Below are 108,719 nucleotides of genomic sequence, written 5' to 3'. Positions count from 1 at the left end.
TGAATACAGGAATATATGTATTTTCCAGCTTCAGTACATGAGATGAGAAGCCCAGGTTTGTTCAAGGTATGCTTTTGTGCATATTGCACCTTGAAACGCCACGAACAGTGCTCACATATATCAGAAAATTGTGGGAAGTGAGCTCTCCCAGTGTGCAAGGCAGGAGCACCAAAAATGTAACACTGAAAAAGGGTAGTTAATCTCCACAAAGCTATTTGGTGGTGAATATCACCACAGAATAGGTATTCTCACATGCAAGCCCCCACAGAAAGCCCCTGGCCTCCCCAATCAAGGATTCAGGTCCCAGTGAGGGAACAATGCCCCAAGGGACAGCTTTTGGCATGGCAAAGCAAGGGGATCAGGAACACTGGCACATGAGCACACACAACAGCATGTTCACAGAGGACATAATTTCCCCATTACTCACTGGAGAAAAGATCTCATGGAGGAAGCAAGAGCAAGGAAGTCTGAATCCCACCAAGAAGGAAGTTGACTATAAGGCAAGGTCCCTTTCTGGTCCTGGCTGCTCATCATTGCATGCAACTATGCGGTTCAAACAATGGTCTGTCAAGTAGTTTGCAGTGGTGCAAGATTCCTGCAACAGGAACCAGGTTAGAGAATGAGAACTGGCAGTCCCCTAGCAGAGCACCTAGATGCACACTGGTCACTGCAGATGTTGTAATCTCAACGTACTGTCTGTGGGAGCTGTCCTTACCTACCCATGATTGACAGCTGTCTGCAAACAACGCCCCCCCCCCCGCCCCGCCAAAAGCTGGAAGACAACAACAGTGAGTAGCATTCAGCAGTAGCAACAGCATTGCTGAACAGCACTGGAAGAGTCTGACTTGTGAGGTGGTAGATTCTTCATCATTGGAGGTTTTCAAATATTGATTGGATACCTATTTGTCAGGAATATTATAGCTGTAGTTCCTGCATTGACCCTCATGGTCCCTTCCAGCTCTGTGATGAAATGAAATAAATGGGCTCATCCACTTTACACAGCAAGTTCTTCCAGTTCCTATTTACCCTAGGTGGTGGTGGTGGAAAGTGCTGTCAAGTAGCAGCTGACTTACGATAACCTTGTAGGGTTTTCAAGTAAGAGACATTCAGAGGCCATTGTCTGCCTCAGTGTTGAGACCATAGATTTCCTTGGTAGTCTCCCATCCAAGTACTAAACAGGGCCGACCCTGTTTAACTTCTGAGATCTGTCAAGATTGGGCTAGCCTGGGCCACCCAGGTCTTATCCTAGTTACACTTCTTTTAGTAAAAGCTTTTTGTTCTAAAGGATGAGACTAATGTGGAAATCTATATGTGTTGTGTACTGGGCTGAGTTGGCCGAGCAAGGCCTCTAAGGTATTCACTGAATTGATTGTAATGCACTATACTGTGTTGAGCTTAAGGTTCAGTCAAAGCTCCCAATGCCTGCAATTCTCATTGGTCCATAATCCCTGCAATATCACTGGTTACTTTCTCAAGGCAGCAGCCAATCAGTCCTCTATAATAAAGACCAATCTACTGTCTACTTCATACATTCATACTTCATACATTCATACTGTCTACTTCATACATTCATACTGTCTACTTCATACAAGGCCTGTCTACTTCATACATTGTGTATAGTTTATGCAAATGATGGTATTGTAAAGTATGTGTTCTCATTGGCTATCAGTTATTCTTGAGGTGGAGCTGCTGTATATATATTGAGGGCTTCTGTTCAGTCTGTCTGTGTCTGTGTTCCTGCTGAATAAAGAGCTGTTAAACTATATGGTGTCTGAACCCACTATTTAACAATATGTATTTCTAATTTACCATAGAATCTGTCCACACTAACATGTTCAGCCTAATATCAAATAGGATCCAGCCAACCTTAAATACTTTAAAATAGGCAAGATTCGAAGAGCTTAATTTGTACTAGACCGGGGCCAGCTTTGAGGTATACATTTCCTTCCATCTTAACAAATTCAATAGATGGTATAAACGTGCATCTTCTCCTGCGTTCAGTTCCCACTCATATTTTAAATCTTTCAAAATTCACTGCAGTAGTGAAGATGTGAGATTGAATTCCCTCAGCAGTCCAGGCAGGAGGATTGCGCCAGGCAAAGAAGGAATCACTGGCAGAGAGATAAGACTCATTACATAGAAATGTGATGTACATCCATTCCTTAGCCTTTTCACACATGATAAAAAAATTATATGGTATGTCGAACGGATAGGTACTATCACAGGATTTTATTTACATTAGGACTGAAAGCATGAATCAGCCACTTGGCATTGCAACTTGCAGGGAAAAAATTCAAATTTCAGTTGAGATGGTAACTGAAGCTTTCCTTTGTAGGAAGAAGGGAGATAGGCTGTTAATACGGGAGATATATAAGTTCTTAGGTTGTAAGGGTTTCCAGTAACAAACCTTTCTCCTGCTGGGGAGTCAATAGCAGCCAAACTAGAGCTAGATTAAATTGGCTCAATAATCTATCATATCTTTATTCTGCCCTTCCTCCCAGGAGTTCACAGTGATATAAATGGGTCTCCCCTCTTCTGTCTCATTCTCACAACAAACCCTAGGTAGACTGGGCTGAGACACAGCAAGGGGTCTGACGTCAGCCGGCCAGCCTCATTCTCACCAATATACATTTTGCAATCACATTAGAGATGGTCAGATAAATTTAAGCCTCATATCTATAAACAAACATGCAAACATACGGCACCATACAGCCAGAGTCAGGCATTTCCTAAGTCCCATTGATCTCGACAGAAAAGTCAAATGTGTGCTTAGCTACTATCTTCAATTTACTTAGCATCTACCTTTCAGCTCAAGGCAACTAACAGCATGAAAATCAATCAGTGAAATAAATAGAAATGCTTGATTTCAAGCTAGGATTGTGACCTATGTTCATATGTTTCTTCTGAGGAAATCAGGATACTGTCCAAGTCTTATCCCATTTATCCCCCAAACAACCCTGTGAGGTAGGCAGGATCAAGGGAGAGCAGCTCGCCTAAGGCCACCCAGGGAGTTTTATAGATAAATAGGTGGATTTGAACCATGCCAGATCCAACATTCCAGCTTCTGTATTGCATCCAAATAATGGCAGGATGTTCTAAGATGCTAAGCGCTTTACACTTCCAAGGTACGTTGCCTGCGCAGCATTCCAGGGCACGGTAGATCAACATTTAAAAATCTGGTTCTAAAGGCACTCCCATGCCTTTCTGATTGTATAAATACTTTATATAATATCCCCATTATCTGTAATTGCACCACACCTTTATGGTTTGCTGAATAATCACTCCTATTCACTTTTATACCAACACAACTGCATCTTCAATATATCGCTCTATAATAACATCAATGGATGTTATCAAAAGATATAAATAAGGGTGGAGAAGCCTGGGCTGGTTTTTGTGATTAAAAAAAACACCCACCAGCAACTGTATAATGAGTACAACGGCCTTTATTCTCAGTGGCTGGGCTCCAAAGAAACTTATAACTAATTCTGCATGCCCAAAAGCACTTTTGGCTGGAGTTTCTTGAATAGCAGCCCATTGTGCCGTATGGCAAACCACTTTCCAAACAGGGGAGACTTTCAAAAGCAGTTTGCGATATGGCATGGGGGAGAGGATCTGCTATTCAGCGGGAAATTGTTTTTAAAATCCCAGCCAAGCTTTTGAGTGGTACTTAGTTTTTTGGATCCCATGCAAAGTTTTGAGGGCTTTAAAAAAAAAGAAAGAAAATTCCAATGTCTTGCTATATTACAACAATCATTGCTAGTTAGTTGGGTGGTCAGCTCGGATTATTTTAACTTTATTTGGCTTAGGGTAGCCAACCTCCAGGTTGGGGATGGAGATTGCCCAGAATTACAGCTGATCTCCAGCCAACAGAGATCGGTTCCCTGGGAGAAAATGGCGGCTTTAGAGGGTGGACTCTATGGCATGATATCCCACTGAAGTCCCTTCCTTCTTCAAACCATATCCTCATCAAGATCTACCCTCAACTTTCCAGGTATTTCCCAAGTGTGAGTTGGCAACCCTAGTTAAACTATTTAAATATTGTATTGTCGAAGGCAACAACCATATTTAAATATTCTTTCATATACTGTATGGTCAGCTTCAGGTGTAGATCAATAGTTATTAAATGCTGTCCTAGAACATCATTGCTTTCTGCCTGGTGTGCTATCATGTCCTCCTTAAACTACAATGAAAATATATAGGAAAATGCTGACAAGCCATAGGTTTATTTGAAACTTTCATCCCATGTTGAGTAAGCAGCTGGGTTCTTCAGCAGTGCTACTGCAATGGGAATTTCAAAGAACTTCTCCACCAGTGTCTGAGTGCATGTTTCTCCTCCATGCATGTGCCCAGTTCATTCAGCAGTGACCTCAGAGGACCAATACAGCAGTGGATTTCAGACGCCTTTCAAGCAGGGGTTCCGCTCTTGGGCCTGTGAGCACTTCTGTAATTATGAGGAAGGGTAATGGACACTACAACAAAATAGATGCCATGAGAAGCGGAAACAATCAAAAAATGGCTGCCATGAGAGGATAATCACAAAACGTTTGGGAGTTACAAACTAAGTATCCTGTTATCATCAGGGCAGCTATTTCTTCTGAATGGGTACTCATTGAGCACATAAAGTTGATGTGTCCTGGGGTCTGCTGAAACTTCTTGCTCCAATGAAATGGAGAAAAGCCAAGATCAGCTCTTTCCTTTGAGAAAGAGGCATTGTGGGGAAGAAGCAAGTGAGCACCATCTATGACACCCACGGGCTCCATGGCAGGGATCCTTGTGCCACAGAGTTGCCAACTGGGCTGGGAAATTCCTTGAGATTTGAGGTGGAGCTTGGGGGTGGTGGGGTTTGGAAGGGATGGGACCTCAGCAGGGTAGAATACCATACAGTCCACCTTCCAAAGCAGCCATTTTCTTCAGAGGAACTGGGATGTCTCCATGTCCTGCCTGGAGGCTGGCAACCCTACCTGAGTAGCATCCTTACATATGGCTGCTAAGATCCTCACAGAGCAAGGAAACCATACCACAAAGTTTAAGAATCATTGGTCTAGATCTCTAGAATCAGTGGTCTAGATCTCTAGAATCAGTGGTCTAGATCTCTAGAATCCAAAAGAAAAAAACATAAGATAAAAGCAAAGGCTCAATACTAGTTACAAAGAAGATCAGTCAAATCAAGCACACAAACCAAGTCTAATCCTTTCTCTTTAACAGCGCGGCTTTTTTCCCAATGAACCACGAGTGGAGCAAAGCTCATGGAATGGGACTTTCCCACCTCCCAATCTATCACCTCCTTGAGAATTCTGTTCTTGAGAGTCGGGGATCCTCAAGAAACAGAATGGGATGAGGGGAGTGGTGGTCTGAAGAGGAAAGGAGAAAGTTAAAAAAAATTCCCATGCTCTCCTCCACTGAAGGAGAGGCGCTTCTGTCTGCAAAGAATAGGGAGAACCTCCCAATTTCCTCCTCTGTTGCCTGATGGCTTTCAATGAGCCAACAGCAGAGAAAAAGTTTAACAAATGACTGAGCTCCAGTGACAAGGGCCGTCGTCACACGGGCATCTCTTCCGTAAAATTTACAGCATATAGCGTCCTACCTGTTATCGGCACAGTAACGTTTCTTTGGGTCACCTAACGGCTCTTCGCGCCACCAGCTGTCCACACCGAAGCACTCTGTTCTGGTCTCTCTAACCGCGCAGAAGCAGCTCCCCCCCTTTTTAAAAATTATTCTGGCGTTTAATTCCACTATAACAGAATAACAGCATATAAACATTCCGTTAGAGCAAAACATTACGACCCTTTTGTTTTTCCAACTTTGAAATTATATAAATAGCCCTTTGCCCGCAGAAAACTCCCTGTCTGGCGTGATCCCCATCGCTGAAGACTCTGCCATGGCGATTGAGTCATTTTTACTTCAGCAGAAAGTTTGCATTGTGTTATGTCGTTATGGCGTTATAAGGACATAATAAAATAAAAAAAAGGGGGAGTCGCAGGAAGAAATGGATTCTGGGATTGAAGGGAGGGCATAGGACGTTGCGAGGCGAAATACATCGATGTGAGGCATTCACACTGAAGCACAAAATAGCGCGACTATCAAGCACAAAGCAGAAGGGAGAAAATCGCTACAGTGTTGGAATAAGGTGGGTGTTTGCCGGGAAATAGCGCCATTTTAGCGCTAAATAAAAGCCGGTGTGACAACGGCCAAGATGTGAATTCCAGAGAATAGCTGGAAGTGACATCACATCGCTGGTATGATGTCACTTCCAGGTATACACCAAAAGTGACATTGCACTGCCAGCACAGCATCATCTCCCCTCCCCCCAGTCTCTATTCCCCATTCTGCTGGCTGCCAGTGGAAAATAACAGAAGGATGCAAGCCTGTATCAAAATATAGTTAAGAATCGAATTATACGTCACATTTTTGTGAATTCTGCATGGGGAATTGCAGCCATAGTGCAGGTACAAGTCCCTGTGGCAAGTCATATGTAAAAAATACAGAAGGACCTAGTTTTGATCAAGACAGCGGTGTGGCAGGTGGAGGGGGTCCTGCCCTTCCTGCAGTATTTTTGGCAGCCGAACTGACCAGGGGCCTGCAGGAGGAGCTGCATATGGACCGAATGCTTGCATACGGAACCCTCAAACGTGCAAATAATGCCCACCCCCACAACCCCTGGGTCATTTTGGCTACCAAAAAATGTACGGGGGGGGGCTACAGTGATGGAATAGGATCTTGGAAACCCAGGTTCAATTCCCTGCTCCGCCATGGGAGCTTGCTGGGTGACCTTGAGCCAGTCACATTCTCTCAGGCTAACCTACCTTGCTGGATTGTCATGAGGAAAAATGGAGGACGGGAGAATGCTGTAAGCCCCTTTGGGCAGAGCAGCAAGGGGGGCAGAGGAAACAGGGGAGGGCTTGATGGTAAAGCATCTGCTCAGCATGCCACAGGTCTCCTGTTCAACCCCCAGCATCCCCACCTAAAAGGTTAAAGGCGTAGGTGATATGAAGGACCTCTACCTGAGACCCCAGGGAGCTGCTGCCTGTCAACATTATTTGTCATCTACTCCTTTTGAATTTGTCCTTTACCCATCTGAGCACAGCCTGACATTGGGAGCATTAGAACAGCAGTGGGCAAGTTGCCAACAAACTTTTACGATTTAAGTATCAAGCCAGGATCTAAAAATAAAAATGTGAATAGCTTGTCCCACTTGCTAAAAGATGATGTGCTAGAACATCTGGATATGTAGCAGGAAAACAGAGCTACCTTTTCTTAAACATTCCCAGCACAGCAGCACAGATTGGCTGGCAAACTCCTGTAAATCTAAAGGGGGAGGGGATTAACACATCTGCAAACCTTGGTGACAATGCCGCCAATGTCAAGACCAAGAACAAAACATGCCTGCTTGCCCCTTCCCATCGCTGCCCATCAGGGCTTTTTTTCTGGGAAAAGAGGTGGTGGAACTCAGTGGGTTGCCCTCAGAGAAAATGGTCACATGGCCCTCTGGGCAATCTAAACTCCTCTCTGTCTGGAGATCAGGGGGCGGGGCCACCAGCCATGTGACCATTTTCAAGAGGTTCCGGAACTCCATTCCCCCGCATTCCCCCTGAAAAAAAGCCCTGCTGCCCATTATCTCCCAGTAATGCTGCTCTTGGAGAAGAAGGACCCCTGAGGAATGGCAGGAGGGGCAAGTCAGGAGCCTGCAGTAGGAAGGAGGAACTGGTGGAAATTACACCATCACCACCATCCCATTAGCAGAAAATTTACTCTGGCTCCAACCCCGATCTTTCTCCCTTCTTTCCTTGTAAGGGCCATGAAAAGCAGGATGAGATGGAATTATGTGAAAATGTAGTCCAGATACGTACAGAGAGCATGCACAGCAGCAGTAATTTGCCATCTCCCACGTTTTGCGAAGGAGTGCCTGCATTGGCTAAGGAATCACATGCGTCTTCAGTCCTTGGATGATGGTCTCCCACTGCTTGCTGAATTCCAGTTCATCAGTTTCACGCTGGAGTCTCCCTTTGAATTTCAGCTGCTGCAGCATGATGTAACTGCAGAACCTGTTACCATTGAGATCAGCTCTCACAAGGGGGATGATTTGAATCAAGGCCACAGTGAGCTTAAAGCAGCTTATGGATGGGAGGCAAATTTCTTATCAGGAAAACAGCATGGGGAGACTTCCTTCCTTAGCACTGCAGTTGCTAAATTGCACACTTAGTGTTCCAGTTGAACTCTCCTTTCACATGAAATTTGGCCTAAGCATCCTACTATATAAAAGGCAAGCCGTATTGGCAACGACTCGCTTTTTATCCTCACACAGGCGCATTGCCAACAAGTCTGGCCTCGAGGCCACTGCGATGCACCCGCTTGCCGCCAGGAGAGGGATCTCTGAATCAATGGCCTAAGCACTCCTTCCCATGCCTACCCTCAGCGCAGATGACCAACAACAGTGTTCTAGAGTCCGTTGTATTTTTTCACACAACAGGCCGTGTTGCTAGTCATATATAAATGCTCTCAATGGCTACAAAGTCACAGCTCCATCTTTGTCGCATTTCCCCATGTATTTCTAAAGCTACTTGGATACATTACTTGGGGCCTAATTTATTTATTGTAGTAGATTTTTGTCTCACCCTTCTTCCAAGAAGCCCAGGGCAGTGTATATCATTCTCCCCTCCTCCATTTTATCCTCCAAATAAACACCCTGTGTGAGGTAAGTTAGGCTCTGAAAGTCAGTGGTTCAAGGCAGTCAGCTTCCTGGCACAGATGTGGATTTAAACCTCAGTCTCCGGAATTCTAGTTTGACACTAACCACTGCACCAAAATGGTTCTAATTTAGCTATTGATAACTTGCAGTTCAGAAATTTGCACTGCAATTCATTTTTATGGAATAAACTCCCCTTAATTTTGCATTTCAGGTTGGGTAACGTTTGAAATCCCTGTGCTAAGTGTGCATATTCCCTTGGCTATATAATGCAAGGTCCCATAGAAGGTGTAGGATGGACTTGGTGCTAACCTTATAACAGTTAGTTAATTCCCTGTAGACTATCTTCACACTTTCCTCTCTCTCTTGCTTCACTGAACCCTCTCCCCGCATCTGAATTGTCATAGCTTCTTATCTGTCTGCCTCTATGTTATCTCTTTCTGCCTTCATTAATTTCCTTTTTGTCTAGCTCTCCCGGTGACCGCTTTCTTTGTCCCCTTTCTTGCTCCTCGATCTAGAATGAAACAGGAGGTTTGGCTCAGCCCCAAAGGGAAATGGAAAGGCAAAATGCGGATGAGAGAAAAGAGTTTTCCTCTTAAACTTGGATCTGCTGGAAAAGGAACCTTGATCTGGATGAAGCAGAGGCATTGTGACTTTCAAAGGATGACTGTTACTGAACCAGCATCAAGTTTGTGATTCATATGGCTGCATTTTGGCTTTTTGAAGTATGCAAAAAGCTGTTGCAGATATAACAGGAAATGAAGACAATCAACAGAAAGCATTTTGGGAGTGATGGAGCACAACTGCTTGAACGAGAGGAATTAGTATTTTGGTTTGCTTACATTTCTACAAAAGCCCTCCAGCCCCTATATATTCATCACTCAGGGAAGGGAGGCAAACACACATGAACCAACTTATTTTCTTCACTCGTATGGGATTGTGGAGTGAGCAAGAGTAGAGAGGAGGAACCACTGTGGGCCAGGCTGGAGAGAAATACAGCCGGCAGGGTCCAGTAGCTAGAGAGAGCACCTTTTTATTTTCTAAACCAATAACTGCATCCTGAGTGATCCAGAAGGTGGGATGGAAGCGGGAGAAGCCAGATGAGATGCTGACCTGGCAGTGTATGAGGATCATCTGGAGAAACATCTGGAAGCCAAGGGCTCACACAGCCATTTAGAACAAAGCATGACAGAAACTGAGTGTCCTGGCTTTTTGCCTATCCATAGCAATTGCCTGACAGAAAATGGTTTTTCTAGTCAGACCAGTAAAATATTGGTTTGTTGACAATCTTACCACTTGCCACTGCTGTGATTATGGTGGTTGTGAAAAGAATAGCTACAGGAAAGAGGTGAAATCTGTGCCAGGTGTGTGGAAGGGGGGGGCCTCCATGGCAACGTCTAAACAACTTAGCATACGTGCTGTCATGATTTTGACTCTGTGAATCCATTCAAAGATTAGGAGCATTCTAGGGACAGGAATTCAATATTTTTACAGAAGCTGCTGTAATTTTCCTCAGCTGAGCTACAGAAGCAATTGAAATCTTGTGAAGTCCCTAAGAAATTCAGTGTGAAATGTCCTGGTTTGTTCCTTTCTTTGAGGATTACTGTTACAGATTAACAAGTTCAGGAACTGAAAAATGGGAGGGAGGTGTCCTTAATGAATAGTGGTTAGTTGAAGATAGATCTGCACTGCGTATACCATTATCTATCTATCTATCTATCTATCTATCTATCTATCTATCTATCTATCTATCTATCTATCTATCTATCTATCTATCTATCTATCTATCTATCTATCTATCACTTTTGTATCCCACTTTTCTGTCCAAGTGGGGCTTTCAAGGCAGCAGATACTTAAAAAGGCATTAAAATCAACTTTAAAACAACACACTATGGCTGTTTCCACACGTTCTTATTAGAGATGTGCACAAACAGCAATACGAACTAAAAAAACCCATGAACAGCCCACTCTGCTGTTCGGGAACAAGCTGTTCGTGAGGCCCCATTCTAAACGAACAGGTGGTCGTTACAAGCCTTATTTGCTGCTGTTTGTCAGGCCGGACAGTCTGGCACCTGCAATCAATTTCCATGTTAACTCAGGCAGGGATTGTCTGAACTCTGTCTGAACTCCTGCTGTTGCCCTGGAAACCCGAATCTAAGCCCAATTTAGCTTGATAGGCAGGTCTTCCCTCCAAGTGTGGACTGGAGCTCCAAATTTGTTACAAGAGGAAAAGACCAGGGGGGAGGGGGGCTCCCAGCTCTGGCTTTCAGGGAGAGACAGCTGCTGTTAGAGAGACAGGGAGAGTGCATTGGAGCTTGAATTTTCTTTGTGTGTGGTGGGATAGAGATCTACCCCTTCAGGTTCCAGGGCTGCTGCCAGTCTCTGGGGCCAAGCTATTATTTAATATTGGTACCTTTCCTGCTGCCTGCTCAGGTAGGGTTTCTGGGAGTGGTGCAGTAGGGATCTACCCCTTCAGGTTCCAGGGCTGCTGCCAGTCTCTGGGGCCAAGCTATTATTTAATATTGGTACCTTTCCTGCTGCCTGCTCAGGTAGGGTTCTGGGAGTGGTGCAGTAGGGATCTACCCCTTCAAGTTCCAGGGCTGCTGCCAGGCTCTGGGGCCAAGCTATTATTTATTATTGGTACATTTCCTGCTGCCTGCTCAGGTAGGGTTTCTGGGAGTGGTGCAGTAGGGATCTTGATGGCTGGAGGAGAGCCTGCACATGTTCGTTGCACAAACAATGAACATGTTTGTAAACAGGATCATGTTCGTCAATGTTCGTTGTTCATTGTTCATGGATGGCAACAAACAATGAACACCATGTTCGTTTTTTTTCTGTTCATGCCCATGTCTAGTCCTTATAGGCACAGTCCACCCATAAAACTCTAGTGGCTTTTCCTCAGGCTTCCTCATGTCTAAATTTGCAAAACATATGCATATTATTTCATTACTGCCTTTTCTACATGTTTACTGGGAATGCAGTTTCTCTAGTGTTTTCTTCTGCTGCGGGTTGACAAACTGGCTTTCCCCCCATTTTTTGGCATATTAACGCTTAAAGTGCTCTGAAGAATCCTCCAATCTCTGCCCAGTCCCTCCCCTGAAGCTCTTTCCCTTTCAATTCAGCCATGGAAGCTGAATGCAATCGCACATGTGCCAAGTAAAAAAGAAATTGAAAGGGAGGCGGGTAATTTCAGACTATAATGACGAAAGTGCCTGACCTCCCCTCCAAAACCGCTTTTGTTAGGAACTGCTTGGAGGCTGTCCTGCGACCTCACAGCACAAGGTAACCACTTGTGGGGAGTGTGTGTAGAGGATGAGTTGTCAGAGCAACTCAGCAAAACACACACCTAAAATGGAAAAGGGGCAGGAATGACAGGCTGTGTGGAAATGGCCTGTATGTATATGAAGGAGAGTCAATAATGGGATCATCCATCTTGTCAAGACCCACAGCATCCCATCTATATGACCAGCTATTCTTTAATGGGGGTCAGTTGAGGAATGGATTTGCCCACCCATATGTTTCTAGATGATATAGAAGAATTCAAGCTGCGATCATTCCAGAGCCGGAAAGCAGCTGCTTATCTTGACAGCTCAGTTTCACTTCTTCGATAACCATTGAGTAGACGCCTGTTGATGCATATGTACAAACCATAGCTAAGTTAGAAAGAAATCTTGAAGCATGCTGCCTGCAGTGTAAAGTGGCAGTAATGGTAAGGTGTTGATGATACAAAACAAATGACATCACTGTGGACCTGATGTGTACTCAAGGCCCAGAGGTCTTGTGCACTCTTGCAGACAGAGCCAGCACGCCCATTGAGGCCAGGTAGGCAGTGGTCTCAGGGCGCGAGGGCACCAGAGAGGCGCCGGAGGGGGTGTTGGGGGCGGAGGCGTGCACTGCGGAGCTTGTGTGGCTGGCCTGCAGCTTTTGCCTCCATCATGGGATGTGGCAGCCCTAGCAAGAACATCAAGGTGCCAGCCTTGCACAGCCTCCCATTTCACATACTACGATAACTACTGAGTTATATTGCAGTAATAAATTATTGGACAATTATGCCTAGGGTTGCCAACTCCAAGTTGAGAAATTCGTGGAGATTTGGAGGCAGAGCCTGGGAAAGCAGGGATCTCACTGGGGTATAATGCCCTAGAGTAAACTCTCCAGATTGGGTCGCCAACCCTGGATTGGGAAATTCCTAAAGATTTTGGGGGTTGCTCCTAGAAGAGGGTTGGTTTTACATAGGGAAGGATCTTAGCAGGGTATAATGCCATAGAATTCACCATCCAAAGCTGCCACAGAGGGGAATTGACCTCTGTGTTGTAATTCCGGAAGCTCTCTACTATCTGGAGATTAGCAACTCCACCTCCAAAGCAGCCATTTTGCACACACACACCTCGGACACTGATCTCTGTAATCTAGAGATAAGTTGTAATTTCAGTAGATCTTCAGGACCCATCTGGATGTTGGCAACCTTAATTATGCCCCACTAAAGCAGCTCTTCTTGGAGATCAGAGGGCTGCAGTGGGAAAGAAAATCCAAGAAAGTCCCAGTCTGCCAATGGAAAATTTTTGTTTGGATCAAACCTAGGGTTCCCAGGTGCCTGCCGGTAATGGGCAAACTCCCGGGGATTTGACCCCTTGTCCACTGATCACTCAGTGATTGGCAGGAGGGGGCAAGCTGTGTGCATGCTCCCAACCTGTGCAGCGACATCACTTCCAGAAGTGGCATCATTGCGCCACCTGCAGGAGCATTCCTATGCTTCATTTGGGGCCGATTTGCACCCTAAACGGGCCCATCAGCACCATGCAGAGCACAGGAGCACTCATGCGGGCAGCGTGGTGATGTCACTTCTGGAAATAACAGACCTCGTACCCAGCAGAAGGTAAGTGCCAGGGACTCCACCCTCCTGATGGGAGGTGAGGGGTATCTGGCAACCCTAATCAAACCCAAAGCCTGCCACAGGAAGCAGAAATCCAATGAGAGGAAGGACACTGAATAACTGCAAGAGGAGTGGAGCAATTAGGGTGCAAGAAGACCTTAGGCTATGGTTGCCAGGTCCCCTGGAGCCCAACCTGGGGGGGGGGTGTTGTGGGAGGACAAAATTATTTCTCATGTGCATGCGTGCTTCATAGCTCCTAGGCCCTTTCTGTGCTTTCCCTGTCACTTGCCAAGTGAGTGGTGGCAGAGAGCCAAAAATAATGCCGAGAGGCTAGGAGCGGGGGATTGCCAGCTAGTGGTTGGGAAATTCCTGGAGATTGGGGGAGGGGGGTCTGGTGAGGGCAGGGTATGGGAAGCGAGGGACCTCAGTGGGGTACAGTGCCATATAGTCCACCCTCCAAAGCATCCATGTTCTCCAGGGGAACTGATCTCTGTAGCCTGGAGGTCAGTTGTAATTCTGGGAGATCTTGAGGCCACCTGGAGGTAAGCAACCCTAAGTCTGCTGCTAATGGGCCTCATTACATCCTCAGGCTCAGACACAGGCAGGCTTGAGCCTCAGGCTTCTTTAGGCGCTGGATTCCAAAGGGCAGGCCTGAGGAGCTGCAGCCAATTCCAGCTCTATTTGTAGAATACATCCATTTTTCCATTCACACTTTACATTTTTTTTTCAGTGTACCCATAGGAACCAAATGTCTCTAATCAGAACCCCGTCCCAGCCTGTGCTGCGCAAGGTTCTTCCATGCCCCACACAACTAATCCCAACACAACTGACAAGCAGTGGTCTGGTCTGTTTCTCCACGCTGTGTGAGTTCCTGTACTTTCTTTTTAAATGCTAGCCCAGACAAAGGGAACAGGCTGCACCGAGACAGTTTTCTTCTTCCAGCATACCCTCTCTATCCTCTATTCAGTTCTTGCCAGCTGGCAAAGCTACTCTGCCTCCCATTCTGCCCAGCCCTTTCTTCTCCAAACAGGTGCAGGTTTTTAATAGGTTTGCATGTTACACTATTATACTGTCTTTCAAATGATCAGAGATGATCTAGGGAACTCCCTTCCTGCCACAAGAAGGCTGTGTTCATGTTTGGGGCAGAGACAGGGTTGCCAACTTTCAGGTGGGGCCAGGAGATCTCCCAGAATCATACCTGAGAATATTTATTGTTATGTATTGACTTAGCTTCTGTCTGAGCTAAGGCTCCTGAAGTCTTCGTTACTATTGTAGTAGATTTTTGTCTCACTATTACTATTGGTTGTTTCCTGCTGGCAGCAGCCAATCAGTGCTGTATAATAAAGACCAATCACTGTACTGTAAATAAGTTACTTTGTATATAGTTAATGCAAACTAACAATTCTAGTTAGGTGTGCCTATTGGTTGTTGCATGTATGCACTCTCGGAGCAGTGCAATGATATCACTTCTAGGAAGTGACATCATCGTGTAGGCCCAGGAGCATGCACATGCTTCACAGTGGGCCAATTTGGCCCGTTTGGGGCCCAAATTGGTCCACTGCGAAACACGCACACTATCAAGGCAGTGCAATGGCGGAGTGACTTCGTTGTGCCACCCCAGTAGCATGCCCAGGAGGCCTGTTTCCCTGCCTGCCCTTTCCCCCACCAGGGGACCTGGGATCCCTAGTATAGACTGAGGAAGAGAGAGCCAGTTTGAGTTCCTTACAGGAAGTGCAGGATGAAAAAGGTACTAAAAAGATTGTAAGCACAGTTTTTGCAGTTCATGTATTATGATAGAAATCTTAAGTGTATAACTAAAATAGCAACATATGAAGCAGCACTGGCTCCTGCCCTGCTTGAGCGGTTCCATCCCCACCCCCCGCGCATTGTACAAAGGTGTCCTGCAAAGCAAAGATCCAAAACCACATCTGGTCCTTACTTTTGTGATTTAGAAAGGCACATTTGGCCTCTAACATACTTTGAAGCCAAATACGCCTTTTAAAATCACAAGGATAAGAGAGGGCAGAGATGGTTTTGGATCTAGCCTAGGCTTACGTGTATTTCTCTTTCCATTTTATATTTAAAATAGGAATCAGGTTGAAAGGGGGGGGCTTGCTAAAACATTTGCTTGTCAGACGACTTTATGCCTGCTGAATGAATATCAAGGAAGGGATTTGGTGCTTGACGAAAAGCTCGAAGAATAATCAAGCGGATGCTGATTGCTTTGAGCCTCCTGCGCTATTGCCTGGAGTGCCTGAAATCTGGCTGGAGGTAATATAAATAATCTGAGGCCACAACCGCTCAGAGGTTTTTCAAGGTGCAGAAGAGCACTTGATGCTCTTTTAAAACTGTGCATTTCAAACACACACCTGCCCCGTTTTCTGCTGTCAATGGTGCTGATAACGCTCATCATCTTTCCAGCCCTGGCACAATTCGTAACCTGGAAAGTGATCACCCAGGTTCTCAGCACAAACTATGTCATTTGCATGACCCAAACAGTGGAAGCTGTGGGGAGATGGTTCATTGAGGGACTCTTTCAATATACTCTTAGCAGGTATAGCTTCATATATGGTAGGGTGGGCTTTGCTGGTCTAGGACCGTTTTACTAAAGATTGAGATTGATTGGTAGGGTGGGCTATCCTCCTTGATTGTGGTCTGAATGTGATATTGCACTCTCTATTCAGTTCATTATCCATCTAATAATAGCAAGTGAAAAACCTTTTTTGGACTTAGGATTCTAACAGTGCAATCCTAAGAAGAGTTACTCCAGTCTAAGCTCATTGATTTCAATGGGCTTAGACTGAAGTAACTCTTCTTAGGATTGCACTGTAAATCAACTACAGAATGTCCACTAAACCACAGAAAATATATAGTTCTTAAAACCTAGAAAGGGATTTTTTTTTAGCATTTCTGAAATGCCAAACTATGAACTAGGCTCCCAAGATGAGCAGTTTTTACTGTAATGTACATCAAGAACCATGGGAGAACTCCTCCTCCTGCCAAAAATACAAGAAAAATGGAACATACGAAAACCTTGAGCTGATGTTATTCTTGGAATGGTGTGAACAGGGGTCCAAAATCTTCTTAGGCAGGAGACTAGAACACTAGCACTGTGTGAACAGTGGGAAGATCTCCACAGAAATGACATAATGGAAATTCCTTTAAGATATGCAAGATGTTGCCTAGTCTCACACACACGTACCTACACCACATACTCGAGAACACATAATATGGACCTTTTGCCAGATTTAATAATAACATTAACATTTGATTTATATACCGACCTTCAGGACAACTTAATGCCCACTCAGAGCAGTTTATAAAATGTGTTATTATCATCCTCGTGACAATCATCCTGTGAGGTAGATGGGGCTGAGAGAGCTTTGAGAGAGCTGTCACCGGCTCAAGGTCACCCAGCCGGCTTCAAGTGGAGGAGTGGGGAATCAAGCCCGGTTCTCCAGATTAAAGTCCTGCCGCTCTTAACCACTACACCAAACTGGCTTCTGCTTAAGCCACTCTTACCCCCTATGAAGTATCGCAAAACCTTTGCTCGATTGGAGTTATGCATTGTATAGCATTTGACATTCCCTATAGACTTCAGTACGCGAGTCCTGTTGCTGCCGCAGATGATGCATAACCAATGAATTCTTCCATCCCTCTCTCCCAACACTAAAAGTTCATCTAAATCACTTCTCAGTATTCCAACTGCTCTTCAGCTATAGCACTAGAAAGACGTAAAGTACTGAGGACATCTTGTGGCTGATAGAATTAAGTTTATATTTTCTTTACTATCTTTATTGTGGGTGTTCAGAGGTCACTGTGATGCTTGCAACTGCACCTTCCACTGCATTATACCCCAGGCCATCAAAGGATCTTTCTGGATTTGTGGGGAGGAAAGGTGACTGGTTACCCTGAAATGCTGGATTCTACAAATTGCAGGGCAATTTTTGTTCTGATGGTCTGGAGACATTTTTTTTCCTGCTGTGCGATAGGTGAATATGCCCACGCAGTACCTGCCGGGACTGTTGCAATAGTAGGAGATTAAGGTCCATTGTGTGAAATGTTTTTGGCAGACGTTTGCTGATACATACCCAGTCCATCAGCTCCAGTGTATTATAAAAGAGACGGCTGAAGTCAAAGGCAGTGGAACCTCCGTGAACCAGCACAGCACACACTGGGATAGGCTACAGTATAAAGGAAGTAGACGTGGTCCTGTGGACAAGGGGATCCACATCGTTCACTGAACCAGCTTTAATTCGGGAAAGGCTCATAATAAAGAAACCGTGAAGTCATCATGACGTAAAGGCAAACTACATTACAGCAAAGATGAGAGAGCCGTCCCAAAAGGCCTCCAAATAACCTAATTCACCTCTTTTCTCCTGCAATGCCTAGTTTGACTTACTTGTACTGTGGCTTTTTTTACCCCTTCCCTTCACACACAATCAGAAACATCTGTAATGCCTCTTTGTCATATTATGGCATAGTGCTATAGAACCAAAGAAGCAGCAGTGCTACCTGGCCACTGCCACATTCCTGTCAGCAGGACCAACTTCAAAGGCACACCCTACAGCCTTCACAGAAGAAATCCTGCAAACTCAAGGCAACCAAGACAAAAACAGGACTCTAAGCAATAAGAAGGACACCATTCCAGTTCCTGAGAACACTTCTGCAAACAAGGGGAAATTATGAAGATCATCAGGCAGAAAAACAGACCGTGGACTTCATGCAGCAAGGCATAGTACAGAGCCCCACTCACTCAATTATATTGGAGGGCTAAGCCAGCAGCTCCACCATCTGAGAGTCTGTAGAGGCCTTGGATTTCCTTGAAAGCTTGCTCAATATGGGTTTGCCAACCTCCAAGTGGTACAGCAAGATCTCCTGGAATTATAACTGACTCCAGAAAGGTAAGTTCCTCTGAAGAAAATAGCCACTTTAGAAGGTGGACGCTATGGCATTATACCCCACTAAGGTCCATTCCCTCCCCAAACCCTGCCCTCCCAGGCTCTACCGCTCAGGGGTCATTTCGTAGAAAAAGAGCTGAAGGAACTAATTAGCATAACTCATCAGCATATGGCACGCCCCTTGCCATCACTGGAATTGTGTCATTAGCATAACTGCTTTGCATATGCCACACCCCCTGACATTACCTATCCTGGCTGTTTTGGACCCAATCCTGGCCATTCAGGGCCGAAATTGGGCCCAAAATGGCAAAAGGGGCTGAAAATGGCTGAAAAGGGGCCCAAAATGGTCAGGATCGGGCCGCTGCTGAGTGGGAGAGTGATCCACCACCCGTCAGAGGCCCAATCCGGGCCGTTTCGGCCCCAATCCAGGCTGAAACAGGCCCAAAATGGCCAAGAGTCAGGTGGGCGGGGCCACCTGACTTGTGACCTCTTTGGGGAACTGCCAGAACTGCATTCCTGCGCGTTCCCCCTCGAAATGAGCCCTGCCATCTCTAAATCTTCAGGAATTTTCCAACCCAGAGTTGGCAACCCCAGTTCAGTACTTTCAGCAGCCGTTCAGTTTACAACCAGTCACGAGTCACGACTCACAACAAGCAGTAGGCAGGAACTGAAAATGCCCAATGCTGTTAAAACCTTTCAGTTCTGATACCTGGTTTTCAACAGCTATGTAAAAGTAGCCAGCTGAAATTTATGAAGCCGTGTGTTTTTTTTCTTCAAACAAAACACGCATCTGAGGTTTCTGCAAAGTTCTGTGAATGTGGCGGCTCAGAAACTCAGATCGTTTTTAGTATTCCTCGCTCCGACTCCTTGGGACCTCTGCTGCCTTCATCATGTGACACGGTTTCATCAGTCACCCTTTGCCAAACTACAAAAAAAAGGAGCTGCTGAATAATGGACAAATAATAAAGTCAATGAATAATGAACTACTGAATAACAAATGTCTGCATGTCTAGACTACAAAAAAATGAAATTTTTAACATCGTGGCAACAAATCCTTTTGGAATTAAAAAAAAAAGCTGGCTGTTATTTTCAACACCAACAAAGCACACTGAATATTTATTTCAGCAGCAGAATCCATTTCATTAACCTTTCTGTGAGCCATCAAGATAGCCACAACCCGGCTGAGCAGCAAGTAATAAAGTTTGTATGAAAAGACTGCCGTTACGGAGGGGAAGGAGGTGTGTGTGTGTGTTGTGCCCTTAGTGGTAAGCTCCATGAGGCAGTGGGCATAGAGAGATGCCTGGGGCAGCACAGTAGAGGCATGCAGCTGTTGGAAGGGGAGTTCTGCGACTTGGAGATGCAGAATTGCTTTGCAGGCAGGTCCCAGATTCAACATCTGGCATCTCCAGATGAAAAGGAAAGACCTCTTTCTGCCTGCGACCCCAGAGAGCTGTTGTCAGTCACAGAAGAGAATACTGAGTTTGGATAGACCACACTCATTGAGCCTGTCAGCACTTTTTGAATGTTAAGAATACAGCCGTCAAATGGCTGGCATGGGAGGCTGGGAGGCTGCAACTACCTTTCTGTGATGGAGGCAGGTGTTTTGGGATGGGTGCTCCCTGCAGACACAAAGGTGACAACTCCTGTGTTCTTCTGAAGCACCTCCTACTCCTATAAGGTCCCGGGATGCCAGGACTGGCTCGTTGCTTTAGAGAACAGATGCTTTGTTTAAGAAGCAAATGTATTCCAGGAAACCCATCAGTAGGCAACGGGGATTGCTGGGATAAACCTGTGATGGTCCAAGGCGTAAACCAATGATGGTCCATTAGCCAAGGATGCCTTCACACTGCAGACCCAGCATGGCTACCTCTGTTGTCGCCTATAGTGCTCTTTCTGAACCCTGCATTTTTCAAGAGCTGCAGCTATTATTGAAGGCTGAGTGGTTGCCGAGCCTCACACTGCAAAGCAGATGGCTCCTCATTCATGTCCTGCCCTCACCTAGAATGATCCAGATATAGTTACATGCAACAATATGAGCACGTCATGAGACAAATGGTTGGGATTGCATATTCCTGTAGCAATGTGGATGGAAACGCATGCCATGGTCCATAGAGTATCATCAAGAGGAGTAGCCGTGTTACTCTGTCTGTAGTAAGTGTCCAGTACCACCTATAAGACTAACAAGATCTGTGGTAGGGCATTTTTTATTTATTTATTTTATTCAACTTATACCCCACCCTTCCCGCAAGAGGGCTCAGGGCAGCTTCCAACAAATACACTGTTAAAATACAGTAAAAATCTTATTAACACATTAAAATTCAGGCACCATCAGACAGATCGGCTACTGTAAAATCATCATCAGCCCCGGCACCACCATGACGTACTGAAGGTATGAGCCTTCCATATCTGAAGAAGTGAGCCTGTGACTCACAAAAGCTCATACCCCACAACAAATTTTGTTAGTCTTATAGGTGCTACTGGATTCTTGCATAGAGTATGATGTTCTGGATAATAGCTTGTGAAGCACGGCGACTCAGCTATGAATCAGGAAATCCCCAATTCAGATTTTGCCTTGGCCAGAAATTCACTAGATGATCTTAGACAAGCCTCTGTGGAGGCACTAGCATACCTAATAAGGTTATTTTAAGGATTGCTGAGATAATGTGAAATAACCAGAAGTACTACGTAATTGCTAAGGATTAGCAAAACTACATTATGAAGCCGACGTGGGATTTCCAGCTGTATATTTTCCCTCATAAGATGAATGCAGGGACTGAAGGAGGAAGCTGTAGGGGGAAATTAATCCTTCCCATCCCCTACCCATTTAAAAATATTTTTCCTTCTTGCACTCCCAAACAGTTAGGATTAGCAGAGTAGTGTATAAAGCATCAGATAGGAACATATGCCGGGGTGGACTGATGATGAGTACAAGAGGGGTGAAGCTGCATGTGTTTCTGCCCACTAGTTCTCCCCTACAAATGCCCCTTCCAGCCCCACATGTGTATTCCTTTGACAAATATGTCAGGATGACATATTTCTTATTACTTCTCATGTTATGAGTATGCACTGCAATGAAGGCGTACATCCACATCCAGCCATTGATGACCTGCTCCTTTTGCAGCACGGTGGGAGGAAGTGAAGATAGCATTGTTGAGGTGGGCAGCAGCTACAGGCCCATAAATAAGAGTCTTCAAAATTGGCCAGACTGACAGTGGGCTGAGTGGACACCATTCTGGAGAATCTGGATGTTTTGATGAGCTTTTAAGGGAATCCTGTTTTCAGCACATATGTGAATTTAGACAAGTATTGCCATTGTCCAACATATTGTGTGTGTTTTGTTTTTTCCTAAATTAGCTAATGTTTCTTCTCCTTCTTGCATGTAACAGATTCACACTTTATTCATTGTCACTGAACACAATATTTAGCATGTTTAAAAGGCTCTCCTGTTTCACATTGGTACAATACATTTTTGAGGGTCTACCATCACAGCTGTTTTGTCTGGTTGCCCAAGGCAACAGGCAGCACCCCTACTAATATACCAGCTGCTATACTAAGAGGCATTTGTGTCCCATCCTCACTCACATGGATTGATGGTACTGCGGACCCATTTCTGTGATGTGTTGATTATAAGTAAAAGGCTCAGAGAGGAAGACCAGGTCTCCTGTTTCAGTAGGAGATCTCCCGGATTATCTCTCCTTTGCCTGCCACAACTCAGCAGGGTGGATACCTAAAAAACTGGTGTCTCACCAACACTGCAATGTGACTTCCAGCAAATTCCTGGAAGCGACATCACCTCACCAACATGATGCTCTAGGATTCACCCAAAACTCTGTGGTTTTACCATAGAACACCATGCCAAAACAGCAACATCATTTCTGTTTATTCACTGGAATTAGAGATGCCATTTCCCTCAGCTGGGGTGAGGGATACCTCGTCCCAAGCTCCTGTTGCCCACTGCTGCTCCAAGCATAGTAAGGGTAAAAAATGGCAGCATGATGATGTGACGTCTGGTGAAAACTCCATAGAGTTTTCACCTATTCCTAGAGCTACCTGCCATCACTTCCAGATTTTCCCAGAAACTGACATCACACCCACACTGCCCCCCCAACCATGTCCCTGCCCCAACCCTTCCACCAGTTGCCAGGCTCGGACTGGCAACCATAATCAGAAGTGACATTATGCTGTTGGCATGGCATCATTTCCCCCTGCCCCCTCCCTCTCCCACTGTTTGCTAGCCATTGGCTGGCAAACCTAGGCTTAAACTTTTTTTTTTAAAAATGGGCAGGTTCCTCTTGACAAAGGATTGGATCCTATAAACAGCAAGCTTGCATTGGTAGAAATAGATCTTCTCCTGCCCCTTACCATACAAAAAGGCATGGCTGGTGGAAAATGAAGGGAAATCGTTGATTTTGCCCAATGTTGCCTTCTCAATGTAACCATTTTTGCCATATGGATTTTTGTTTATAAGTGTGCCACCCCCCATCCACCTCAAAAAACCCTCCTAGCAATTTTTTTTGCAATTCACAGGGATCTGTTATAAGAAGGGGAAGGTGGGGGGAAATCTGCCAATAGGATCCAGTGTTCAGATCTCTTGTTCTAAAGAAAAGCCAATGCCACCAGTTGTAGATTTCTTCCTGGCTTAGAAAGTCCATGGAGGGCTGGGAAGACATGTTTACTAAGGAAGGAGGAACATAAGCGGGGACCTCCTGACTTCAGCCGTAAAAACACTCCGTCAGGTTCATCAGAAAAGGTAACCCCGCCTTGAAGTTTACCATCTCAGCAAGAATACAATTGGTTGTTCCACAATACTCATGAAGAGATGAAAATGAACCAGCAGGAATACGAAATGGAAAGGAAAATTCAAGGAAGGGAAAAGGGAGCAATTGGATGTTCTGAGGTACTCAAAGGAACCTAAGAAGTTCTGAAGAGACCAGATGAGACACTCAAGGCCAAACTAGGTGTTCACTTTTAAGAGATGAGTCCAGTTTCCCTGGGCCCAACTTAGGTTATACATAACTCTAATAATAACTTCACCAAATCAGGCAGAATCTTAGAAGGATGCCTTTTTAAATAAGCACATTGTTTAAGATCCTTGTGCTGTTGTGGCAGCTGCTTCCGAAACAATGTTCTTTAAAATCTGAACAGCCAATCATATCTCCAATGGCAATTGCAAAAATCCCTATCTGGCTCTACCCTCTTTCTAAAAACACTTACGGGGTGCAAGGAAAGGTGTCTGTGGACACCGTGGTACCCACAGGTGCCCCCATTGGGGAGCCCTGTTTTAAACCAACTCAGGAGATTTTGGGGATGGAGGTTTTTATTGACATCAGTGGGTGACTAGTCAATTGGAACCTTTAGAACTGTTCCCTCCCTCCCTCCCTTCCCCGGAAAGGAATTTCCCTGTGTATGGACTGTTCATTGTTAGACTACTTTCAGACCAGCTCCATTGCTCTAGAAACATTTGATCTATCTTTGCCTGAACAGGGAGGGAATTTCTTGACAAATCTTTCCCATGCTTTCCTGTAGAAAAAACGTAAAGGGAAAGGACTAGAATGACCTGCTTTATAGGACTAGAATAACCTGCTTTATCAATGAGGTCAAAAGCCAACACAAGCAACGGTTGTGGCACCTTAAGTAGTACACAGCTGCAAGACAAACCAGGAACCCACACACACACACACACACACACACACACAGATCACCACCATCCTTTCAGAAAAAATAAATAAGAGCCACTTGAAAGTGGAAGGAAAACTTATTTTATAGATGGAATGGAGACCTCCCTAAAGTCCATGCACTATATATAAATGCTTCTGTGGTCGTGTAACTATTTCCATCTCAGGGCTCGATGTTTCCTGTCCACTTTCAGAAGAGCTAGCCATTCACAAGAGGAACGTGTCGGCTTGCATCAGCTCCTGTGAATGTGCCCCAAGCAGAAGACGAATCAGCTCCTTCTCCTGGCTCTACCTCTTGGGAGAGCTTTCTTCCCTTAGCAGCCATGACTTCTCCTTTTTGGAGGTGGCAGGGAAATCAGCTCACGGGTCCCTCTCCGTTTGGCCACTGGCAAAGTCCGGGGTTGCAAAATGCAGAAGGGTAAGACCCCACGCTCCTCTAACAGCGGGAATCCAATTCTGTCAACATCACGAGCTCAGTTCGAGTGGCGGGAAAAGGAAGTCCTGGACACAGCCTCTGAGGCAAGTCCTCATTTGGACAGATAAGTTGGCGGAATCTCTGAAAGACAAAAAGGCAGGAAGTCAAGAGAACCAGAAAGGGGTGCTTCCACTACTCAGACAAACCGGGTCACTGCACCAAGAGAAACGAGGAATTTGCATTCAGCCTGGCAGCCTCTCTAAACGAATTACATGAGGACGCTCAAGTGAAGCAAGGTGCAATGTTAGCCAGGAAGTTGATTTCTTAAAAGGACAGATCAGAAGGCTTTGTCAATCTCCCTCTATACAGAGCTTGCACATATAGTTCCTCAGGAGGTTTGTTTATTTCCTCTTCGGCTCCTCAAAGACTTTGTCAGTTTCACCTCCCCTTCTGGGAGCCAAAGAGGAAATAATTCCAGGATCTCTCCAGGGCCCACCTGCACATTGGCAATCCTGGTTTACTCCCATATATCTATTAAGAAGAAACCACCACAGATCTTAAGATAAATGTCCTAAAACTGTGTGTCTTGAATAAAAGAAAACATTTGAACCTTGCTATAAATCTCCTTCCCTTTTTCTCTCTTGGTTGCCAGATGGGGTCCACACTAATAGCAGACCCCAGGGAGAGGCAGGGGTGGACTTACTTTTTAAATCCAACCATACATGCATGCTGCGCTCCCAGGGCGGTGTGATGACATCATTGCAGGAAGTGACATCATCATGCTACACCCCCACTTCTGGGAGCCACGCCTGGGTAGTGCTGTGCAGCCATAGGAGGATACCTGGATGCCCGGGCTGGCTGGCCACTTCTCCAGGCTGGTGGCTGCCCTGTGCAGCCTGGAGGGGGGGGGGGGAAGAGGAGGGTCCAGGTGTCCAGTTCTGGAGGAACGTTTTCCTCGGAGAATCTCCCCAAATACCAGACTGTCTGGGTGAAAACTGGACACCTGGCAACCCTATTCCTCTCACCAATGAAATCTGAAATGGTTCCTTTCAGTGTCCTCTGAAGCTTAAAAGTTGCCAGGTATGTATGGGCGCAGTTCAAACTAGAAATGTTAGAAAACCAATCCAGTGGGCACAGTCGCTCCTCCAATAGCTCTGAACTTTACTGCTCATTTTCTGTGATTGTAAGTTTTAAAATGCCACGTAGAAAATCCATGAAGTGTTTCATCTCGAAGTCAATATCCAAAAAGAGGAGGTGGTAGTGAGAGAAAATGCAGGGGAACCAAAAAAAGCAAAGCTCTTTACTGATGACATTTTTAAAGGACTGTGCAGTCAATAAAAGCACACAGGTAGGAAGTTTGGTCTGTGTAGCCCTCAAGCCTACTCAAATCCAATCAAGCCACTAGCTCTTTCCAGTTCACCACCTTGGTCCATTAATTAGCCAGTAACACAAGCAAAGTGACCTCAAAAGGCCTTCTAGTCAATTTACTAGTGGCAAGCAGCCGCTCTGTATCCCAAGCCCCATTAAAAAAAGCAACCGCCTCACCTCTCTCAGGGAGCCCTTGATGGTGGAAAGTTTATATACAATCCAGAGAGGGATGCACACCATAGACGAGAGACCCAACAGCCAGCCGACAGTATCTCCCCACCACGGGTACACGTATTTCTTGTTGTATGTTAGTGGGGTGTATTTAATCAGAGAAAAGAGAAATGTCGCCTGGAGAAGCAGAGGGAGAGAAGGAGGGTTAGACACACCAACGGCCACAGGCTTCCTTCCCAAAGCTGAACTCCTCCATTCCAGTATGACTGATCTTCAAGACCAGGGATAATATAACATAGATAAAAATCAAAGCCCCAGAGTTTCTACAGAGGAATTTTCATTTGGTTGTCAATTTGTTATCCAAAACACCAATCTCTCTTCAGTTGTCTTTATATAAATTGATGTTATTACCTCAGAACATCTGAGCCTCCACCTGCATTCAGAAGAGGCACATCTTAGACACCAGTTAATGTCCTCAGTGAGGTCCAAACTACATGCAATGTTCTTGCTATTTTAAAAAATACTAATTAGCAGCTCTACAAGAGCATTTAACTCTTTATTCTCATGACTCTTCCAGGTAATTCTTTTTTTTCTTCTTGCAAAGCTAACTGATGCTTAGTGGAGTATAGTTGTCAGAAGGCTAGAATGGGAAGACTTGGGTTCAAGTGACAGTCTCCCTCCCTCTGTCATGAAGTTGCATGATTTGGGGTGAGGCTGCAAATTCTGGGTTGGGAAATTCCTGAATATTTGGGGGATAGAGGCTGGAAAGGGTGGAGATTAGGGAGGGGAGGGACCTTAGCATGCTTTAATTCCATAGAGTTTACCCTTGAAAGCTGCCATTTTTTCCAGGGGAATTGATCTCTGTAGTCTGGAGACTAGTTGTATTTCTGGGAGATCTCCAGACTACAGAGATCAGTTGGCAACCCTAATTTGGAGAGAGTCACTATCCTTCAGCCTACGCACAGGGAAAATGGCAGAGGGAAGACTCCATGAACTTCACCTTGAGGTCCTTGGATGACTGGCTGGATTAAAAAGTAATAAATAATTCTCCTCATTTTCAAGACAGCCATGTGAGGCTGTTGATTAGCTTTTTAAAAAAAATGCAAGAGATTCTTATCATATAACTATTTATAGTGTGGCCTGGAGGCTTATGATGACAAGAGCTCCTCAGGCTGCGACTCCTAACCCTCTGGTCAGAGGATTCTCCGCCTCAAGCTCCCATTGCCCACCACAATAAGTTGCAGCTGGGAAAAAATTTAAAATCTCATCAACTTCGCAAGCATGATGACATCACTTCCAAGGAAAACCTAGAAGCAATGGCGATAGCTCCAGGAATCACCAGAAACTATAGGAATCACCAGACCTCTATGGTAACCATAGAGTGTCTGGCAATTCCTAGATCTTCTTGGTTTTCCCCAGAAGTGACATCATCATATGTACTATGGCAGCACCTCCCACCATGTCTCTGCCACAAATTTTCCAGCCAACTGCCAGGCAGGTTGCCATGTCCCCTCTTACCTTTAGTCCTGGGGATGGTGAAATACCATCCGGGTGAGGGGTGCCGGTCCTCTGTTCTTGCATGCACACACACTGGAGGCCTTCCACTGATGTCACTCCCAGTTTTAAACAGAAGTGATGGGGGCTCAGCAGGGCCATATCAGCCCCAAATATAGCAAAATTTTAATATTTGGGGCCAATTTGGCCCCACAAAGCCCCCATTGCTTCCATTTTAAAACAGAAGTGATATCAGCAGAAGGCCCCTGGAGTGCACAGGCCATTTTGGGGCATGATGCAGCAGCTCCAGCCAACCTCCCAACACTCCCTGACCGCCCCCACCATGCCCCACCTACGAGGTAAGTGGGGCAGGGGCTGGCAGGGATGGCCAGCAACCCTAGTTGCCAGTCTCAGCCTGGCAATCCTACCTCAGCGCTTGTAAGGTTTACTACTCCCTCTTTTTTTGTAGCGGTACTCACCACAGTACTGAGTATAAGTACCTTTTGTGGGGGGGCGCTCTCCCAAGTCCTGAGCAGGAAAATTGGTGGAAATTAGTGCAGCCTTATGCATGAGTACCAGCTAGGGTTGCCAGGCAGAGACTGGCAACCAGTGGGAGGATTAGGGTTGGGGCACAGCAGCACATGCAATGTTAGCAATGTCTTCCAGGGTTCCCCCCAGAAGTGACATAGCAAAGTTGACGATGCCACCTTGCTCTTTCGCTCGCTCTCGCTCTCTCCCCCCCCCCTTCACTGTCACTTGGGAAAAGTGGGCTGCCAGCGGGAGATCTCCCACCATAACAGAATGTCCAGGAGCCCTATTACTGGCAGCTTTTCTGTAAACAAAAAAAAGGGACTGCTTCTGAGAACATGAAACATTTCTGCACTGGGTCTCATTGTGAATGCTTTGCATAAATCTAATCATATATGTTAAGCTACGTAAGGCAGGAAGCATGTAACACTCCTTCAAGCACAGGCAACTTAAGTTGGGTCTATTTATAGCAACAGAGAGCTCTCAAACAGCATGTCTACATTATGGATGTATTTTTACCTATCATAGTTTCATCCAAGAAATTGTAGGGGAAATGATCTTCCAGGGATCATTAGCTCCTCTCTCAAAACAAGGTAAAAATATCCCCTTAGAATATCTAATCCAGAATAACAAGGGAGTCAGTGGTTGATTCTAGGTCTTAATTACAGTATATCGTCTATCAAAACTATCGATGACAGAAGACTGCGTCCACCCTTCTTTTGAAAACTTCCAAGACAAATTATATCCTCTATAAGTATTTGTTGCTGAATTGATCTCTGAATTGCTGAAGTGATCTTTGCAGTGGTGGTGATCATAGATGGGGCTCTTATAGTGGTGGTATCTCACCTCACCTGTAGAATGTGTTCCCCCTTGCAGCTCACCTGGTACCTACTCTACTTTTAGGCACATTCCTTTTTACTCAGGCCTTTAATTAAAGGGTGGGTGACTTTTTAAAACAGTTTTTACAGTCTGCTTCTAGCTTGGAAACTGTTTAACGGGAATCATTTTAGGCTGTTAAACATTTTATGCTCTAACTGGGTTTTTAACAGCTAGGTTCATTTTTAATAATTTTTCACTATTTCATGATTTTATCAGCCTTTCTAAGCTACCTTATGCAGGTCCTCTGGAGAGGCAGTATATACATTTTCTAAACAATTAATTATACCTAAGGGACATATTCAACGCCACTGCCACTTCTACCCTACTGCCAAGTCTGAGAAAAATCAACCATGCGCTGTTGATTTCAAACCAAACTTCATGAAGGCATGAAGGAGACAGGGCTCATCTCATGCCTTCAGGGTGCAAAATTAGGAGTATTAGGAGAGCCAGTTAGGTGTAGTGGTTAAGAGTGGCAGGACTCTAATCTGGAGAGTGGGGTTTGATTCCCCACTCCTCCACTTGAAGCCTGCTGGGTGACCTTGGGTCAGTCACAGCTCTTTCAGAGCTCTCTCAGCCCCACCCACCTCACAGGGTGATTGTTTTAAGAATACGCTTTGTAAACGGCTCTGACTGGGCGTTAAGTTGTCCTGAAAGGCAGTATATAAATCGACTGATGTTGTTGTTGTTATTGTTATCCTGCCCTTCCTGCAAGTAAGCTCAGGGTGGCATACAATTTTCACCCTTTATTCACAACAACACTGTGAGGTAGGTTATCCAATGAGCATCAAGTCTGAGTGGGAATTTGAACTCAAGTCTCTTAGAGGCCCTCTACACTAGACAACTTATACAGGGGACACTCAAGTGGCTTACTTTTTGTGTGGTCTTATATTCAAATGTATTCTCTCCCCCTAGCAGTGCATGTGAATCCACAATGGGAGAACAAGTGTAAAATCTTTCACTTGAGTGTCCCTGTGTAAGATGTCTTGTGTGTTATTCCAGCTCTCTATCCACTGTACCACACTAGCTCTCAAGGCCAACCTGCTCCATTCTCAAACCATTTCCAGCTTCAAAAAACCTCCAGTGCTGTACCGTGGCTACCTGCTGCTGCTGCCTTAACTCTAGTACCAGGGCCACTTCCAAGTAACACGCAATATCTGGTTGAAAGCTGCCTGCTGGTGCCACTGATCAATAGGCACCCGTCTTATGCTTACAAGATATCCCACAATACGATCTTCCACTATCATGTCTAAGGTTGCCAGCGCAAGGCTGGCAACTGGCAGGAAACTAACCTGTAGGGGTGGGGGTTAAACCATAGAGTTTTAAACAAATGCTAGAATTTATGGCTGACATGGTGACATCACTTTCAATTGTACTGGAAGTGACTTCATTAAGTGAGGGTTCTGTCAACCCCACCCCTCATATTTCTCCCATCACTTAGCTAAGCAACAGTGGGAAGGGCCAGCTGGGGGTGGGCAGAAGGTCTCACCCAATAGAGAAGGTAGCAGAAGATCTGGCGAACTTCATTATGCCCCACCACTGCCTTGCAGGAACACACTAGTACAAAGCAGGATTGATGAGGCACAGTCAGCCATATTCACATTTGCAGAACAGCTCAACCCTATTCCTCTTATCTTTAGGAGCACTCTTTTCCTCGGCCTCAACACAAAGGGACTGCACGATGTCTCACTCACCAGGCAAACAGCTGGCGTGATGAATAGCCAGCAGTATTTGATGACAGACCATGGCCGATAGCCAATCATGTCTTCAATATTATCATAGAAACGGTCAGCACCTGTGAAAAGGGAAAATGAGAGAGAGAGAAATCAAAATGCTAACACCACATTGAGTGGAGACGGCAAGGAGAAAGAGACCTCTTAGGGAGGGGGAAGAACCTACTAAGGTACGTAAAAAGGAGCGAGCAGGGAAAATGGCCTCACAGTGGACAGCAATGATTAGCAACTCTGCTGGCCAGGGGAAAGATTACCTGCTTCCTCCAGACATGGAAGCCTCAAAATCACCACATACAGTTTCCTCTGTATCATGAAACAAAATAAGAAGAATAAGCCTTCGAGAGCATTCTAGGTTATTTTCATCACTGCTAAGCTTGTGTGCGCATTGGTAACAAAGCTTCCACAGGTGGGAGTTTTCTGCACATTTGGCTCTCAATGTTGTCATCAAGCAACTGTGGTGATAGTCTATCCCCTTTTTATTACACAATACTTTAAACCAACATATTATATCCCTCCAGTCTCCTTATAGCTTCCCCTCCCCATTCCTTCCCAGGCGATCAGGAAAAAAGTGCCCACACATTTCCCCTTATATTTCTGCAATAGAACAACTTGATTACACAACAATGAATACTGGGAATTCAGAAGAACCTGAAGTGGAAATAAATAAGTGGCAATAAATTGTTACAGTACCATGACACAATAGCATAATTAATAGCAATTACCGCCAGGGGTTTTTTTCTGGGAAAAGAGGTGGCGGAACTCTCAAGAGGGAAATGAAGAAGAAACACATGGGATTCTTTGAAATCATATTATTTTCAAGCACTATTGCCGAGTATTTTCAAGAGGTGGTGGAACTCCATTCCCCCGTGTCCCCCCTGAAAAAACGCCCTGATTGCCGCTTTTTTAAAAGCTCACACTGCAGCAGCATGTCAGGGGAAAAAATATTAGGAAAATAATGGGCACCCTCAAGGGTCTGATAGGAAAATCGCACCAGTGCAGAAAATGCACAGTATCCCTTCCACGTAATGTTCTAACACATTTGGACAGTGGAGGAAAAACCTTTTTGTGGGAGCAGTCTTAGCCACCTGAAGTTATCATTGAGCCAGATTCGGTCTACCGGCTGCCACTTGCCTATCGCTGCTGCAAAAAAGGTATGATTGCAACCCACCATTGCAGAGAATGTCTTGGTGCCATGTATAGCTGCAGACTAGTGCTTTAATGACCTGTTCAGACAGCAAATCCAAAGACAGTGGCACGTGTTTCTTGCCACATTTATACTCACCATAAACCCAACCAATGCACAGCGTCTCAAAAATAGCGACAAAGAGAAGGCACATCCCGCTAGCAGCATAGTAGTCAAACAACTGGAAGACATACATTCCACCCTAAACATGGAGTCAGGGGAGGTGGTGAGAAAGAAAGAGAAAATAGAAATCTAAGCTGGAGCAAATATTAATAAATACGAGACTCTCCAAAAATGCTTGGCGGCTTTGAGTCATCCCTTGATCATTTCATTTTAAATACAACACAGCCTCTTATCCAGAAATCTAAATTCAGATAGTAATTCGTAAAGCCTCTTATTATTCTGCCTTGTTATACTGTTTACTTCAATACAATACCTTCCTATACCCGGACAGACAAAACAGACCTGCCTTATGGCTGAAATCACTCAAGTTTTGCAAATATTTTGCAAATACTTTTCAATACATCTTGCAAAGGTGTTCGTTTTCATCATCTCCATATCCTGAATACATCCAGCACATAGCGAACTCTGATTGGCTACATAGCATTGTGATGTCATCGTTTTCACTATGTGAGCCATCATTGAGCAGGATTATCCTTGAGACTAATCCAGAAAGAAGAAAGCAGAAGCAATTGGGTGATACGTAAGCAGGGCCTGACAATCTTGCATATGTTACCGATGCAGCATGGAACCAAACCTCAGTTGCATAACAGAAAATGAATCAGCCACATTAGCTATGTACAGAGTTTCTACTCTGTGACACTTGCCATGGTAGCTACATGTCCCAGCTCATTACTCACTTAAAATCTCAAAACAGAGTCATGTGCTCTTAAAAACAGAGTGCTAAAAGTCTCTTGAACTGGGACACGAGAAACATGGGTTCAAATTCCTGCCCAGCAATGAGTAACCTTGGGCCAGTCACCATCTCCCAGTCCAACCTACATCACAGAGTTGTTGCAAGGATAAAAAGCAAGGGGGCAGGGGGAAAGAAGAATATCCCCCATGAACTCCTTGGAGGGGCTGGGAGGGAGAAGACGGCGACTGTGTAAATAAACAAAATGGCAAAGTACAATAGCAGTTGATGTGTTCTTTACTTCAATGGGTGCTACAGAGTGGATTTTTCTCCTCTATATTAGTAGCTTTGCTTTTTTTTGTCCTTTTCAAGGAGTATCTGAAGAGATTTTTATTCTTTCTGCACATTTAGGAAGGGAACTCTTGGCTGTTCTCAATAGCCCTTTCCCACCCTTCGCCTGCAATGTCATCATGCATTTTTAAAAGATTTACTATCAAGTGCTGGAGCATCATTTATCTGTATTGGACTAAATAATATACAGTGTTTTGAGTGCCCCAGTGGAGTGGGGAGGGGGGTACAATATGCAGTTATTTCAGGGGAGTGGGTATGCTGTAATGATCAAGAGGGAGTGAGGGATGATCCCATGGCACAGCCCAGTTCAAATATCACCTTTGTCAGGAACTCACTAGGTGGCTTAATGCAAACTCTTTCATCCTCAGACCCCCCATGTGCAAAAGGAAGATACCAGCCTACTTTACAGAATTGTTTTAAGTATTACAGCAAGATAATGTATTAGAAGTGTTTAAAATGTTGGCTGCTATATAAATGCTAAATATTACTATTAATAATTAAAAAATATATATCTTTGGAAACCATTCCTAAAGTATGCCACAACATGACAGAACACATAGCATTGACTTGTTTCTGGGCTGCAATCTTAGCAGCGCTCTTCTTTCAGCCTCTGAATACCAAATGGAATTTTAAAAAGAGTTAAGTTATAGTCTGGGAATGTAGAAGCATGCAGTAGGTCTATATTTAAGTCTCCTCATAGGGAGAAACTAGGAATGTGACATATCCAAGACTGTATCTACAAAAACGATGTCATGCCCCTGTAGTGAACTGTAGGAATGAGCCACTTATGCAGATACTATAATTATGCCGCTTGCTCACTATTATCAACCTACACAGAGTATTGGAAGGACCGTACAGTTCCAAGGATGAGGAAAAACCTCATATTTATTTTGTTGTAAATAGCCAAATCGGTAATTGCTTCTGAATGGAAACGAAACAGTCCTCCAACTGTAGCGGTATAATCAGTTTTGGGATTATTTTGCAATGGAAAAACTGTCTGACCATATCGCCCAGTCTGAGTCTGAACACTACACATCGCAATTTTTAGAACGATGGTTTCCAGTCTTAGAATTTCTGTCAGATAATGGCCGTTTTCACACGCGTCCCGGGAGATCGCGCAAACTCACAGCATGAAGCATCTTCCTAGCACGATCTCCCGGCATGATCCCCTTTAATGGCCCGATGACGTCAGAAAAAGGGCCATTAAAGGGGATCGTGCTGAGAAATTGCGCTAGGAAGACGCTTTTATGGCGTGAGTTTCACACGATCTTCCGGGTGCCTGGCCGTGTGAAAATGGCCCAAAACTCAATGAAACCTGCAATCAAATAGGGAATATTATTATTTATTATCATCCTATTGATGAGATAGTAAAGATAAAACTGATTCCAAATCATGTTGGAGTGAACGTGTACAAAATATGTGAGATATGTAAAGACATTTTATTGATATGCTTCAATGTAATCTCCCACGTCACGTCAGTTACAAATTTTGTTACTATGAATGTTTGTTAGTTCATTGTTAAACTGCTTAAGAGTTCGGTTTGTAATTTAAAAATATTGAATAAAAATTATAAATTTGAAAATAAAAAACCTACACAGAGCACTGGGAATATTGAACATGATTTAGGTCATGCTGTTAGTTTATGTGGGTCAACACAGATGACCCAACAGGCTTGTTCCATGTTATATGTGATAAATAAATTGTATGTTAGCCCGACACCTAATTAAAGGATTCCATTTTGGGGCCGTTAGCAGAGTTTATCATTTAGCAGAGGAAGAATGATTATAGGTGGTTGTCAGCTGGTTCTGCTGGCTACTGTGTGTGCAGGAATGAAAATTACAAAGCACACACTTGCTTATATTTAGAAAAGAAATAAGAGTTCTGTATTGTAGGAACTCCATACTCTGATAGGAAAGGAGGCGGATAGATCTTAACTACCTATCCAGTCTAATGATGGGCATGGATGCTATGACAAGTCCAAGACGGAGGGAGAAGAAGGATGTCTGGAACAAAGGCAGGAAGAAGAGAGAGAGGAAGGAAGTCAGGAGGAGGAAATTGTCATGGGCCAGTCTGGGCTCAGTGACAGTGACTCCTCAGGAGGAGAGGAGCCTTGTGTAGCCAGCCCTGGCTCCTCAGGAGAAGAGGAGCTTTGTGTAACAAGCCCTGACTCAGCCACCACAGGTGATCAGGAACAACAACTGCTGGCTAATCAGAGTCCACAGCCAGCAGCTGGGGCAGAGCCACCAGTACCCTCCAGCTCCTACACCACAGGGGAAGCCCAGTCAGGGACATCCAACACCACAGGGGAAGCCCAGCCAGGGACATCTAACACCACAGGGGAAGCCCAGCCAGGGACGTCCAACACCACAGGGGAAGCCCAGCCAGGGACGTCCAACACCACAGGGGAAGCCCAGCCAGGGACGTCCAACACCACAGGGGAAGCCCAGCCAGGGGCTTCCACACACACACCCAGGTTCACCCACACCCAAAGAACACCGCAGACGAAGGCAGAGAGTGGAGCTGCAGGAGAGAAGGCGCAGTGCTTGCCTCCTGGGACGATGCCAGCTGCTTGTCGATAGTGATGATGAGTAGCATCAGGATAGAGCCCAAGCAGCAGTCTGCAAACCATGCCTGGGATGGCTATAAAAGCCAGTCTAGAGGAACTGCTAGGTGTGGAAACAACGAGTTGAAGTCCTGCTACTGCTGCAGCCACTTCCTTGAACTGTGCCTTGCTCCTGTAGCCTTTGGACTGTGCCCTGTCTCTGCTCGCATCTGGACCTGACTTTACCGGTACTGACCTACAGACCCCCTGACTTGGCTCTTGAACTTTGGACTTGTGCTCTGACCCTGGACTGAACTTTGACTCCTCTACTTGGGCTAGCCTGGCACATGGCAGAAATCCTGAGAACAGCAATCTACATATCAAAAGATAGTCAGAGCAGTAAAAGCAGTAAACAGTAAACAGAGTGCCCTGACCTCTCTATCTTCCTAACTCTTTGGCTTGTCCCCCTCTGAAACCTGAGGAAAGGGACAGCACTGAATCTTCCTCTTCCAACAATATGTGAAGAGTGTGTGTTAGAATATGCTCCTGAAACCTCCGCAATGTACTGGGTTCTACAGCAGATACCATAAATCAGAAGACAGAAAGTTTAGGAAACTTCAGGGGAAGCTTCTAGGTGCATCCACAGCTTTCAAAATACTTGTTTTCAGAAAGAGGAATCTGGGCAGATTCTTCAAGCCCAGCCTTCTGGCTGAAACTCTCTTTTGAGGACTACTGAAATGTGGTCTGCGACCATGGCAAGTAATGGAAAATCTCTTTTCCTCCGACTAACAGATTTGCAGTTGAATTTTCCATACAAGTTATGTCAACAAAGAAAAGTAGGTTCTCTCCCCTTCTCTCTCAAGACCCTACCTCGGTGATCATGACCAGCCCCACGAGGTACGAGATGATGGAGACAAGCAAGATCAGGATTTCTCTGCGGTTCTTTTTTCGGAAAATTCCCGGGTACATGTCGACAATAGCAGTCACCAGGCTTTCCACACAGACAAACTAAACAGAAGGGAGAATTCAGGAATCCATCAGGTCGTTCCTATCAGAGGAGCTCGCTTTCCCTGTTCCCTACGAGAGATCACAATGCACTGAACACAAACCCTCAACAGTTCCCTTGCATGTTCCAGGAAAACATGGCTGGAGACAAATGACAGATTTTTCATAGATTGTCTGTCCTTGTGTCCTTTAAAAGAATATTCCTGCTCTCTCCCCAAAAACATTTCCTTGACTGTCCCCTCAAAGAGTACTTTTCTCCCTGGCCATTGCAGCCGCAGAGCAGGTTTTCTGTTCCCAGGAAGTGTCATTCCACTCCGGGGATTGTCATTCCATTCTCAGAGTAAGATTCTCCAACTCCATCCCATGTTTTCATTGCAACTTTTTGGTGCTGCAAGCCAATGCAAGTCAAATGGCATTTGCAGCTCCTATTCGATGTACTGGAAGTTTCCTGGGGGGCGGCCACTTTGGGGGTCTGTAACTCAGATATCCAAATGGCAATCTTGGCTAAACTTGGAGGGTGGCTGGAGGAGAGCCTGCTGAAGACTCGCTGAGAGTTTGGAGTCTGTGAGTGTGAAGGGGGCGGTCCCAGGGCCCACAGAAGTGACAGACCATGGACCAACAAACTGGTCCACGAACCTGGGCAGATCCATAAGTGGTCCTTGGTCAGTGAAAATTGATGGGTTTTTCCCAGTCCGTGCCCACCTCTACTAGGCATACAGTAGGTACTGTTTCCTTGCAATGCCATATGTTGTCCTTGTCTCTAATGTCACAAGAAGTTCATTTCTCAGAAGGGAGAAACAAAAACAAAACAGGGATACTGGAATTGAAGCAATTTGTGAAATTCAGGAAATGCATGCATATCTTGGGGGACCAAGGTTTCCCTTACACCACTTGCAAGTTTTAAAAAATTCTCAGTGCTCTCCAGCATATTGCAAATATTTTTTCTCCACTAGGTTCTTAACTGGCCTTCATTCCTCAAATGTTCATTGCTGCAGAGGACAGCTAGCCTGGTGTCAATTTCTGGCTGCATAAGTAATTCCATTCAATAGGGTTGCCACTATAGTGAGAGGCCTCCCAGCAATTCCACTCAGTGCCTGCTGGTGCCCTGGGCACTAGCATGAGAAACTGGGAGAGGGGGGCTGGCATACCAGCATCACACTGCTGCACCTGCATCACTTCCAGTTTAAATATGTAATGCTCTGACATTTCTCAAGAAGACTATGGTAAAACCATAGAGTTTTTGAGAAGTGCCAGAGTGTGCCCAGTGACATGCTGACCTCAATTCTGGGTGCACAAGGAGTGACATCAGCACATCACTGGTGACCTCGTGACATCAATGGCGAGGGCCCCCACCTCCGAAGGTAAGAGACCTGTTGGTTGCAAGGAGGGAGTGGGCAACCCTAATTCTCATCACAGAGTCTCTAATTGTCCTCAACAATAATATGCCATCATGAATTCTTTGAAGCCAACATCAAAAGCTAAAATGGATGAGTTTACCCTCTCTTTACCTACTCAACATCTGCACTACCTCCCCCTAAACCCAAAAGACGATGAGCTAGGAAAACAGAGGCAAATCTCAGATCTAATAAAGCAGAAAAACTATTTCAGCTAATCCAGATCCCTTTCTTCACCTCCACCTTTCAAATAGTCCGCAGGCACTAAGTTGCAATACGCCTTCTGCGATGCTCTCTGTCCCTTAGGAAAGAAGCTGGCTCGGGCCAGCTGGGCCCTCCAAGGCATCATTACCTGACTGTCCAATCCCAGCAGGACGACCATGACAAAAAAGAAACAGGCCCAGAGCGGAGAAAAGGGCAGCATGACAACCGCTCGGGGATACGCGATGAACGCCAGGCCAGGTCCTGCCGAGATAAAATTCATAAGCGAAAAACTCATGAGACACGCGGGCAGAACACAGGTGGTGTGAGCATAATGCCATGAAGACAAACCCTGTTCTTATTGAGGTTGTCAATCTGCATCTGGGTTTAGCCATTACAGACTGTTAATGAATTCTTCTCCGTAGAGAAGAAAAACTCCCTCCACACAAAAAACTAGTTTGTCTAGGTCTTTGTCTAAAAGGCGAGAAGGAAAACAATGTCCCACTTTACCATCTCCTTGGAGAAAGGCTACAAATCTAATAAATAAGCATATAAACAAATCTGGAAAGGAGGTTTGAGTAGAACTCTTCTCTTTGAAATGCCACTTTTTATTACACAAGGATTTCTTTTTTCTAGTCATGTGTATCTTCATTTTCAGCCTCAGGGAGAACTAAGCCATAAACAGTTTAGGAATCAAAGGAGCACCATTTTTTGTGAACCACAACTACAGTTGATAGGAATAAAGGAACAGAAAGGACCTCGACAAGAGCAAAGTATATGGGGGATGGATAGGTTCTTACTTGTATGTGTACAAAGAAGGTACGGAGGACTTACTACTGAAGCAACCAAGGGAGATTAAGTAGGCCTGTTGAATCATGTAGGATTTCATTGCCAAAAGGGGGGCATGGCATACAGAGTTAAGGTATATTAGGCAGCTTTTCACATATCACATGGTAGTAAACCTGAGTTAATCCCTAAGAATACATTCAACAGGTTGTTGCCTCCAATCCTGGCCCCTTGTAAGATATGCGTGAGTGATATCCGTGTTTGCAAGCATGCTTCTGAAAAACTTGCATCACGTGTGAAACTTCTTTGTTCGATCATGTCCAAAAAATGTAATAGGTGAACTTGCCTTAGTAAAGATGCATAAGCCACAGACATACTAAGAGTCACAAATGGATCAAGCCATTCTTATTCAGCTTTCCTAAGGGGAGAGATCATGGGATGCGTCTGACATTCGCTCAACTTGCCAGGCAGCAGGCAACACAGAGCCAGCTGAAAAATGGCCCAGACTTCACTGCATTCTGACATAGATGAATTTAGCAAATGGGGACGAACATCACTTTGCTGCACAGTCAGTTTGAATTTAGATCCCATCAATTCACTGCTGGGCACATGCAGCCAGCCATACAAATGGCGCTTCTGTTTATCAGCTTCAAGGGACTGAAACGCTGCCGAGGTGATCTAGTTCAGTTCATTCCCCACGCAGCTGGGTGTTGGTTGGTAGCCCCACACAGCATCTCTCTGACACTCTCTCTTTGGCTCTTGGTACACCAGTCCAGGCCACCATGATTCCATTATGATACTGCACAAGGGCACATGCACAGCAATATGGGGAACGTGGCTGCTGACCAAGATGGTGGATGCCATTATGGTTACCAAATAATGGTTAGCAAATGAAGTTTTGCGATTGAAGTCAATGGCAGAAGGAAAGGGAAGAGATGGGTGGCTGACGGGAGAGGGTTGCCTCTCCGACCCACCTGAAGAATAGGGACTACCTTTCAAAGGTCTTCCAAAAAAAAGAAGTTACATGGTCAGCGTTGTGGTCAACAACACTGAAGCTTGTTTCCTTTCATTTCAGTGTGCTCTAGAAAACCCCACATGCATAACCCACTCACCCGACTCAGCTACCTCGGAAATGGGCACTCCCTGCTCTTGCGCCATAAAACCCAAGATGGAAAAGATTGCAAAACCAGCCACAAAACTTGTGCCACTGTTCAAAAAACACAGTGCAATGCAGTCCCTAAGAAAAAGAAATTAATATCAACACAAAAACTTAGACAGCCAATCGGAAGGCAGCATTTGCATGGAGAGGCAGCAAATCAGATAACAAGCATCAGAAGATCGGCCAATAAGACAGAAGCATGTATGGAAATTCATGTGTACATTTAATGATTCATTTGCAAATATTACGGCGTGTATCTTGACAGTTTTAGAACCTACACTGTCTCTGTGGATAAATATAGGATATTTGCATCACAGCACAGTGTCATTTGATAACTGCTTCACCTTTCAAATCTCAAGTGGATTCCCACTTGCACAGGAAATATTCAAGGTTCTCCCATTATTAGTGCAGTAAAATAGAAATTCCCTTGGTTTGGGCAACATACATCTTTGAGCCACATGCAAACGACACAGCCATTTCTGAGTACAGATTGCCACACTCTACATTCACGGCCTGGTTTCTGTTACCTGTAACAGTTGTTATGATACTGGTTGTAGCTGCCCAAAGCTGTCAGGCACCCCAAGCAAATAGCATAGGAGAAAAAAATCTGAGTGCCTGCATCCATCCACACCTGTAAGCGAGAAAGAGAAAAAAATATTGTTGAGGGACAGAAGATGCACTCAAGTGCCCTTTCCACAACCAGCAGCTCAAGGAAGATGTCCTTGCTCTCCAGACGGTGGTTGGTCAGGCATTGAAGAAGAGAATTGCCTTCCGTGGGCGTGCTGCCCTCAAATGACAGTCTTACCTGTGAGTAAATCCACTCCAGAGGCACCCTCTAGTCTACAGTTCCAAGAGGCAAATTAATACTCCTATGTTCTAATCAAGTTAATTCACAAAGGAGAGGCTGTGAAGCAGAAGTGAACTAGAACGGACCCTGCCTGCTTGCCAGGAAGGGCCCCAAGCCTTCTGTGTCAAGCAACACATCTACCCACCAGTACTTAGAAGCCCCAACCTGGCCTACTTCCTGCAGGTTGTGGTACCTACGTGCTAATACTGGGGTTGCCACAGGTTCCCTTACCCTCCCAGCGGGAGGAGGGAACCCAGCACTTACCTTTTTTCAGCCTGGTGCAAAGTACAGGCACTCAGTGTGCAATGATGTCACTCCTGGGAGTGACATCATCACGCCACGCTGAATGAGCACCCAGGAGGCCTGTCCCCCTGCCTTTTCCTCCCACCAGCCAGGTGAGTGGGGGGAGGGGCAGAGGGTGAGAGCAGGGGACCTGGCAGTCCTAGCTAATACGTAAAAGCAGGAGAGGACAAAACAGGGCTGAACAATGAAGAACCAAAATTAGATCTGCAATAGGGATTATACAAAATTCAATTGAAGAAGGATTCCAATAATATTTGAAGAAGGGAGCTGTCACGCTTGAAAGCTTATGCCCTAGATTCAAATCCTGAAGATCTGAGACAGGCCGTCGTCACACGGGCATCTCTCCCGTTAAATTTACAGCATATAGCGTCCTACCTGTTATCGGCACAGTAACGTTTCTTTGGGTCACCTAACGGCTCTTCGCGCCACCAGCTGTCCACACCGAAGCACTCTGTTCTGTTCTCTCTAACCGCGCAGAAGCAGCTCCTCCCCCCCCTTTTTAAAAATTATTCTGGCGTTTAATTCCACTATAACGGAATAACAGCATATAAACATTCCGTTAGAGCAAAACATTACGACCCTTTTGTCTTTCCAACTTTGAAATTATATAAATAGCCCTTTGCCCGCAGAAAACTCCCTGTCTGACGTGATCCCCATCGCTGAAGACTCTGCCATGGCGATTGAGTCATTTTTGCTTCAGCAGAAAGTTTGCATTGTGTTATGTCGTTATGGCGTTATAAGGACATAATAAAATTAAAAAAGGGGGAGTCGCAGGAAGAAATGGATTCTGGGATTGAAGGGAGGGCATAGGGCGTTGCGAGGCGAAATACATCTATGTGAGGCATTCACACTGAGGCACAAAATAGCACGACTATCAAGCACAAAGCAGAAGAAAGAAAATCGCTACAGTGTTGGAATAAGGTGGGTGTTTGCCGGGAAATAGCGCCATTTTAGCACTAAATAAAAGCCCGTGTGACGATGGCCACAGATACTGTATCAGTGCAATCCTAACCAGAATGACTCCTGTTGGTTTAGACTGGAGTAACTCTGTTTAGGATTGTACTGTTAATCTAGGTTGCTGTTTTTTTAAATTGTATCATTTGAATGTGGAATCTCAGAATTTTGCATAGCATTGATTTTGGCAGGTGTCAACTAACAAAATTAACAAATAGAAAAGAGCAAGAGTTCAATAGCACCAATAAGACTTCAGCTGTATCTGAAGAAGTGAGCTTCACAAAAGCTCATACCCTACCACAAACGTTGTTAGTCTTATAGGTGCTACTGGACTCTTGCTCTTTTCTACTGCTTCAGACAGACAGACTAACACGGCTACCCATCATGATAAATCTCATTAATATTCAACTGCTGAATATTAATTGATGTTCAACTCCTCCGCTATGCCATGGATGCTTGCTGAGTGACCTTGGGCCAGTTGCACACTCTCAGCCAGTTGTTATGAAGATAAAATGAAGGAAAGGAGAATGATGTGAGCCCCCTTGGGTCCCCACTGGAGACAAGGGCAGGTAATCTATCTGGCTAAAATACCATTAATCATATCTTATCAAATAATGTTAAATCATAATGGCTTGGATCAAGCCTGCTTTTTCGCTGACTCTCATCCTATTCCCCCTGCCTTCGACACCCCTTGTCCCACATGACTTTTGTACATGCAGGCGCCATTATTCCCAGTGTAGGCTTTTTAGTGGTCAGAGGAACTCTGTCCTTTCTTTTTCACTACCTAAAAAGCTGGCTGGATCCAGGGCTTTTTTTCAGCTGGAATGCGGTGGAACGGAGTTCCGGAACCTCTTGAAAATGATCACATGGCTGGTGGCCCCGCCCCCTAATCTCCAGACAGCAGGGAGTTTAGATTGCCCTCCGCACCGCTGAGTGGCGTGGAGGGCAACCTAAACTCCCCTCTGTCTGGAGATCAGGGGGCGGGGCCACCAGCCATGTGACCATTTTCTCTGAGGGCAACCCACTGAGTTCCACCACCTCTTTCCCCAGAAAAAAAGCCCTGGCTGGATCCAACTCAAATGTTTCTCATATTAGATTTGAAATATCAGTGTATTAAACAACCCCAGCTCTACTGGCTGCCAGAAGAGAGATGTCTCGTGAAGACAACCTCAAATGGATATTGTTACTATAGCCTGTACCCCTGCATAGCTGCTAGCAATGGGGGGAAAGTACGCCAGAAAATATCTTTCCTTCAGACTCTGGCAGTGTCTCGCCTCAGGAATTTTTGACCTGAACAGATGGCAGAAAGGCAGGATGCAGGACAACAAAACTCTGGTAATAGATACCAGAGGTGAAGAGAAAGACATCCTTTTGCTTTACAACACAAAGACCGCAAGTACCAAGTGGAAAACAGGATTTGGGGCAAGAATGGCTTTTTGACATTTCAAAGGCAGTAAAAATATATCAGCAGAGGTTCCTTGAGCTCCTTTGCCCTGCTGGCTGCAGCCCACTCCCCCACGTAGCTATCACTCCATGTCCCATGAACCCCCAAAGTATGTGGGAGGGGAAGAGCAGGGAGTGTAAAGCACATAGAAACCCATTTGTTGCCTGGTTTCTGGCAGAAGAAAAGGCCAAGTTGAGGAAAGGGTTAAGCACATGCAATGCTTTTCTGTCCATTCCAACTATGTCTTCTCCCCGGTGTGTATCTGCATGCATGTGCACACTAAGGTACACACACACACACACAACCCCTTTGTGGCAGCGAAGAAATAGTCAGAATGCCCATCCCATGTTAGGTGCCCTCTGAGCTGGAGCTCTTGAACAGAATCCAGCAGCCAGACAAGAAGCCAGGCAAACCCCTTTCACCTCTCCACCCGTGCAAACACTTCTCCCAAGATAAACCTTACAGGCTGGCCCAAGAGGGGTTAAAAGGATTACAAAAGGTTCCGCTGACCTATTTTTTTTTCCAGGCAGGCACCCCTTTAATCTCCTTTTGAGACCCCTCCTCCACACCAAAGGCTGGTACAGCAGCTCAGCTGGAACCAGGATTTAACATGGAAGAACTTGTCCTGAAGAGATTAAAAACGGCAGTCGGGCAAGGAAATGTCAGCAAAACAAATGGGGAATGAATTTGTGGCCAAGGAGAGGTGCGTACACAGTGGCTGGGGCAGGTGGCAGCTATTTAGGGCAGGCTGTCCTGGAGTCTATAACATGGACAGCTGCCCTTCAGGGACACTTCGGCCACCCAGGCATCCCAAAGAGGGCCAGGCAGCTTCCACAGGGAGACCAGGAAGGCCTCATTATAAAGGGGACCACACAGACAATGCTGTGCCCAATCTAGGCATGAGTCTCCCACCTGGTTCCTGGTTTTTCTCTCCTTTACTCTGGAGAAAATAGAAACCTCTTTTTCACCGAAGTCAAGGGGAAACTACTGGGTGGCATGTGCATTCAGACACTTTCTCATCGCCACCACAGAAAGAAGAGTGGAACTCAGCTCCACATCCCCCTTTGAACGGTTTAAAGGGCTTTTTTCTTTTTTTCTTTTTTGGCTGAGCCACACTACACACAGCTAGGAAGGGAGAAAAAAGGTCTTTAAAAGAACTTAAAGGAGGAATAGAAGGCTGGGGGGGGGGCTGTGCAATGTGCAGGCATGACACGAAGGAGTGGCGACAGAGCAGGAACATAGTGTGTGGACTTCATTCTTGACTGTGCCCACACCGTTTGCTGCTGCCCTGACGGGTACACTGTCATACACACACACCCATCTGAAAGCAGCCCTGGTCACTTACATAAGCACATTTTACACACTGGAGACGAATACAGCACATCTGAAGTCACTTGTGAGTATTTCCCCCGATGGCTTCAAAAAGCATCTCAATTTCTCTAACAAGTCATGTGGGACGGATACAAGCCTTATGAAGACTTGGCATCTTTGCCTTACCTCTGCTCTGCCTATATGTTTGTAAATAAAACAAATACTATAAAACGTTTCACCTGGGAAGAACTTGCCTTTGAGGCCGAGCTTTTCCACCTGCCAGCCCTCCTCCAGGCTAGTCAAGCCTTGAAAAAGAACTGCAACCAGATGCTGCCTTTCACCTGGGAAGAACTTGCAATCAAAGAGCATTTCTACCCCCAGGTGCCACCTGTGCAAAATGCCAGCACTATTCTGTCTATTAATAGTTGGTTGTTTGATGTTTTATAAGATAGGATGTTTTATATTTGTTAGCCAACTTGAGTGTTTTTTGTATAGAAAGGTAAGGTATGAATAAACTTTGCTATAAGTGTCCGGAGCTCTCTCCTCCCAATGGAACCAACCTGGGTAACCATTACTCCTGAAACGTCTCACCTCCCATGACAGTACCCATTACCCATAACAGTATTAATGAGATATTTGTTGAGCAAGGGCTATTTTAGTACCTGACTCAAAGACATAAACCGTGTGCTCTTGGCCAGCACTCAGTCCTGTCCAGAAACCAAACCTTCTACTTTAGAAGCCCACTCCCAAGTTTTGATGTCTGAGGAGAACTGTGGTGTCTCTCCTGAAGGGATGACACTCTACTCCGCACATTTTCTGAGGCCCACTTGCCTTATTCACATATTGCAGAGCTGAACTTTGCACTGAAAATGGAGTCTGAGCTTGAGCTCTGATGCAGTGAAAACCTGCCAGGCCAACTGAGGGGGCCACCAGCCCCAGGAACAAGAGGCAGCAAAACAAAAGGCGAGCGAGAAGGATGAGGTACTGAGGGATTACAGCAACAGAGCGTGGGTGGAAAGCAAAGCGCAGAAGTCAACAGAGCTGAATGCTCTCTATTATGTTTTCTGAATGCCACAAGCACCAACATTCATCACATATACAAGGAAAGGAATGATAGGGGGAGAGGGAAAGAAAGAGAACTGAGGGTGAGGAGATTGAAAACTTTGAAGTTTGACTAATACTGCCTCCATAGAGCAGTGTTCAAGGCTGCCCAAGTGCTTTGGCTGCTCCAAACCACAGTGGGCTGCTCTGCCTCTTCAGAGAAATGAGCTGCAGGGGACACACGCCTTCCAGCATTTCAGAGGGAAAACTAGGAGTAACTCTTATATACTCGAAACACCCCAATTCTCGCTGCCAAAGCACAGTGGCCTACATAGAAGGCTCTTCTCCAGTTGGGGCACATAGTATCCATTCACTCTGCAATCCCCTACCCTCTTCTAAGGCTGATAGGCTTCAGGCCTGATTCTGAGGGCAGACAGCTAACTAGGCTTCCCAGTTGCCCACCTGTGGTGGGTAATCTCCTGGGGGTTTGCCCCATTGTCTGGGCGAGGAGGTGCAAGACCCCCCGGAGATCGCTCGCCACTAGTAGGCAACCTGGGAAAGGGAGCACTGGACGTGCTCCTGGTGGGGTGCAAAGACATTACTTCCTGAAGTAACATTGTCATGCTGGCCGTGGGTATGCTCCTGTGCTTCGCTAGGGCCAATTTTGGCCCCAAATGGGCTGAATTTGTCCTGCGCAAAGCACAGAAGCGCATCCAGGGCCAGCAGGATGATGTCACTTCCCAGAAGTGACATCATAGTGCATACACTGGGGTGCACACGTGCAAGGCACAAGATAAGTGCCAGGTTCCCCCCTCCTACCGGGTAACCCTACAGCTAACCCATATACCCAATAGCTTCAACAATTTCTGTGTATGGCTGGCGTGACAAGGCAGCATGGCATTAGAGTCACCAGGAAAATTCCCAGAGGGCCAGGAGCCAGGAGACCTCTTCTCTTGACTGCCCCTTCAGGTTCAAGGAGGCAATGAGACTAGCCAGGCAGGAAGGAGGCAGCAATACCACCACCACCACAGTAAAGCAAGGCACTGCAGCTGCTGCTGAAACACCCTCCTCTCAACTCACCCTTGCCCACCTGGCCTCCAGTTGGCACACCACACACACACAGCTCCCAGCTGCTGGGCCTCCAGTGGGCCAAGGGTGATCACTGATGGGGCTGGTTGGGCAAGGACAGAACAAGGGAGGGAGGCTGGCAGCCACAGCTCACACATCCACTGAGAGGCCACTTCTGCTGGTCATCCACGCCCAGCCAGCCTCCATCAGGTGAGAGGGGAGGGCCATTGCCTTCCCAGTCTGCCCCCAAGCCTGCTTGTGGGGACTGCAGTAAATTGAAGATGAGAGGCAATAATCTGGCAGCTGACAACTCAACTATAGTCCTACCCTCTTCCACCTATTACTCATTGTCCTATGATGACTGTAAATATGCACAAATAGTTTGGTTCCCATACTGAATGCAACCAATAAGGGAGAACGCTGTTGGGGCAAAGGGAGGAAGGGAAAGGAGAAGGCGAATCTCAGTACTGCAAAGAGCCAGAAAAGGAGCGCAAGGGAAAAAAAGGAATAGAAAGGTGGGGGGAAAGAGAGAGATGCACAAAAGGGTGCACATATGCTCAAGCAGAACATCCTTGTTTCTGTGAACTTACCTGGGGGTCACCAAGTCGAGTGAGATCTGGATAAAGGTAGAAGAGAATCCCTTGAGATGCCCCAGGCAGGGAGATTCCTCGGATCAGCAGAACCACCAGCATGAGGTATGGAAAGGTGGCAGTAAAGTACACGACCTACCAAAAGAGTAAATTATGGTAAGCACTGAAAAAGGGAGCTACAGAGGCAGCAAGGCTTCAAACAGGCCTATGATTCATACATTAGAGTACAGAATTTGGGTCTGGGGTTTCTATCCAGTATCAGATCAACCATTAGACATGTGGGTTCTGCTCAATGCCCATACAAGCCATACCAAATTTGGATGAGGACCATGGCATGCATGAAGAAGGAGCTTCTAAATATGTCAAATAATTGCTGGAAGTGTAAGAAGATACCGGGATCTTATTATCATATATGGTGGACATGCAAAAAAGCAGTGGAGTTCTGGAAGATGGTACATACAATGTTACAACAGATACTCATGACTCCACTACCTTTGAAACCAGAACTTTTTTTATTAAACCACATATTGGTCCCGGTCAATAAAGAGCAAAAGCATTTGATGTTGAATATAATTACAACAGCTAGGATTGCATATGCGAGACTTTGGAAAATGACAAGTATCCCAACACAAGAAAACCTGGCGAAAAAAATACTTGAGACGGCTGAAATGGACAAATTGTCGAGTTTATTGAAAGAATTGGACATTACAACCTATAATGACATTTGGGAGCCTTTTTACAAATGGATACAAGATAAGTTTGGAGAAATTTAATTTTCAACTAAGATGTGGTCCTTTATGGACATTATAGAAGATAAATGGAAAAATTTGCAAATAGAGAGCTGATTAGCAGAATACTAAGACATGTATTAGAGTGAATGGTGCAATGTAATAGATATGCAATTTCTTTTTTTGTTCTTTCTTCTCTTTCTATCCCCCCTCCTTTTACTTTTTATTCCCTATTTTCTATTTAAAAAATAAAAATTTTATATATATAAAGAAGGAGCTTCAACTTCCCCCACTAGGGACACCATATTTTCTGCTCTGGTGGCCAAGCTCCCACGTTTGGCTCCTGTCCCCCCCCCCCACTCAATCAGGTGATTGAGGAAAATGGGCAGGCCAGAACAGTATCCTGCAACATCATGATGTCACTTCTGGCTGCATAAGCAGATGTAATGCCACCAAATTACAGGGCACTCTAGGATTCACCTGAAACACTATGGCTTTTACCATACAGTTTTGGTTGAATCCTAGAGCATCCAGGGATGTAGTGATGTCACTTCCAGTTATGCAGTCAAAAGTGATATTGCAGCATTTCAGGATGCCATTTATATAAGTTCCACTTCTCTCAGAGTGGAACTACAAGTGACAAAAGGCACAGGTTGGACACTTGTCAGCTTCCCTCAAGTTTTGATGGGAAATGTAGGCATCCTAGTCTTGCAGCTTGGCTCTCTGACTGCTGTCCAATGGACTTTTCAACTGTCACTTGTCCAACGTTCCGCCAAGCTGCCTACAATTCCCATCAAAACTTGAGGGAAGCTGACAAGTGTCCAACCTGTGCCTTTTGTCACTTGTAGTTCCGCTCTCAGTCTCCTGGGGGGTTGTTAGTCTGCAGCTGGCAACCCTATCCCCCTGCACACCATTTTCCCAATCTGCAACAGTTGGGTGGGGTCCTTGCCAGCGATGTAGAGATGTTACAGGCAATGCAATAATGTCACTTACAGTATAAGCAGAAATAATGTCATTGCATCACTGATGACACTATCATTTGGCCAAAACTCTATAGTTTAACCATAGAGTTTTGGCTGAATGCTAGAGTTTCACCAATGATGTCATGGTGTCACTTCCTGTCATGTTGGAAATGATACTATCACATTGCCAGTGACATTAATAGACATTAATTTTCCCCTATTTTTCTCCCATCATTCAGCTGGTGGGAAAGGCCAGCAAGGAGGGGGGAGTTTCTTCACTGAAGCAAGAAACTTGGCATCTGTACAACAGTCCCCGACAGGTACTATTTGGGCTTCTAGGGAAACCCACACGTATCCCAGAATATATGGCTTTCCCCAAAGAGCTGCAGTAGGAGAATTGGGTGTGGGAGTGCACTTGTACTTATAAAATGCAGTTTTAGTTTAAGAGGAGACATAAAGAAGCAAAGAGAGAGTTGTGAGTTGCCCAAAGCTCCTTGGAGTACGTTCTCTTTTTCTGGAAATCTTATATAGTGTATTGAATCTGCTGCACTGCAGGAGTGTCTCTTTGCCTCCCTCTGTGCACTACTTCTGTATTCATCACGAATAAAGCAAATATTACAAAAATGCCTTAAGTCTCAAGTACTCTGCCTTTCCAAAGGCGACCCCAATTAGGAAATGCTTTCCCCTTGAATTTTTCTCAACTTGCAAACATAGGGAGCATTTAACAGCAGGATTCCCACCCAACATTACAGAGCCTGAGCATATAAAACTTTTTATTGTTAGTCCAGTGGTCCATCAAAGCCACTACGGTCTAATCTGACTTAAAGCAGTTCTCCAGGGTCTCACCCAGCCTACAACTTGGATCCTTCTAATTGGAGAGCGAACCATCTGCTTGGACTTTCTGCATGCAAATTATTTGCTGCATCACTGAGTTATCATAACATATTATATTTAGTCCTCTAAACACCATGAGCCAGCAAGGCAAAGGACAGCGTGTCATTTAATGGTTGCCAAAAAAAAAAAAAATCCACTTCAGGTGAAAGTGCTACCCGTCATTTTTGACACCTGGACAAAAGCTTAGATTTGTTTCTCACCTTCTGCAAAACCCAATTCAGGTTTGGAGAAGATCCAAACAGATTTTTTTCCCTCTGGTTTATTTTTGTACTAAAATCATAAAGCTGGAAGGGAATCTAAGCCCAAATGCCAGCTACAGCAGGATTCTTTAGACATAAAACCTGCTATCACAATGAGTCAGGGGGGAGAAAGTGATTGAGACTCCTCAGATATTGCTCGGGAAAAACAATGGAAGATAATTTTCACTGGAAACTCTTCCCATTGTCTGAAAACTTATCCATCCCTCACATTATTATCCCAACCTTTCTCCATCAAGCTCACATGAAGTAAATGGCTCAGACTCCGATGTTACCCTAAGAAGCCATATGACCTGAAAGACAAAGTGTGGCCCTACGGTCACCTACGACTGACTTGGCTAAGCAGGTATTTGAACCCAGGCCTCCCAAGTAGGATCAAACACATACGATGAAGGTCACCCATCTGGTTCCATTAATAAAATATACATTTCCAGCTCATGCTGCCACAGTTTGCAGGGTGGGGGTGGTACAAGGAAGAGAAAGGAGGTTTAAGCCTTCCAACTCCACTTACTTGTGCAGTTTAAACCATTTTATTAGCATTTTAAAGAGGGGAAATGAGTGTTTAAAAATATACATCTTTTCTCCTTCAAAATGCTATCAAGACAGGTAGCACAGATTCAAGAAGCAAAATGGAGTTTGAACTCCTTTCCTCTCCACATGGCCCCAGAAGCAAATGGAGGCTATATGACCCTGCACTTTACATTTTATATATGGAACAAGGGGAATGATCTCCAGGCTTGTCTGTTTGAGCCCCTGTTCTGACATTCCAACTACTGCACCACACCAGTTGTATTATACGTGGTGTCATGGAATCCCTTAAAAGTTCCGTGATGAGCTATTAATTCTAGGACGGAATAAAGCCAGAGAAAAACATGAGTCACCCTGTCAGCTGCGTGAATCGTTTGTGGTAATTAAACCACTTGTGCTCCCAGCTCCTCCCACGCTTTGCAGCAGGCCAATTTGGGTCCCAAATGGGCTGAAATGGGTCGGTTTGGAGCCGAAATTGGCTCACTGCAAAGCGCAGGAGCGTTCCTGCCCCTGCGCAATGACATCATTTCTGAGAAATGCGCCACCCAGGAGCACAAAGATGTCCTCAAAGGTGAGTGCCTGGTCCCCCACCTCCCAATGAAAGGGTAAGGGAACCAGGCAACCTTACTCCAACTTCTATGTGAGACCTAGAGACCTCCCAGAATTACAACTGGTCTCCATACTTCCAAGATTAGTTCTCCTGGATAAAATGGCTGCTTTGGACTATATAGCACAGGAGTCCCCAATCTTTCTACACCCATAGGCATATTTGGAATTCTAACACAGTGTGGTGGATGCAGCCACAAAATGGCTGCCATAAAATGGCTGCTGTAGGAGTCAGCACCAGCCACAAAATGGCTCCTACATCTTACTTTCACTCACACAATGAAGATCCTTGTGCTGTGGAAGCAGCTTCTGCCCCAGCAATGTTTTTAAAATTTGCACAGGCGATCAATACTCAAATGGCCAAACAGCCATGTTTGGCAAAAGCCCCACCTGGAACCCCCCACTTTTAGGGTTGCCAGGTCCACTGGAGCCCAACCTAGAGAGGGGGTTATGTGGAGGTGCAGAGGAGAGTGTGGGGAAGGGAGAGTTATATTGTGTGTGTGCAAAGCAAGCACACACATGCTTTGGAGCTCTTCCTTGTCACACCGGGAATGATGTCATTCGGCCCTTGGGGACCGATTTTCATCAAATCAGCCCCCTGCGGGGACCTCCCCTTCCTTGTTGTGCTGGAAATTACGTCATTCCTGGTGCAACAAGGAAAAGCTCCAGAATGCGCTCCCCCACTCCTGGGCCCATTCTCCATACTTCCCCTCCACCAGCCAGGGGTACTGGTAACCCTACGCACTTTCTAAAAACACTTGGTGGACACCAGGAAAGGTGTCAGCAGTCACAATGGTGCCCACGGGTACCTTGTTGGGGACCCCTGCCATAGTACTATGCCCTGTGGAAGTCCTTCCCCTCCTCAAACTCTGCCCTCCACAGGCTCCACCCCCAAATCTCCAGGAATTTCCTCACCCAGCATTAGGAACCCTACTCCATTTAGGAAGCTGGCACATTGATGAGCCGTCATCTGTCTGCACTGCAGTCTGAACATGTCACTGTCCAAACATAAACTTCATGTCATGACTTTAAGGCCAACTAAAACAACACAAGACAGCTTTTGTGCCAGATACAGGTTTACCAGGTTTTCTGGACAAAAGGCAGGATTACATCTGTTTTCACAAGATGGAGAGATGGAGCAACAGTCCTCCAATGCACCTCGCTCTGTAGCTAGGTAGAATGGTATACCCACTCAAATTCTGAGCAAATGTGGATCTAGCTGGCCAGCTCCAGAGGAGAGGGAGCCACTGATACATCTAGACACAGGTTGTTTGTATATTTTTCCCAGAGGCTATATGGACTGTACAGTTACACAGAAGACATGGGTCTACAGAATACCAGCCTGTGGAAATCAAATTACATCATGAAGTAGAAGCTTCCCTTTTAAAGACATCAAGTTTGAACCAATTACTCTTGAAGCAGTGTGCCAGTGTGGTTGTAACGGTTAGAGTGTAGGACTAGGATTTGGAAGACCCGTGTTCAAATCCCTGCTCTGCCATGGAAACCTGCTGGGTGACCTTAGGCCAGTCGCACACTCCCAACGAAACCTACCTCACAGGGTTGTTGAGATCATAAAATGGAACAGGAGAGAATAATGCAAGCCGCTTTGGGTCCCCGTTGAGGAAAAAGGCAGGGTATAAAAAAAAAAGAATGCAGTCATAAAAGCTGACTATACAGCAAATTGGTTTTGATATGTTTAAGACGATGACAATTGTAGCTCAAAAATAATTTCTGTCTGTGGGACTTTTTATACAGAACATTTCCCCCATCTTCTTTTTGAGCCACCACAACCACCAAAAAAATAATAATTTGCCTGATATCAAAATTGAGCTCAGAATTCGCTCTTATCACTAGAATGTATCCAAATATGAGAGAACCACATCCCTCTCCCCCCACCCAGCAAGTATTTATGATATATTAGATTATTAGCAACTAAATCTCTCTCTCAACAGCAGCAGGGTATGAAACAACAAACTATACACTGTGTGGTGCCTTAGCGTTCATGTGCATCCGTTTGAATGCGTTTATGCTGGAGCCACGATTTGTTCACTCAAACTCTTAGGCTGCAAAGAAATGTACTAGAGTAAATCCTATTGGGATAAAAAAATATTGTGCTATATGTTTCTGAAAACCCCAGGGAGGGAACTAAATTCTGAAGAGTGGCAGGCTTAGCAACTCACATGAATAAAATTTGAACGAGGGTTCCCTAAACAACAAATGCAAGTACAAAATGAGGATAGTGATTTGCCACAGGCAGGCAACCGGAGAATGGAGACTGCCCCTGGGGAACAGGGAACTGGGTGCCTGAAAAATGCAGAACCTTTGCTCCAGCATAACTGTCTGGCCCGGAGCCATTATCGTGGCCATGGGGGTTCAATGCCACAACAGCAGATGTTTGGCTTAAATGTGAACTCCCACCTTTCTCCTGACTCTAAAGCACTGTTCACACTGACTTCGTTACTAGAAAGCCTACTGAGATCAGAAACAATGTTCTCTGCCTCCTGTCATTCTATAACAAACATGGTTTTGTTTGGGTCTGTTCCACATGCCTTTGCCAAGTTCTTCCATCTGCGACACCCGTTTGAAGGGACAAAAATTCTCCAATTGTGCGTCCTTCTTCATAATATTATTAACACAAGTTTACGTTTGCTGCATGCGGGGAGCTGCTGCGCTAATGCAATGGAAAGTCCACGTAAACCCATAGGTAAAATCGGCACTGTCGTATCACCTTCAATCGACTCAAAAAACAGCTCCAGCTTAGAGCAGATTCTAATTAAAAATGTGGAGAGTGTCCATGGGGAAAAGGTATTTTTTCTCCCATGATACTTTCACGCTACCTATTTCACAATCTATGCAGTTTCCACTAGTCCCCTTCAGTCATGTGGATGGGCAAGAGTTTACTGCAATGCAAGCGGCCTGCAAAGATCATCATGACACAAACACCCACAGGCCTAGTAAGGTTGCAAACCTCCAGGTAAATTACAACTGATTTCTAGACCTCAGAGATCAGGTCCCCTGGAGAAAATAGCAGCTTCAGCAGGAGGACTCTATGGCATCACATCCCTGCTGGTGTCATCATGGGCCAGTCAAGGCACAGCAGTGTTGAGCCCTAGTAGGTAGCCCTTAATAGGGTTGCCAGCTCCAAGTGGGGAAATTCCTGGAGATCTGGGGGGTGAAACCTGGAGAAAGTGGGGTTTGGGCAGGGAAAGGACCTTGGCATGGCATAATTACATAGAGTCCACCCCTAACCATTTTCTCCAGGTAAACTGATCTCTGTGACCTGGAGACCAGTTGTAATTCCGGGAGATCTCCAGCTGCTACCTGGAGGCGGCAACTCTAGCCCTGAACCAGGCACCAGCAAGCAAGCTGAGCTGCAGGCACGTCAGGACCAACAGCCAGCAGCTGAGGCAGAGCCACCCAGCCCTGAGGCCATAGGTGAATCCTAGTTGGTCATTCCTAACCCTCCAACATCGCCCACACCCTTGGAGCACCGGAGGCAAAGGCAAAGAGCAAGCCTGCAGGAGAGATGGCAAGGAGTAACCCCAGGATCACTCTCAAGCAGCTGGCTGCAAGCCCAGCCCTCTGATGCCTGGCTATAAAACCTAGCTAGGAGAGACCATTGAGTGTGGAAGCAAAAAGTTGCATTAGAGTCTGTCTGGGTCCCACAGAGTGTGCCCTGGCTCTGTCTTTGTCTAGCCCTTGGACATTTGGACCACCTGACTGCATTTTGGGCTGCCCCTTGGACCAGGCTACCACTGGCTTTTGGGCTCTGTGCTTTGGACCTAGGACTGGATCTTGGCTATGCCACTGGAACTAGCCCCTTGCCTGAGCCCTTCAGGCTCTAGGAACATGGCCTGTGCTGCCCTGGCCTGGCACCTGACAGCTGAGGGCCAAGCTACAAGTGACAAATGACACTTGCCTGGCAAGTGAACAGACTCACGTGTATTCCTCCCTGTTCACTCCACTTGATCAAGTGGAGCGCAAGTGAATGGCAAGTGAACAGGGAGGAATACATGTGAGTCTGTTCACTTGCCAGGCAAGCGTCATTTGTCACTTGTAGCTTGGCCCTGAGTTTCCTTCCTTCCCCAAACTTCACCTCCCCAGGCACTTCCCCCAAATCTTCAGGAATTTCCAAAGATTGAGTTGGTGACCCTAGAACTGGTCCTTAAACAAGAGTGTTTTCTTGTACTACCTACTGTAATCCTTCTTTGACCTATTGGCCTTCCAGAGCTACAAGAGAACACTTTCATCATGTGCCATTTCCTCACACACTAGGAGCTCAGCGTGTGTTGGAAAAATGGCCAAACAAACATTGTTTTTAATTCAGTTGCTGCTGAATGCAATCTCAGCATTTATCTTAATCAGTCCCAATATATATGGAGCGACATCTATTTACAGATTATGCCAGACACAAAAATTATTTACTCAAAATGGTTTAAACAAAAAGTGCATTTCACTAGAATGAAGCGCAGCAGACGTAAGCTTAGAACCTAAGAAATAAAGGGGGGGAAATCTGATGTGGGAAAAAGAAGGGAAACGGGTGAAATGAAATTTCTATCAAGTGACCTATTGGCTTTTCAGTACATTTGACCAGGCAATGATTGAGTGTTCCTGCAATCCTCTTGAAGGTGTTCTAATTTCATAGAGATCATACAGGGCTGAAGTGGAGAAAAATACCAAAGACTACACAAATTGACATTTTCAGTAGATGGGTGCATGCTGAATTGGTCTTGTCACTATGGTATGTCCTGAGTTGGACTGGGCTGAATTCCAACATGTGTTGATTGAATTACCACATCAACATGCAAAAATTCCTGGGAAAACATCAATTTGTACTGGACGTACACATGCAAAACTCTTGTTAACTGCCCATATGTGAAAAACTGTCTATAAATTAACATAAACATGTGGAGTGTATTGTTAGGATTTATGAACACTCCTTGTGTACTCCAGATCTGTACATTCCTTGGTCAATGAAACAAACAAATGATCAGAGCTGTCACATGGTGGCAGAGCCCTCCAGAGAATGTGCCACAATGGAGGTGGGGGAAGGGGAATGTCAAAATTCCCTCGATGCAGAAATCTTGCATTTCAGAACACTTCTCCTGGAAATGCTGGATTTCTGCAAGGCAATTTTTTGTTTGATGATTTGTTTTACTCTTGGAGGAAGCACTACTTAAGTTGGAGGAAGGCTCTTGAACTGAAGAAGAACTACTTGGAGGGTAGCAGGATCCACTCCATTATTTTGTTTTTAGGCTATGGCCCCTTTGGGTACTTCTAGCAGACAAGCAGAAGAGTTTGAATAGAGATAGAGGTTTGTTTCTTAATCTGGAATCAGTGGGAAAGGAATGCTCCAGCCAGGCTAAGGACATCTCTTTCCACTGACATGCGAGGAGGCGAAGATACATCCACCAGGTTGCAATGCAAAAAGAAAAGAGTTCCACACAATCTAGTGCTTGTCTTCTACTCCATCACCATCAATAAGGGAAGCCTCATGGCTAATTCTAACAAGGCTTCCCCCTCCAGTTCCATGGCTGTGTGCACCCAGATCAGAAAGGGATGCTAGTTGATCTGGGGTGGGCTTCTCCTAAACACAGGGGGGAAGCTCTTTATGTGCAAGCCACTGTGAAGGCTTAGGAGTGAGAGGGGGCACACCTGCTCAAAGGCATGCTCCACTAGCTAACATGTACATGCAGAGAAAAACATTAATGCTGGGTTGAAGAGTGAAATAATTGGGTCATAAGCACAGTGGAGGAAGGGAACTTCCCTGGCTCACCCTCCCATTGAAGCCTTCTGTACCCCTGAAATTGTGTCCCCAAAGATCAGTGGGAGGTGATGATGAGGAAGCCCTCAGTAGAAGAGATTCTGCAAAAATTGTCCTCCCCCCACTCTGCAAATAGAAATATGTTTCCAGTTAAGGAACTGCTATTGCACTGATGGAACAGCATCTTAGGATCCATGCCCTCAGTCCTAAGGCCCCAAAGTATTAGTAAAACAAGTAACCAGTATCCTGCACTGAGGATCCCCCCCAGTTCAAATTAAGCACTGCCAGCTCTACGTTATGTTGCTCTTCTTGTGATCCTATGCTTGAGTATGCAATCTGGCCACCATCGTAGCTTTAAAAAAAATCTGCCACCTCTTTTACAAAGCTGGATGACACACAGAAATTCAACTGATACATCTTTACCAGACACAGACCAGTTGAATTTCTGCCTCTCATGCAGCTCGGCTCAGAGCTATGATCAGGAAAAAGATATTCCAAAGCCTTCTGGGCTGGGGGCAAAACTTTAAGGATAAATGTGTTCTAAAATCCTACGGACCCCCTGTAACAAACACATCAGTGTCTCCAAATGGGGCCTACATTGTTATGCCAAAGGAGATGTCCAAGCAAACTGAATGAATGTTTAATACTGCATGTACCACTATGATGGTACATCATATTATTTAATGTGTTAATGTGTATGCAGAATGCAGGGAATACAAGAAGACATGCTGCTGATAAACAACTGATGTACTATAAGTTAGGAAGCATATGTTATGTGAAAGCAATACTTGCCCCTGCCATGTAGAATCTCCAAACAAACAACAAATAGTAATTGGTGGTAGTTATTGGACTATTTAATTATTTTATACTCTATAAACTTAGTTTACAAAGGCTCCCATATCAGCTTCCACATCAAAAACACAAAAAAATCCAAGTGACAGCATGGATACCACAGAAAGACAAACATAAACATTAAATACAAAGGAAATAAGACAATTATTTTTAAAAAATTAAAATCATCCTTAAGATGGTAATAACAAAGCCAATGCAGAGACAGTAAAACAATCAACAACAACAACAACAAACTGGGTAGGTGAAGAAGCATTTTTATCTGGTGCCTAAAGCTAGGCATCCCCAAATAGGATGTCACCCTTGAGCAATTGCACTAGAGAAAATATGCACCATGTGCATGCACAACCCCATCTTGGCAGTGCTTCTAATGCTGCTGTAACAAGAGCCTGGAACCTGTGAAATTAGCATTACATGCATAAAACATCAGTGAATAATTATCTGTGCCTCTGTTGAAGTCAGCATTTATCCACTGCCATTGCCTGTTATCTCTAAGCAAAATACAAACTCCGTCCCTAAGAAACGTTCTCCCTCCTTTACGGATCTGTGCCAAAGATTTCAAGCTATCATATTTTTCATTTTTAGATCCTTGCGTTTGGAGTTTGTACCTCACATACACCACATTTGCTTTCACACAGCATATGCTTCATAACACGCAAGCTTTTCAGCACATCAGTTATTCATCAACATGTCTGGTCTTATTTCCCGTGTCCCTGAGACTTCTATTCTTATTCTTATAGTCACAGAATGCCTTTCACTTCTTTTCATTATTTTTATATGGTAGAAACCTGCTGATTACCAGCTTCTCCACCTCTTCCCTACAGGGTGCTTGTGCTAGACTCTCATTTCATTTGCAATGAAGGAACACTGTTGAATCTTTTGCCATGCCATAGCCAGAGCACTTTGATTCTATCGGGTCTAATAACCACATTGTGTGTTTGCATCTCATCAAGAAAAGGCGGTTTTCTTACTATGACGACTTTGTGTATCCATCTGTTCTCGGTTCCAAACACAAAGATCTGCTGGGAATGGCACAGGAGAGTGTATTAAAAACACACTAATGAGCACAATTCAAATGACAGCAGCATATTGTGTGCATTGGAAATCAGGCAGAGGAGGTGGCATAGTCAAGAGAACATGGCCAAGGCCATATCATAATAACCACCTTGTGCATAGGAGGCGCGCGCACACAAATATTTGTTCAGGTGGGCTAAAAGATCAGCTCACCTGATCTTTTGTGCAGTTATGCACATTTTTAAAATTCAGAATAGTTGTGCCGCTTTTCTCCTGCAACTCAGGATTCAAAGCCACTTCTAAATTATAAAGTCATAAACCATCTCACTCAAAAATATAATCACCCCAAATCCAAACATATCAGGACATCTATTACTTCTACATCTAGTCCTACAAACCTCAAACCAGCCCACAGTCTTTTCATGATATCACTCATACTTCAAAACTTTATTTTAATAAATGCAAATAATCCTCTAAACCTCTAAAGCAGCAACTTGTCTTCAGATAAACATTGCACCATCAAAAAAAAACCCCACTAAGACAAAAATTAGAATAACTGTCAAGGTGCCATTTGGCTTGCTCCCTTACCAATCCCAGGTCTTTATATTAGCAAGGGGTGGGCTTCTGCAGGTGGAAGTTGTGCTGGTAATCTGCAGGCCAATGCAGATAGCTAGAAGCCCCTTACTCACCATGCACAAGATTTGGCATGCTACTGAAAGTGACACTTTTTGAGCATTGGTAGGGGCCTGCCAGAAGCCAAACCCTGCACATGGTGATGGATGTACACAACCAGCAATTACAGTTTGGAAGAAATCCAATGCAGGCTTTTTTCCCATCTGCTGTCATATGAAATAGATGTGACAACAGACTCTTCTTGGGGAGGGAAGAACAAATTACAAAGCATTCCAGTGCTGTGGAAACTAAGAGCAGCTCATAGTCACACAAAACAGCTTTCACAGAAATGTGTTTACAATGGCAAGGCCTATATGCGTTGACCTACCTGGGGATTCTGATGTGCCCAAACTACCCTTGTTCCAGCACATTTCCTGACCAGAACCCAAGCTTTGGATCAGCGTATTATATTGGAAAAATTTTACAATATAATTTTCCAAAGATTTTTGAGAACCTGAAATGGTTGTTAACCTCTAAGCCAGTTCTACACCACCTCGACTGTCATGGCCCAGTCTGAGAGTGAGGTCTCCTCTGGAGGAGAGAAGCCTCGTGTAGCCAGCCAGGACTCCTCAGGAGAAGAGGAGCCCTGTGTAGCCAGCCCTAGCCCTGATTCAGAAGAAGCCAGCAATCAGGAGCAACAGCTGCTGGCTGATCAGAGCTTGTAGCTAGCAGCTGAGACACCAGCACCCTCTAGCTCCAATACCACAGGGGAAGCTCAGCCAGGGACTTCTACAAGTGCAGCGCAGCCAAGAGCCTCCACCCCCCCAGGTTCACCCACGCCCAAGGAACGCCACAGGCAGCGCCAGAGACTGGAACTGCAGGAGAGACGGCGCAGTGCTCGCCTCTTGAGCCAATGCCAGCTGCTGGAGAGTGACGATGAGTAGCATCAGGATGGAGCCCCAGCAGCTGGCTGAAAACCACGCCTGGCTATAAGAGCCAGTCTGGAGGAACTGCCGGGTGTGGAAGCAAGGTGTCTATTGCCTGCAACCACTCTGTGTTCTGTGGACCTTGCCCGTGCCTGCTTTTGGACCTGATGCTATCGGTAACTGACCTTGGACTGTGCCTGACCTTGCTCTTGGACTCTGGACTCACTCCTGGTGTTATCTCGTGCTCTGACCACCGGTTTGACCTGGCTTTAGCTCTTGGAACTCCCCTCAGACTCTGGCATTAAGGTTTGGATTTGAACCACCCTGCTTGGGCTGGCCCGGCCCAGCCCATGACACTGACGACAACCATAAATTTGTGGTCCAAGTGGATGCCAGTGATGTTGCGATGGGGGGGAGGGGTAATCCTACAAGAGGATGATGAAGGGAAATTATACCCCTGTGCTTACATATCTAAAAGGTTTTCTGAGACGGAGCACCATTGGACAGTGTGGGACAAAGAAGCATCTGCCGTTAAGTTAGCTTTATGCACATGGAGGCATTGGTTGGAAGGGGATAAAATGCCTTTTGAAGTATGGGCTGATCATAACATTTGGAAGCATTATTCGGCCCTCGCAAATTGGGTGCCAAACAATTATGGAGGGCGGAGTTTTTCTCTCGATTCAATTTTGTGCTCAGACACCTCCCTAGCAAATCAAACTTCCTGGTGGATGCCCTCTCGCACCTCTCCCAACATAACAGTCAAAAAGAGGAGGTAGTGGACACTATGTTTTCACCTGCGCAACTTGGAGGGGCTGTTGTTACTAGGCAGCAGGCTAAAGTGAAAGCCAAGGCGGAGCAGCCTGCCTGACCTCACGGAGTGAGAGGAAAAAGTAAAAGTGGAGGTAGAAAAGGAGGGGGAGGAGATGCCCAGAGACAAACTAGAGCAAGGCAAACATGGAGGCTGGTACAGGCAAGGGAAATTGTACATTCCAGCCAGCCTGAGAGGAGAGGTCCTAAAGACTTGTCATGATGCCAAATTGGCTGGGCATTTTGGATACCTCAAAACATTGCACCTGGTGCAGAGACAATTTTGGTGGCCTAAAATGAGGTGTGGTGTGTTGTAATGTTTCCACTTGCCAAGTATGCTTAACGGGGAAGAAAAGGGGAGGGAAGCCTCCTGGTTTGCTACAGCCCCTTGAGACTCCGGCTCGGCTGTGGGCCACAATATCCATGGATTTTATTACAGACCTCCTCCCCTCTAAGGGAAAAACCGTGATTTTAGTGGTGGTGGGTTTATTTTCAAAGCAAGCCCACTTCATACCATGTTCCAAATTACTGACGGCAAAAAAGTTGGCTGCTTTGTTCATGCAGCATGTGGTATGTATACATTCTTTTCCTGATAAGATAATATCCAAACAAAGATCACAGTTCGTGGCTAAGTTCTGGAAAGAACTGTTGCAAGTGGTGGGGATTGAGCAAGGATTAAGTTCGGCCTATCATCCCGAGACCGATGGACAAACTGAAAGAGTTAATCAGGTGTTGGAGCAATTTTTAAGATGTTACATTAATTATCAGCAGAGTGATTGTACTGATTTTTTTGTTATTGCAGAATATTGTTACAATAACAGTGTCCACAGCTCCACGGGAGCATCCCCCTTCAAGATTGCCCAAGGGTTCAAAGGCAAAGTGATGCCCTTTATAAGTAACCTGACCCCAACCAAAGGGGGGTCCTGACTGAATGGTGGACTAAGCTAACTGACCAGTGGGAGGTGATTAAGTATACATTGGACAAAGCCAGGGGTCATTTCCTAGAAAAAGAATGGCAGGAGCTCATTAGCATATCTCATTAGCATATGCCACACCCCCTGCCATCACCGGAAGCGTATCAGAAGGCACCATCCACCCCTCAGGCCCCTTTCCCCAAAAACCTCCAGGTATTTCCTTAAAGCAGAATGAACTCAAAGCAGCTTACCCTCCTCTGGAGAGCCAGCCCCATCCAGCTTGCACTCACTCACTCACTCACTCACTTTCTCTCTCTCTCTCCTTTTCTCTCACAAGTCACAAATGAAAATAAAGCAAGCAGCAGAGCAGAACGAATTCAAAGCAGCTTACATTCATTTGGAGCCCAGCCCCACTCGGCTTGCACTCACTCATTTTTTCTCTCCCCCCCCCGCTCTTCCCCTCTCTCTCACAAGTCACAAATGAAAATCATAGAATCATAGAGTTGGAAGGGGCCATACAGACCATCTAGTCCAACCCCCTGCCCAGTGCAGGATCAGCCTAAAGCATCTCTGACAAGTATTCATCCAGCCTCTTCTTGAAAACTGCCAGTGAAGGGGAGCTCACCACCTCCCTAGGCAGCTGATTCCACTTTTGAACTACTCTGACCGTGAAAAAGTTTTTCCTAATATCCAGCCGGTACCTTTGTGCCTGTAGTTGTAGCCCATTGCTTCGCGTCCTACCCTCTGCTGCCAACTGGAACAGCTCTTTGCCCTCCTCCAAATGACAGCCTTTCAAATATTTTAAGAGAGCAATCATGTCCCCCCTCAACCTCCTCTTCTCCAAACTAAACATTCCCAAGGCCCTCAGCCTTTCCTCGTAGAGCTCAGTCTCCAGACCCCTGATCATTCTTGTCGCTCTCCTCTGCACCCTCTCGATTTTGTCCATATCCTTTTTGAAGTGAGGCATCCAGAACTGCACACAATACTCCAGGTGTGGCCTGACCAAAGCAGTATAGAGAGGGGCTATGACCTCCTGCGATTTCGATGCTATGGCCCCTTTGATACAACCCAGGATTGAATTAGCCTTTTTTGCCACCGCATCACACTGACTGCTCATATTCAGTTTACAGTCCACTCTTACCCCAAGATCCCTTTCACATATACTACTGCTCAGAAGTGTATACCCCATCCAGTATTTGTGCTTCCCATTTTTGTGGCCCAGATGTAATACTGTGCACTTGTCTTTGTTGAATTGCATCCTATTCACAGCTGCCCACTTCTCCAGAGTATTCAGGTCTTGTTGAATTTTAATTCTATCTTCTTGGGTGTTTGCTACCCCTCCCAATTTGGTATCATCAGCAAATTTAATGAGCAGCCCTTCCATTCCTTCATCTAGATCATTGATAAAAATATTGAAAAGTACCGGGCCCAAAACCGAGCCCTGCGGCACCCCACTAGACACCTCCCTCCAATCTGATGAAACGCTGTTGACCACCACTCTTTGAGTGCGGTCCTCCAACCAGTTCCCTATCCACCGAACTGTCCTATAGTCTACTCCACAGTCTTCCAGTTTACCCATCAGAATGTCATGGGGGACCTTATCAAAAGCTTTACTGAAATCCAGATAAATCACGTCAACAGAGAATAAAGCAGCAGAGCCTGCTGCTAAAGATGAGGACAGCCAAAAGGAAAAGGAATCACATGGGCAGGGCCAAAACCCACGTGACCTCTTTTCAGATCTACCAGAACGCTGTTCCGGCACGTTCCGCCTCCAAATGAGCCCTGGACAAAGCTAAGGTGGATTATAAGAAGCAAGCTGATTGAAAACGCTCCCCCTCCTGGGAACTGAAAGTAGGGGACAAGGTCTTCATTTCTACAAAAAATCTGCAGGGGGAACAACTGAGTAAGAAACTCAGATGGAAGCACTTGGGACCTTTTGAGGTCCACAGAGTGATAAATGACATGATTATGGAATGTAAACTGCCAAAGAACTTAAAACATGTCCACCTCATATTCCATTTCAGCCTCTTGAAGAAAGCACCACTACTAGATGTGTGGCACCCAGAACCTGGGATCCCAGCCCCTCTCATCGTGAACGGGCAACCTCACCACAAAGAGGAGGCTATCTTGGACTCTAAATTGAAACATGGAAAGCTGGGATGGGTGGAATAGGTTAAGTCTTCTGATGTTAATGCCCCTAGATTAGTATGCCAGTTTCACAGAAAATACCCGGAGAAACCAAGGGCTGGGTAGTCCTTGGGGGTGGGGGCAGTTCTTTGCGGGGGGCAGAATGTCAGATAGGCCTTCAGCATATCTGCCATGCCTCAGGTGTATTGTGATTGTGATAGTATTGTGTCTCTGAGTACATGCAGAGTAAAACTAGTATTCTGTTGCTTTGTTGCTAACAGCTTATCTTCCAGGCAAGGTGTTTTGGTTACCAGTTCCTGCTGAAGCCTGGGAACCCAACCTTGGATTTAACACAGAGACTGAACAGAGCTCCTTTCTCCCCCTTTTCCTTCTTCCCAGGCAATGTGCTCCAAAAACCCCAATGGCCTCTCCTTCCCACTGGGGGTGGGGTGGGGGTGGAAACAGTGTCCTATAATTGATCATGCTTTACTACCTTTAGGCATTCTGGTCAATTCCATTGTTACAGCTTCTTGAACTAATATCTTTCCTGAATAAAATCATCTTTAACTCATACACCAGAGTGATGCAGTGAAGTGAAGTACCTGACAAGACCTGACATGGCAGTACCTGGCAAGGTCTGAGGTATGGCAGATATGCTGAAGGCCTCTCTGACAAGGACAACGAGAATAACAGTCCAAAAGGTCTTTGGTAAGATGTTCGACTTTAATATGTTCACATGCAAAAACTGCAGAACTTTGAGACACATTTAAGAAAACAGACTACCTAGGCAGCAAAACAATAGGCATACATACACACATCCTCTAGCAAAAGATGGTGGGGCGGGGGGGGGGGGAGAGATAAGACAGGTCTTCAGAATTACCAAGCAGCAGACATATTGCAGATGCACTGAAGCATTGGCTGCTTTGTATCCACGTAGCATAAGATCACATCTGCAGCAACAACTTTACACAGATTGTTTTGGTGTTAGCAACAGAAAAATTTTCAACCATGCTGCATAAGAGCCACACTACAGTGTAGCATGACAGCTGGGGTGACAGCAGCATTCTGCGGGGGGGGGGGGGGGAATCCTTTCAAGAGGTGCTAGAGAGTTACCATCTTTTTTCTGGTAGAACCGGTGTGCCTTTAACAGCTGGATAACAGGCCAGAAGTCAATGGCTATGCCTGCCATTATTCTGTCACCAAGGTGGGATAAACTACTCCTGTTGAATTTCTACCTGTAGTATAGCTGCTAAAGGCACAGAACTCTGTATCCCACAGATCTGTATATGATGCTTGTCAAAAGGGCACCACCTCAGCAGGAGGAGAATACTCGTAAAACATTCAATCATTTAACCAGGGCTTTTTTTCAGCTGGAACATGGTGGAATGGAGTTCTGGAACCTCTTGAAAATGGTCACATGGCTGGTGGCCTCGCCCCCTGATCTCCAGACAGAGGAGAGTTTAGATTGCCCTCTGTGCCACTGGAGCGGCTTGGAGGGCAACCTAAACTCGCCTCTGTCTGGAGATCACGGGGCGGGGCCCCCAGCCATGTGACCATTTTCTCCGAGGGCAACCCACTCAGTTCCACCACCCCTTTTCCCAGAAAAAAAGCCCTGCATTTAACTCTACACAGGTTTTAAGTAGTCTCTTTCCTAGATCTAATATTGTTGCCTTGAATCTCCATTTTGTTGGCATTACCCTTGAGCCTTGACCTGGTTCTTCCAGATTCAAGCAGCCCCAGCAAGCCGTTGTCTTGGAGCCCCAAGAGAGATGACCCAGTCAAGCGCTACCAGCTCCATGACTATTCTTCTAAGCATTTAATTCCAATCAAGAGGCCAATGGGCATGATACTCTGTTGCCTTGCCTTAGTTTTGCAAAATAAAAGGACCCCTGGGAACCTCAGATCCTGGCAACAGATTTTACTCCCAAAGTTGACAGCTCACTCATCTCTCCTTATCTGAAATGGCTTCTGGTGCAAAAACATGGCATGCCTCCTCCCCAGTTCAAAGCTTCCACCTGCTCAGACTCACTTCTGCCTTGACCTACATTTCCCCCAACTCTCTTGCAGCCTGGGAAAAATAAAACTTTCATTCCTTTTATCCTCTGGACCCTCTAACAAGAGCTGCTCTTTGGCATTCCAACTTGTATTCAGCTTGGATCATGAATATGCACCCCAAGAGTCTAGCTTGCTTGCTACTCTCAGTTTTGCGCCATCTGCTCCTCTCCCTAGACCTCCCCTGGATAATTGCCTGAAGTGCTGCCTAGATTCCCGCTTGGCTTCCTTACCAAGCAATCCCCTCCTGGAAGTCTGAGCGTGAGTAGGTCCAAGGTCATAAGCTACCCCAGACAAAATGCCCATGTAGGAAAGTATGGCTAATATCTCCCCTCCACTTTCCCTGTCGTCTTTCCCACTCGAGCGCTATGTTCACTGAGGTTCATGTTGCATAACAGTTTTGAATGGGCATTAGATTTTGTGTTTGAATATTACTTTGACTATGTGCTAATATCCCTGATCCTACTCAATACGCTTTTGCCAATTATTCTGTTAAATTCCCAATTACATTTCTAAGGGATCTTCAAAACAATGGGATGCAAATCTGAGGTAGATGTGGAAGGAAAATGAGGGTGTGATTCCCCTTTGGCTGGGGTGTGTGTGTGTTATGTGCTGTTAAGTTGCCTCTGACCTATGGCTTGCTCAGATCCTGCAAACTGGAGGCTGTGGCTTCCTTTATTGAGTCAAGCCATCTTGTTTTAAGTCTTCCTCTTTTCCTACTGCCTTCCACTTTTTCTAGCATTATTGACTTTTCCAGAGAATCTTGTCTTGTCATGATGTGACCAAAGTACAATAGTCTCAGTTTTGTCATTTTAGCTTCTAGAGAGAATTCAAGCTTGATTTGATCTAAAATCCACTTATTTGTGGTTTTGGCCATCCATGTTATCTGCAAAACTCTCCTCCAGCAACACATTTCAAATGAATCAACTTTCTCCCTGTCAACTTTCTTCACTGTCCAACTTTCACATCCATACATAGTAATGGGAAGTACCATAGTTTGGATTATCTTGATCTTGGTTCCCAAAGACACAGCTTTATCTTTAAGGCTGGGTATTAAAACCTAAACTTGCAGCTCCTTTAGAACTGGCACAAGAGGTGGTAGGAGAGAAATTTCTCTCCTGGGCTCCACTTCCCCAGATTGAACTTGGATCCAAATGGGGAAAGTAGCCTCATTCACATGGACACACGTTTAGCGTACATGTATCTTCAACGCAGAGTAACACAACACATCCAGATACAAAAAAGAATGAATGCCAAGTTGACTCAAAAGCAGGCCAAGTAGCAACTCCAGATTGATCAGACCAGGGTTTCTTAACCATTGGTACGTGTACTACTAGTGGGATGCAGAAGTACTTTAGATGGGTCACAGGGTTTCATGACAATTGCTAAGAATTCTCTCCCCCTCAGTCTCACATCCACCTACAAGTGAAATGTGCCATCTCTTGCTGCCCCTACCTTCCCCCACTGATTACCCATAGGTAACGTTACCCTTTGGCATGCTAGTAGTAACCTTGGACATGTGGTGTTTCTCCTAATTTCCATTCCCCCTACCCACCAGCAAGTATTTTTGATGTGCCACTTCCTGCCAGCCCTGCCCTGAGATTATCAATGTTCTTAAATTTTACCATAAAGGATAAATATAATAACGGAATTCCTGTAAAAATATAAATATCCATGGGAAAACTGAGCTTTTTGTGTCCGTCAAGGTGGGACCCAGGTTCTTTGACAGAGTGATTGGGGTGATGTAAGACATGAAAGGTTTAACCACTAGATTAGAGTATAAGAGCTAGACTGGGAAGAGCCAGGTTCTAATGGCCACCTAGCTATGAAGTTTGGGCCAGCCACTATCTCTTATCTTTAATATGCTTCATAATCCTGTTTGGAGGATAAAATTGGAAGGGGAGAACCACATTCCCTGAGCTCTTTGGAAAAAAGGCAGACAAAAACCAATAGATCAGAGACTCTCAGCAACAGGGTAGATTTTGTAGATGTGTTAACATTTCCCTCATTTTGATAAGAACTACAAAGGATAAGCTATGATTTCAAGGGGCTTTTAGTAGACAGGATTGTGAATGGAGACAGGGGGTGGGGGGTAGGGAGATGCTCACCTTTCCTGTAGACTTGACGCCTTTCCAGATACAGAAGTAGCAAATTATCCAGGCAAGCAGGAGGCAGAGAGCCAGCTCCCAGCGCACGCCCCCCATATGTTCTATTCCACTGGAAATCTTTAACACTCTCCTCCTGTGGAAGAAACAGACTGATTCATTCTAGGCTCACTGGTTGCATCCACAGTTACCAGTCCCAACCACGTCACGACTACCTCAGAATATGGCATTTCCACACAATGCCACGGTCACAATAGGGTTACCAAGTTTCAGGGTAACAAGTTAAATAGCAAGTGGGTTAAAAAGCAAGCGGGTACAGGCTGATATGAAGTCCTGGTCAGAAAGGGGCCAAAGTGGTACCTCCTGTTTCCTGCTTTGAGCCCCTTTGAACCACTTGGAATAAGGGTAAAAACCTGGGAAACTTCTGGGATGATGAATCAGAATCAAGAGGGCTGGCTATATTCTGTTGACTCAAGAGGTTTTTAACATTTGTTTCCCCCCCCCCTACACATACACTTCATGTCTATTGGGCAATAGCAGGCTCTTCCCCTGATCAGACCTTGCAGCAGAGGTCCAGGGGCCCAGCCACCCTAGCTCACGGCAGCAGGGCATGCGTGCAAATGCAGGCTGTAGCTAGAATAAGCTTCACGCAGCTCACCATCTTTATTCTTCTGTTCCTTCCATACACACATGCACCCAGGGAACACTGGGAATTTATGAAGGCAAGCCCCTAAGATCCAGGAGTCCCAAACCTAATATTACTTAAGTGCACAACATTGCTGGTGCCACCCTTTGCGTTCTTCAGACTCAACTAGGTTCTGCCCCATTCTCAAGGTTCCATAGTAAGGATGCCAGCTGGTGGGATTTCTGGGGATTGGAGACACCGGGGGGGGGGGGCAGGTGCTGCCAGGCAATGACATTACATCACTCCATGAAAAATGCAGATTTGACATCACTCTAGTAATCACTGGAAACTCTATGGTAAAACCATAGCGTTTCTGGGAATTGCTAGAACGGCATGATGTCACTTCCTGGTTTTCCCTGGAAGTAAAGTAATGCCATTGTGCTGACTGTGATTTAATTTTTTTTTCTTCTGCCAACTACCAGGTAAATAGCAAGAAATCTGCTCCCAGCAGATAAATGGCAAGTCTACTCCACCTCCAGTGCTAGATACTGCTGCTTGGCTCCCATGGTTGAGCATTAGGCTGCCTGGCAACCCTAATATGGTAAAGCCCATAGAATGCTAACAAAACATCTTCCAAGAGTGGACAGATGCCATTTCCTAACAGAAGTTAAAGAAATTAAAATCAGTTTAGTATTCTCATTTCACCCTGACCCTCAAGAAATAGCTGTGGGTAAGAAAGATGTGTAGCTATCTCTATGGAGTCAGACCACTGATACATCAAGCACAGGACTGTCTACTCTGACTTAGCAGCAGATCACTGAGACCCTAGCAGAGATCTTTCTCAAATAAAGAGCTACCTGAGGTGCTCAGGACTAGAAACAAACAAAACCACTTAGTTCTGTGCCAGATTATTTCAGTCAACTGAACTCAGGATTTTATTTTTTTAATAGGTTCTGCCAAAATTTCCAGTTTCATAATGGGCTTCAGATTCCAGAGAAGGTGTCTTGGCCTGTGAAATGGGCCTTGGTACCTAAAACAATGTGACATCATGGACATTTTCCAAGAGTCTCCTAACAGTGCTATGCAGATGCTAGAAATTACATGCTCTGTATGCACAGAGAAAGCAGCAAGACAGAGCCTGCTAAACCCCTCCTTTCCAACATCTGTGTATTCAGCCAAGGTCTGCAATGATCCTTTTGTGCATATGAACTTTTCCGAATCAGCTGGAAAAGCCTTTGCACCTATACCTGGAGGCAGAGCTTTTTTCTGGGAAAAGAGATGGTGGAACTCAGTGGGTTGCCCTCGGGGAAAATGGTCACATGGCTGGTGGCCCCGCCCCCTGATCTCCAGACAGAGGGGAGTTTAGATTGCCCTCTGTGCCGCTCCAGCACAGGTAGCTCATAGGAGCACATATTTAAAACAACAGATACTATGCAAGGCAACATAGTGGTGAAGTTTATAGTCCTTAACTCATTAGCAAAGCATCTGACCCCCTCCCCCCCAATACAAAAGCCTTTTTGAATAATTCAGTTTTGCATCATTTGCGGAAAGCTAGAGGAGTGGGGGCTCTCCAAAACTCCCCTCAAAATTCTACATCATGAATTAGTGTTGACGGTTCAGATAATCTCTGAATATTTGATATTTGTATTTGACACCCAAAGATAATTGTATTTTCCATTCTGCCATGAATGAAACTCCAGAGGGGGCGGGGCAGGATCCACACACACCCATTTTGTGAAGATAAAATCAGGAAGGGGGGAACTATGTTCACCACCCTGAGTTCCTTGGAGGAAAGGTGTGGGATGACAGTGGAAAAAAATAGATTTCAGTGTTTGATCGCAGAACATTTAACATTGAAGGATGTTAGATAGCTGACTTCACAGTAGCTTTCAGAATTTCTCTCTTGGGGGAACAGCTTCCATACCAACTTCTCGGTCACAAAATTCTTAAATATTGCAAAGGATTCTGAAGTGCACACCCAGTTCAAAATGGAGCACTGTTAAGGCCCATCATAGCCCAACAGTCAACTGGAAACATGTCCTACAACTCACCAACCCTTCTCCTGTAGCTCTTCATTACAAGAAGATCAGTAGTGATCTCTTTTAGAGATATTTTTCCACCATTACTGATCTCATTGAGGATCTCCAATACACATTTGTGGAAGGCCATTGAGAAACCATATTGGTCACCTCATGTTGGTTGACAGGTAAAATATTTTCAGTCATGCATCTCCCTTTCATACTTCACAGTGTGGTTCACTGTGGGAAACTTGCAAATTTGGCAAACACACTTTTTGCTGCTATAAGGTGCGAATGAGCATGAAAGCTAAATCTCATGTAACCTTTCTGTATACAATATGGAGAAGGGGGCCCCATTGTGATCTATAAGAAGTTATTGATGTGCTACATTGAAGCTTAATGGGTACAATTGGGACTTTGGAGCGGGAATCTATCAGGAGGCCCATACTGTAAGACCATTACCATGACATGATCCATTTCTCTCATTTGAGAAATAAAATAGATATTTTTCATGGCTCATGAGATTTATGAGGTAGAACAGGATTGGGGAGCAGGGGCAGGTCACAAATCTCTTCCAATTTTTTTGAGAACAAGTGGATTGAAATGCACAATAATATTTTGTTGATGCACCAGATTCATATCTGCCATAATTCCATTAACACCTCTACATTTGGCCTGTAAAAAGAAAACAGACACACTGAGAAATCATTCCAAGAGTTCTGGCCTAAATGTGTCAGCTTGCCTCCCTGTTGGGAGGGGAAAGCACATTCAACCAGCCTCCGAAGCTTGTGCTCAGTTAGCATACTTGATGATGTTCAGGTTCCCTCCATATACAACCTTATATTAAGACCAACTGAAGGGACCCTGTTTAAAATCCCCACTGTTGGGGAAGTGATTGAGTAATATAGACAGTTCCTTCTCAGTGGTGGTACAAAATTTATGGAGGATTTTTCTAGACTCCTTAGCTCAGACCTGTTATCTTTTAGGAAGCAATGCAAAGATTCCCCTTTGAGAAAGCTTTGCATGAACTGTTACGAGTTTAATGTGGAATTTTCCTCCAGGCCAGATTGGCCAGGGATTCCAGAGGTTTTTTGCTTTCCCAGCAGGAATCACAGGGGGGTGGGACGGAGGTAGCTGTGAACTTCCTGCATTGTGAGGGGATTGATGACCCTTTGGGGTCCCTTCCAGCTCTATCTTTCTATGTTAATATTGTAAACCGCATTGGACCTTGTTTTGAGGGACAAGCTTTCTCTTTCTGCATCACCCCACCCACCCAATTCCTTGGGTGGGGGAGTGATGCAAAAAGACCTGCTAACAGTTTGTTATTCTTCTGCAATTTGCTGTTTAAGGAAAGGTATTTTGAAATGAGTTCATTTGTGGTCATTCACTGCATTCTAGCTAAGTTTATGGTTATGCATCATTTTGCAGAGCCTTCGAGACCCAAGAGCAAGATATTAATACTATTTTGGGTCTAATTCATCTCTCACAAGTGAGGCATTAGATTTGTCAACTCTGGTGTGGAGAATTCTTGGAGATTTGGAGGCAGTGCATAGGAAGGGTGGAGTTTGGCTGAAAGAGGGAGCTCAACAGGGATGTGATCTCTATGGTACACCATAGAATACACCCTCCAAAGCTGCCATTTCCTCCTGGGGAGCTGATCCTTGAAATCTGGAGATCAATTATAATTCCAGAAGAACTTCAGGTCCCAGCAGGAGGTTGGTAATTCTATGAGATATATACTGAAATGTGTGTACATTTTTGGTAAATCAGCAACATAAATCATACTGGTAGAAGAAAACAGACTACCAGTTCTAGCAAAAAACGTAGGAGATTTCATCAGAGATACCTTCATCTAAGAGACATAGAGGCATTTTTCTTGTTTACTAATATATTTGATTCTCTGGGCTTTGCAATGTTTGAAATCAATGGAATTTGCATGTCCAGTGAAGGAAGTAAACTTGTGGCTGAAAGTCATTATTGAGAGAATCATTTCTCCCTAGAGGGGAATGCGGAAAAGATCTTCACTTACTCCCAGAACTCAATGACCGGAGAGGTGGCATTTTCAGCTGTCACATTCAGAGAAGAGTTCGTCTTCTGGAATTCCACGCAGTTTCCTGTAGGACAGGCCCAAGTAAAGAGAATGTGAATAGATAACTTGAAAGACACATTCATGAAATGCAAGATACATTAACTTTCCAAATGAAGACAAGACAATAAAATTACAAAACCGTGAAGGATGCTCAGGAATATACAGCCATCGTGAGGTCTAGTTAAGGTCCCCTTGGGACAGAAGCTGATAAGTACAACTGGAGAACGATATAGCTTTCGCCATGAAAATAAAGAGACTCGTTCTTTACTGGAGATCATCAGTACAATTTAGATTCCAAACAAGTTTTATTATAAATCTTAACTGGGCATAAGAACTGCTGTATCATTCAGTTTCCCATCCTACAATACTCTATATCTCCCAGCAGGCTCTGTTATTTATAGCCACTTCTATATCTAATAAAAGCTCACCCTCTTTTCTCTAAAAGGCCTCAAAGTGGGTTAAAATGTTACTTAAAAACATAACAGAACAGCCATAGAATTACCATAACAATATCATTTTCTATTACTATAAAATGGAAAAAAAACCCTCCCCCTTCTCAACTCTTGTCTGGAAATTGCCACATTCTTATAAATGCCTATCAGAATAACTTTAGGTTTGCAAAGCCTGTGAAATACCAGCAATGGGGAGGCCTTTCTGGTGTCCTCAGCAAGTACAGTCCATTGTGCAGGGGCCATGAAAAGGTTTGGGAATATGCAGACACTGTGTAACCTGTCTGTAAGATAGCAATTTTAGTAAACCTTGATGTGCCAGTGGAGCTGGCACATGAAAGCCTATTGGGAGGGACAGTACTGATTTTATGGAGATCCCAGTCCATGAAAGGTTTTATAAGTAATTACCACCATCTTTTGGCAGTAGAAAAGAGCAAGAGTTCAGTAGCACCTATAAGACTTACAAAATTTGTGGTACCCGCAAATGTTGTTACTATTATAGGTGCTACTGAACTCTTGCTCTTTTTTACGGCTACAGACAGACTAACATGGCTCCCCATCTTGATCTATTCTACCACCACCTTGACTTGAATCCAGAAAATAGAGTGCTTAACAGGGTGATATCTTTCCAGGCAATACTCAGCGCTGTATCTTGGGTTGCCAGCACCCAGGGCAACTCCTGTCAGGTGGTGCCCCTGTCACCACATGTGTGTGAGTGCAAAGCGTATGTGCACTCCCAGGACTGTGTGATGACATCACTTCCAGGAAGTAATGTCATCGCACAGGGCACAGCCGCCCCCTGGTTGTGCTCCCATGATTCGGGCCGCAGCTCTCTTGTTGGTGCAGCAGGTGGCCAGGGTGGCGCAGGCAGTCTCTCAGCTCTCCCGTAGAGCATGCCCGTGCTGCCACCACCAGCACTGTGCGCCCAGCAAGCTGGCCACCCTGATGGTACAGCAGGTGGGCAGGGCGGTGCAGGTGGCCTCCCAGCAATACTGCATAGCCTCTCACACTGCTGCTGCCAGCTCCGTGCATTCCCAGCCAGCAGCCATGCCCTGCAGCCTCTCTTTGGCAGTGTCCAAGGCAAGTGACCCTCCCTGCCCCCCCCCTAAATATGGCCTGGCAATATAACAAAAGGCTAGCACTGAACAAAACCAGCAATCAGCAATGATATCCTGTCCTTGTGATATGCAGCCTAGTCTAGCAAAAAACAGCCAGAGCGCGAAGTTGCTTCTCATAATATATGTAAAAGGCATATGTCTAAATACTGCAGGTTTGTTATATTACAGGTAAAGATAAGCACGAACCAAAACACGAACCAAAATTAAGCATGAACCAGGCCGGTTCGTGGTTCACGAACCACGGTTTGTCAGATCCCATTTCTGACGAACCGCCACAAACTTTTGGCTGGTTCATTTGGTTCATTTTTTGGTTCATCACTGCAGATAGCCTGGTGCCAATCAATCAGTTTCCTAGGCAACAGGGGATGGACTTCCTGCAGACCTTCTGCTGACCCAGAAGTGAACTTCTGCTAGCCCAGAAGTAACCTTCTGCTGACCTGGAAGTGACAGTTTTCTGACCTGGATGTGACGTTTTCACAAAACAAACAAACCGGTTCGCGAACAAGGAGCAAGTTTGTGAAAGTTCGTGGTTCATGGTTCGTGAAATTTGATGAACCACGAACCACATAGTTCAGGGTTTTTTCCGGTTTGTGCCCATCTCTAAATTACAGGTAGAAAGGAAGGGAGAAAAAATACATTTTTAAAAACTGGGCATGGGAGCAAGAGGAGAGGGAAAACGCTACTCTGAAACAACAGAGGCAACAATAGCGGGGCTGCCCCAGCCAAGAGGAACCAATGGGCTGGGGAGCAGGAATCAGCTGAGATTTTGACAGCAGGAGTCAAAATCCTGCTATTGGAAGTAGGGCTGCCAGCCTCCAGGTGGGGCTGGAGATCTCCAGATGACAGAGATCAGATGCCCTGGAGAAAAATGGCTGCTTTAGAATTGGAGGGTGGACTCTATGGCCTTATACCCTAATAAGGAGTTCTTCCCCTCCCCAAATCCTCCCCTCCCCAGGCTCCACCCCCAAATCTCCAGGAATTTCCCAACCCAGAGATGGCAAGCCTAGCTGGAAGTCAGTAAGGAGTGAGAGGGGAGAGTTGGGTGAATGAATTACAACAACAAAACTGAATTATTCAAAAGAACTTTTTACACAGATAGGAGGGCTGTGTTGTAGGGAGATGATCTCAAAGAGATGCTTCACTAACGATTTAGGGACCAGAGACTTCACCACTATGTTGCCATCTATTGCTTTAAGTATGTGCTCCTATGTACTACCTGTTGCTGTACAGTATGATCTTTTGTGAGCCACAGCTCATACCCTACCACTAATTTTGTTAGTCTTATAGGTGCTACAGGACTCGTGCTCTTTTCTGCTGCTACAGACAGACTAACACGGCTACCTATCTTGACCTGTTGCTTTAAGTATGACCCTGCTGGATAGTTCTATGTTGTCTAATGTCAGTCCTAGAACTGCTCATGCTCTGTTTCAGCAATTCATTTTACTAATGTTATGTCTTTGTAAACTTGCATTTATTTATCCTATGGCATTGTTTATTGAAATGTCCTTGATATCGACTGTGCTAATCTCACTCTATGTAATCCACTTTGAGTCTCAGTGAGAATGGCGGACTATAAATAACATATATAAATAATAATAAATGATACCTGTCAAAATCCCCTCATCATCAAAAAGAAAACATGAAAATAGAGAGGTGGATGTCCTAGCCAGGGAATTCCAAAGGGTGAGTGCCGCAAGGGAAAATATCTATCCCCATGTCCCGTTATTTGGGATGGAAACACCATAGAAGGCCTCAGCTTTCCTTGGGACAAGGACAAATGTCCAGGAAAAAGTCATACACTCTGGAAATAGGAGCATTGCAATCTGAAAAGTACAGCTGGCTCTTGCTGGGTGATGATTTCCCAATGTTAAAACTGAAGTCGATCTCCAGCAGAAAGACAGATTACCTGTGTTCCATTCATGGTCACAGCTGCCCCAGGGAAGGTCTATGGTGAAAGAGCTGAAGAGGTAAAACAAAGCCCAAGCTAGGACAATGATGTAATAGAAGTTAAGGAGCACAACAATCACCTGGGAAGCATAACCGATTCCTGCAGAGAGAAGAGCCACAGTGAACAAAGGTCACACACTTCAACAATAAATAAAATAATTAAGATGAAATCAGCTGCATCCAAGATTGGGCCAGATGTTGTTGATTACAATGAAACAACAGCATTTATTTACAAGAGCAGGACATTTCAACAGGTTCGCGTCAGAGTCCTTTGCTCATGTTGCTATGCCTGAAGTCAACCCATAAAACTCCATCCCTTTCTTCATACCCAAGATCGTTGCCAGGCTGTCATTTGTGAAATAACTCATCTGAACTTGCACGTTTTCCTAACCTAGTAAATATTAATCCCCCATCTTCTGCCACAGACCTTTGGCACATCTCTCCACCAACAATTCGCCAAAGAATCCCCTTTTCCTTCTCTGCAATCGTCTTGATTCTTAGTTATTTACATTAAAAAATATTTCTGCACACAACACTTTTCATCAGACATGCCCGTTTTTATTTTGAGATTCCTACCATGTCAGCCTAAATAATTGGTTGCAGCAAAATGAAACACGAGTTTGGTAGCACCTTAATGATTAATACATCCCAGCACATGTCTTAGTGAATCAGAGCTCACTTTATCAGATCCCAGACGACTCATGGAAGCTTAAGCTGGAATAAAGCTGGAATAAATGCTGTGAGCCTTTAAGGAGCTGCTACTCAGTTCAGAATCCGTGCATTCAGAACTCACATAGGGATTACACTAGTAAGTGTCCCAGACTGCTAGCTGGTTCCTATGCTTCAGTTCCACGTTGGTTCACAAGAGATAAACAGCCGACAGCTCATGGAATTTGTGCTGTTATGTCTCTATTCCGAAGCCTGCAGTGTGCAGCTATGTCCATGACAACCCCATGGCGAGACTCACCCTCTCCTTTTGAAAGAGATGGCATCAATAAGCTCAGCATTTCCTCCACATTTGCTCAAAGCATCCAATGATTATCTGTCAATTACATGCATATCACACCTTATCCTATGCTGTGCATAAAAACCTCAAGTGCTCTTCCATCCAAGCACTGACCAGACTCAGAATTACATCAGTTCAGCAAGTTTGCCGCACCATGCACCTTCACAGACATTTCATAGTGCAGTAAGGGGAGAACACACTGCGCAATGACTTGTGCAGTTGTAATGTTGTAATGCATGTAATGGAAGAGGGCAACTCAATGCATTATCTGCAGCAGCTCCATGTTTATTATAGCTATCCCCACTGGTCAGACATCATGTCCTGTCTTTTACGCAGTATAAACAACAACAATGCTGTTACATCTATGGCAGAAGCTTTCATGCACTAGAGACCACTCCAGCTGACATTCATAGAGTGAGTGGATATCACACAAACACACATGCAGACACACACAGTATACGGGGTGGGGGGAGAGATGCAAACAATGGATCCAAAAAGTGATGAAATTCAAGTGGTAACAATAAGCAGAATGTGAACATTTGTGAAAGCAGAAAACAGGGTTGCACTTACCTGTAATAATAACAACAACATTCGATTTATATACCACCCTTCAGGACAACGTAATGTCCACTCAGAGTGGTTTACAAAGTGTGTTATTATTATTAACCTCACGCCAATCACCCTGTTAGGTGTGTGGGGCTGAGAGAGCTCTGGAAGAGCTGTGACTGATCCAAGATCACCTAGCGGGCTTCAAGCAGAGGAGTGAGGAATCAAACCCAATTCTCCAGATTAGAGTCCTGCTGCTCTTAACCACTACACCAGACTTGTTCATTGAATGGTCTTCTGTGCAGGCAACACACTGAGGCCTGTGTGCGCACAGCCCCCAATGTGGGACTGCACAGAAACCATGAAGACGAACACGAGAAATGGCAAAGCTGACATTGACTGACTTCGATCCCCCAGAGTGTTTATGTGAAAAGAAGGATTTAAGCCCCCAAAGTGAGACTTTCTCACCTCCCTCCCACTGTTGCCTCAAAATGCCCCCCCAAATGCTGCTCCTGGCAGGGAGAGGAACAGCGTGGGGGCATTCTGGGCTGTGCCAGTGGGTGGGACAGAAAGTCATTCTTTGAGGGCAGAAATCCTTCTGTGGGTGGAAATGCTCTGGTGGATCCATCCCTGTGAAATTATCATATTGGTTTAATATGTTAACAAAACAGAACTTCCAAAAAGGTGTGAACTTGGACTTTGGACAAACTGTGAGCATTATTTGCTCAGTGAGCTGGGAAAGGCCCTGTGGTTTCAGTCTTCATTTTCTGTCATTGGTTCTGAAGTTGGTGATTTGAGTGTGACAGACTGAGCCTTTTCTTGTAACCATCGCACATACGTCTCTGCTCAATTTATGAAGCTGCGCCTGTTTAACTTCAATCTTGATAAGCTGAAATAAGTCTCAACCCCACCTACTGCCATGTCAACAAGGGCTGCTTAAAACACTTTCAAGCCATGTAAGCCCTTGGTTCTAGAAAGTTGCTTTGTCTAAATGAAAATAAATGGATACGGAAGTTCAGGAAATTATACTGAATTCCATGTCCAGTATCAAGTCCCATAATTTTGTAGCACCATAGAATACATTCAGTTGTGTTCAAAGGGAGGAGGAAAGCAGCGTGCAATCAAAGACCATCAGTACATGAGCCAATGTGGAGTTCTTATTGTAAAAAAAAAACCCTTAACGATGGCAGCAAGGTTTACCCATCCTGCCCAGGGAATCTTCTGGATTTGCAATTAGCCACAGGAAATGAAAGAAATAAGAGGTAGGACATGTCTCGTCCCATTCCCCGCCCCCAACTCACCTTCAAAGAGAGGACACAGCCTTCTCCAAGAAGTGACTCCTCCCTGGCTGGTATACTGGCCAAGCGCTGTCTCCAAGAAGAAGACTGGGATTCCACAGGTGAAGAGGAAGATGAGGTAGGGGATGAAGAAGGCACCTACAGATACAGAAATTCATGCATGATGATTAATATAGCCAGACTTTCAAATCGTGAGGTTGATATTTACAGGAATTATAGTGCTGCCAAGTTGCAAGAGGAAGGGACGTTTCGTTTTTTTGTTGTTTTTATATTAAAGCACATTTTACTAATAGTGATACTTTGCGTCAGGATCCTGCCAGTAGCATGTGCTAGTTGGCTGTTTAATTCCTTCTAAGTGGAACAGTTGGCCCCTTTGCTCAAGTGAGCAGATTCGATCTGGGTCTTTAAAAACACATACCAGTTAATTACACTGACTTTACTTAGTGTAACCTTTTTAGTCTTAAAAAAGCCACCTTAGTGGTCACAAAACTGTGAATACACCATTCAAAACTTGAGCTGCTGCTTAAGCAGGGCTTTTTTTCAGCGGGAATGTGGTGGAACGGAGTTCTGGCACCTCTTAAAAATGGTCACATGGCTGGTGGCCCCGCCCCCTGATCTCCAGACAGAGGGGAGTTGAGATTGCCCGCGCCGATGAGCACCAGGGAGGGCAATCTAAACTCCCCTCAGTCTGGAGATTGGGGGCAGGACCACCGGCCATGTGACCATTTTCGCCAAGGGCAATTTAAACTTTTAAAAACTCCCCCCTTGTTCCAGCTGACCCAAAGTGACGTCATTGTGTGGTCTTGAGTTCCACCACTGAGTTCTACCACCTCTTTTCCCAGAAAAAACCCCTGTGCTTAAGCAAACACTGTTTTTATTGAAAGAGGGTGAGAACCGAGGGTAGAGAACGGGGAGTTTGAACAAAACAGTATTAACACAAAATACATTGAATAGTCGACTCTAACGTCAGGGTGAGGGAATAAGTAAATCTCAGTCTTTGGTCTCCAACTCAGAAACTTCAGGAAGATCTTGAGGCTAGACACATACAATTGCCAATCTCAGGGTGATCTGGAGTTCTCCAGGAATTACAAGTCATCTCCAGAAGACAGAGATCAGATCTCCCATACGAAGTGGCAGCTTCAGACAGCAAGCTGGTGTTGCTCCCCTGTTCACCCAGGCATCACCACCAAATCTCATGGAATTTCCCAAGCCAGAGTTGGTAAGGTCTCTTTGAGAAGTAACTTTTCCTCACAGCAGCAGGAGAAACCTCATAACCCCTGGAGAAAAAATAGCATTGCCAGCCTCCAGGCTGAAGAAAACTGCAGCTTTGGAGGGTGGACTGTATGAAATTATATCCCACTGAGCTCAACTAACATTATCCCCACTCTTCCCCAGATTACATCTTTCAAATCACCTGGAATTCCCCAACTGAGTTGGCAATTCGGTTGCCAGGTCTCCCCAGAAACTGACAGCAGGGTTGATTGTGCACATATGCACTTGCAGATGGCATGCAGTGATGTCACTTCCAGAAGTGGGAGGTGGCAAGCTGGTATGCAATAACATCACTTCCCGCACTTTGCATATGGCCCACCCACCCCAGAAGATGGCCACTTTACTGCCAATGACCCTTTGTGCTATTTCATATACGGTCTTCTCTGGAACTCCTTCCACAGAAAATCCTCCATATCCATTGAAAACACATTTTTGGCCCTTTCCTTGTCAGTCTCCTCTCTCCTGGATTTTTTTCCCTGTTCTCTTGCCAGGCAATTCCTCACCCAACTGCTCCAGAAATTGCCTCTGTCAGAGGACAGAGTTACCAGAGCATGACCCATTATGCAGGGAAAACAGGTAACAAGCATTCTAATATTAAATAAAATATGTTTGAATGCTTGCATTAGTGGTAGAACAAGAAGTTCCAACTTGTATTTGATCCAGGTGAGACAAATGTAGCTTAGATTGTGTCCACTCAGACTACCTAAAAATACCATGGTTTAGCTAGAACTATAGAGCTAAGCAGAACTGAACATTTGAAGATGTTTTATACTAATGATACTTAAGTCAAACCACTAGTTCAGACAAGTAACAAAAACCAATCGTTCAGACTAGAGATGGGCACGAACCGGGAAAATTCCGAACTGTGTGGTTCATGATTCGTCACGTTTCATGAACCACATACTTTCATGAACTTGCCCCAGTTCGCGAACCAGTTCATTTGGTTCATGAAAACATCACTGCAGAAAGCCTGCAAAGAGCCCATCCCCCCCCTGTTGTCTAGGAAACTGATTGGCGCCAGGCTGTCTGCAGTGATGAACTGAAATACAAACCAAATGAACCGGTTTGGTTTGTGAGAAATGAACTCCCACAAACCACCAGTTCATGAACCACGAACTGGCCCAGTTCATATTCCAGTTCGTGCCCGCCTCTAGTTCAGATAACTCAGTATTGCCCACTCTGACTGGCAGATGCTCTTTTCAACCACCTGCAGCCCATTAACTCCACATGCCAGAGACTGAACCTCTGGCCTTAGGCCTGCAAAGTAAATGTTCTACTACTATAACACTTATTCCTAAAAACACTGCTAGGAAAAACCCACATAGTAGGGTTCATCACCAAAGTGGGTTACAGAGGAAATCTATTTGCTCCTCCAAAATTCTCTTCTACTAACACTGAATAAATCTGCAGCTATTTTGCAGTATTTGCCAAAGTGATATATTTGTACTTTACAGCCTATAATCTCATTGTAATATTATTCAACTATTTTATACTTGACTAGCTTGATACCCATGCTTCACTACGATATTTAACTACTTTAAATCCAGTTATAACACTTAGGGGTATATAACATTTTTGGTTTGTGGGTTTTTTTTTTTAGTTTGTTTTGTAATATAATAGCATAGTACCTGAGCTTCACAAAGGTGTTTGAATAAAGCGAAGTGTGTTATCCCTATTCAGGAATCTTGTACGGTCTTTCTTCTCCCCACAGGGAGATTGACAACCCTAGTGAACTTTTAGAGGAAGGCTGGGAGGTGCATTTTACCTCAGGACACATCCAATAGCAACTGCATACTGTCTAGAATATGGGGGGTGAGGACCAATCAGGTTGCATACGCAAATGGCCTCTGTGTTCCAACTATCTCTGGGGGTGGAGGATGAGGTGTGGAATGTTGTGAGCCCAAATCAGCCCGCATATGTAAATGACCTTGAAAGGCTAGTGCAATAAGGGAAGAGTGGCCGAGCTGGCAGTAGGCAGGGGTGCAAGCAGGCAGCAGCCTGTCAGTCACACAGGGAAGCTGTATCCCTTTGGAAAACACATTTTACCCCTTTTTACCCCCTTAGGGGGCAAATTTCTTAAAATCCTTTCTTAGTGGGTGTTACGACCCCTTTCTTTCTCTTGGGTAGATTTGGTCTTTAAGCCTTTTATTCTTGCCCCCTTTTGGTAGATTGCTGCCACCAGGAATTAAATTCCAGAATAACTTAAATTTCTCCTTTTAGTAACGTGCCCAAGGGTCAGGCTTTTTCATGGTACTATGTGGCCCAGAGGATAGGAATGGGATATAGGAATGACAGATACTCTCGGATATAAAAAAAACAAAGTAAACTTTTATTTTTATAAGAAGCGTATTTGTTTCATATTATTTCTAAAACTTGATGGTTTCAAAAGAATAGTTCTCAATAAAATTACTTTACTTAAACCCAGTCACACAGATCTTCTCTCAGGCTTCACGCACAGCTTGCCTGCTTTTGATATTAATTTGTCTCTCAATTACAACTAAGACCTTTTCTCAGGCACACACACAGTTTGCCTGCTTTTCCCTAACTGAATGTTCTTTCACAAACACACGGCTCAGGTTTCCATATAGGTTATATTTCTCTCAGAACTGCTTAAAAAATACTCAGGCTGGACACAGCTTGCCTGCTAATACCAGACTAAATATTTTTCTCAGAAATGTTTAAACATGCTAAGGCTGCACACAGCTTGCCGCTTTTGCCCTGACTGAATCTTTTTTCCCTCCACTTTCAGTCTAAAACTGCATTCACTCCGCCCACACTCTCAGTCATCAACCAATCACATCACTCACTCATCCCTCTCTTTCACCCCCACACTTCATCTATACCACACCAAGCATTTAAAGACACATACACTCTTAAAATCATTACAGTGGCTGTTTACATAATGAAAGGAATGTTCTCCCCAAATTTCATGTTTCTAGGTCCAGGGGTTTGGGCTGGCATTGATGAGTCAGTCAGAACACTTGTCTTTATATATATATATATATAGATAGATATAATGTCATTCCGTGTTGGATGGTGATGACTAGACATGGGCACGAACAGCATTATGAATAGAAAAAAACCAGGAACAGCCCGTTCATCTGTTCGCGAACAAGCTGTTCGTGAGGCCCCATTCTAAATGAACAAGTGGTCCTTGCAAGCCTTGTTCGTTGCCTTCGTCAGCCTTTCGCCAAGCCAGACAGTCTGGCACCTGCAATCAATTCCCTTGGCAACCAGAGGCAGGGACTGAACTCTGTCTAAATTCCTTCTAGCTTTAACCCTTCAAAGTACTTCCAGCAGAGAGTCCCATTTTTGCCTCTGTGAAGAGAAAATGACAGCCAAGGGGGAGACCCATGGATCATGCCTTTCCTGGGGTGCAATCTCTCTGAAACTTGGGGGGTCTTCAGAGGACAGTGAGGACTATGTCCCCTGCAAATGTTGTGGGTATTGGACATTGAGAAGGTCAGTTGATAGCCCCTTAAACTAGCTACCAGCAGACATTGCTGTTTTTGCCAGGACAGGGCCCTTTAAACTATCAGTTGGCAGGCGACAGGGGGGAATCCCCCCCTGCCACCTGATAGTTTAAAGGGATCTTTAAAGGGCCAGGTAAGTGAGTTGGAGGGGAGGGGGGCTAAGTGGGGGGGTTGGGTGGGGGGTTCTGGCCCCCACAAAAAACGAACATGTTCGGGAACAATTCATGTTTGTCCATGTTCCTTGTTCGTTGTTCGTGGATGGCAATGAACGACGAACAGGGTGTTCGGGTTTTTTTCCTCGTTTGTGCCCATGTCTAGTGATGACCAATAACTGCCATGCTCTGGTGTCTTTCAGGAGCCATTTGATGGCTGTCATACAAACAACAGTATTTCATTAGAAAAGAGCAAGAGTCCAGTAGCACCTATAAGACTAACAAAATTTGTGGTAGAGTATGAGCTTTCATGAGTCACAATTCACTTCTTTAAATATGCAGATACCTGTCACTCATGAAAGCCCATACCCTACCACAATTTTTGTTAGTTTTTCTACTGCTACAGACAGACTAACACAGCTACCCATCTTGAACATGATTTTATATTTGACTGTATCTGATAGCTGACGTTACCAGGCTATTTTATACATGATTACAATTTCCATGGGGAAGAGGGGACTGAAGCCATTTCTATGCCTTCCGCTAAATAGGTCTTCCAGGTTTGCACAGCTGGCCATTATTCCTTGGTGTTAACTGCTAGCTTCTCTTTCAAAATTCCAGGCCTATGCCAATATTTAACAGAGTGGGAAATTACAATTAAACATAATTCACTCCTAAATCAGCATAACGGTTTCAGCTCTTCACTAGGTTGGACCTGGCTCTCTCTCCTTGGATTGAAGTACATTGGTCTGGCAGAAGACTTGACCTGCTATGGGAGCAATGAGCTATTAAATACAGTATTTAACCACCTTTCTATATTCCTCATTAGTAGTAAAGGAAGATGCATTTCTAAGCCTGGCAGCAGACAGCAGTCCATTATCCTTCTTGTATATCAGAGTTTAATTTGTAAGAAGTTCAATATATTGTGTGATTTCTGTTTGAGATCAGTCAGTCATGGCTGATTGGCAATGGAGGAAATTAGATGGAGTCTCCATTAAACAAAATCTTACTATATATATCTCCATTTGTTCAGTGTCATGGGGTAACTGGTACCTAGAAAAACAATTCTAGCACACAGGGATCTGTACTAGTAAAACAATGTTGGCACTGCAGTGCAAGCGACCTGGTTTAAATTTAAATGCCAAGTTTGTGGAACCTGCCTGTGTAATTTTGCATGCATGGCATCATGTCCAAACCAGGAGCTAAAGAATTAAGGCCTAAGCACAACATTCCAAAACACTCCTTGGATATGAGATACACAAGATGCACGATAATCCTGGGAAATGGAGGGCTGCCAAGTCTTCACTCAAAACATATACAGCTGCCTTATGCCAAGTCAGGCTGTTTGTTTATCTATCTATTGTCTACTCTGATGGGTAACAACTCTCCATAGTCTCAATCCATGGACTTTCAGAGCTGGCAGTATATGACCCTTTAACTGGATATGCAACAATATAGGATGGGGTTCTGGATCTTCCACGTGCAAAATATATGCTCTTCCATGGAGTTATGGTCCCTTGTGGTTCAGAACGCTCCATGCACAATAGTGTTTGAGATGGTGTCTGTCTTTTTTTAGCATTGAGGTAATATGATAGCCCTGACCAGAATACACTGGAAATCTAGTTAGTCTTTAAGAGATTGTATGACATGGAACCTTTGCTGAGCCTCTACCCAAAACTCCATCTCCCATGCATTGCCCCCTACTAGGGATGTCCCAAGCTAGAGTTTGAATCCCTACTATGCCATGGAAATTCACTGGGTGATCTTGGGACAACTCATTACATCAAGCATGGATGGGTTTCCCATTGCCATCTACAGAATGGTACTTGACAGCCATCTGGGGTCAGCTAATAGCCCCAGATCATTGTCTTTTCTTATACAGAATAAGTGGTGTTCATTCATTACAGAGAATACCCGAAAGCTACCTATATGATGGAAAATTATTGACAAGACTTTCTACAAAGGACCAAGCAATGTGCACTGAAGTGTACTAAAATCCTATTTGGTATAGTGGTTAAGAGCGGCAGGACTCTAATCTGGAAAGCCGGGTTTGATTCCTCCACTTGAAACCAGCTGGGTGACCTTGGGCCAGTCAAATTTCTTTCAGCCCCACCCACATCACAGGGTGACTGTTGTGAGGATAATAACAACACACCAGCTATTTCCACATGCCCTTAAAGGGACAGCCCACTCACTGAATGCTGGCGGCTTTTCCTCAGGAATCCAGACGTCTCTGTTCGCGAAATGGTTGTGGGCCAATTGGCTTCTGTTTTTTCGGCACCTTTTCTGGGAACACATTTTGCAGCCACAAAAAAGGCACCAAAAAAACAGAAGCCAAATGGCCCGCAAACATTTTGCAAATGGAGACATCGCCAGTGTTCCTTGAGTGGGCCATCCCTTTAAGGGTGTGTGGAAGTGGCTACTTTGTAAACCACTCTGAGTGTGGCATTAAGTTGTCCTGAAGGGTACTGTATTCCTTTAAGCTGACATAACTTTTTGGTTTGTATATTATGATGATGATGATGATGATGATGATGATGATGATGATGATGATGATGATGATGATGATGATGATGATGTTATTATTTTTCCCTGAGGACAAAAAAAATGTATTTTTCACATTTTAATCTCCCTTGGACTAAGGAATATACTTACTGCTGAAATCTACTGAAAACAGTTTGGCACAAAATGAAGACTTATAGGGTTCCCCCCATATTATATTCCTTCAAGCTGATATAATTGTTTGGTTTGTATACTTCACACACAAATGTGGCTACCTATGATACTGAAAAAACACATACATAGAGATGGCTTACCAAGCATCATTACATCAGAAAAAATGACCTCCCCAGGAGGAAAGCTTAAGTACTCAGGAAAGCTTAAGTACTGTTGTGGAAAGAGCCTTGCTACTTTGAACAGTATTTTGATGATGTTTTCATGTGACGTCATTCCGAAGAGAAAGCCCTTCCGGCACTTATAGAAAGTATTCAGGCTAAGACGTTTTGCCAAGTTTTGGCTATACAACATCTAGATTTCTATTGACCCTATTTCCTTTTTCTGTTCCAGTACTTCAACCACGTCCACGTTCCAGCACCTGAAAAATTAGGCCGCCTCACACAACCCTTTTAATCCATCCATCAAGCCTTCTTTCAAAATTGCTTGCTAGTGCCTTGTCCTTAGCTCTCAGGACTCTCAAACTAATGTGGTGTAGTGGTTACAGTACTGGGCTAGGATCTGGGAGACCCAGGTTTGAATCCCCACTATGGTGCGGAAGCTCACTGGGTGACCTTGGGACAGTCTCGCTCTCTCGGCCTAGCCTGCCTCACAGGATTCTTGTGAGGATAAAATGGAGGAGACGAGAATGATGGAAGCCGCTTTGGATCCTCACTGGGGGGAAAAGGCTAGGTATAAACAAACTAAATATCTACGACATGGTTTGGAAAGTTCTTTAACAGGCACTTGCTCTTCCTGAAGAACCTTCTGGGGGAACGGAGAGAAAGAGAACAGGAGAGCAATCGTAAGCAGCTGTAGTCCGAAATAAGTCCCATTCTATTCATCCTGCTTGCAGAAAGGTGTTCTGATGATAGAAGTCCAAGATTGCTGGCAGAGAACTTGCAACCTTACTAAACTACAAATCTCAGAACTCTTTGGAGGAAATGAAGACATGAGAATGGTCTAATAAGTAGGTCGCTATTCTAGATCTGCAGTAGTTTACAGATTGAGACTTGGGAGGGGGGGTTAGAGAAGAAGTGGAGCCTGTCACCACATGATTCTCTCTGTTAAAAAAAAATACACTAAGCCACTTTTATCTTCCCTGGAGAGTTGTTCCCTCTTTCCTGTAAAATGTCAAAATATCTATTTATGCCTTACTGGCCGTGACTCCTCTCTAACTCTTCCCTCCACACGGAGCACAGAGAGAGAGAGGGAGAGCACAGAAGAACAACCTGGAAAGAGAGAATGGTATGGAATGGGAGAGGGGGAGGTTAGAGATTCTCAGCCTAAGATTAACTATTTGCCCTACAGATCTCAAAAGGGAGATTTAAGCCCTAAAGCTTTGGTTCTGAGATATTAGAACCCCAACAGCCAAACTAGACAAGACACTGTGGTGGCGGTGCTGTCAAGTCATAGCTGACTTACGGCAATCACTGGTGGAGTTTTCACGGCAATAGACTAACAGAGGTGATTGCCATTATCTTCCTCTACAATCCTAGTCTTCCTTGGACATCTCCCATCCAACTCCTAACTAAGGACAACTTGATTAGCTTCTGAGATCTGATGAGATTGTGCTTGCCTAGGCTAGGCAAGATACTAGAAGATCCAAAAATGGATATTTCTATCATTTAAAAAAAGTTTTAATAGCAGCCATGTAATTCCTGATTCATATGAAGGCATAGTGCAAGGGGAGAGGGCATTTAACCAAAACCACAGGGCGGGTTCTCCCATGTCCCTTTTTGTCTGTGTAATCATTGCTATTTCCATGTTTCCAATAAAACCCTTATTTTGTATTTAATTCTTGTCAGCTCCTTTCTGGGAACCAGCACCTTTAAACATTAAAGTCCCACCTCATATTTGGGACCCTAGTATATACTAGGCAACAAAGAGCCTGACAGTAAGATTATTTAAGTTTGCATCTTGGTACACTCTTCACAAGCTCAGAGGACTCTTCCTCATGTCCAAGGGTATACATACATATATCATTCCGGGAATAGTGCTTCCACTTTAACCTTTCCAGGCCTAAGAGGGTTTCATTTCCATCCTCTCAGGAATTGTGAACGAAGTTTATGGGAACTATCAACAGATTAATGCACACAGTTTAGGAACATTCCAGTTCCACAAAAATAAAAACAAGAAACAACCCCGTCTCTTAATCCCACCTTCAAAACAAAGTTCTCAGGCATGCAATAAAGGGAAACCAAAAAGAAATCCAATGTGAAAGTAGGTAAATAGCTAATCTCCTTCATGCTGTCAAAATGGGAAAGCGGTTTAGGTATGCCTGTGAGGTAAAATCCAAGAGATTTTGGGCCAAAGTTCGTAACCTATTCCCAGAGAGCTCTATGAGTACTGAGTACTTTTAACCTGTTTTCCTTGGAGCTTCCAAAAAGTCAGTTTAAGCAAATAATATTTAAAGTAAAACAGGAAAAAAATAATTCCCACATCAATCTCTAGGTAGTTTTTTCACTGAAAACATAGCTAGGATTGTGCTTTGAGATTTCTTTATTTTTTTTTTAAAAAAATCTTTCCTTAACATACTAGAGAAGCCTGGGAATCATTTAACTAAAGAAACCACCTATTCATTTTATACAGTTCTTTTGATATATAATCCTAGTAAAGACAACCACTATAATTTTTTTTCAGCCTAGGTGGTTGAAATGAACACCCATATCCCACAACTGCATCTTATCTCACCAGTGGAAAAACTGCCTATACAGATGAATACATCCCCTTTATTTTATTTTTTGTTAAATGTCAAAATAGAGTCATAGGACCTTATCCTGGAAGTTGTGTTGATTATTTGCCCAAGAAGAAGTGAGACAACTGCAGAACCATCACTAATCCGCCTACACAGTGTTGGCCTGGCGTATGCTTCTCTTATAGAAGGAAAATATTGTTTATCAGTGTCCTAACCCAAACTGGAAAAACTATTATGCTTTCATGAGCAAAGAGGACTTCTATAAATCTTTTGCTGCATAAAAACACTGTTGCCCTAATGTTATGGGCACTTGTTGGATGCGTTCTGTGACATCATGCAGAGATGCATCACAAGAGCCTCCCTTGTAGGGTTGCCAACTCCAGGTTGGAAACTCCTGGAAATTTGGGGGTGGAGCCTGGGGATGGTTGAGTTTGGGGAGTAGAGGGACCTCAGTTTGGGGAAGGGAAGATATCATGGCATAAAGTCCACCCTCCAAAGTTGCCATTTTCTCCAAGGGAACTGCTCTCTGTAGTCTGGAGAACAGCTATAATTCTGGGAAACTCAGAGGTTGACAATCCTACCACCCTGGCCAATTAAAAATCCTCTGTGACAATAAAAATTCATTTCTTATGAAGCGTTCTCTCTCTTTTGCATAGGAAATGCAAAAGATAACCAAAGAGTAACCTCCTCATGGTGATTCTCTCGCTCGCTCACTCCACATCACGTCAAGGACTACTCATCATCACATGATCTCATGCCATCCTGTCCTATGAGGGAAGGAGTTAGGCCATTACTGCCCTTGAAAGAGGGCTCTACAGCCAAATGTGGCACTGTGTGGGAACAATTTTTTCGCTCAAGAATTTTAAACCTTTGAATTTAGGCCTACTGGAGAGCCAGGTGGGATGCTAGAAGGATAAGAATGTGAAGGGAGTGGCAGGCAATGATTTCTATAGGACAACAGGACTTCTTAGAGATGCTTTACAGAAAGGGTTTACCAGTTTGGTGTAGTGGTTAAGAGTGCCGGACTGTAATCTGGAGAACCAGGTTTGATTTCCCACTTCTCCACTTGAAACCAGCGGGGTGAACTTGGGCTAGTCACAGCTCTCTGGAGCTCTCTCAGCCCCACCCACCTCACAGGGTGATTGTTGTGGGGTAATAATGACATACTTTGTAAACTGCTCTGAGTGGGCATTAAGTTGTCCTGAAGGACGGTATATAAATCGAATGTTATTATTATAATGTTATTATTATAATTCAAGGGTAAGCCCATGCACAGATTTATGCCAGTCCACTAAAACAATTGTGCAGGGTTCTCCTGTCTGTATTTATTACCTTATGTGGGCCACTTCCAAATAAAGGATTTTCAAGAACCGGTATTTGTGCTACAGAAACTTTATGGATTTTTATATACCAGTTAACAGAAATGCTAAATCACAAATTTTCAGTTATGTAAATGGGCCTACTTAAGGCTTTCCCACACAGGGTATTTTTGTTGGTTCTGCTTCTGACCCCATACTGTGTCAGTTTATCCCCCGATGTTCATATTTATTTTTGTGCCCTTAGTTTTCACTTCTTCTTTTTTTCCTCCCAGGTTTTTTTCCAGTTCTTTTGGGACCACTTTTACCCTGATCTTTTTCTGGAAGCTGATTTTGAGCGCTCTTTTTTCCTTGTGTGTAATGTGTCTTTCGGTTTTCCTTATACCACTGTGCATTCCCAACTTTCCAATGATTGGACTGTCAACATCATCATCATCAAACCACTTCCTTTCTTCCCCCTCCCCCACCCTGAAGATGAGCGGTTTCGTTTTGATCTTTTTTTTTAACAATTCAACCCTCAAATCGATATAAGCATGCGCGAAAGGTTTTTTCAGCACTAGAATATTGTTATATCAATTTTACCTTTTAACGATAGCTTTAGCAAGTTCTCTGAATTCCCAGTTTTCATTAGGAAAGAAAAGGTAAGTCTCTAGCCTTTTTCCTTGCAGGGATATGCCTTTCCCCTCATATTTCCATGAGAGAAGGGGCTAGAAACTTACTTTAAAAAAATAAAGTTAGGAATTCAGAGAACCTCCTAAACTTATCATTGTAACAGTATATTGATATAAAGATATTCTAGTGTTGATTTTTTTTAAAAAAATTGCAAAAGCCCTGGTGTACCATTGTGTGTGTGTGGGGGGGGGGGACTTCTGGAGCTAGAAAAAAATAGCGCCATTTGAAAGGAACATAGCAACACACATACAGTTCATAAACGGATGTAAATGCTGTTTGAAACTACTGTCCCCACATTGCATTGGGGCAGCCTCACATCGACCCTTCCCAATAACCAGCTGTAGTACCGCCCCCCCCCCCCAGAATGCTATCCTTCCCCCCCACAGCAGCCTCGCATGCATCAATGGAGCGCCTCCTGCTCTTTTTTTTCATCCCCACGTGTGTGTCTATTATTGATATATTGATATAAACATGAGCAAAATATTAAAAGGGTGCTGGGAAGCCACTGATAATGCCACCAATGACAACAGCCCCCTCTCTTGAAAATCTTGATTATTTAAAGCATGTATGGAAGAAAATAACCTGACCCCCACAACGGTAAAAATGCAGAGAGAGGGCAGATGTGCAGAAGATCCGTGCCCAAATCAATTCCAATACTTGTGGATTGATTACCAAGAAAATCAGGAGTCAAGCATGTGGAAAAGCCCTTATTCCAGATGTTTGCTGATCTCTTGCACTGAGTATTCATATAGCTTGGCTCTTTAATTATAAAAAGTTACTGACTCCTGGCCTAGTCAGGCTTTACCCTGCATTCCTGGATCCAGAAATAACAACAACAACAAGTAGTAGTAGTAGTAGTAGTAGTAGTAGTAGTAGTTTTTGTTACTAGCCTAAGTGGCCTTACTTTCAGGTCTGTTACAGGAGAGATGATAGTTTCAGGCAGCTACTTACGTTGGTCTACATTACAACAGCAACATTCAAGTCCAATAGCACCTTAAAGACCAACATTTCTAGGGAAGAAGCTTTGAGTCAAGCTTCTGTCATCAGACCCTCCCATCGTTAGGAGCAGGGCTTTTTTTCAGGTGGAACGCGGGGGAACGGCGTTCCGGAACCTCTTGAAAATGGTCACATGGCTGGTGCCCCCCCCCCCCGATCTCCAGACAGAGGGGAGTTTAGATTGCCCTCAGCGCGGAGGGCAATCTAAACTACCCTCTATCTGGAGATCAGAGGGCGGGGCCACCAGCCATGTGACCATTATCTCCGAGGGCAACCCACTGAGTTCCACCACCTCTTTTCCCAGAAAAAAACCCTTGTTAGGAGAGATGATATATGCATGCCCCCAGCATTTTCTTGCAAGTCTCCTTAACCGTCATCTTAGAGCCAGTGTGGTATAATGGTTAGAGTCTCAGATTAGGATCTCAGAGGCCCAGGTTCAAATCCCACTCTGCCATGGATGCTCACTGGGTGACCTTGGGCCAGTCTCGCCTCTCAGCCTAACCTACCTCAGAGGGATGTTATGAGGATAAAACGCAGGAGAGGAGAATGAGGTGAGCCATTTTGGGTCCCCATTGGGGAGACAGGCGGGGCACAAATAAAGTAAATAAAACAAACAGTAAAATCTGCAACACAAAGAACCTAGCTTGAGGGATTGGCCTTCTTTCCTCAGAGACAAAAGTTACACATTATATTGCATCCTGCTTCAATCACACATATGTAGGGGGAAGGGGACGTAAGAATTTAAACCAGCCATCCTTGCTAGATTGTGGCTTAAAAAAACAATAGAAAATGAGTGATTTTTTCATAACCCACACAAATCTCTAACACTATAAACCCAGGTGTGTTTTAATGTCTCTGAACAGGCGGACTGAGAAACATATAACTTGGAGAAGAACAGTTATTAAGTTGAGAAAGTTTTTCCCCACTTAAAATGAACATCAGTCTTAAATAATTTCCTGCCGTTACCTCTTTTAAAACACCCTGCAAGTGATTGTAGGAATGGAGGGATTCTCAGGATCCATTTAAATCACAAGAGGGATCCTGAGCTGGGAAAATCCTGGATCTTGGTAGAACTGGGCAAGTCACAGAGCTGGAGTTTGGAACATTACTGTTTTGGGAGAGATACCAGTCACTACTACTGATCGATAAACCAGATATATTCCGGTTCAAAGAACAAACTCCAAAGCTTATTTTGGAAACAATTTTAGATGGGTTAGATCAATGTCCCAAGGAGGACGGTGCACCTGCTGGCCCCACCCTGACAATATTCCCAGTTAGGGGGGGGGTGTATTTAAAACATGCTGCTTGTTCCACAATAGTGAAATCAAATCTCACAGATTTCTCACATGCAGCCCACGTAGTGGTTCTTTACTGTGACATAATGTTCCAGCTCTGCTTAGCACCTGGACTTTAAAATGAAGGACAAAATCACCTGAAATACAGATGCATCACGCCTGCTATTAGAAAAACAAATTCAAGGTGTACATTATGGAGATCTGCATGCTCAGTAAATGGGCTGGATGCACATAATGTAGCTCAGCTGCTGAAATTGTGTGCCTTTTGCAGAGGAGCAGAATAAATGTGCAAAAAGATAAAAGCAGTATGTTGGATCCAGGGATATGCAGACTGACCCACCAGTTCACACAGCCCATTGCATATGAAACTGTCTGCATCTTAAGCCCTTCCAGCACACTCAGGACAGCACCTTGGATGTGACATATATTTGAGTGGTGTGCTGCATGTTCTTCTGCTTTACTCTAACCTACCTCACAGGGTTGCTGTGAGGATAAATTCTGAAACGTTCAATATTTTGAAAACTGAAAGGCAGCTCCACCAGCCTACCTGATGAGATGCTTGTTTGCATGACAATTTAGTCCTATTGGAACACGGTCAATAGGTATGGTTGCCAACTTACAGGTGGTGGCTGGAGATCTCCCAGGATTGCAACTGATCTCCAGGCCATAGATAGCAGATCCTCTGGAGAAAATGGATGTTTTGGAAGGTGGACCGCATGGCATTATATACTGTTGAGGTACCTTCCCAAACTCCACCCTCTCCAGGCTCCACTCCCCAAATTTCCAGAAATTTCCCAGCCTGGAGCTGGCAACCCTATTTATTGCAGACCTGCACCTTAAAGTATATATCTTGAGCCCCACCATTGCCACGTTTATAAACAGAGAGACGTGAGTTGCAGGCCTGAGGGTTGCACTTACCGCCCCCATTCTTGTAACAGAGATAAGGGAAGCGCCAGACGTTCCCCAAGCCAATGATTTCCCCGGCCACAGAAAGTACATATTCCAGCTTGTTGTTCCAGTGGTCTCGTTCTAAAGTTTGATCGGCTGCCTCTTTCTTCTTCTTCCCTCCTGGGGGCTGTGCAGGTATTTCACCATTGATGACTGCCCCTGGGACTCTGTAATCCATTCCACCTTCAAAGAAAGAAAGAACAGATCAATGCCATTCCCCCTTTCCTTTCCGCTGTTATGCTTACGAAAACACTGCAAGCAAATTCAAGCTGGACTAAGAAATAAGGCACAGCCACAGGCACATGCTCAAAAGTTCACACCCCAGGTGCCTGCTTGCTACAGCGGGAGATGTTGACTTGCCTTGTGCACAAGATGTACCCACAGACTTTGCTGGGGTGGGAAATATTTACTTTGGATTAGAAGAACACGGCTGGATTCGGGGTTTTTTAAAGCAATTAATTTCTAAATGTTCTGGTTTCTCACTGAGCATCCTTTCAAGGCATCGTCCAGTGATGTTTTGCAAGCCACCAAGTACTTTATTTCCCAATTCATTTTAAATTTATTTCAATTGTAAAAATAATGCCGTCAACACACTGCAACTCTTGTTTACTTGTAGGAAGTACTGTGACGTAAGCTGATTGCTGCAGGGGGGCAAGGAGAAAGAAAGTTCAAGTTCTGGATATTCCTGGTATTATATAAGGAGCCAAATTAAGGTGCATAACAAACCGTGTGTACACAATATACTGACATCAGTGCGTTGCAGCCCAGTGACAAAGTGTCTATAGATGCACAGAGTACATGTCCAAAGTTTTCTGGTACACATGCACTTTATTGAAAAGAAGGTGGAAAGACTAGCAGTCAGACTGGATTTCAGTTCCCCCAAAGTTGCCTTTACCTCGGTACATCACACAGCAGAGCTAATAGCAGAGGATGAGCTGGTTTTCCATGCCTTCATCTTTAAACATCCCCATGCATAAGCCTGGGAACCCTGACTGGGCTGGGGCTCCTTGATGCGCACACACAGGGAGTGGTTATAAACAGGGCTTTTTTTCTGGGAAAAGAGGTGGTGGGACTCAGGACCACACAATGACGTCACTTTGGGTCAGCTGGAACAAGGGGGGAGTTTTTTAAAGTTTAAATTGCCCTCGGTGAAAGTGGTCACATGACTGGTGGCCCCGCCCCCTGGCATGGAGGGCAATCTAAACTCCCCTCTGTCTGGAGATCAGGGGGCGGGGCCACCAGCCATGTGACCGTTTTCAAGAGGTGCCGGAACTACATTCCACCGCGTTCCAGCTGAAAACAAGCCCTGGTTATAAAGATACAGGAATGCCATCCTTCCGTAAAGTGTTTGCTGTAGGAAGTATCAGTGTAGCACTGTTGCCTATTTCATCGCAAAACTTTGAAGCACCCTGCCTTCTGCTCTTTCAGGCCAGGTCATAGCCATTTCAAGGGCTGGGAGGGAAAGCCATGTCCCTCCTGCCCAGACAGCCAGGCTGACGCTCCTGTTTCGCCATGCTCCACTAGCAGTGATTGCCCCTGATCTTACACAAGTCCAACTGAGCAGAATGTGGCCATTCATTCCAAAGGCACATCTTCATTGACATTCTGCTCCAGCTGGTCAACGAAGCACCAGTGGACTGGGGTGGAGGAGAAGCAGCCCTGTTGCCTTGGAAATGGTCAGCCATTTCCTCTCCAAGCCTCTCCCCACAACAGTTTCGCATCCTTTCATAAAAGGGTGCAAACGGTTGCCCCCCCCCCCCCTCAAAAGAAAGTTCCTTTCACTGAGAGGGAAATACATCTGTGAAATGTGGGGATTGGGGGAGGGGGACTTCCAGCCCTATGACATAACATAAAGTAGAAAAGGTAAAACACCAAATCATTCCTGACCCATGGGGGGATGTCGCATCATGACGTTTTCTTGGCAGACTTTTTACGGGGTGGTTTGCCATTGCCTTCCCCAGTCATCTACACTTTGCCCCCAGGAAACTGGGTACTCATTTACCGACCTCGGAAGGATGGAAGGCTGAGTCAACCTTGAGCCAGCTACCTGAACCCGGCTTCCACCAGGATCGAACTCAGGTCGTGGGCAGAGCTTGGGCTGCAGTACTGCAGCTTACCATTCTGCGCCGCGGGGCATAACATAACATTTGATTTATATACCACCCTTCAGGACAACTTAATGCCACACTCAGAGTGGTTTACAAAGTATGTTATAATTATCCCCACAACAATCACCCTGTGAGGTGGGTAAGGCTGAGAGAGCTCTGAGAAGCTGTGACCCAAGGTCATCCAGCCAGCTTCAAGCGGAGGAGTAGAGAATCAAAACCAGTTGTCCAGATTAGAGTCCTGCTGCTCTTACCCACTATACCAAACTGGCCAAACTCTGCGGTATATCAGTGTAGCACAGATGATGCCTGCCGTGAACTGCAAAGCTTTGCAAGGACAGGGATGTTCCTTGTTTAAAAAAAAAAATCCTGCAAACTTTGGTAGAGAAACAGCTCCAAACGAAAGTTAATTAAATAAACACCATCTCCTCTAGCAGCTGTTTGATTCATGGATTGAAAAGGAATCATCTGCCCTCCTGCACCCATTTCCAAGCTGTTTTCTGTGTGTGCCACCCAAGTTTAAGAGATCTTGCAAAAGATACAAAAATGAAGCATGTTTATTTCATTAGGACAAAGATCTACCTTTTTTAAAAAATCCCATTTTGCAGTGCTGGCGTATAGCCTAAATGTACCTGATGTAGAAAGCTGAGGAAGGATGCAATGCCCAGGTATCACAGGCTGCTGAGATATTAAACTCAGCACAATAATCCGAGGTTTGTTTATTTTAGCATTCCCATTGTTGCGCATGGCTGACGGAGACCCCGAGGGTAGCTTACAATGCAATAAAATCAAACGCCACACAACATCAATATGTTATGAAAATATGATATCAGTAAGCTTACTCCAGCTCAGAAGTTTAGCCGGAGGGTTCAAGAATTTTTCCTAAATTAATTCAGTTCCTTCACTGAGTCCATAAGGAGTTACTCTCTCCTAACTGCACCTAGGCTGGCCGTCTCAGGTGGCATACGCCGAGGGCTCCTTAACTCTCACGGAAGTCGATACGATTTAACACCCCCTAATTTGTTGCAGGGTTGCAGCCAAAATAACTTTTTGGCCTGAACTCTTTGCAGAGTTTTTTTTTAAAATCTCGTTATTTAACAAGGCTGGCTGTGCAGTCATACAAGAGCCGGCCGCCAGAGCCCATGAACAGGGGACATTTCCAAGGACTGGATCCACTTCAGGCAAACTGCAAAGTACATTCAGCATCATCTCCACCGCACCCCTTTTCTGCACAGGTCTCCAAGGCCACCCCTCAAAAGCTGCACTGCAGACAGAGGTGATCTCGGTGCCAAGCCAACAGCAGCATCAGTCCTGGCAAAAAGAGGAACACACACCTTCACTGCAGCAGCCCTTGGTACAACATCAGCCCTGCCTAGGGTTGCCAGCCTCCAGGTGGTGGCTGGAGATCTCCCAGAACTACAACTGATCTCCAGACCATAGAGATCTGTTCCCCTGGAGAAAATGGCTGCAATGGAGGGAGGACTCTGTGGGATTATCTTAAACTGAGGTCCTTTCCTCCCCAAAGTCTGCCTTCTCCAGGCTTCATCCCTCAAATCTCCAGGAATTTCCCAGCCTGGAGCTGGCAACCCTACCCCTGCCCCACAGCCAATACAGATAAGCCTTTATATAAGTGCGTTCTGGACTGTGTCCCAGGAGCTGACACAACACAGTTTTAAACCTGTGTTAATATGGTAGGCTATATTCTTGGCTTATATCATTATTGACATTGTGGAGTATGGCTGTGTATCACATTGTTATGCTGTTGGTGATGGCTAGGCTTTGTTTTAGAGTTTTCGTTCCGGATTGCAATCGTTATATTCTGTGTTGAACTGGTACCATATGATGCCTGCTTGTTATTTCAGTAGCAGAACAATGAGGTACCAGTTCTCTAAATAAGAGGAGGACAAGCTTCCCTTAAAAATGAAAATTGCTGCGCATTCAAAGTGCAGTGGGTGGGTGCGATCCAGGTTATGAATTCAGTTCAAAAGGAAGCTGCAATGCCACTCAAGGGACCTGGCTGCTGCGGCAGGTGAACTGTCCGAGTGCTGGCACATGCCCCAGAATCCTCTCGGCCACATGCCCCATGGGATACACACAGAGTTTCTTGGCCACATCATAGAAAGGTAGGATTGCCAACTCAAAGTTGAGAAATTCCTGGAGATTTGGGGGTGGGGCCTGGAGAGAGAAGTGTTTGGGGGAAGGAAGGGACCTCAGCGGGGCCTAAGGCCATATACAGCCACTTTCGAAAGCATCCATTTTCTCCAGGGGAATTGATCCCTGTCATCTGGAGATCAGTTGTAAATTCTGGAAGATTGCCAGGTACCACTGGAGGTTGGCAACCCTATAGAAAGGTCTCCTAAAGACAGGAAAATTGAAAGCAAGCGCCTTAGTCAATCGTGATTGGTTAAAGAAGCACAGCAAGCCTTATGGAACTGGACATCTTTGCATTGCAGCAGAGGTGGATCGGGACTTTCAAACCGCCCTGGAGCATGTTGAGACACGTGCCTTGCCACGCTAGTGAGCACCACTGGCATTGCTCAGCTCAGCCCTGGGCTGCAGAAGTGATGAAAAGCAGGTGTAAGCGACTCCTATTATCACTGCCACTGTGACCCAGGTCTCCGCCTAGTGGCTTTTTCAGCACTGCTGGTTTGATCCTGGCCACCAGCAGCCTTCCCGGAACTTTCCTGGTAAAAGTCCAATCCAGCCCTGCTCTCTTGCAATGCCAAGCACACCTAAGGATCCCAGCATTAATTGTGGGCTAGTTGTCATGCAGGGCTCGGACTGAAACCGGCCTACTATTGGCCTTGCAGTCAGGTGTTGCGCTCTGCTGCAGTCAGAGGAAGGGCAATGGAATTGCTCTCATCACCAGGGAACATTACTACTGGAAATCATTCTGTGGCAAAGGTAAGAACGCTGAAAAGACAATATATATTTTATATGTTAGAGTAGTTTCCTTCACTGCTCTGGGAATGAGCTGTCAGCAAATGCAATAAGGAGCATTTGTGGATTGCTTAATGGCCAAACTAGATGTGACACCTGCCACAGGTTTATTCCTGTGTCTGTGGATGCCATTTTTAATTGACTTGTCGTTTTTTAACACAGAGCTGCAAAGCCCTATCCAGAACTGGCATGCAGGCCCGCCACCTCGCCTGGGGGCACGGCTTTGCTGCCTCACCCTGGCATGCTGGGGGAGGGGGAGGGATTGCCCCTCCGCCCTCCACCTGGCCACTGCTGCCTCTCCCGGCTGTTCATCCAGCTCCCCTCCAGGTCCCAGATGGCAGACTTGCAGGAGCTGTGCATCTGGTGATGCAGGGGCTTGCATGCCGCTGCTTTCCTTCTCTTACACTCCCTTTTACAGGAGAAATACAGCAACCCAGCCAGGGAGTCTCCGCCTGGCCCTGCTGCCACCGTCGTCTTTCTGCTCTTGCCTGGCTTCGCTGCCCTGGCTGCCAGCTTTCTCCTGTGAAAGGAGGAAAGCGGCAAGAGGCCACACCTCCAGGGGAGCTGGCCAGCCAGTGAGCCATCGCGCCGAGGGCTGCCTTCCTGTGTGGCTGTTCTGGGTAGGGCCTCGCAGCTCTGGGTTAAGGAACTACTAATCAATTAAAAATGGCATCAGTGGACAAGGATAAACCCGTGGCAGCCAGTATGTCAGTAACTGGGGAGCGTGGGAGCCACAGTGCCAAGCAACTTGAGGCTCACAATCAGCCACTCCATCAGTGGGCTGATTGAAGAAGTTCAAGCTGCTTGAACTATGTTGCCAACCTCCAGGTGGAGCCTGGAGACCAGTTCCCCTAGAGAAAATTGCAGCTTTGGAGGGTGAACTCTATGGCATCACATCTCTGCTGAGCTCCATCCTTCCCCAAACTCCCCCCTCTCCAAGTTCCACCCTTAAAATCTCCAGGAATTTTTCAACCCAGAGTTGGCATACCTCTCTTGAACAGTGGGGGACTCCAAAACAATGTGCCTGGCTCTGTTAACTGCATGTCAAAATACAATCAAATTTGTGTTACAGAAATCATAGTCCTGCAAACAGAGTTTGCACATTTGTGTATTTGTTTCCTGCAGTCTTAAAAGGGGCTAGGAGTTGCTAGCCACTCACTGAAACCTCATTTCATTTTTACAGATAAAGTCAGCTTTGATTCAGCTAATACTATTAACAACTCTTGTTAGTTTTTAAGATTCCACACACACTGGACTCCAGTTTTACTATTTTGCTATAGCAGATGAACATGGCCTCTCAGACTACGTCATTACTCTTTACTCAAAGGTTCTTGGGGCAGCTTACAAAAAAATCATGTGTTGCTGGTGACAGTAAATTTAAGAGCTCTGTAGAAGAGCTTGTTTTTTATTCATTCTGACAAACATTGTTCGCATTATGTATATTTATGCTTTATTTTTAAAAAACTTTTCCTGCTTGGTACCCCATAAGCTCAAGCAGTTGTGACTCCCATTCATTTTTCCTTCTTGATTGGTTCCTCTCTCTCTTCTATCTCTCTCCTCCTACTGTCTGGGTCAAGTTAATGTCAGCCTAATCAGGCAGAGGAGGGACACCCCCCCCCCCTGCAAGAACCTCTCCCCTCCCTCCCGCTTCAGATGCTCTGACATGTCCAAGGCAATGAACCTTGTTGCATTCTGGGAAATGTAGTCTCAGGGTGCTCAGCCTGGCAAGCAAGCATAGGCAACAGAAATATTTTGGCCATTGTCCCTATGCCTTGTTTGACTGTCAGCAGCCCCTGCTTGCACAGTACAGAAGGGATGGAACAAGAACTAATTCTCTGTGTGCCAGCCACCTACTAGACAGGCACATTAAGAGAGGCGGAGGACTTGCATGTCAGTGATATTACCTCCTCTCCCCTTCCCTCTGACCTCAGTGAACTCTACAACAGACAAGACTTGTCTCAGAATAGGCAGGCAGCTAGTCATCATTGTCACACATAACTTCGATAACCTCCAGACTAGACTACTGTAGATTACTCTACAAGGAACCACCCTTGAAGACAGTCTACAAACTTCAATTGGTGCCAAAATCAGAGGCCAGATTGCTCACTGAGATTGGCTTGAATATACATATTAGGCCAGGGCTCTACCAACAATACTGGCTCCCAGTTTGTTTGCAGACCCAATTCAAGTCCTGCCTTTGAGTTTCAAACTCCTAAATAGTTTGGAGCCAAATAACCTAAGAGACCATCTTCATTTACAGGAATCTGCCTGGGTTCTGTGACTGGCTGGCCGTGCCTTGTTGCTAGAGCCTGTGTGACAGAGGTATGGTTGGAAAGCACTCGTGGTGGGGTCCCATCCATTGACTTCCCTCTCCCCCAGCCATGCACTTGCCATCTTCTTTCTTGCCCTTCCACCCTTTTTCAGAGGGTCTTTGAGACCAGCTGATTTTTAAAATACCTGCCCTGCCTATTGGGTGCTCTTCATCAAGTAGAAAGGGAGGGTTATCTAACTAAAAATAAATTACAAGGAAGTCCAAATATTAGTAACTTCCTCACATTCATATTTGTTATACATACTATACTAACAAAAATGAGATAAGGATTCTGTTTATCTCTTCAAATACAGATATCCCTCTTTACTCGGCCTTCTCCAGGGGATTTGGTTACTGTGACCAAAAATAATATGATTATTTCGAAAGGGTCTCAGTAAAGGCTCCCACAAACCACAGCATGTTTTCTGCTCCGGCAGGTGCGACGCCCTTTGCCTCTCTTCCCTTCCCCTGCCCCACCCCTTCGCAGGTATTGAACGATGGCAGGGCGATCCAAGCTCCGCCACATGCGAAAAGACCAACCCAGCTTGTTTCACGCCACTCCCTGCATGTCCAAAACAATCTTCTTACTCTTCGCCCTCCCAAGAAGCGGCTCTGGGGAATGGCGCCTGCAAAGAAGAGCCGCCGCCGTTGCCCCGGGCGCCGAGTCGCTTTCGCCAGCCTTTGATTCATTCATTCCCTCGCGCACAAGCGCCGAGCCCCTTCGCGCAGGAGACCAAGATTACAAACTTGACAGCCGGCGCACTGCGGCTCAGCCGCTTGGGAAGGTGGCAACCACTGCCCAGCCAGGGAGAAGACGATGCAAGCTTTTGGAAAAATAAGTCAGCCCCCAAGCCCTGAAAGGGGCGCCTAAATCTCGCTTTACCAAAGCAAAGAGCGATTCCCCGTGTTCAGACACACGCAGCCGTCGCCTCGTGCTCACAACGCAGCCGAAGGAAGCAGAAGAGGGGGGGGGGGTACAAAACCAAGTTGTTACCTTAAGAATGGAGCTGTCAGGGGCCGGGAAACGTGAAAGCAATAGTGAAACGTACTGGCTATTTAAAGTGTGGGCTGGAGAGGGAAAAAAACTTATTCGGCCCTGGTGTAATTCTAGATTTCGCCCAGCCCACATTCCTGCCTCCAACCTCCCACCCCCACCCCGGGCTTTGCAACAAACCACACGCGGCTGCCCTGATGCTCGCCCCCGCGGAAGAGCTCCCCGTCGCGGATGCGAGACTTTCCCTACCCCCACTGCCAGAGCGATCCTGAACAGAGTTCCTCCAGCCTGCGCTCATTGATTTCAGTTGGTTTAGACTAGCGTAACTCGGGTTCGATCGCCCTGCGTGGCTTGGTCTTGGCGACCGTGTCACTCCCTGCTCGCTACCCTCCCCCGGCTCCACGGCAAGCAGACGGGCTTCCGCACGTTCTGCCAGTTTCCCCTGCCCCTTCCAGGAAACGGGGACACCGCATCGCGGGTTCCCAGGGGAATCTCAAGCGAACTTATGAATGGCGAAGAGGGAGCCAAGAAACGACTCCTTCTGCCAGCGCCGTACAGCGCAGGAGCCGCAGCCCAGTGGAGCCGCCACTTCTCTTGCCGCTGCGAGGCTTCACGCAGCGAGGGGCGCCCGGGCACATCCTGCCCCCCCCGGGGGTCTCGGGCACCCTCTGGCTCCCCCACTCGGCCTTGTCCCTTTCCGGCTGCAGCTGCTGCTGCTCTTCGCCCTCCTTCGCGGCTCTCCTTTGTCCCCTTTCTTCGGCTCTTCCCGTGTTTACTTCCACTTCTATTTACTTTCGAGACTCCCTCCCGGCTTCTTCCAGCTGCCGGGGCAGCTATTGTGGCGGCCAGTTTCAAGCGCATAGACGATATGCCTAACGAAGCCAAGCCGGCAGCTCTCTTGCAGCTCTCCACCGTTTCCCAGTTTCGGCTCTTGCCTGGAAGGGGCTGAAGTTGAACTTGCTCCTGCTACCACCGCAGCTTCCCCGTTCACCCACTGCCAGATGATGGATCTTGCATACCTGTGCGTTTTTCCTAAAAGTCCCGCTTGGATTTCGCACCCCAAGTACACTCTCATCTCTCATCTCTCTGCATCAGTTGACCGTAAAGTTCCTCTATGCAGTCGATGAAATAAGCTCCAGCCCTCAGAAGCTTCAGCTTCAAGTAAGTTTGCCGAGAACTCCACCGTGCAACAAGGAAAAGAGAAAAGTAGCGATGCCTTACTGTGATCACAATTTAGAGAGGCTTTTTGTCTAAAGCACTCAAATTTCTGGGCTGAAGAAATGTAACATCTGTCAATAAGTTGAGGAAAGCGGGACATAAGGCCAGATCATAAAAGCAGTTTTGTTACTTGTAGGTCTTAGTTGCCCTGAGCGGGATAGCCCAGGTGAGCCTGCTCTAGTCAGATCTCAAAGCCTCACTTTAAGAATGAGTGGACAACCATTAGAAAAGTGGCTGGCTGGGTCCTGTGGATTGGCATCTTCCTTTTCTCATTTGCTCACCCACACCAGGCCCCTCACCAGACATATACATATATTGCTCTTGCAGCAGAACCACTCGGCAGGAAAGAAGCCATCCTATCACTTACAACAGACTGAGCACTTTCCTTGTCAGCAGTCACAAGGACATGCTGAGCCCCAGCAAAGAAAATGGATTTTAACCTCCCTCACACCACCCCCTCCGCGGGACAGGAGGCAGCTCTGGTGTACTGAGGCTCCTGCAGAGAGGTAAAACCCACCGCCTCTGCTTGGCTGTACCAGCTCTTCCAGCTGCAGCGCTCTCCTTCCAGAGCACCAGAACAGAACCAAGCATGCAGAGAAACTGCTTGTTCGTATGTGCAGCATAATGCTGGGGAAATTACTGAGACCCCATTATCAGCTCAAAGTAAACTAACCACAAGATTGCTGCAGTCAACCTGCTGGAGAATAAGGGCATGACAAAAGGAGTGTATAAATATTTACTAGTCAATGAACAGCGGTGCCTCCCTCTGCGTAGCAACCCTGATCTTCCTCAGTGGTCTCCCATCCAACTACTAACCATGTCCAACCCTGTTTAACTACTAGTCTGGGCTATTCAGGCTGCTACAGTACATCATACACTAACATTAATACTTGTGTATTAATGCTGGATCTACTGGATCTAGCATTAGATCCTAGATCTACTGGAAATATCTTGCCTGGTATGTCCAAGAAGCTTGGTCTCTTCTCTGCTGCAGCAAACCACCTCGTTTTTTCTTCTTCTTAATTTGGTGTTACCTCTAAGTTTCAGAATTAAATTCCCCACTCTCTTCCTACCAATCGAAACTGAAAATACTAAAGCTCAAATACTCAACTAACTCTAGTAGCTTCATTGTTTACTTCCAAACCTAAAACTTAAAAAATAATAATCCTGTATCGATTTATTGCCATTGAAGGTGCTTCCAGGCAATGTTCACTTCCTGCTGAAGGTGACTTTGTCTCTAGTACCTGGCACTGAGTAGTAAATGCCTCTGGAAGTTCCATTCAGTTGAAATCACCAGCCAGTGACAGATTCATTCTTTGGCTGCTTCCACACACATTGGATAATGCACTTTCTTAATATAAAGGTTTTTTTTTTTATTTTAATGCACTTTCAATGCTCTTTAATGATCATTTGGAATTGGGTTTTCATGTGTGACACAAAATCCACTTCTAAAGGATTGTTAAAGTGCATTGAAAGTGCATTATTCAACGTGTGTGGAAATGGCCTTTATGAATGAACCCGAAATGATCATTTCAGTTTTAGCTTCTTGACATTTGTGTTTCAGTGAGCTGCCCCACACAACACACCATTTTGGGTTGGAACTGGACTGCAAAATGTGAGGTGCACAAGCACGTTTGATGCCTGATAAGAACTGAACAGAGACCAAGAGAAGAACCAGCATTACATCCATTTAACACACTTCAATTATTGGATGCCAGATCACTTCTTCAGTATTTTCCCAATATGCAGAAAGCTTTTTTAAAAATGACAAATAAAACTACTTAAATTCAGCTAAAATCTCCATATCCAAGGGCAGGAAGCCACATATACTGCAGTGATGAAGAACGCAGTATCATATATATGTATTACTTGTAACCCATTTCAAGAAACCTCTACCCTGCTTACAAGACTGGCAGCAACTCCTAACAAAGTTTTGAGTTCTAGCACATACAAACTAAAGAATTTTGTGATCTCATAACAAGTCTTCTATTCACCACTGAGATTCCATTGGGCAAGGTGGGGGGGGGGGAGTCCTGTGGATGGGACAAGCCTTAACGTATCAAGTCGCAACTGATGGTGACCCCCCCCTCGGGGGGGGGGAGGTTCAAGCCTTAATAGGCTATCAAAATTTCTGTCACTGACCTCACCTCTAGGTTGGGACTGATGCAGGACTGAATTCTGGATGCATTCAGAAGTGGACTGCCAGAGTCTAAAGTGGGTATGTGGGAGGAGAACACCCAACTTTGCACATCAAAGTTTCCCTGCTGGACAATGCCTCTAAAAAGCAGCGTGACTGCAAAGACAAGATCTCCAGAATGAGAAGTACACAGTGCTTGTCCCTGCAGTTTCAATGAACTTTGGAGATAAAGGCCCTCTCTACTTACCTCTGGTCCCTGCCCTACCTTTGGACTAAGGCAAGAGCTGCGAGTGTGCTTACAAAAATGAGAGAGACACTCAGCACTGGCAGGAGCATATGTGGACCCTTCATAATGGAGATCCAATGCATTATTGCCATACATTTCCACTTCTGAAGCAGGATAGCAGTCAAGATCATCAGCATCCAAAACTCATTAATCAACTTAAGTTAGGCTTGAAGAATTATTACACTGCATTTGTATAATACTTTCCCCTACATGTTCAAAGGGCTTTTATGCACTGTCAGTAATCTTTACCACCACAAATAAAGTAAGGTGGCACCACCCTCTATTATCAGGAAGGGGGTGGGTCTAAAACATTTAGCCTAAGACCTACTCAATGAGTTCATAGCTGAGTTCTTGAGAACTTCTCCTTCATAGCTCATATCAACCCGAACAAATGAAAACATCAAGGCAATGGTGACTGAACAGGCTCGATACATTGGGGACAGCTAAGTGGGATAGTAAACAAAGTATCTGGGCAGGCAACTAGCAAAGCGGGGGGAGATAAACAAAAAGGAGGATCCAGAGAGAGGAGTGTACAGTTTTCAAAATTAAGTGAAAATCTGTCCTCTCAAAATAGGCTAGAAAAGGTAGGAGAAAATGAAGGCAGTAGTGACAGTGAATGCTAACATACATAGAATGCAACCAATAATGAACTGGGGGGGGGGGGGGCATTTCTATCTCAGTTGTGCTTGTTAAGGGTGGTTTTTGGAGAGACAGGAAAAAACCACCCCTTCCCTCCAATCCACTAGCCCAAGTTTTCCTTTACTGATACCATTGCATCTCCTGCCTCTCCTTTTACTACCATTTTCCCACACCAAAGTCCACCCACTGCTTCCTAGCTGGCGACGAACTTTTGATTAGTCACCTCACAGCAATTTAAGCTTTGATGAACTGAGGATGCTTTTTCTGTTTTGTGTGTTCTCTGCAGGCCACATTATCTTACCTTACAGCTCAGTTGGTGCATTTGTTCTTTGCGACTGCAATCCAAAAGTGGGGGCGGGGGGGGGGGGAGCACACACATGGGGCTTGGGGTGGAGAGCCAAGTGCATGGTCAAGTGTTTCTTTGAAATCTGAACCTCATCCAGACAAACTGAAGAAGCGAACTGATTTTCAATCAAATACAATCTAAACAAATGTTGGCAGCCTATTCAGCCTAAGGTGAAAACTTAAGACGAAAATTATCAGCATTTCTCTCTGCTTCCAC

The 108,719-nt window shown here is 45.1% G+C and overlaps 1 protein-coding gene across 1 annotated transcript; it reads right to left on the bottom strand.

Moving 5' to 3' along the window:
- Nucleotides 1–24,328: 24,328 nt before the first annotated feature.
- Nucleotides 24,329–95,705, bottom strand: LOC129335636 (sodium- and chloride-dependent GABA transporter 2-like). The gene is made up of 14 exons (XM_054988350.1): nt 95,498–95,705; nt 79,997–80,131; nt 77,103–77,243; nt 73,570–73,654; nt 68,901–69,033; nt 47,753–47,887; nt 40,722–40,825; nt 40,148–40,272; nt 38,401–38,513; nt 36,520–36,657; nt 32,003–32,105; nt 30,682–30,782; nt 26,096–26,266; nt 24,329–24,691 (listed from the first exon to the last, which is right to left on the bottom strand). Exons 1-14 carry the CDS (start codon nt 95,703–95,705, stop codon nt 24,572–24,574), a joined length of 1,812 nt encoding a protein of 603 aa, XP_054844325.1. The 3' UTR covers nt 24,329–24,571.
- Between the last annotated feature and the right edge of the window lie 13,014 nt (nt 95,706–108,719).

The sequence above is a fragment of the Eublepharis macularius genome, chromosome 9 (assembly GCF_028583425.1).
Source record: "Eublepharis macularius isolate TG4126 chromosome 9, MPM_Emac_v1.0, whole genome shotgun sequence".
Classification (NCBI taxonomy): Eukaryota; Metazoa; Chordata; class Lepidosauria; order Squamata; family Eublepharidae; genus Eublepharis; species Eublepharis macularius.
This window is presented reverse-complemented; position numbering and strand designations above follow the sequence as displayed.

Bases quoted from the DNA above. Each gene is read 5' to 3' on its own strand.
- LOC129335636 (XM_054988350.1), bottom strand. From the start codon at position 95,705: ATGGATTACAGAGTCCCAGGGGCAGTCATCAATGGTGAAATACCTGCA. The intron at 73,655-77,102 runs GTAATCTGTCTT...CCTGTCCTACAG, and splicing joins TGACCATGAATGGAACACAG to GAAACTGCGTGGAATTCCAG. The intron at 26,267-30,681 runs GTGAGTGAGACA...CTGCTTCTCCAG, and splicing joins TCACGCCAGCTGTTTGCCTG to GCGACATTTCTCTTTTCTCT.